The 144,179-nt window shown below is 32.6% G+C and overlaps 1 protein-coding gene across 3 annotated transcripts; it reads right to left on the reverse strand.

Moving 5' to 3' along the window:
• Positions 1 to 36,067: 36,067 nt before the first annotated feature.
• Positions 36,068 to 108,646, reverse strand: LOC114326559 (uncharacterized). Of its 3 annotated transcripts, none has more exons than XM_028274952.2 (8): positions 108,488 to 108,646; positions 71,642 to 71,907; positions 68,112 to 68,249; positions 63,155 to 63,259; positions 59,871 to 60,604; positions 55,934 to 56,284; positions 50,404 to 50,644; positions 36,068 to 36,610 (listed from the first exon to the last, which is right to left on the reverse strand). In XM_028274952.2, exons 2-8 carry the CDS (start codon positions 71,901 to 71,903, stop codon positions 36,279 to 36,281), a joined length of 2,163 nt encoding a protein of 720 aa, XP_028130753.1. In that variant the 5' UTR covers positions 71,904 to 71,907; positions 108,488 to 108,646; the 3' UTR covers positions 36,068 to 36,278. The 3 variants fall into 3 exon arrangements, with proteins under 3 accessions (XP_028130753.1, XP_050513182.1, XP_050513183.1); XM_050657225.1 differs by lacking the exon at positions 108,488 to 108,646 and adding an exon at positions 108,444 to 108,463; XM_050657226.1 differs by lacking the exon at positions 108,488 to 108,646 and adding an exon at positions 72,896 to 72,959.
• Positions 108,647 to 144,179: the final 35,533 nt, after the last annotated feature.

Raw genomic sequence — 144,179 nt, forward strand, 5'->3', positions numbered from 1 at the left:
ACCACATGGACTATTCATCTCTTTCCGCTAGCCTTTATATGTCTGACGAAGTTTTTAGTACCATACAAAGTCACCAATTCAGCATTCAAGCGCCTTTCATTTTATCTCTTTGAGGGCCAAATATCATTCTGAAGACCTTCATTTCAGATACCAGCAGCTTATTTATTTCCCCTTAATGTAGAGTCCATGTTTCACTTCCATATGTAACAACTAGACGAATTTCCAAGGTATAAAAACAAAATAAAAGAAACTTTGCGAATAATTGTACAGTATTCATTTAGTTTTTTTAGCAGCTTAGATCTTAATAATTATGATAGTGAGTATAATGCTTTATAACCCGCAGCTATTCCTGCTGAGGCCCCTTTTTCTATGTGGTTGTCATCTGTGGTTACCGTCCCCAGATATTTGAACTCTTTTACTACTTCGAAGTTGTGGTCGTTAATAGTTATGTTCTGTCTAACTTTTGATCTTGGATTTTTGATTTCTAGCATGTATTTCGTCTTCTCTTTATTTATTTGAAGACTTATATTACCTGTTTCCTCCTCGATTTGTGAAAACCCCTCTCTCACGTATTTGTAGAATGAGCGACTGCATCTAGAACATCAGCAAAATTCAACAAAAGTTTTGATCCTCGATTCGTAAATACTCCTGTCAGCTCAGATGATATTTTATTTATTGCTTATTTTAAGGCCAAATTGAATAGCAACGGTGATAGAGGCCCTCCTTCTCCATGTCCTAATATTATATTAAATGGCATCGATACTGTGTTTCATGAGTGACATGCACATTTGAGTTACTTACTTACTTACTCCGTGGCGTTAGAACCCTTCGTGGGTTTTAGCCGACTCGACAACATGCCTCCACTGTTTTCTGTCTTGAGCAACTTTCATCCACTTCTCTACGCCCATTGTGCCTAGGTCTCCTGCTATATTATCTTGCCACCGGAGTCGAGGGCGTCCGCGTGGTCTCCTTCCAGTTGGGACTTCCTCCCACACCATTCTTACTGTTCTTTGGTCAGAATGTCTTCTGAGGTTTCCTGCCCATTGGAGTCTTCTGGACTTTATTTCTTTTATGATTTTGGCGTCTGGGTAAAGTTCTGTGAGTGCTTTGTTAGTTCTTATCCTATATTTTCCTGGTGCTTTATCCAGCACAGGACAAAGATCTTCCTTAGGATTTTTCTTTTCCAAACACATAGTCTCTCTTCGTTTGCCTTTGTTATCGTCCACGTTTCGCTTCCATACATCACAACGGGTCGTATGATTGTTTTTTAGACCTGTATCTTCGTACGTCTTGTTAGTTGTTTCGATTTTTTATAAGGATTTGGAGGGCATAAAGACATCTGTTGCCGGCCTGAATCCTGTTGTTTATTTCTTGTGATCCGTTATTGTCTTCAGTTATTGTTGTTCCAAGATGCTTGAATTCTCTAACGCGCTCAAAATTAAAGTCATCGATGGTGATATTCTGACCCATTCTGTCTCTGCTTTGGTTATTGCGGCTCATATACATATATTTCGTCTTATTTTCGTTGATTTGGAGCTCCATCTTCTCTGCTTCCTTCTCGAACCTCACTAAAGTTTACTTCATCCTTAATCGTGTGTTTCCTATTAGATCGATATCGTCTGCAAATGCCAGTAGTAAGTTTGATCCTTCTCCATGAAATACTGTATTCGGTTTTTCGATTCTTGCACTTCTGATTATGTGCTCCAGAGCTAAGTTGAAGAGTTGTAGTGAAAGTGCATCTCCCTGTTTTAGTCCATTGTTTATTTCAAATGTCTCCAAGTATTGTTGTCCAACTCTCACCTTACATCGTAACCGTTCCATACACATCCGTATCAACCTGACTAGTTTTTTTGGAAAGCCAAGTTCCTGCATCGCTGTCCACAGTCTAGCCCTGCATACTCTATCAAATGCTTGTTTAAAATCTATGAACATCTGATAAAGCTCACGATCAAACTCCCAGCATTTTTCCATTATATGTTTTATTGTGAATATCTGGTCAATCTCCAACGATTTCTTCTGTGTATGTTTTGGTTTTTTCTAGCAGGATGTTTGTAAGGATTTTGTAGGTGGTGTTTAGGAGTGTTATTCCCCGGTAGTTAATACATTGCTTTTTGAGACATTTGAGTTAGCTCCACTAATTTTCTTGGTAGGTAGGCATATCAATTTCTACCATTGCTAGCCATAGTCTGCTTCTTTTTATTGAATCATATTTTATGCTTGCTGAAAATCTACGAAAATTTGGTGTACATCTAGGTTGAATTCCCAGTTTTTTCTAATATTGTTCGGATTGTGAAAATTTGATATATTGTTGACCTTATAGCAAGAAAGCCGCATTAATAGTGTCCTAAAATATCTTCCGAATAAGAAATGATCCTCTTTATCCAGATAATTTATAGATCTATATATAATATGCTATATATTATATATCATCATCATCATCAGCCCATAGTTATCCTGCTGAACATAGGCCTCGTCGAAAAACTTCAAATTAGATCTATCTTGCGCTGCTGCAATCCAGTTAATACAAATCCTTTTTATGTCGTCGTCAGTCCAACTTGTTGGTGGTCTTCCCGCGTTTCCTCTATCCGCTCTCGGTCTCCAGTCCAAGATTTTTTTGGTCCACCTATCATATTTCATTCCAGCGACGTGTCCTGCCCACTGCCATTTAATTTGGGTTATGTGTTTTATAATGTCTTCCACACCACTTCTACGAATTTCCTCGTTTATTTCCCTATCTCTTAAAGTTATGCCCAACAACGATCTATCCATTCTACGTTGCGTCACTTGTAGTTTTCGTGCAGATGTCCTTGTTAGAGTAAGTGTCTCTGCGTTATATGTAAGAACATACTATATATGCTGTGTTAATAAGCGATATGCCTCTATAGTTTCGAAATTTATCTTCATCTCCTTTCTTATATATAGGTTTCCCAATCTCAACTTTCCAAATTTGTAAGTACAGTTTTACTGTAATTTCCACAGAAAACATCTACCTAATTAGTATTTAACATTATTGTAAATTTTTATATCGAAATCTGTTTGACGTTAAACAAAAACATTTAATTACCATCGACCTGTGTGTCCCGTCGGCTGTTTTCCCAGCCGGGGACAGGTCCGTACTTAGAAATGTTTAAAAATCGATCAAGATGGCACAAAGCGATGAAATAAATTTACCAGGTAATTCTCGAATGGATAATTCTACACCAAGAAGTTACTTTACCGCACTTATTCAACAAAAACATCCCTCAAAACGCCAGGCAATTACTCTTAATTCCATTGAAGATGCGAAAATACAAGATTACCTCCTCCCGCTGGGAAAAATCATCCATCCAAAATATATACTATTCTGCTCTAGATTATCAAGCAATAGAATATGTTTGTATTTATCATCTAAAAATATCGTAGGAAAATGCATGAATGAAAATAACGGCAACAGTGAAGTTAGTAATCAGATTATATAAGCTCTACGGTATATAACTCTTTCCGAAAGAAACACCTCATTTTGAAGAAATACCTCAAATATCACAAATACATCATTTTGACTGATTCACTAAGCTCACTACAATCCATAGGAAAAATATACCCAGAGAATTACATTCTGGGAAAAATAAAACAAAATCTGATCGAGATACAAAATCGTAATAAGGAGGTAATCTTCATCTGGATCCCGTCACATATTGGTATTAGAGGTAATGAAAAAGCAGATAAGTGTGCGCGTGAATCCGTCAACTTAGCTAACTCCACTATCGTGCAATATGTGACAACTAGTGATGCTTTAAGTGTTATCAAATCGCGTATCCTAAGTGATTGGCAAAACCAGTGGCAATTTTCTGTGTCCAATCTTTGGAACATTAAACCGAACATTAAACCATGGACATGTTTCCCCACCAAAAGAAGGGATCAAGTGACAATAACCCGCCTTAGGTTAGGTCATACCAGTGCCAAACACACAAGTTCTTAATAGCAAAAGAACCCGAACCGAAATGTGATCTGTGTAACGTTAAACTCTCGGTGAAACATATAATCGTAGACTGTCCAGTTTTCTCCACAGCAAGAAGAATTTACGGTATTCCAGCAAACTTAAAGAAAGCACTTGGTGCAAATTGATCGTTCACAGATATGTTAAACTATTTAAAAGCTATTAATTTTGTAAATATATAATTCGCATCAACCTTAGGTTGATGCGAATTTCTCAATAAAAAATTTATACATATTAAATTTATATTAAAAATACCCTTTCAGGCTACAACAGAATGTTTTAGGTATGATAATTCTGTTGACTAATTCCGTATCAACTAGTTACTATTTAGAGTCCAAATAGTGAGGTTTATTATCAGGGCCAGTAATCCGTTTGGTTAAGAATTCTACATTTCCGTCATATAAAGTCAATGAAACATTACATAATATTAAATGAAATAAAAACATATAAAAAAAAATTTAAGAAACGCTTTTCTTTAGTTACGAGTAACTAAAATTAAAAATATTATAAAAAAATCAACTAAAAAGCAAAAAATAAAAAAAAAATTGAAAAAATCTAACACATTCGTCAAAGAAAAGCGTGGCGCGTCTTCATCGAATAAACGGTTTTTGCCCCACGCTTTTCTTTAACGAATGTGTTGGATTTTTTCAATTTTTTTTTTATTTTTGCTTTTTAGTTGATTTTTTTTATAAAATTTTTAATTTTAGTCACTCGTAACTAAAGAAAAGCTTTTCTTAAAAATTTTTATTTCATATTTTTTATTTTTTACTTTTTAGTCTACACTTTTCAAACCTTAAAATATATCGTCATGTTTCTTAAAATATGTATAAAACATATGATTAGCCCAATAAATGACCGTTTTGGAGTGTAATTTCCAGGGGCAACTCCGAATTGCATGAAAATTTGGATTTAGGTTCTACTTACCCTCCAATTCAAAGTTGAATTTGTGCCGTTGGTTGCTTTTACTTGGGGGGTGACATTTACCCCTTCTCGGGGGGTGAAAAACGCGTGTTTAAAATAAAGCTAGAAATGGATAAATCGACTTATTTTAAGCACCATTTGTACTATAAAGTTTTTTACGTAAGTCAATACTTTTCGAGTTATTCGCGATTTAAAATGTTGATTTTTTGACAAAAAAACTACGTTTTCAGATCGTTTTTCCCAAATACCTCAAAAAGTAAATATTTTATCAAAAAAAATATTTTTAGCAAAAGTGTAGCCTATAAAAAAAACGAAAAAAATGGTGTACCAGTAAAGTCTCCAAATTGAGCAGAAGCAAAGTTGTAGCTCAAAATTACGTTCTTATTCGTCTAATTAAAAATCGAATAATTCAACGCGAAATCACTGAAGAAAAAAGCGTTTTTCGGGAAAACCTTATTAACATTTTTAAAGTATCGAAAAAAAGCTTATTATTTGTTTTTTACAAAAGTTTACAGCATCAAAAATAAACGAGTTACACTGAAAAAAAAGTTAGCCCTTTTTTTTGGTAAAAAAATCGTGAAAACCTCCCTCTATTTATCACCCTAAATGAAATTAATCGTTTGGCTTTACCATCTATTTTAACTGTATATGTATAGTTTATATGATCTGTGAGTTTGATTGGTTTGAAGTGCTTATTTTTACAAACAATTGGTTTTATAGTAAAAAAAAATTAAAAATTTTTGAAAAATTTCATTTTTTGAAAATAACTTAAAAAGTATTAGCGATAAGAAAAATCTTAAAGAATAAAAAAATGTAGGATTTGCTATTATAAATATGCCAGTTTCATTTTGTTTCTCCATAAGACAAAAATTGGTTAAGATGTGGCTGTTCAAAATTTGCATACACTCGTGATTAGTGGCCCATTCAAGTTTTCTCAATTATAACCCTTTTAAAAATAAACACTTTAAACCAGTAAGACTGACAGATTATATAAAAAATAGATAGGTCAGTAAATTTTTTGTAAAGCGGTAGCGATTAATTTCATTTGGGGAGCTAAACACGGCGAGATTTTCATGATTTTTTACAAAAAAAAAGAAGGCCAACTTTATTTTAAGCGCAACTCGCTTATTTTTAATGCTAAAACTTTTGTTAACAATTAAAACAAAGCTTTTTATAAACACTTTAAAAAAGTGTAAATGGGTTTTTCCCGAAAAGTGCTTAATTTTTCGGTGATTTCACCTTGAAATATTCGATTTGGAATTAGACGAATAAGAACGTATTTTTCATGAGCTACAACTTTGTTTTTATTTGATTGATAGACTTTACTGATACACCATTTCTTTGGGTTTCTTATAAGCTACTCTTTTGTTAAGGATATTTTTTCGATAAAATATTTACTTTTTGAGTTATTTGCGAAAAACCGTCTGAAAACGTAGTTTTTTTGTCGAAAAATCAATATTTTCAATGGCAAATAACTCGAAAAGTATTGACTTACGTAAAAAACTCTATAGAACAAAAGTTGCTTAAAACTAGTCAGTTTATCCATTTCCGGTCTTTTCTTGAACGTATATTTTTTCACCCCCGAGAAGGGGTGACTGTCACCCTCCAAGTAAAAGCAACCAACGGCACAATTTCAACTTTGAAGTGGAGGGTAAGTAGAACCTAAATCCAAATTTTCATGCAATTGGGAGTTGCCCCTGAAAATTACACGGTATCGCCGAATTTCCCGTTCATTTACTGGGCTAGATGTGCTAACATGAAAAGTAGTCGGAATCGGCAAAAAATTTGAAACTTTATTGTTTATTTATGAAGCATAACGTAAACAATTAATGTAAAATGTGAAATTATGTATAGTTCATATCATTAGCTACAATCCGTAAAAGTTTCAAGTTTTTACATTGTAAAAAACAAGAGAATTTAAGCATGTTCCTTTAAAATCGTTTTTTTTTTTTATTTAAACAATTAATAAACATAAAAAATTTATTTTTATTAATTATTCGTGTATTGTTCCCGCGAATGCATATGTCTGCAAATTTCCATGCATTTACATTGGAGAAAAGGCACTCAAATTAACGTGTAAAGATTTGACGCAAACTATTGAACTAAATAAAAGCGTTTAAAAAAATACACCTCTATAATAACTTTATACCATTTAAATAGCCCGATCAAAGAACAAAAAAAATAAAGGAAGGATGAAAATTTGGGAATAGGTAGTTGAAATTGTGTATTATTATATAAGAAAAAGTTTACAATTCTACATCCCCTCCATTTTACAAAAATGGAGGGAATACCCCCCTCTCGAAGATGAGAAAAATACATTCAAAATAAGACCGAAATTGGATAAAATGACTAATTTCTAAACAACTTTTCTTCTATAGAGTTTTTTCACTAAGTCAATACTTTTCGAGTTATTTGCGAATAAATATGTTCTTGTTTAACAAAATGAAACATATTTTTGTACGGTTTTTCGGAGATAACTCAAAAAAAGTATTTTAGCGAAAAAAATATTCTTGGCAAAAATATAGCCCATCAAAAATTGAAAAAAACTGTGTATACATGAGGTCTCTAGACCCAGCAGAATCAGAGTTGCAGCTAATGAAAAGTAGGTTCTTCTTCGTCAAATTCCAAATCGAATATTTTAATGTGAAATAACCCAAAAACGAAGCACTTTTAGGGGAAAATTCATTTAAACTTTTTTAAAGTGTTTAAAAAAAAGGTTTATTTTTGTTTTTAAAAAAAACTTGTAATATTAAAAGTAAGTGAATTACGCTCCAAATATTGTTAGTTCCTTTTATTTTTTCTTAAAAAAATCGCGAAAATCACCCCCTAATTAGCAGCACATATACGTTTTAATATTACCACTTCACAAGTTATTTTGTCTGTGTATTATTTATATGATCTGTAAGTTTCATCGGTTCAAAGTGCTTCGTTTTAAAAAATCTGTAGTTAAAATGGCTTGAACGAGTAACTAATCACAAGTTTAGGTAAATTTTGAACAGCCATAGCATAACCAAATTTTGTCTAACAAGAAAACAAAAAATCAAAAATATTCAGAAAAGCAAAACGTACATTGTATTACTCTTTGAGATTTTTAGTATTCCTAATTGTTTTTAAGTTAATTCCATAAAAAATTACGATTTTTTTCATAAAAAAAAATGTTTTATTTTAAACCCAATTTTTTTCAAAACTGAGCACTTTGAACCAATAAAACTTATAGATAATATAAACAATACATAAGAAAAGTAACTTGTAAAGCGGTAACGATTAATTTTATTGGAGAAGCTAATCAAGGGGTGATTTTCGCCATTTTTTTACCAAAAAATAAAAGGGACCAACAATATTTTGAGCGTAACTCACTTACTTTTAATGTTGGAAGTTTTTTAAAAAAACAAAATTAAATCTTTTTTAAACGCTTTAAAAATTAATATGAATTTTCCCCGAAAAGAGCTCCATTTTTTGGTTATTTTACATTGAAATATTTGATTTGGAATTTGACGAAGAAGAACCTATATTTCATTAGCTGCAACTCTGCTTCTACTGGGTCTGCAGACCTCACGCATACACCTTTTTTTTATTTTTACGCTATATTTTTACTAAGAATATTTTTTTCGCTAAAATATTTACTTGTTGAGTTATCTCCGAAAAACCGTCCAAAAACATTTTTTTTAGTAAATAACGCGAAATAACTTTTTAGCAAATAACTCGAAAAGTATTGACTTAGTAAAAAAACTCTATAGGACAAAACTTACTTAGAAATAGTCATTTTATTTAATTCCGGACTTATTTTAAACGTATATTTTTTCACCCCCGAGAAAAAAATTTTCACCCCGTATTTTTCAATTTTTGTAAAATGGAGGGAATGTAGAATTGTAAACTTTTTCTTATATAATAATAGACAATTTTAACTACCTATTCCCAAATTTTCATCCTTTCTTTATTTTTTTTTGAGGTTTTCGTAAAATTTTGCGTTCCCTGATCGGGCTAAAAAGGATTTCCTCCCGATCATTTTAGGGGCTCAAGCATGTATACCTCGTAAGCAGCACTGATGGTGGAATTGTCATTCCGAAAATGTTCTGTGATGTAGCCCGTTTTTTTATTATAAATATACCTTTTATAAACGATTTTTGTGATTTATGGTATACAGCCGAGTACATGAAACTCTTTTCCTTGTTCCTTTTTGTATTATATTATATTTATGTATAGTAATTCGCGTAAAAGAATATTATTTTAATTAAAATTGTAATTTATTCGCATCAAATACAGCTGTTAATTAATTTTAATGCTATAATATGCTAATAAAAATTGTATTTATAAACTAAACGTTATCTGTATATCAATTATTGTATAGGACAAATTAATGTACTCATTAAAAAGTCTATTAAAAAATTATTATTAATTTTTGATTTTTCTCAACACTTATAATTGAAGAAACTAAAACATCGCAAAAATATGCAATTTCAAAACACATGCAGGAAAATCAAAAATAACGATGTGACGTCTCATTTGTATGACGTAAAGTATTTATTAAAAATCAAGTCTCGCATCACTGTCAAATTGACAGTTCTTTATAGTAAACGTCGCGTCATTTCTATTAGTATTAGAGCGTGTTCTGTTGGTTCTGTTAGTGTGTTAATATTGTTAAATATTGTTAATTTAAATATTTAAATTATAATTATGGAGTCGGACGAGGATTGTGTAAAGAGAGAAATATTGTTGGAGAAAGCAAGACGCCGGCAACAATTACGGGAGCATTTTCTAAAAATGAAAACTAATCCCTTTAAACATTTGTTAGGTGAAGGAGGTACCGTGGTAAGTAATGCTTTCTGAGATTATATTATCGGATTATGTAATAAGTAATGTATAATATAATATACGGTTTTAAGAAATTTTTCTTTGAATGCTGTCCAACGAACTGTCAACACTGATGGAATCGTCATGAAGCCAACGAACTGTCAACACTGATGGAATGGCCCCGTCCCATTCAAACAGTGAAGCGAGATTGCCTGCAAGTGCAACATACAAGAGAGAGGTCCTAGAGAGACAGAGAATTTTTGAGGTATAATTTGCTACAACTACCACCAGAGTTGCCAGATGTGATTTTATAAATCCCCACCTAGAAATCACCCAAATTTAAATTTTTGCCTCATTTTAATAAATTAGTAGTCAAATGTAGAGAACAGTAAACAAAAATTATACTACTTATCAACAGAGGGCCCTGGAAATAATTCATAGGTACTATGTTCTTCGATTATATGAGATTATAATATACAGTTCTACGTGTATATTCGCAAATTTAATTTCCCATGACCCCTTAAAATCTTCCATAATTTTCACCCCAAATAATCTGCCAACCATTTCTGCTTAGAGAAGTTCCCCTATACGCTTTCAAATTACCCCAAAATTATGGGAAATTACCCCAATCTGGCAACCCTGACGTACCTGACTAGCACTATCAATTATTTGTTTGTTTACGAAAGATGGCGATTATCTTCACTCCTTCACCTGATTTATTCACACATTAAATTCGCTTTACGACGATTCCATTAGTGTTGACAGTTCGTTTCATGAAGCGAATTTAATGCCTTCAGGTTGAGATAGAAGATAATCAGGTAAAGGAGGGAAGATAATCGCCATCTTTCGTAAACAAACAAATAGTTGACAGTGCTAGTCAGGTAGGTCAGGGTTGCCAAATTGGGGTATTTTCCCCCAATTTTGGGGTAATTTGAAAGCGTATAGGTTAACTTCTCTAAGCAGAAATGGTTGGGAGATTTTTTAGGGTGAAAATTATGGAAGATTTTAAGGGGTCATGGGAAATTAAATTTGCGAATATACCTACACATAGAACTGTATATTATACTCTCATATAATCGAAGAACATAGGACCTATGAATTATTTCCAGGGCCCTCTGTTGATAAGTAGTATAATTTTTGTTTACGGTTCTCTACATTTGACTACTAATTTATTAAAATGCGGCAAAATTTAAATCTGGGTGATATGAGCTTCAATTTGAGGGAATTTGAGTTTCTAAGTGGGGGATTTATAAAATCACATCTGGCAACTCTGGTGGTAGTTGTAGCAAATTTTACCTGAAAAATTCTCTGTCTCTCTAGGACCTCTCTCTTGTATGTTGCAGGAAATCTCGCTTCACTGTTTGAATGAGACGGGGCCATTCCATCAGTGTTGACAGTTCGTTGGTGCTGTCTCTCAATCGGAGGTTAGATATCATCATCACTATCATTACTCTATTTATCGCTGTTTTAAAGAGTTCTATGGAACTTCAGTTAAACCAGTCCTTTACATTTTTCAACCATGACCTTCTTCCTGTACTCTTTCCTCCTCTTATCTTTCTCTATATTATTATCCTTTAATTTGGCTGTCCCTTCATTACGTGTCCCAGATATTGCAACCTTCTTACTTTTATTGTGTTTATTATTTCATTTTGTTTGCCCATTTCTTGCAATATTTCCGTTTTTGTTTTCTTCTGTGTCCATGCTATACTAAGCATAACACCACATTTTAAATAACAGTTCTAATCTTTACTGTAGATAATTGTTTTCATTTTTACGGACGCATTTTTATTGTTTGATCATTATTTTCTGAAATTATTCAGGTTCCCTGTCATTTGTTTTGTTAACCCTATCGGTACATTTCCCAACTATATGTTTGTTTGTATATTTGTATGTTTAAGAAACTAAACATTGATTTAGTTTCAAGACAAGTTTAGTTTGACAGACAGTTAAGTACTCTTCTTCTTGATGTGCCTATCCGTGACGAATGTTGGCGATCATCATGGCAATCTTCACCTTATCTGCAGCAACACGGAAAAGCTGCACAGATGTGTTGAACCAGCTTCTGAGGTTCTTTAACCAGGATGTTCTTTTTCTTCTTGGACCTCGTTTTCCAAATACTTTTCTTGCAGGATAGCTTGTAGGAGGGCATATCTGTATTCCAACTTTCGAGATTTGATGGTGGTCTGTACCTCTCGGTTCTTCCCCATTCCTCTAAGGACCTCCTCCTTTGTGACCCGATCAGTCCATGGGATTTTAAGAATTCTCCGATATAGCCACATCTCAAATGCTTCCAACTTTCGGCACATATCCTCGTTCAAGGTCCATGATTTAACACCATAAAAAAGGACAGAGAAGACGTAACATCTCAACATTCTTACTTTTATACCAAGAGAAAGGTTATGGCTCTTGAAAAACGCGCTCATACGGTTGAAGGTTGATCTAGCTTTTCCGATGCACGCTCTTATCTCTTGGTTGTTGGTCCGTTCTTTATACTCTATAAATAAACGTTATTTACCAGCAATTATATTGTTGGAATCGAATCTTATGATTGTGTATATTAATAATATAGGTATGCAAATTCCGCAGACAGTGTGCTACTTTTTTTATAAACAAAATGTTTTACACAAAAAGATTTTAACTTTACACCAAAAACACTCAAATAAAAATTCACCGTAATTAAATTCTGCATAGAGACGTGTTTTTCCCGATTTACTTCGACGAAAATTTTCCCCGGAAAATGCGGGTTTTTCCAACAAAATCTTTAATTTTCAACTAAAATTTTAGATAAGTAATTGTTTCTCAATAATTAAATAACCTGGTAGTGTAAAAGCTCTTTTTGTATAGATTAGAATTCCAGAAGGCTATAGAAATTGAATGAACAGTTTAGCAACAATTGAATTGTTAATTAAAAATTTACGGTGGCTATGATAACCACAATAATTATGATACATAAAAATAACTATGATTTTTGTAAAAAAATACACTGTATTTATCTAATGTACTTTACAGAATTGAAATTAGACTATTTGAGCGGCCTCAGGAATATTTTAAAATTTTAAACAATTTTTTAGCTTCTAAACAAATAAAATATCTCGGAAAATATTAAATTAGATTAAATCATGTAAACGGTACTGCAAAAAAAGAGGCACGACGCTTCTTTTAAAAGAAAAAACGTTTAATTGTGATGAGTGGTTCCTGAGATACAACTGGTTAAAGTTGACCGGTATTTACGGCAAAGATATAAACAATAGGATCATAATTTTCGAACATCACCTTTTTATTTTTATCCTCTTTCTTCACACCAATTTTTATATGTTTAAAATAATCATAACATATATTATTATAATAAAAACTATCGATATTACGAGTGAAAATTGCCAAAAATAGCAAAATTCCAATCAAAAATCAGGTTGGAGAAAATGTAATCTCAAAGTTCAAAATCGGTATAAGTTAAAAAAATGCATTTTCTCGGCTTCCCATGGAGCGATTTTCTTCATTCTTTCTTTGTTCCCAAGTAACTCGAGTAGAGCCATCTAACTAACGCATTATTAAACGTCAAACTTGCTTTTGTTTTGTTATAATAGATTAATTTATTTATAAGAAAAGAAAACTACATATTTTTTCCATTTGTAGACTTTTTTTAGATAAACTTACTACAAGTGTACCTTTTAACGTTAAAAACACAAATATTGTCATTTAAAAGCTGTATAATTATTTAAACAATATTTATTTAAAGACATTAAAAATTTTGTTATAATAAATTAATTAATTTATTATACCAAACAAAAGCAACTTTGACATTTAATAATGCGTTAGTTAGATGGCTCTACTCGAGTTACTTGGGAACAAAAACAGAATGAAAAAAATTGCTCCATGGCAGGCCGAGAAAATGCATTTTTTTAACGTATACCGATTTTGAACTTTAAGATTATATTTTCTCCAACCTAATTTTTGATTGGAATTTTGCTATTTTTGGCAATTTTCACTCGTAATATCGATAGTTTTTATTATAATATTATATGTTATGATTATTCTAAAGCTATGAAAATTGGTGTACAGAAAGAAGATAAAAATAAAAAGGTGATGGTTTGAAAATTATGATCTTATTGTTTATATATTTGCCGTAAATGCCAGTCAACTTTGACCGTGTATTTCAGGAACCACTCATCACAATTAAACGTTTTTTCTTTCAAAGGAAGCGTTCTGCCGCTTCTTTTCCAATACCGCTTTCATGATTTATTTAATTTAATATTTCCCGAGATATTCTATTTGATTTTAAGCTGAAAAATTGTTTATAATTTTAAAATATTCCTTAGGCCGCTTAAATAGTCCAATTTCAATTTTGTAAAATACATTAGATATAGTCAATTCTTTCACGGTTTTTGCTCTAAATTTTAAAGAACCGCTTGGATTGACATGAAATTTGGCATACTCATAGCTTACATGTCAAAGAAAAAAAGTGATATTGTGCCGACGTGTGCTTTTGCCCTGAGGGTGACTTTCCCCCCTCTTGGGGGTGAAAAAATATATGTCCAAAGCAACTCCGGAAATGGGTAAACTGACTAATTTTAAGTAACTTTTGTTCTATAGAGCTTTTTCGCCAAGTCAACACTTTTCGAGTTATTTGCGAGTGAATATGTTCATTTTTCAACAAAATAACCACATTTTTAGACGGTTTTTCGCAAATAACTCAAAAAGTAAGTATTTAGTCGAAAAAACCGTTCTTAGCCAAAATATAGCCTATAAAAAGTAAAAAATGGTGTACGCGTTAGGTCTCTGGATCTCGTAGAACCAGAGTTATAGCCAATGAAATATAGATTCATATTCACCAAATTTCAAATAGAATATTTCGACGTGAAATATCCAAAAAAATAAGCACTTTTTGGGGAAAACCCATTTTAACTTTTTTAAAGTGTTTAAAAAAAGCTTTATTTCTGTTTTTACGAAAAGTTTCTAGCATTAAATTTAAGCAAGTTACGCTCAAAATAAAGTTGGTCCCTTTTGTTTTTGCAAAAAAAAATCGGGAAGACCACCCCCTAATTAGCAACTTAAATGAAATTAATCATTGCCGCTCCATAAATTATTTTACTGATATTGTGTTTATATGATCTGTAAGTTTCATCGATTCAAAGTGTTTATTTTTGAAAAAATTTGGTTTCAAAGTAAAATTTTTAAAAATTTAAATTTTGAAAAATATGCTTTTTTCAAAATAACTTAAAAATTGTTAGAGATGCCAAAAGTCTCGAAATACAAAAAAAGGTCAGATTTGCTTTTCTGAATATCATGTATTTTTTGTTTTTCTGTTAGACAAAAATTGATCAAGATTTGGTGTTACTAAATTTGCATACATTCGTGATCAGTGACTCGTTCAACCCCTTTTAACTACAGCCGTTTCAATAATAAGGACTTTGAACCGATGAAACTTACAGATCATATAAACAATATATACACGAGTCAAGAAACTTGTGAATTCGTTACGATTAAATTCATTTAAGATACTAATTAGGGGGTGATTTTCTCGATTTTTTTACCAAAACCAAAAGGGACTAATTTTATTTCGAGCGTAACTTGTTTAATTTTGATGCTAGAAATTTTTTTATAAAACAAAAATGAAGCTTTTTTTAAACACTTTAAATAAGTTTAAATGAGTTTTCCCCGAAATGTGCTTCATTTTTGGTTATTTCACGTTAAAGTATTCCACTTGGAATTTGACGAATATGAACCTATATTTCATTAGCTATAACTCTGCTTCTACTAAATAAAAAAACGTGACATATTCACTATTTTTTTAAATTTTTTATAGGCTATATTTTTGCTAAGAATGCTTTTTCGACAAAATACTTACAATTTGAGTTATTTGCGAAAAACCGTCTAAAAGCGTGGTTATTTTGTTGAAAAAATGAACGTATTCACTGCCAAATAACTCGAAAAGTATTGACTTAGTGAAAAAACTCTATAGAACAAAAGTTACTTTAAATTAGCCAGTTTACCCATTTCCTGACTTTGTTTGGACGAATATTTTTTAACCCCCAAGAGGGGGTGAAAACCACCCCCAGGGCAAAAGCACATATCGGCACAATATCACTTTTTTTCTTTGACTTGTTAGCTGTGTGTATGCCAAATTTCATGTCAATCCAAGCGGTTCTTTAAAATTTAAAGGTTTTGCAATATTTTACCGTTAATGAATGGACTATTATTTTATACAAAAAATCATAGTTATTCTTATGTATCATAATTATTGTGGTTATTATAGCGACCGTAAGTTTTTAATTAACAATTCAATTGTTGCTAAACTGTTCATTCAATTTTCATCGGCTTCTGGAATTATAATCTATACGAAAAGATCTTTTATGCTACTACGTTATTTAATTATTGATAAACAATTACTTATCTAAAATTTTAGTTGAAAATTAAAGATTTTGTTGTAAAAAGCGGCATTTTCCGGGAAAAATTTTCGTCGAAGTAAATCGGGAAAAACATCGGGTCTCACACTATCTGTGGACTTTGCATACCTATATTAGTAATATATACAATCATAAGATTCGATTCCAGTAATAAAATTGCTGGTAAATAACTTTTTTTAAAAATGGCCTGTTCTCCGATAATCTGCCCAGACTATTATTAAATAAATGGTGCCGAGGTAGTTGTACTGCCTCACTCTTTCTACAGGGCTTTGGTTGATATAGAGTTGACCTTCTGTTATCTTTTTCTTGCTGACGATCATAATCTGACGAAGTTAAGTATACAAACATAAAATCAGACTAAAGTCGAATCAAGCTCTCATTTCATATGCATCAGTCCTTCCAGTCTGAGATGAGGAATCTACGGAGTTGTGTCTGATGCGTCGAAGGCTTACTTGTTATTACAAACTACTCCAGATATTTAAGTTCTGGTAAGATGGACTTGATTTGGATAGTATTTATATCTTAAGATCGCAGAAGGAGGAAAGAGGCCTTCTCCTCCTCAGCCCGTTATCCTATGCAAGGATTTGGTGACTTTATGATGTTTAGTTGACTGTGATTAACCATTCAATCATTCAACTCTATTTTGAGCGTTGTGAGATGATTTTCCGGAAGGGAGAGTCTGGGGAATTTTTTTAATTTAATCAGACCACCGTGAAGGAGATTTACTTCTTGATCTTCTGCTTTCGACGATGAGTTGTTCCATCTCTCTTTCCATCTAGTGATATGACCAAGGTACTTCAGAACATTAATATTTAGTTCTTGAAGCATATACTTATTTCTACGATGCGCTATCCATGGAATTCGTAATATCCTCCTGTATATGGTAGGAGAGCCCAAGCGGGGATTTTTGCAGTTACTCGAGAGCGTCAGATTATCACATGGGGAGAAACCTTGTACCCTGAAAATGTACCTCTACCATATAGTGGCTCTTAATGCAGAAGAGGTCGTTAAGGGGCGGTGAAAAAAAATATATCCTTAGAAAAACTCTAAATCGTCAGATTAAGATAAGGTAAGTTAAGTACATGTAAAAAGTGTATATTTCAAAAATCTGACGATTTGAGCGGGGCGTAATGAAATGAATTCGCGAAATGAATTACAGATCGAAAAACTAAAAAATATGTACTCAATATTTTTCAAAAATCTATCGAATGATACCCAACACCACGGAGAGGAGTGGGGGGTAAATTTAATATTTTAAATACGAATCCCGCAATATTTCGTGAAATCAACATTAGATCGAAAAACTAAAAATACACTTATTCAATTATTTTTTAAAAATCTATCGAATGCTACCAAACACGACCCCCTACGGAGATGAGGTGGGGGTTACTTTAAAATGGTTAAATGGTTAGTACTTTAAAATCTTAAATGGGAGCCCCTATTTTTTATTGCAGATTTGGATTTCTTACGTAAAAATGAGTAACTTTTATTCGAGACATTTTTTGAATTATGGATAGATGGCGCTATAATCCTAAAAAACCATTGTTGGAAATGGAAAATTAAATGAAAGTTTTGCGGTTTATTTATATCACTGTCTTTCCACTTTTCCGTCAGTTTTGCTATTGATGTCCCTGCCATTATTAATTATCGTCTTATTTATTTTTCAAATCCACAATTATTTCTTAGTATCGATCCTGGGTAGTTGATTATTCCCACTACTTAGTATCCCGCTGTTCTTGTAGCTTCTGCTTGGTTATTTCTAGCTAGAACAATTTAAAGATTTTGTTGTGTGTTGTGTGTGTAGTGATTGTTAGTCCGTATTATTAACTTCGCTGATGAGGTTTTGCATTATTTGTTTATAAAGAGACCTATCTGCCATAATAATATAGCATTACATTACTATTATACTGTAATATAATTTATATGTAGCAGACTATATTTTAAAGATCATTATAAGGTAATCTGTTTTGTACTTATATTTTAATATGTAAAATCTTAAAGAAAAATACCCCAAATCTGGTTAAAGTCGACCTTCGTAACTTTACCCAAAAAAGTAAATGCCAAAACATGAGAAGACTACAGAACAATTATCCTAATGAGCCACTTACTCAAAACGTTTTTGAAAGTGATACACGGCAGAATATATAAAAAATGCGAAGAACAGGTATCATGGACGCAGTTTGGATTCCGCGATGCCTTGGGCACCCGAGAGGCTCTATTCGCTGTCCAAGTGCTTATACAAAGATTCAGGGATGTTGACTGTGGCGTGTATATTTGTTTTTGACTACAAAAAGGCGTTTGATAGAGTAAAACATGATAAACTCATAAACATCTTGAAAGAAGCGGGAGTAGATGATAGAGATTTTAGAATCAAATATAATTTGTATTACAACCAAACTGGCAAGTGGATAACCAATTGACAGAGGCAGTCCCCATAGATAGAGGAGTGAGGCAAGGATGCATCCTGTCCCCGGTGCTGTTTAATATATACTCTGAATGTATCTCCGATCAAGCGCTGGGTGAACTGCAGGAAGGCGTATTAGTCAATGGAGTGCGTCTGAACAACATTAGATATGCCGACGACGCTGTAGTTTTTGCAGACAGACTAAACGGTTTTCAAAGAATAATGTCGCGCATATCAGATATAAGTAGAGAATTCGGACTTATCTCAAAACGAAAAAAACCAAGTACATGGTAGTCAGTAAGCGCGAAATATTAAATACACAGCTTTTGGTTAACCAACAACTAATTGACAGGGTCGACAGCTACACATACCTTGGTGCCAACATAAACAGCCGGTGGGACCACTAAAGTGAAATAAAACAACGCATAGGAAAAGCGATATCAGCGTTCATAATGATGAAGTCTTTTTTCAGAAGCCACGATTTACCTCTTGCTACCAAAATCTCTATCATCAGATGCTATGTATTGTCTACGTTATTATACGGAGTAGAGGCCTGGACACTTTCCAAGGCTTCTTTGAGAAAACTCGAGGCATTCGAGATGTCGTGCTACAGGCGCATTTTGAGAATTTCGTGGGTGGATCTTGTGACTAATGTTAAGGTTCTACGTAGAATAGGCAAGGAATGCGAGATTATTAACACAATAAAAGAGCGCAAACTAGAATATATTGGTCATGTTATGAGGAATGAACAGAGATATTGCTTGTTGCAACTCATTCTTCAAGGCAAGGTATTTGGAAAGAGCGGACCAGGGAGAAGAAGAATATCTTGGCTTCAAAACCTGTGAAAGTGGTTTAATACATCGACAACCGGACTATTCAGAATAGCAGCAAGCAAAGTTAGGATAGCCATGCTGATCGCCAACATCCGGAACGGATATGCACCTTAAGAAGAAGAAGATGTAAAATCTTCCTACAATTTCATTCCAACTATTTAACTTGGAGCCATTAAACGTTTGAGGTCTTGTAAATTATTTATTATTGTTCATTGTCATTATAAATTATTTTGTCTACATGCAGCCATTGTTAAAAGTATACAAAATTTTGTTTGATAAATGATATTCAAATTAAATTGAAGATTTACTATTGAATGGGTTAATATGTTACTTATAGTTTGGGTTGATAAACGGATACCACAACAAATTTATGTTTTTCCACACTCTTTGTGACGAATGGATTAGTTGGTGATTATTTTTAATATTCTATTGAACTACTATATAAATAATTAGTAAGATAGGCCAGTTTGATCGTAATCATAAGGTTAAAGTACAAACTTGTACAGATAGGTTTAGATATGAATCGTAAGCAATCTAGAAATTTGTTATGCAAGGTTAATATTAAAATGTTGAAAACGAACGAGAAAAAAACTGAATTACTTAGAACTAAGACAGATTTTCATGATAACTAGTAAATTGAGAAGCACCAAGAGTTATTTACAATATACTTCACAGGGAAATCGTACTGATGTCATATCATGACAACAAAATAGGAATTAAGCAAAGACAGTAATGATCCCAATACTAACAGAACTAACCATCGCAGGACCAACCTTTTAGTAGAAACAGCGAGGACCAAGAAGGGCTAATAAATGTCCACAAATAAATTAATCAAAAACGTGCTTCTTTATTTAAACTAATTAGTCGAGGAAATGAAGCAGAAAAAATGGCAAAACCTCGCAATTTTTTCGTCCAGCATCGATTTGTACAAAAATTTGGGATTAGGCTCACTTCACCCTCTAGTTCATTTTCTATACTGAGCCGTTGTACGCTTCTGGTTTTTTAAGGGTGAAAACTACCCCTAATTGTAAAAAATTATAAAATAACATTTTAAACTTTAATATTGTCACCATTGGCTTTTAATTAGTTACATTATGATTGTTTTATACTTTAAGATATACTATCATAATATTTCAATCCTTTAAACCACCCTTGTTGTAGCTATATATAAAAAATTTACTTATCCATAAAAGAATAATTTCGGCTTGTATCGATTTACATAGAAATTTGGGATTAGGATCATCTCACCCTTTACTTCATATTCTATATTTTATATCATGCTCAAGGGCGTCGATTATTTTTAGGGGTGTAAACTACCCCTTATTTTCAAAAGTTATATAAAAACGTTGTAAACTTTAATATGGGTAAAATTTGGTTTTGATTGGCTAAAAATAATGATTGTTTTATGCTTTAGGATATAATATATTATTTCAACCCTTAAAACCATCCTTAAGAACATTACAATTTTTATAAGTAGATAATTTAATGGATCTATACAGAAAAAAAGTAGGATTAAATGATTATAAAAACATTTATTTACACAAAAATACGAAACTACAAATATGTAGAAGTACAAATACAAATAGTTTTTAAGTCATCTTTCACTATACGAGCCAGTTCTGTGTTATTACACATACATTGAGAATGTTCCATAAGCAGACTATTCGAATATTTCGAAAAAAAATTCGTTTTATAAACATAGCTCCTTCATTTTTGGCGATAAAAAAGCTTTTTCGAATATGATTTTGTAGGATTTTTGAAGAACTATAAGGTTTTGTAAATTAAATTCCGTTAGATTTCTTACTTTTTAATTGGGGTGGGTTTAAAGGGATCGAATAAGGGGGTGTTTGCTCTTAAATAGAGGTTTTAAACAGCTATATCTCGCTAACTATTCCCTATAATGAAAATCTATGTACAATATAATTTTAGTTATTAAAAACTATACAATTTAGTAATTCATCATTTTTTTCGTATCTCCAGTATTTTCGGAGATATTTTGAAGTAAAAGGTGAAAAATACGAAATTGCAAACAATCAATTTTTCTTTAAACACCAATTTTTCTAAAATTAGGCCTTTTAGATAGGTCAAACTTCTTGGGTGTATTGACAATAGAAATATACAAGCAATTACAGAAAGGTGAAGACCTGTTTTTAGTTTGGAGGGTAGTTAGGGAGTTATTTTCACTGATTTTTTCGTAGAGAAAAGCAGGTACCGACTTTTTTTGATCATAAGTCGCTGTATTTTTATGTTAGAAATATTTTATTGTTATTTTTGAAAGATATTTGTATACTTGAAAAAAGATAATTTAACCTTTAACATGCCGTACCTCGGTTTGTGTTGGTCATAAAGATATTATAGAAAAAGAATTTAGTTTGTGTTACTAAAAGATACGGTTGTGTTATCTGCAGTTTTTTTTTTATTAAATTCATATTTTTCGAGGTATTTTTAAAAAACCCTCTAAAGAAGTCGATTTTTTCGATGAAAAACTGTTACTTTCAAGCACGAATAACTCGAAAAATTTTAGTTTTACGAAGAAAATATAAAAAACATTTTATTCTTAGAATTAGTTTTTACATCGATTTACATGGTTAAAATGTAATAAAAAATTCCCACCCCGAGATGGGGTGGCAACCACCCCAAGGTTTTAGCGTACAGCGGCATGATATAGAAAATTATTCTTGGGCTATTCCGTACCTTCTGTGAAAATTTCAAGTAAATCCATGTTGGACGAAAAAATTGCGAGCCAAAATGCTTCATTTCCTCGACTAAATTTAAAAATAACACTTTTATATTATTCCTTGGCGTTAATGGAATAGTTAAAAGATACGAATTTATAATTTACCCGGAGTCTTTTGCTTCAGTGGAATTGGCATCATCGTAGGATACAGAAACATTTTTGACTTCTTGCTGTGCTTACTGCATATTACTTATATTACTGCTTACTGCATATTACTGCTGTGCTTACTGCATATATATACTTGCATTTTGAACAAACTATGGTTGTATTTGCCCACTTATTGGCAGCTTTTCTTTTAGATTTTGCTAATTTGACACATGAATGATATCGTCCCTTTCCATTTTAGGATGGTGTTGAAGGTAGTAAAAGTATGAGGAAATGAATTAAATTATAGGAATGCTAATTATGCCATCTAATAGGGCAGTAGTACGCCGACAACTACTAATTGTTTGAGATTTTTAGGAACAAAGGTACAGTGGAACCTCGATAAGTCAAAATAATCGATCCGGGTTATGAAAATCCGGATTAGCCGGAGAATATGACAAAAATTAATAAAACACATATAAATAATAAACAAATACACATTATTGAAAAACACGAAATACATATTATGCACGATACATCTAAATTACGTACAGTTGTATACAGTATCGTATATTTCTTATTAAAAAACTCATTCAAAGTGAAAAAATGTTTGTTTTGTCTGATGAAAATCGGTCCAGGTTAGCCGGACTTCCGGGTTATCGGAGGCCGACTTATCGGGGTTCCACTGTATTTAGAAAATTGGATATAATGCAATGTTGTGGATACTTTTTAACTCTCCTTGGTACTTCTAGGGTTAATAGATAATAGTAGCAAAATCCCTAGAGACTGGAACGAGAGTCTAGTAATACTCCTACACAAAAAAAAAGCGGAAAAAGGTGGACCATAAAACAAGCTATTAATAATTTAGTCCGTTCTTTAACGGTAAAATATTGCAAAACCTCTAAATTTTAAGGAACCGCTTGGATTGACATGAAATTTGGCATACACATAGCTAACAAGAAAAAGAAAAAAAGTGATATTGTGCCGATATGTGATTTTGCCCTAGGGTTGGTTTTCTCCCCCTCTTGTGGGTGAAAAAATATTCGTCCAAAGAAAGTCAGGAAATGGATGAACTGGTTAATTTTAAGTAACTTTTGTTCTATAGAGTTTTTCCACTAAGTCAATGTTCATTTTTTCAACAAAATAACCACGCTCTTAGACGGTTTTTCGCAAATAAATCAAATAGTAAGTATTTTGTCGAAAAAACATTCATAGCAAAATATGGTCAGTAAAAAATTTAAAAAAAAAAATGGTGTATACATCACGTCTTTACACCTAGTAGAAGCAGAGTTTTAGCTAATGAAAAATAAGTTCATATTCGTCAAATTCCAAATGGAATACTTTAACGTGAAATAACCAAAAATGAAGCACATTTCGGGGAAAACTCATTTAAACTTATTTAAAGTGTTTAAAAAAAGCTTCATTTTTGTTTTATAAAAAAATTTTCTAGCATCAAAATTAAACAAGTTACGCTCAAAATAAAGTTAGTCCCTTTTGGTTTTGGTAAAAAAATCGAGAAAATCTCCCCCTAATTAGTATCTTAAATGAACTTAATCGTTACGACTTCACAAGTTTCTTAACTCGTGTATACATTGTTTATATGATATGTAAGTTTCATCGGTTCAAAGTCCTTACTATTGAAAGGGCTGTAGTTAAAAGGGGTTGAACGAGTCACTGATCACGAATGTATGCAAATTTAGAAACACCCAATCTTAATCAATTTTTGTCTAACAGAAAAACAAAAAAATACATGATATTTAGAAGACTTTTTTTGTTTTTCGAAATTTTTGATATCTCTAACAATTTTTAAGTTATTTTGAAATAAAACATATTTTTCAAAATTTAAATTTTTAAAAATTTTACTTTGAAACCAAATTTTTTCAAAAATAAGCACTTTGAATCGATGAAACTTACAGATCATATAAACACAACATAAGTAAAATAATTTGTGGAGCGGTAACGATTAATTTCATTTAAGTTGCTAATTAGGGGTTGGTCTTCCCGATTTTTTTTTTGCAAAAACAAAAGGGACCAACTTTATTTTGAGCGTAACTTGCTTAATTTTAATGCTAGAAACTTTTTGTAAAAACAGAAATTAAGCTTTTTTTTAAGCACTTTAAAAAAGTTATAATGGATTTTCCCCAAAAAGTGCTTAATTTTTTCGATATTTCACGTCGAAATATTCTACTTGAAATTTGGTGAATATGAATCTATTTCCATTGGCTATAACTCTAGTTCTACGAGATCCAGAGACCTACCGCGTACACCATTTTTTTTTACTTTTTTATAGGCTATATTTTTGCTAAGAACGTTTTTTCGACAAAATACTTACTTTTTGAGTTATTTGCGAAAAACCGTCTAAAAATATGGTTATTTTGTTGAAAAATGAACATATTCACTCGCAAATAACTCGAAAAGTGTTGACTTGGCGAAAAAGCTCTATAGAACAAAAGTTACTTAAAATTAGTTAGTTTACCCATTTCCGGACTTATTTTGGACATATATTTTTTCACCCCCAAGAGGGGGTGAAAGTCACCCCCAGGGCAAAAGCACACATCGGCACAATATCACTTTTTTTCTTTGACAGGTAAGCTATACGCATGCCAAATTTCATGTCAATCCAAGCGGTTCTTTAAAATTTAGAGCAAAAACTGTGAAAGAATGGACTAATTGTAAAATATATTTGAGATATAGGCAAACATGTAAAACATAATATACTGGGTTGGGATAAAGTATGGAATCAAGCAAATATCTTTGAAACGAAAACAACAATATTTGTGAAACTTTGCATGCAAGTACAGTGACGCAAAAGGCATCTGTTGCCATATTTTTTGTTACTATTCCACTTCCGGTTTCACCGGAAATACCCCTAACTTATTTAATTTAAATGGGACACCCTATATATTTTTGCGGATTTTAAAAGAACTTGTTATTTTTAATTCATACATACCAAATTTGGTAAAGAAAATTTGTTAAAAAGTGTCTGTAGATAATTTTTGTATTAATACAACGTAATAGGAAATAAACGAGTACCATCTATACTGTAGACTAAAATTGTTGTTTATGGGCCATTCCACGAACATACGCCTGTTATGGATTACTTCGACAACGAATATTTTACTGTGCAACATAAGAAGTGCGAAAGTAAATGTCGCTAATAATTATTCCAATAAACAACAATGTAATTTGCAATTTACTTTCGTTCTTCTTATTTTGCACAGTAAAATATTCATTGTCGAAGTAATCCAAAACAGGCGTATGTTCGTGGAATAGGGTATACATGCACTGCATGACTTATTTGAATTTAGTATAGTAGGTAAAACTGTTACTGAACTAATTGACAGAAATAAGTTGTATTAAAAATCGTTCATTTAAGCGGAAAAGATCGTATTGAAATATTAATGATAATAGGTTATGGTGAATTTTCATTTTTTGGAAGTGAATTTTCCAAATCCATGGATTGGACGTAGAGGATTCATAGAGTGCCCACTCGTTCTCCGGACCTCAACCCGTTAGATTTTTTTCTTTGGGTTATCTAAAATTACGTGTTTACGTTAGGCGACCAACATGCTTGCAGGATTTCAGACAAAGAATAATAATTGATGAATGTGAACTAATACGTGGAGAAATCTTGCAAAAAGTGACTCACGAATTTATTTATAGGCTTGCACGTTGTCAGGAGGTGAACAGCAAATATTTCAACATTTGAAATTATTTTTTTTTATTTTTATTATCATTGGTCTTAGTCTAGGCGCCAAATAGAGGTCACCGTGTCTTTTTCAATTCTGATGGACAAACTCAACGGTTTCTTATGGATTTTGGGCTGCTGATTACGAATTTCGAGGGGAGATTTCGATCCGAGTGGTCAAAAAATTTTTATAAACAATTTAATTGTTTATAAGGCTCTGGCTCATAAACTAAAAGAGATAAAAAAAAATGTTTTAAATAAAATTTATTCCCTAATAAAAAAGGAGAAAAAAACCGTTCACTAAACTTAAATCCGACAATTAGAACTCAAGCTATTGTAAAATTAGTGCACAATGCAAATTGCAAATTGCAAAATAAGTATTTTTCGAAGCTTTACCGATCGTAACTCGGCTTCTACGCATGAAAATGAGCCTTGTAAGGTGTCCTTTTAAAGCTTAATTAAGAGGCTTCCAAACAAAGTTTGTTAAATTATTTGATCTTCATTTGTTTTAAAGTTATACCCGTTTGAAGTTATAATTTCCAAAAAAAAATTGTACATTCATTTGTTTATAAAGTTTTCAAGCAAACTTGAGCTATAAACATTTATACTTTAATTAACAATAATGATAAAACAACTCAAAAGGAACAATTTGAGCTTAAGAAAATGTTCGTAAGTTTATTTTTGGCTAAGATGTCGATATTTTAATGGCGCGCTATGAGGCGCAAGATTGGCTCATAGTCAAGTAATAGGTCTGGATCCCGCGTATGAAAAAAAAAGTTGATTAATAGCAAGCTGAAAATTTGTTAATAGCTTAAGGGTGTTTAGTCGGATAAACTTTGATATATGGGAACAATGGAACAGGGGCAGTTTTAATTGTGGATCAGGTTAAAAATTTGGAACGGTCAGACCACGAAAACGGCTCATTTATTTTGTCCGACAGAATAGACTTAAACTCTCCGAACAGAGATTAAACTCTCATGCAAAAATCAGACTGCTATTTATCACCTGTCATAATTCCTGTCATTTGACATATTCTACATGTTCCACTCATTAAAACGCCCATTTGGTGATAAATAGCAGTCTGATTTTTGCATGAGAGTTTAATCTCTGTTCGGAGAGTTTAAGTCTGTTCTGTCGGACAAAATACATGTGCCGTTTTCGTGGTCTGACCGTTCCAAATTTTTAACCTGTTCCACAATTAAAACTTCCCCTGTTCCAGTGTTCCCATATATCAAAGTTTGTCCGACTAGACACCCTTAAGCTATTAACAAATTTTCAGCTTGCTATTAATCAACTTTTTTTTCATACGCGGGATCCAGACCTATAAGTATGTATTCTTCGACACTTTATCGATCGTAACTCGGCTTCTACGCATGAAAATGAGCCAATATGTGATATCCATATAAAAATGGATCGAGTTCTTTTGCAGCATCATCATTGCATATAAAACGAGCATTTATGATGTGGCGGCATACACACAATTGACGAAACTTGATGATGCTGCAAAAGAACTAGATCCACTTTATATGGATATCATATAGATAATTAGACTCTGAAGCCTCAAGAAGTTTTAGTTTTACTGCCTACAAGAACAGACTTGTACCACCATGTAACTGTTAAAATTTCGCTAAGAACTTATGCAGATGTAAAAAAGCTGATATTCCCTGTATATCTGTAGGCAGATTTGCAGATGCATGAAAAAAATATTTGTAAAAATAGTATTAATAAATAATATCAACTTACTTTGTAGTTATACTTCTGAAATATTAGTTTTTAATGTTTTTTTCTCATTTAGTGCAAAAAATAGAAGACAATGTAAATAGAATGAAAGGTGATACGAGGTACAGTATGATGATTTAATTATAAGAATTATGTGATAAAATTTTATTAGGATCTTCAAAAATGAAAAATGAAGATAACGTATGTACAGGGTGATCAACTTCTGTGACAAAGTCCAATATATCTGTTATTATAAAATATATGAAAAAAAGTTGTGAATAAAAGTTATAGATACCTTTAATGTACACATTTTAAAATTAGTGAGAAATATACAGGGTCCTCCATAACACGGCGCCAAACTAAAGTTTTGTTTTTTTAAATAGAACACCCTGTATTTTATTCAAAATCTGGTTTCTCTACATTTTTCTGATTAAAAAGATATAACACTTGTCTAGGGTTATACTGAGTGTTTCAAAGTTATGAGCACTTTTATCAAAAAATCATACTGATTTGATCGCCCTGTATGACTCTAACAGTATAATATAAACTTATTTTTTTACTGCTGTTGACTGTCAATATTAAAGTAGTTTTGCAACAACGTGCAATTTTTTTATCACTACACAAATTGTATACAGGGTAAGTCAAAATGCAAATAAAAGATTTTCTTCATATTTTTAAATGGAACACCCTGTATTTTATATTACCATCGAAAAGTTCTTTCATTATACTTGCATATCTTTTAAATATTCCCTATACCTAAAGTTATTAGTTTTCGAGATATTTTAGTTTTATTGTCGATAACTCATAGATACGTTTATTACAGTAAATTAATTACCCATAATATGAGAAACCTCCAATGAGTTTGTTAATGATAATTAAAAGTAGACTGCATTTCATTTTTTCTCCAATTTTATGGTAAATTATATACAATAACGACAATTTTATATTTACTAACAAAATGATATTAATTTTCCGCGAAGAAATGGAAACTATAAATTGCTGCAAGTTTTTGTTTAAGGTGGGTTTGAAATAATTGACACAAGAACTGTCAGATGTAAGATTTTAAATATCTGTACGTTTTTACTTTTGTTATTGATTATAATTGTTTGCCATATTGTTATAATTGTTACCCAACAATGAATTTTAGTCGTGAAGAAATGACAGACATGATATCGTTTTTAGGAGAGTGTTTCAAAAACTCATTAGTTGCCACAAGAATTTATAAGGAATGGTGTCCATAGCGTCAGCAACCAAATAAGATAACATTTGACAACTTATTTGACAGGTTTAATCGTACTGGCTCTGTTTATGAAGCAAAGGAGAAAACAAAATTCATTATTACGAATGAAAATTAATTAAATGTTTTACTGCCTGTTACAGAAAATCCTCATACAAGTATTCAAAATATTACAAGAGAGCAAGATATAAGTTATGGATCTATCCAGAAGATAGTCAAGAAAAACAACATGCACCCATATCATATACAAAAGAGTACAATTTTGTCAATGGTCACAAAAACAAATAGTTATACTGAGAGATTTTTTTGAGTTTGTCCTTTTTTTTTGGAGACGAGGCAACATTCCACAAAAATGGTAGTGTAAACAGACACAATTTTCATTATTATTCCACAACCAATCCGTACTGTGCTCAGACACATAGTCAAACAAGATGGTCCTTAAATGTTTGGGGTGGAATCAGAGGCAATTACGTTATAGGTCCTTCTCTCTATGAGTAATCGGTAAATGGTGAGGTTTATTTAAATTTTCTAGTGAATCATTTACCTATTCTACTTGAAAATGTACCATTAAACATCCGCCAACATATGAGCCCCTGCTCACCACAACGCACTTCTCAACGATGAACTATTTCCTGAAAGATGGATAGGAAGAGATGGGCCAGTTCACTGGCCACCCAGATCACCAGAATTAAACGAAGGTGACTTCTTTTTTTGGGGTTATATTAAAGACGTAGTCTATAGGGCACCTCCAACAATAGTTGATGATATGAGAGTAAGGTTTCAAAACGTCTTTCAAAGTGTCACACAACAAATGTTTACAAACATCTGTAGGTCTTTTTAAACTCATCTCCAGGCTTGTGTAGACGTTATGGGAGGTCATTTTGAACACCTTTTATAACATAAGAGGTACGATGAACATTTTTTTTATTTAATTTAGTTTTTTTAATAAATTTTGATAAATTAAAGTATTGTTATTAATAACTAAGTAATACATGTTGCTATCAACAATAAAACTAAAATATCTCAAAAACTAATAACTTTAGGTATAGGGAATATTTAAGAGATATGTAAGTATAGTGATAGAACTTTTCGATAATAATATAAAATACAGGGTGTTCCATTTAAAATTATGAAGAAAATCTTGTATTTAAATTTTGACTTACCCTGTATACAATTTGTGTAGTTATAAAAAAATTGTACATTGTTGCAAAACTACTTTAATATTGACAGTCAAAAGCATCAAAAAAATAAGTTTATATTACACCGTTAGAAACATACAGGGCGATCAAATCAGTATGCTTTTTTAATAAAAGTGCTCGTAACTTTGAAACACTCAGTATAATCCTAGACAAGTGTTATATTTCTAGAATCAGAAAAATGTAGAGAAACCAGATTTTGAATAAAATACAGGGTGTTTCATTTAAAAAAACATAACTTTGGTTTGGCACCGTGTTATGGAGGACCCTGTATATTTCTCACTAATTTTAAAATGTGTACATTAAAGGTGTCTATAACTTTTATTAACAACATTTTTTCATATATTGTATAATAACAGATATATTGGACTTTGTCACAGAAGTTGATCACCCTGTATACATAGAAATTATAATTTGCATCGAGAAGTTAGCTCGTGAACCTTTACGCGGTGAGCCGATCTTGCGCCTCATAGCGCGCGCCATTAAGATATCGACATCTTGGCCAAAAATAAACTTATGAACATTTTCATAACCTCAAATTGTTCCTTTTGAGTTTTTCTACCATTATTGTTCATTAAAGTATACATGTTTATAGCTCAAATTTGCTTGAAACCCTTATAAACAAATGAATGTATAATATTTTTAAGAAAATTGTAACTTCAAACGGGTATAACTTTAAAACAAATGAAGATCAAGTAATTTAATAAAATTTATTTGGAAGCCTGTTAATTAAGCTTTAAAACGACACCTTCTAAGACTTATTTGCATATGCGTAGAAGTCGAGTTACGATCGATAAAGCTTCGAAAAATACTTATTTTGCAATTTGCAATTTGCATTGTGCACTAATTTTACAATATCTTGAGTTATAATTATTAGATATAAGTTTAGTAAAAGGTTTTTTCTTCGTTTTTTATTAAGGAACAAATTTTATTTAAAACATTTTTTTTATCTCTTTTAGTTTATGAGCCAGAGCCTTATAAACAATTAATAAACAATTAAATTGTTTATAACAATTTTTTGACCACTCGGATCGAAATGCCCCCTCGAAATTCGTAATCAGCAGCCAAAAATCCATAAGAAACCGTTGAGTTTGTCCATCAGAATTGAATATGACACGGTGACCCCTCTGGCGCCTAGACTATCTAACGTAAATATATTAACCTATTTTTTAACTGTAAAGAGATTTATTTCTTGTTTTAATAGTTTTTTCTTCCAAACTTGGTATGTATGAATTAAAAATAACAAGTTCTTTTAAAATCTGCAAAAATATACAGGATGTCCCATTTAAAGTAAATAAGTTTAGGGTATTTCCGGTGAAACCGAAAGTGGAGTAGTAACAAAAAATATGGCATCAGATGCCTTTTGCGTCACTGTACTTGCTTGTAAAGTTTCATAAATATTGTTCTTTTCGTTTCAAAGATATTTGCTTGGTTCCATAATTTATCCCAACTCTGTATATGAAATAGGGACTATAATAGTACAACTAGATCAAAATACAATCCCCATCAAGAAAGGATTTCATTTCAGATTTGCTGACGACATCGTAATTATAGCGAGCACATTCGAGGAACTACAAACTATGCTAGAGGAACTCGCAGACAGCTCCCCATACGTTGACATAAAAATGAATACGACACAAACAAAGACAGACACAGACAACCCTTTACGTATAAATATAACTCACAATAAGATATTACGAATCCAAGCCATCTATCTAAGCCAAATTCCAAAATTTCACAAAAAATAACCAGAGTGCGGAAATCATTAGAAGAGCAAGACTAACATGGAAGGATTTGGAAAACTTAACTGGATTCTAAAGAATTGCAATATACCTCAATACTTGAAAAGCTAAGTGTTAAATCAGTGCATCGTTCCTATCATAACCAAGTCAAATATGAACAAACTTGGCACGATCCTCATATGGAGCTTCGGAATCTAGACTATTTGACAAAAAGATTAACAAAATCAATGGGAAAGTCCCCGTAGCTGGCTGTATACCATAGTTAAAAAACCATACAGAAGTAAAAACTTCTTTTGTATATTGGTATAAAAAGTTTTATTAAAAAACATAAAAGTCCTCCAAAAGGATTTGCAAAACGTTTGCAATCTGAATCAGATCATCCTCAGTGCGTTCTGCTTCGTAAAAGAAACTAGCGGAATGGGACGTTTCATCGCCGCCGGTTCATCGCCGCCGTTTCGATGCCGCCGGTTCATCGCCAGTCCATTTCATCGCCGGCCGTTTCATCGCCGGCCGTTTCATCGCCAGTTAGTCAGTTGATCTTGTATTATGGGAGATGACACACACGACGTTAAATTCAGTTCAAAACTTATGACAAATAAATAGATAAAGAATATTATTATATTAATTTACTGTTCTCTTTCTACTTCCCCTAAATTTGATACTAAACAATATTAAATTTGTAGTGTAAAATTATATTTTATATTATAAAAGTTGAAAAGTCTATTAAAAGATTAAGTATGACAATGGTGATATCTCGCATTTCCTAGAATTCCTAATTAATACGAAAAATAAATAATAAATGTAACTGTAGAAAATTGGTCGAAAATTCGGAAATATATCAGTTAGCGATTAACTGACTGGCGATGAACCGGCGGCATCGAAACGGCCGGCGATGAATCGGCCGGCGATGAACTGGCGGCATCGAAACGGCGGCAATGAACTAGCGGCGATGAAACGTCCTAGACCCGAAACTAGCAACTTTTTTAAAAAGGTTACATCGATATAAATGGTTTACATAATAATTAAGTGATATTTGTAGCGACTCCAAGTCGATGTTACAAGATGAAATGTGCTAGGAGTTCCTAGCACAAAAAAGATTAACGTTTTATTTTTTATTTAGCGTATGGCTTAAGTACATCACAGAATATATTTAGATTTATGCATTATACAATGCATCACAAACAGATGTCCAGTTATTTTATATATTCGATTGACCCTTCGGTTGCCATTACAAAGTCTATAGGGTCGCCTGTGTATGCTCTGCGTGGCCAGTCCTGAACAATGTGACTGATCGTCTGTCTTGCAGCGCCGCAGTCACAAAAAGGCGAGGAAAGTTTACCCCATCTGTAGAGGGAGTCGGCGCATCTTCCACAGTTTGTTCGAATTCGATTAAGGGCTGCCCAAATCTTACGGGACGTTCATATTCGCTAGGTTTTCCTATGATGTCCGGTAGACTATGGTAATATGGATCTGCCTTACTTTCCCAATCTTCTCTCCATCGGGTATTTAACTCAAAGTTGGATTGCTGCAGCGCTTGAGCAGATTGTAGAGGGGGTAACCTGGATCGGAGACGGTTTCCAAGAATATCAGGGATGTCGTTGTGGACTAGAAGCTGGCGACTGGCCATTATTTTGTTATATTCTATAACCAATGCATGTTCGCGGCGTAGGTTGAGTGGTGCTATATTACTAAGGGTAGGTAGCCACATTGTAGGGATAAACTTAATTGTGCCTGTTATCATACGTATAGCACGGTTTAGTTGGGTGTCGACCAGGTGGGTGTGCCTGCTATTTAGCCACACTGGTGCACAGTATTCTGCCACCGGATATATCAGGCCAAGAGCAGAGGATCTTATAGTTGATGCTGTGGACCCCCATGTAGTGCCGCAGAGTTTCTGTATTATATTGTTGCGTGTTTTCAATTTTGCTGCTGTTTTCGTCAGGTGTTCTCTGAATGTGAGCGTTCTGTCTAGAGTAACCCCAAGGTATTTCGGGTATTTATTGTGTTTCAACAGCTTGTTATTAAAATACACTCGCAATTCTCTGTTTGCCAGCTTGTTGTTGAGATGAAAAGCTGATACTTCAGTTTTTGTAGTACTTGGTTGTAGTCTCCATTTCTTAAGGTATACGCTGAGGATGAATAAGTCATTCGTGAGAGTGATTTCTGTAATTTCTAAAGATTGGTGACTTGTTGCAAGGGTCCAGTCGTCAGCATATCCAAACTTTCGAGATTCGGTTTCAGGCATGTCAGCAATATAGAGGCTGAAAAGTTAAGGGGCAAGGACAGAGGCAAAACAGGGGCAAGATTAACGTTAAAGTACCACAACACAATATTGGAGACCTACAAAGGTAGATAACTACGAAGAAGACCATAGGTGAGATGGGTAAACGACATCAGAAAATAGCCAGAATAAATTGGAGATATCTTACTCAGGATAAATATCGATGGAAGGAGTTAAGAGAGGCGTGTGTCCAAAAATGGACCACATTAGGCTAGATAGATAGATTTAATGAGGTGGATTTTGGGCTATTACACTCTGACCTTTTCAGCTCTATTGTGGTCCTCTATCCCTAGATTATATTCTCTAGCCTGATCCTTTTTAAAAAATCTAATAAATTCGAAAGTGAACCTTATGCTGTAAATGCTACACACTGACATAAAATATGTTCTGTTGTTTCTTTCGTCTAGATGACAGAATCTGCAAAGGTCATCTTCTGCCAATTTTATCAGCTTCAACTGCCTATTCAGCTTATACAATGTTCTGTTAGTAGACCTATAATGGCTTTGACGATGTTCCTGTCTTTGCTTGTTACGTCTGCCTTACATTTTGGCGAATGTTCTGTAAGGAACTGTTTTCTCTGTTTTTATCCTGATCAATTCCCCCACCATTCAAGAGGTTGTGAGCTACCCATATTCTTGTAGCGGTTCTTGTAGCGGTTCTTGTTACTGCCTTTGCAACACCGCAGAAAAGTTCCAATTCAACTAATGGCATTGATGAGCCCTTTTTGGCCATTTCATCTGCTTTTTCATTGCCCTTATGACCCTCGTGCCCCGATACACAGGCTACCGTAACCTTGCTACGGTCTACTTAGCTACGTAGCTACGAGTTTTTTTAGGGCACACACACTATCCCATACTATAGAAGAATTGACCTCTGCAGAAAAGTGCCATAAGGCTACCTAGCTGTGAAGATGGCAATTTAATGGTACGTTATTTTCTGCCTTTGTATATTTTCCACGCAGTGATGCATTGCCATTATTTCCGCCTAGAATATTGTCATATCCTTAGATAAACTACATATAGATATACAGGCGTTTACACCCTTCGATGTTTTTGAGCCATCAGTATACCAGGTAGGTTACGCTTGCATGGGTACACCTTCCTTCCAGTCTTCCCTGCCTGATAAAGAAACTGATAAAATGAAAATAAAAGCCAGATCCGAACTCATTAAACATAAAATATTAAACCTAAACCCATTAATTATTAAATATAAATGTAATATAAATCTAAACAATACTTTAACACCGTAGAAAACAGAGAGTATTAATTATGGTAGGGGAGCAAAGTATGCTAAAAGTGCAGTCACTCGAGGGTTATGGCGACCTATTGGGTTGTGAATAGTAGGTCCTAAAACCAAAAATAGTTAAGTAAAGTATTCCATTTTAGTTAGGACTTTCCATTTTTAATTTAGTTTTCCATTTCCAACAATCGTTTTTTTAGATTATAGCGCCATCTATCCATAATTCGAAAAAATATCTCGAATAAGAACTACTTATTTTTACGTAAGGAATCCAGATCTGGAATAAAAAATGGGAGCTCCCATTTAAGATTTTAAAGTAACCCCCACCTCACCTCCGTAGGGGATCGTGTTTGATGCCATTCGATAGATTTTTTAAAAATATTGAATAAATGTATTTTTTTGTTTTTCGATCTGATGTTTATTTCGCGAAATATCGCGGGATTCGTATTAAAATATTAAATTTACCCCCCACCCCTCTCAGTGGGAAGTCGTGTTTGGTATCTTTCGATAGGTTTTTGAAAAATATTGAGCACGTATTTTTTAGTTTTTCGATCTGTCATTCATTTCGCGAAATATTGGCTTTTTTCTTGTGAAACTTTGGTACTCACCCATTTGCTTACGCCTCGTTTAAATGGTCAGATTTTTGAAATAATATACACTGTTCTGCATGTACTTAACTTAGAGGTAGAGGTACATTTTCAGTGTACAAGGTTTCTCCCCATGTAAACTGCAAATATCCCCGCTTGGGCTCCCCTACCATTACTCTTTTCAATGATCTTTAATAACACAAGGGTAAAACGAATAAAACAAAAATAAAAAGTTAGGCTTTTTTATTAAAATTCATTTCTACTTTCATTTCAGTCTGTATGCTTGACATTTTTAAGTTCTTATAATTCAAACTCTGTTTTTCTTCTAATATTGTATACAATACGGTAGGTACTCGGTACAAACTTCAAAGATATAAATATAAGTAATATGTACAAAACTCTTAATTATTGTTTTTTAAGTTATTTATTCTAAAATACTTTACACTAGCGGATAACTAGCTTGAATGGCAATACCACATTGGTTATTATTTTCCTTGGCCATCTTTACATATCCTCCTATACCCCAGTTGGGACCGTATGAATTTTTCACCAACCAGTATTTTCTACCATCAGCTTCTTGTCCATATCCAACTATTAGAACTGCGTGGTTCATTTGTTCAGGGGTATTTCCGCAAGCTGGATCATCGTATATTCCCTCTGAGTAAAACTGGAAAGTCTCCTTACCGGCATCGATTGCTGCTGTCACTGGACCTAAAGTTGCTAGAGCTATCTCTAAACCTTTTTCGTCGTTCTCTCCTATATCCACAAAACCTACAAAGAACATACACGAGTGAGTAAAAATATAATAACTATATCAATAAATATAAGACCAATACCCGACATACGAAAGAGTAGCCCAGGCAATTAAAAAACTTAAAAATAATAACGCACCAGGCAGCGATGGTATACCCGCAAAGTGCTTAAAATACGGAGAAGAAGCGATATACAGATCTATAATATATGTAGATGTATAATGTAGATGTATACAGCGTGTCTTCTTAAGTTGGAAACATATGGGAAACTTTTTTATTATTAATTTTACGAAAAAAAGTTATTCTTTATAAAAAGTTCTGCATGCTCCAAAACCTAAGATTCAATCATCAGATATCAAATTGTCTCAATATTATATGAGATATGTCAAAAAATATGAATTTCGGTCAATGGTAAAGTACTTTTATTTCTCTCAATATCGAAAATTCTTATGATAAAAAGTTGTTTGGAATTAAAAACTAAGATCAAATATGCAATTACATGCTTCTAATTGAAAAAAAGAATTTTCTCAAATTTATGGATACCCAACATCGTTTTTAATTATTGCAAATATGATAACTCGTTTATTATTCATTTTACGAAAAAAAGTTATTCTTCATAAACAGCTTTGCATGGTCTAAAATGTAAGACACAATCGTGATATATCAACTTTTATTAATTTTATACGAGGTGTGTCAAAAAATATGAAATTCGCTCAAGATTATAGTACCTTTATATTTCACAATATTTAAATTAGAAGGATGTAATTGCATATTGAAACATAGTTTTTAATTCTAAACAACTTTTTTAATAACCGTTTTCAATATTGTGAAAAATAAAGGTACTTTACTCTTGAGTGAAATTCATATTTTTTGACATAACTCTTATAAAATTAATAAAATGTGGTACCTGATGGTTGCATCTTCGGTCTTAGGACATACAGAACTTTTTATAGAGGATACCTTTTTTTCGTAAAAGTAATAATAAAAGAGTTATCGTATGTGTAATAAATAAAAACGGAGTTAGTATCAATAAATTTGAGAAAAATTTGGAAAATATTTTTTTCCAATTAGAAGCATGTAATTGCATATTTGATCTTGAGTTAAAAATAAAGAGGAACAACGAGTGCATGTGATGGAAAGGAGAATGCTTATATGGATGAGTGGAGTGACAAAATGGATAAAATTAAGAATGAGTATATTAAGGGAAATCTAGGGGTGGCAACAATTGATGCCAAAATGAGGAAGCAGAGGTTAAGATGGTTTGGTCATCTCAACGTCGAAATGTTCGTCACCTATTATGATGAATTGCTGATCTGCGGGTCCTTTGAAGGAATAGAAGGAAAAGACCAAAGAAGACCTTAGGAGAGACGCTTAAGTAGGATATGTCAGCAAAGGGGATATGATTCAAGATAAAAACTAATTGAGGAATGTACTTAAAGAAGCCGACCCGGATAGGAATAAAGGCAAACAGAATTTGATTTGATTGATAAATTTTTGTTTTCGAGATCATATATTTTGCTTTTCTTGCTTTTTCTGTTTTTGTTTCATTGTGATCTATTTTTGGTATTCTTAATCAGATCTCTCTTGGATTAGTTTAGTTTTAAAAACGAGGTATTTCACATTGTTTATCTTTACATCTATTTTAATATGTATTTTTATTCAAATTTTTGATAAAATGTAGACATCTTTAAATCCACTTCAAATTAAATTTTTATATAAAGGTGTATTTTGTTCAAGATCTAGATAAATATAGATATATCATTTGACAGTCATCAATCACGCCATGAAAACTATTACTTTTAAAAATTATAGATAACAAAATAATTTGTTTTTTACAGAAAATTATTGTTGCGTTATTGTTTTTAAAATAATAATTTAATAATAATAATAAGATAATAAGATACACGTTATGTAATATCCGTCATTCGGCGAAACCAAGGATTATGGCATAAACACTGAGCTTAACGAAGATTATAATATGTACAATAACGAATTAACCCATTAATAATGTTCGAGTCAAAAAGGAGCTTAGCCCGTAGTGTTAGTCAAAAGATATTATAAATACACAACTCGGTTTTTAACCACAACGACCAACACAAATGTAAATTCAATAACCCTCGTGGAAAAAGATATATGATGGATTATGTTGTAACCAACAGAGATACATAATATTATATCCATCACAAATAATCGACGTAAGATGCCTTAACTCAGCAGATGTAGATAGCAACCATAGCTTAGTGTTATGTAAAATAAGAATCATCGTGAAATGCTTCACAAGAGAGCCGCACTAACGAAAGAAAAATCACAGTCGAAAGAATAAAAAAAGGAATGCACGGAATATTCACACAGAAAAAGAAAATCAGAGGTTTCTGAGAATGAAATATTAGAAAACGATAGTATATAGGAAAGAGGGGAAAAACTCAAAAATATCATCATTAACGCAGTAGCAAAATCACTTGGAGAGATGAAAGTAACTCACATTAACATATCAAAAAATAAAACACACTAATTTAGAGAGGAACTGAAGATATAATATGAAGAAAAGAAAAAAGGTTTTTTAATATACAGAACACAACAAGCACAATAGCGGAATGGAACGTTTCATCGCCGCCGGTTCATCGCCGCCGTTTCGATGCCGCCGGTTCATCGCCAGTCCATTTCATCGCCGTCCGTTTCATCGCCGGCCGTTTCATCGCCAGTTAGTCAGTTGATTTTGTATTATGGGAGATGACACGACACGACGTTAAATTCAGTTCAAAACTTATGACAAATAAAAAGATAAAAAATATTACTATATTAATTTACTGTTCTATTTCTACTTCCTCTAAATTTGATACTTAATAGTATTTAATTTGTAGTGTTAAATTATATTTTATATTATAAAAGTTTAAAGTCTGTTAAAAGATTAAGTATGGTAACGGGAATGGTCATATCGAGCATTTCCTAGAATTCCTAATTAATACTAAAAATAAATAATAAATGTAACTGTCGAAAATTCGGAAATATCAGTCAGCGATTAACTAACTGGCGGCGATGAAACGTCCTAGACCCCACAATAGGCATACAACCACAATAAACGAATCAGAAAAAAAAAGAATATTTTCGTCTGATAAATAAAAAGGGACCACTGGCAGAGAGGAGAAAAAAACAGAAGAATCACGATACATCTTCGAAACACAAAAAATATGGAGAATGATCAGAGGACAATTAAATAAGGGGAAGGAACTAACAAAAATAAAACAAATTCAGAAGAAAACATAACGAGATAGACAGAGCAGACCTTACGACAAAAGAAGAAATACATATTGAGAAGGGAGAAGTAAAAATGTATTAAGGAAATTAAAAAATAAAAATTCACCAGTGGAGAACAGAATACCGAATGAACTTCTTAAGTATGGAGGACCAGTTTCGACCAAACTACTGTTGAAACTAATCCAAACAATAATGGAACAAAACAGATAATTACAAGAATGTCCGCCTCTTCTTATGTCTAAAAAGTTGATGTTAATCTAAAAATAACTAGAGAATTGAAAACCTCAACTTTTTGACATAACGAGAAGCGGAAGTTAGAATCTGTATTAATTGAATGTAAAACAATAATTTTATTATTTATTTAATTTTTTCATCAAAATCAACTTATAGTACGTTCTTTAAAGGTAAAATATTGTAAAACCTCTAAATTTTAAAAAACCGCTTGGATTGACATGAAGTTTGGCATACACAGAGCTAACAAGTCGAAGAAAAAAGTGATATTGTGCCGATGTGTGCTTTTGCCATAGGGGTGAGTTTCACCCTCTTTTGGGGGTGAAAAATATATGTTCGAAATAAGTCCGGAAATGGATAAAACGACTAATTCTAAGCAACTTTTGTTATATAAAGTTTTTTCACCAAGTTAATACTTTTCGAGTTATTTGCGAGTTAATATGTTAATTTTTCTACAAAATAACCACGTTTTCTGACGGTTTTTCGCACATAAGTCAAAAAGTATTTGGTCGAAAAAAATTCTTATCAAGAATATAGCACGTAAAAAGGTGAAAAACATGGTGTATATACAGTGGAACTTGCTTATAGCGTCATTGAAGGGTCCAGTAAAAAAATGACGCTATATCAGAGTGACGCTATACAAGAGGTAGAAAAAAATGAGATTTTAACGAGGCAAAATTTTATTACAGCATTATTGCTGCATTTAGGATAAAAAAAAAATAAGAAATAAAACCTATTATGTACCTATATAAAACTTACATTTTATGAAAAAGTTCTCTAATGCTGAAAAAAGTCAATTATTTTCTTCTGCACAACCCTTTCCGAAAAATAAAGTGTGCAAACCGGAAACCCATTGCACTTTATCCTTCATAAAATAAAAAAAATGACAACCGTCTTTAAAATTTTATGACGCTATAGACGAGGGTTACCTTATTTTAAGCCGATAAAACCGGGTTTTTAATAATGTTATTGAATAGGTTTTGGCCGGACCTATTAAAAATTAACGTTACAACCGAGATGACGTAACTACCGAGGCCGTAATATCCAAGTTCCACTGTATTAGGTCACTATACGTAGTAGAAGCAGAGTTATAGCTAATGAAAAATAGGTTCATATTCGTCAAGTTCCAAATCGAATATTTTAACGTGACATAACCAAAAAACGAAGCACTTTTTTGGGGAAAAATCAATTTAACTTTTTTAAAGTATTTAAAAAATCCTTATTTTTGTTTTTTAAAACAATTTTTTAGCATCAAAAGTAAACAAGTTACGCTCAAAATAAAGTTGGTCCTTTTTTGGTAAGAAATCGGGAAAATTACCCCCTAATTAGCATTTCAAATGAACTTAATTGTTACCACTTCACAAGTTTTTTACTCGCGTATGTATTGATCATATGATCCGTAAGTTTCATCGGTTCAAAGTCCTTATTTTTGAAAAAGCTGCAGTTAAAAGGGCTTGAACGAGTCACTTATCACGAGTGTATGCAAATTTAGAAACACCAAATCTTAACCAATTTTTGTCTTACAGAAAAACAAAAAAATACAAAATATTCAGAAAAGTAAAGCTGACTTTTTTATTGTTTAAGATTTTTGATATCTCTAACAATTTTTAAGTTATTTTGAAAAAAAGCATTTTTAAAAAAGTTTAAAAAAAACACTTTAAAAAAGTGGTAATGTGTTTTCCTCAAGAATGCTTCATTATTTGGATATTTCACATTGAATTATTCTATTTGAAATTTTTCGAATATGAACCTATTTTTCATTAGCTGTAATTCTGCTTTTGCTAGGTATAGAGACCTAATATATACACCGTTTTTTTTACTTTTTTATAGGCTATAGTTTTGCTAGGAATATTTTTTTGACAAAATGCTTACGTTTTGAGTTATTTGCGAAAAACCATCTAAAAACGTGGTTATTTTGTTGAAAAAGGAACATATTTACTTGCAAATAACTCGAAAAATATTGATTTGGTGAAAAAACTCTATGAAACAAAAGTTGCTTAAAATTAGTCACTTTATCCATTTCGAGACTTATCTTGGACATATATTTTTTCACCCCCCGAGATGGGGTGAAACTCACCCCCAGGGCAAAAGCACACATCAGCACCATATCACTTTTTTTCTTTGACATGTTAGCTATGCGTATGCCAAATATCATGCCAATCCAAGCGGTTCTTTAAGGCTATGGGTACGTAATTCGCAAATATTTTACGTGTATCCCTACTTTTTCTGTCTTTACACGGCAAATTACGTGTAGTAAAATTCACACTGGTGTGGATATGTAAACATTACTAGAATGTCATTCTACTTGAAAATGTCATAATTAATTTAAAGAGATGGCTTTTGAATGTTCTTGGATAACTGTTATTTTTATAATTGCAAATTATTAATTCAGTTAATAAATGTGATAATTTTTTCACTAACTATGTTTTCAGTGATTGTAATAATTTATTTGTACAACAAAAACTAATAATCAATCGAGAAAAGAGGAAAAGTGTTAAAGTGATTTTTTAATAATATGTTGTTATTTTGGAAGCTTACAATTTTGAACATCTCTAACAACAAAATACTTGGATCACAGGATATATCTGATGTATTCTCTGCTTGGATCTTCCATAAATAATACACAATAAATAACTTTTTAGTAAGTTCACGTCTTAAATCAATTATTTATCAAATACACTATATATCAATAATATTTAATCAATTTCTCAAAATATTCCCGATGCAATGTCAAATATTTAAAATTGTCACTGATTGTCAGTGTCTGACTGACAATATATGCTGACAATCTTATATTCGGTTGAGTGCGTTGTAAGACAAAGACAGATTTGGAAAATATTACCACGGCATTGTGTTCATTTTTTTCAAATCCTGAAAAAACCAATAAATATTTTTGAAAAATTTAAACGCAGAATGAAAGACTAAATTATTACCGAGGGTCGAAAGTCCCTTAGAATAAATAAAAAGTTTATTTTGAATGAGATATTTGAAATTAAAAATCACACTAAATTTTCTCTTAGTTTTTTCACCCCTGTAACTTATTAAAATAAACATTATAGAAGTTCTCAGGGACTTTCGGCCCTCGCTAATAACGTAATCTTTCATTCTGCGTTTAAATTTTTCAAAAATACTTATTAGTTTTCTCAGGATTCGAAAAACATGAATCCCCATTTGAATAGCATTGCAGCCGAAAATACGTACCGATCCTCTTAAAATTTATAGCAAAAAATCGTGAAAGAATGTACTATTAAACTCAAACAAAATTACTATGATTAAATAGGTATTTTCAATATTTGTCAAACGAGATATCACTTGCCATAAAGTTCCGTTTGAAATTATCGGTCACAGTGGATCTATAATAGTCCTTGGGCCCACACATAAAATTATTAATTATGACCACACCGTCGAAACTTTTTGTACTTGTTATTTGGGTGGAGTCGGACAAATTTGGAGCTTGGCGCATTATGGTAGTGGGGCGGTTGTCTCTCAAGCTGTCACGAAGTTGTCAATTTTAGCCAAGAAAAAAATTTATAGGCACATTGGCCATTTTATTTTAATTAATGTTTTATCATATAAACAGCGAGAACAATTTTGTCGGACAAAAATATTGGGCCATATAAAATAATAAATTTATTACCTACCACATGGCTAATTTGAACAGAATCTACCATAAAACATTTTTACAATAATACGGTAACCCTGTCGGACAATCTTCACGGGGCATATGCGCAGTCGGATGCGCCGAAGATGTCAATTTCCTGGATTTTTTTTATTTACAACCATTTTTCCGACAAAAATAGGAGGTTATAAGTAATTACATATATTCTAAATCAAAAACTCTAAGTGTCCGACAAAAATATTGGGAAAAATCACAGTCGGACAAAAAACTTAATTTTTATTAGTAAACTACACTTTTAAACTATGCTGGGTTCGTGCATCCTTTATATTCACAACCATTTTTCCGACAAAAGTAGTAGGTTACAAGTAATTATATTATTAAACAAAAAATGTAATTGTCTGACAAAAATGTTGGGGCAAACGAACAGAAAACTTAATTATTTTAGGTTATCGACGCCCTTAAGAGGAGGCATTGTCAAAAAAAAATTTAAAACAGTTTTTCTCGGTTACTTTTGAATCGATTTAGCTGAAAATTGGTATACACACTAAGTACAACATTTAAAAGGGCGTAACGTAGAGTTATACCCAAAATTTTTCAAAAAATTTTCAAGGGAAAATTTTGAAAAAATTTTGATCTGAAAATTTGTGTACACACTCCTTGAACAATGACAAACCTCGTTCTGTAGTTTCTTTTCTCGAATTTTCAAAAGAAAAATACCGACAAGAGGGAAAATTGCGGAAAATTTTGGACCCATTATTTGTGTCCGACAAGTGATCCAATATGCATTACACATGTAAAAAAACAGTACAAAATAAAAATGACATCTGTGGTACTGAATAAAACAAATTCCAGGAAATTGACATCTTCGGCGCATCCGACAGCGTATATGCCCCGTGAAAATTGTCCGACAAGGTTACCACATGATTGTATATTCTGTATATTCTGTTAAAATTGGCCATGTGGTAATAAATTTATTATTTTTAATAAATTTGACATACATGTTTAGCGTGTCGGACGCGTCATAAGGCCCAATATTTTTGTCCGACAAAATTGTACTCGCTGTTTATATGATAAAAACCATTGATTAAAATAAAATGACCAATGTGGTTATAAATTTTTTTCTTGCATAAAATTGACAACTTCGTGACAGCTTGACAGACGAACGCCCCACTACCATAATGCGCTAAGCTCCAAATTTGTCCGACTCCACCCAAATAACAAGTACCAAAAGTTTCGACGGTGTGGTCTAGTGTTGCCCAAAATCGGTCTTGGTCTTGCAGTCTTGGTCTTGTTCTTGCGTTTTCGCAAGACCAAGACCAAGATCAAGACCGTCTAATTTTAGCAAGACCAAGAGAGAGACTTACCGTGCAAGACTTGAGCAAGAACAAGACTAAGCCTGCGAGACTCTTGCGTCTTGCAGTTAGAACTGAGGGTCGTTTTAGGGAGTATATTAGTTCGACTATATTCTTAGATATTCTATGAGAAAAAAAAATTGTAACAAAAATTTTGAAAATTGGACTTATGCGCATTACGAACAATATCATAACCATACATAGCGAATCAAAATATCTATTTAAAAAACACTTCACACATTATTTGACACGTAATCAGAGGTCATTATTACAATGTAAAAATAAAATATTTTGTACATTCCTTCCCAGCAGACGACTTCTCTGAAATTAATCATCCGGGTTATGAGAATAGTCGCCTTCTAATCATAACATAACATTCTTGCTTTGCGACGCCGATAGTAATATCGAATATTGTATCCAAACTTTTTAAAATTAGGTGATAAAAAATATACCTGCGTAATTAAATTTTTTTCATTATTAGTTTTATAGGAATTTAAACAAAAATCTTATCAGTATATAGAATAGTAAGACTATTATGTACTGTTTTTGCTGAATGTGCTATGAGGTCACTCGGTTAAACAAAATTTGCCTAAACAGCGCGTATAATATTTAAAAGTATGAAAAAAAGAACATTAATAATGCCGGATACTCTAACAAAATACTGAAATATTATTTAATAACGATATAGTACACTTCTCCAAAAAATTTACGCACCACCTTATAAACGGGTCTTTGTTAATGTTTCAAATTTCCTAAACCTGTTGTCCGATTTAAGTGATTTTTTTAATAATATGTTGTCTTATTTTTATAAATACCGCTGTAATAATATTGTTGCTAGACAAATCAATTATTGTTATTGTACACTGGGTGTAGGTACCAATCAAACTGTGTTTTTTTCTCAGAGGAATACTCTAAACAACATGATCACTCTGTGGAAAAATCTAGCATTTATAAAATACTGAAATTAAAACGATAGCCTCATATTTATTTTCTTAACATTATGTTTTTTATTCATTCGCTTATATTGGATAATAATATACATAAGTTTCTAATAAACTTTAGTTAGTTAGAACATAGCCACGGATCACTTAGATCGTGGGTTCAAACCCCACGTGGTGTCAATTGTCTAGATCAATAATTCTCAATCTTTTTGAGTGATGTCATGTACCACAAAGAACTTTTTATTATTTTTGTTACCACCTAACTGAAATAGCTAGGTAATCTAATTAACTATAATAATTGAGGCTGATTTTGGCTGTTTTTGCGTTTTGTGTACCACCGCAAATAATGATATGTACCACCAGTGGTACATGCACCACATTAAGAACCGCTGGTGTAGATATTTATTAATTTGGCTGGTCTTTACTATGGCTATGATATTCCAGCTTAAAATGTACCTCTGTGTTACGTTGTTCAAAGATATGCAATAGGCTAATAGGCAACTGCGAGACTTGCAAGACTCTTGCTGCAAGACCAAGACCAAGACCGGGAGCGCAATACCAAGACCAAGACTAAGTGTACTGGCGCAAGACCAAGACCAAGACTGTCTAAGTCTCGTCTTGGTCTTGCATTTGGGCAACACTAGTGTGGTCATAAATAATAATTTTATATGTGGGCCCTAGGACTATAGCGTCTATGTGTCTATGCGTCTAATGTGACTATTACTTAATCATCTGTTATTACTTAAATAAGAATCCTACGTCCGTTTATTTCCTCCCTCCGAATTTCGCTATTATAAGAATTTATATTTGACTAGCACTGTTTATACGTGTGTTTTTTAATTTATGATACGTATATATAGATACAATGTTTCGGAAAAAATCAAACAAGGTTATATTTTTCTAAAACTTTTTTTGTTAGTTTATAAATATGTTAATGTAAAAAGTTCTACTCACAAATTTCGCCGCTAATTGTTTATTAATTGTTTAAACAATAACAATTGTTTTGTATAAATAATGTTAAGAATATGGGTGAATTCAACATTTTATTTTGATAAAAAATATTTTTATTTTAGTTCTGATTATGCTGAATCCGAATCTGACATTACAATTTGCAAATTCAAAATGGCGGATTCAAAATGGCGGATTTTTTCCTAAAAATCCTTAAAAAGGTGTTGTAAAATCCGAATTTTTTTTATAAAACGTGTTTGTTTACATACAGCGTGTCTACTTAAGTTGGAAACATATGGGAAACTTTTTTATTATTAATTTTACGAAAAAAAGTTATACTTTGTAAAAAGTTCTGCATGCCCCAAAACCTAAGATTCAATCATCAGATATAAAATTTTCTCAATATTATACGAGGTATGTCAAAAAATATGAATTTCGGTCAAAGATAAAGTACCTTTATTTCTCTCAATATCGAAAATTCTTATGATAAACAGTTGTTTGTAATTAAAAACTAAGATCAAATATGCAATTACATGCTTCTAATTGCAAAAAAAAAATTTCTCAAATTTATTAAATTAAAAACATCGTTTAAAATATGATAACTCGTTTATTATTCATTTTATGAAAAAAAGTTATCCTTTATAAAAAGCTTTGCATGGTCTAAAATCTAAGACACAGCCATGATATATTAACTTTTATTAATTTTATACGATGTGTGTCAAAAAATATGAAATTCGCTCAAGATTATAGCACCTTTATATTTCACAATATTTCAATTAGAAGGGTGTTATTGCATATTGAAACATAGTTTTTAATTCTAAACAACTTTTTTAATAACCGTTTTCAATATTGTGAAAAATAAAGGTACTTTACCCTTGAGTGAGATTCATACTTTTGACATACCTCGTATAAAATTAATAAAATGTGATATCTGATGGTTGCATCTGCGGCCTTAGGACATACAGAGCTTTTTATAAAGAATACCTTTTTTTCGTAAAAGTAATAATAAAACAGTTATCGTATGTGTAATAAATAAAAACGAAGTATCAATAAATTTGATAAAAAATTTGGAAAATATTTTTTTCCAATTAGAAGCATGTGATTGCATATTTGATTTTAGTTTATATTTTCAAACAACTTTTCATAAAAAGAATTTTCGATATTGAGAGAAGTAAAGGTACTTTACTTTTGAACAAAGTTCATATTTTTTGACATACCTCGTATAATATTGACACAATTTGATATCTGCTGATTGATTCTTAGGTTTTAGAGCATGCAGAACTTTTTATAAAGAATAACTTTTTTCGTAAAATGCATAACAAAAAAGATTCCCATATGTTTCCAACTTAAGTAGACACGCTGTATATGTGGATATTTTTGAGAGGTTGCTGAACCTGAATCAAATTTTGATAATTTAAATTATAAAATGGCAGATCCAAAATGGCGGATAACTTAAAAAATAGTTGTAAAATCAGAATTTCTTTACAAAATATATTTATTTCTACATATATTTATTTTTGAGAGCTTTGATAAACCTAAATGTTAACATTATAAACTATAAAATGGCGGATCCAAAATGCGGATCTTCTAAAAAGAACATAAAAAAGAACATTTTTCTAAAACATTTATTGTCTTTATTTTTAACAGGTTATTGAATCTGAATTAAAGATTAAAAATTTAAATTTCAAAATGGCGGATCCAAAATGGCGGATATTTAAATGAAAAACAAGTAGAATCCAATCAAATAAATATGGAATTTCATTCTTAAAAAAAAGATAAACAAATAATTTTCACAATAATATTAAAAATTAAAATGTATCAGAAAGAAAGAACAAATTATTCAAAATCTATCTCTTCAATATCACCTCCAACTACACTGACATCTTCGCTTTCTTCAATTTCTTGTTCATTAAAAATGGGACAATTCAAACATCTTGTCCAAAACAATGAGAATAATATTGATAAAATATAATATTTTATATTTGCATATTAAGTGTTAGACCATGCACAGCTATTTATGACGAATAACTGTCTTCATAAAATTAATAATAAAACAGTTATCATAAATATTAAGTGAAAGTTTAATGATGTTGAGTATATTAATTTGAAACAATATTTAAAAAAAAACAAATTTTCGATTAGAAGGATATAATTACATATTGTAACATAGGTTTTAATTCCAAACAACTTTTCTTTATAAAAATTTTCGATATTGTGAAATATAAAGGTACTTTACGCTTGAGTGAAATTCATATTTTTTGACATACCTCGTACGAAATTAACAAAATTTGATATTTGATGGCTGTTTCTTATGTTATATACGATGAAGGGTATTTTAGAAAGAATAACTTTTTTCGTAAAACTGGTATTAAAAAAGTTATCAATAGGTTCCATGTTACGCCGACATACTGTATAAGAACTAAAGAAAAAATTTTTTGTTGAACATTTATTATTGTTGAAGCTTATTATTAAATGTATTTTAGGTAAGTTTTACAAAAAAAAGGTTTTGATCACTTTGTATATACATTTTTTCAGCTGGTAATTTTCGGTTTTTGTATTACATTTTTGTTATCTTTCTTAGTTTTCTCAAAAATAAATTGTTTATTTCATTTTTAAACTAAAATAATTCAGAGTTTTTTAAAGATTACATCCTAAACTTTAAAAAAATATCAAAAAAAAATGTATTAGATTTATTCAAACTTGAGTAATACCGTCTTAAAGTGGTGGGAATTCTGTAAAACTACGAAGTTTTCAAAAATTACATTTTTTGAGACATCACATTATTTGAATTAAATTTTTGAGATTTTTTTTTGAATGAAACATCGTTTAGTAAGGTGATTGAGAGGTAAGTTGTGCAAATTTGAGAGTTTTATAAGTAAAATTGTATTAGTTACACATTTTTAAATCATTTTTAAACAAAATTCATGTAAGGCTCATTTTCCGTCCACACCGTACTTATGTCCATACATTTTATTTCTTTTTATTACAACCATAAGATAGCTTATTTTATCTTATTTCATGTCCACTTTGTAAAATTTCTTTTGATCCATTAGTTAAAGAATTGAATTAAAAAAACTCAACCGTGCACTTCTTCCAACGCTAGTTTACAGTGCGCCAATGTGTGTGAGAAGGGTGACTTTAGCGTTATAAATAAAAAATTACAGAAGCTAGAGATTTAATCTTAGAAAAATCTTTATATAAGGTTTTTTTGTAAAATTTTCTGAATTTTTCAATGGTCAAGTCAGTTTTTTTCTAAAAATTATATTTTCGGAGTTATTTTAAAAAACATCTAACTTCGCTGTTCATTTGTTTAATAAAAAATGAAGCAGCCACTTCTCGAGTAGAACTTTTTGATATGTTGTTTATTAAACATTTCTTAATGAAATTACAAAAAGTTTTATCTTGTTTGATTTTTTCCGAAGTGAAAATCTAAATGCACTCCCCTAATACTTATTACTACACTTACCAGTACATGTGGCAACAACATCCTCTCTCCTAAATCTGCACTGTCCGTTCACTCCTTCATAAGGATACGATTGATCCGAGTCGACACCGTTGTTATCTCTTACATATTCGAATGCAGGATCCATTAGTCCACCCGCACATCCATTATTTCCATACGGTTGTGTGCAATCGATCAAATTTTGGGCGCTGACTTCGACTAACTTTCCAGTTTTCCTAAAGGTGTGACCCTCTAATGCTCCGGCCTAAAGTATATTAAGAAAAAGTTGCTACATTATGAAAAATTTGATGGCGATGAAGTGGTAGAGGATCTGATGTAAGAACGACCGTCACTGATCTATTTAATGGATAAAACTTATTTGATATGTAATTTAGTATGTTAAAAATGATAAAGAACAAAGAGTGCCCGATATAGTTTTGTCCTGACTATAATTAATTAATAATTAAGAAATTACTTTTTTTATAGATAAAAATATTCGGTCCGGGCAGATATTATTTTGGAGTTTTTGGATCTTTCCAAACAAAAAGGGTCTTTTGCAATTTTTCTCTTAAGTTGATCGTTATTGAGTTATAAACAAATTAAAACTTAAAACAGAACGAAAAATGACGATTTTCAAGGTTCAAAAATACAAGTAAAAATATTGGTTTGTAAATTACGTTAGTTAAGTACTTAAATTAAAGTTCAGAAACAAGGTAAGAACTAATGCAAGGAAATGTCATGAACCCAACCGCCTTTAATATTTTTATGGATAAAATCATGAAAGAATTTACACCGTAACTGAAGAAAGTGCATATGGGGTACAGGAATCTCCAAAGTATAAGCATTTCTTAATGTGCATTTGCAGACGATGTAGTTGTTGTCAGAAAAAAAAGATTTACAAAAAAAACCAAAGAAATAAAACAAGTGAACCATTTGCAATACTTAGTGTTACAATTAAACGAAATAATGGACGGCAGGGCAAAGATATTTAAGAGAGAATTAGTAAAACATCGAAACTATTTGAGCCATTTGATAAAGTCCTACATGGGAAAATAATCGATATCCTAAAAACATAGGAACTTGATGGGAAGGATGTAAGATTGGTCTCAAAACTTATATCCCTAACAACAAGCAACATTTCGGTTCGAAAATGAACTGTCTGAAATGTTCACAGTCGGAAAAGGAGTTAGATAGTCATAGGCATATTGTCACCAGTATTATTTAACATATACTCTGAAAACATCTTTAGAGAGGCCTTGGACGAATCAGAAAATGGTATTGCAGTAAATAGACAACTTATAAACAATATTTATGAGATATGCAGACTATACAGTATTGCTGACAGATAGTGCGCAGGGGCTCCAAAGGATGATGCATAATGTTATAAAAGCATGTAACAAATACGGCCTAAAATTTAATTGTAAGAAGACAAAAATAATGGTCGTTAGTAAGAACACCAACATACACGCCCAAATTACAGTAAACAATACACCCCTAAAAAGAGTACAGAAAATATGCTATCTGGGCTGCAATATTAAAGATACTTGGGATCATAACTACGCGAATAATGGCAGGAAACAGATCTTTCTTTGCAATGAAACATCTAATGAAGTCAAAACTTCTTTCACGAGGTGCAAAAATCCAGATATATAAGACCATAATACGAGCAGCAGTCGCGTATGGAAGCGAAACATGGACGCTCATAAAAAGAGAAATAAATAAATTGCTGGTGTGGGAACGTAAAATCCTTCGAATGATATATGGCCCTTGCAGAGACAGCGTGACAAACGGATGGAGGCGCAGATACAATAACGAGCTAGAGTCTCTATTCGGAAAAGAAAATCTAGTCAGATATATAAAGGTTAATAGACTCAGATGGGCAGGGCACGTGATAAGCAGTAACGAAAATCGCCTTATAAATAATGTGTTCTGGGAAAGGCCAGATGGAAGAAGGTCTGTAGGGCGGCCTAGCAAAAGGTGGAAAGATGCAGTCAAAGAAAATCTAGAGAAAATGGGAGTGCAACAATGGGAATTAGTGGCACAGGACCGACAAACATGGAAGGCAATAGTAAACGCGGCAAAGACTCACGAAGAGTTGTAGCGCCATTGATGATGATGATGAGGATCATAGCTACGAAATAAAAACTCGTATTGAAAAAGCCAGAAGCTCTTTAGACAGTTTTAGGAAGATTCGCTGCAACTTATCTTTAAGTATCAATATACACATAAGAATTCTTAGATGATATGTCTTTAGTGTCCTCCTCTATGGAGTAGAAAGCTGACAGAAAACGCCTTAAAACGATTAGAGGCGTTTGAAATGTGATAAAACCGACGTATATTGAGGGTCTTATATATACACCACATAACTAACATTACTATTCTCCAAAGGCTAAGAATAGACAAAGAAATAATTAACACCGTACAGAACAGCAAAATGGCTTAATTTGGCCACAATATGCGTAATCATAAATATCAACTATGGAAAGTGATTTAGATCATATATTTTTTGGTTGTTCTAAAAATACAATTTACTCATCTAAATTAATAAATGATTTATTAAAATGTAAAGTAGCAACTCCTTGGAATATACTATATTTATTATCACTTGGTTCTGTAGATGTATACAACTCTTTAATTAACTTTTTAAAGGACAGCAAATTATCATTATAATTCCCTTAAACATTTTTAATTAGTACCTTTGGTAGCTAGTTGTTTTAGCTGTTAAGCTTAGTGTTACTTAATATCTTTTAGTTGTTATCTTTGTTTTAAACCTGTTTTGTATAACTTGATAACTTGTATTCCTTATGTGTCTGGCAGTATGACGGTAAGTCTAAGCCAAAAAAAAAAACTTCTATAGTTGATTCTACAAGGCAAGATTGAGAGCAATCAGAACAACTGATGTATTTCGACCTGCTGTGAATAGAATAAGATGGGTCAATGTGGTCACCAACATCTCTAGAAGATAGGCACTTTTAGAAGAAGACCAACATTATATATATACACCGTTCTTAGGCGTCAACGCCCTTCGGTAGGGATCTATAGAGGAGTATCACCAAGCCGCAAGCCCTTATCTCTTGCCGTACCGCTCCTCCATAGGCCGATCCGACGCTAGTTTATCCAGACCAAGCCGTAGACTCTATTGAGTTTTATACTACGGTGTTGGCCTTTTATAAATTTCATGACCTAGCTGAGGCTCGAACCAGTGACCGCAAATCGCAAATCCACTAAACTTGTCGATCGACTGCGCCCCAGCTAACTGGACCGTCAAGACCAACATTATTCCATGCAATAAAAAATATCTTCTTAAACAAAAAATAAATAACAAGGAAAACCTGAAATACAGTTGAGTCCGCGAGTCTTTACCCGTGCGTCATTAATACCTGGCGAGATAAAACACATACTTTTTATCTAGCATCATTCTCTTCCACGCATGAAACTCATGACAAACCAGCTGCCGTTTGTTATTAAGTAACAACACATGTTATTTTTATGAACCATCTAGACTCAGTGCATTGAAAAGAGATAGGTACAAAAAAAGACGATTCGGTATGTTTTCATATTTTAAGCACAATTTGTTTGACGTTTCTGCTTTGTTTAATTTTGTGGCTGTCAGTCAGTTGAACTTTTTGCGGTTTTTGTCGAATTTTTGCGTTTTGAAGTTTCCTTAAATTACACAAACAGTTGTTTTCACGACTAATTTTATATTGGGCTTTGAAATTTTAAGGTAAATAATTCTATTTTGGCAATTAATATTTAAAACATACAAAGCTAACGTCATTCACACAGTAAAGAAATGACTGCGTTTAGATTTCCGTCAAAGTGAATAAAATAACAAAAATTAAATATGTTGTTGGATTTTTTTATAAATTGTTTATTTATTTATTAATCAATAATAATAAAATAATTTATTAAGCTACTTCAAATGTAGCTGTAATTCTGCACAAAAATTTTGAAGCAAAACTTACATTTGACATTCTATATATTTGATAACGTCAAATTTTATAATGAAACCCGTAATCGGAACAGTAGCCACTTTCTGTCAGTTGTTGTTGCGTGAAATAGATTTCCGACTTATTTCGTATGCTTTAGATGATGACACACGGGTAAAGACTCGCGGACTCAACTGTAACTGTATTTAAAACCAGACATACAGTTGAGTTTACAGTTCTTTACCCGTGCGTCATTAATACCTGGCGAGATAAAACACACACTTTTTATCTAGCATCATTCTCTTCCATGCATGAAACTAAATACAAACCAGCTACCGCCTGTTATTAAGCAAAAACACATGTTATTTTTATGAACGCTCTAAACTCAGTACATCGAAAAGAGATAAGTACAAAAAAATACCAGTGTGGATGTTCTCAGGATTTTTAGTCCAGTTTGTGACGTTTCTGGTTTGTTTACTTTTGTGGCTGTCAGCCAATTTTTGCATTTTGAAGTTTTTTATATTACACAAACAGTTGTTTTCACAACTAATTTTATATTGGTGTTTAAAATCTTATGGTAAGTTTGCCATTCATTTTTACAACACACAAAGCTAACCTCATTCACATAGTTAAGGAATGGTTGTTTAAGTTTCCGCCAAAGTGAATAAAATGACAAGAAAATTGTTTTATTATATTTTCTACTTTCCAGAGCTACTTCAAATGTAGCTGTAATTCTGCACCAAAATTTTAGAGGACAAGTTACATTTGACATTATATTTATTTGATAACGTCAAATTTTATTCTATAACCCGTGATCGGAACAGTGACCATTTTCTGTCACTTGCTGTTGCGTGGAGTAAATTTCCACCTTATGCCGTATGCTTTAAATGATGGCGCACGGGTAAAGAACCCTGGACTCAAGTGTAGACTAGTACTTACATACGGCTGCGAATCATGGATATTAACAAGATAATTAACGAGTAAGATACAAGCCTTAGAGATGAAATATTTATGAAGAGTTAGAGGAGTGACGATGAGAGGCATAATAAGAAACACAGATGTACGGACAGACCTTAAGACGAAATTAATACTTGAATATATTAAAGAAAAACAACTAAGTTTGGTGCAAACAACTAAGCCAGGATACAAAAGGAAAGAACTAGAGGGAGAACTGGAGAAGATTGGGATACAGCAGTCGCGAAAGAAAAGCATTCAAGGAAGGGGAAAACAATAGTAGAACGAAACATATTAGCATATAACAAAAAACAATGGTTAACATTTGTACACACATAAAGATACGAGTCAGTCCCAACACTGAAAAGTAAAAGGGACTAAAAGACTAATTGTGTGACACTAAAAATGATTGGGTAAGTAATAAAATTCTTTTCAAAACTATAGAAGACATCTGACTCCTACGAAAACTTTGTAGACGATTTTAATCTCTAGTGCAGAGTTAAAGCTGGATAAAATATTTTTTTGGAAATTCTCGATATAAAAATCAACCGGTTTTTGAATTTTTGTTAACAAATTTATTTTTAGAGTTTTAGGGAGGTAGAAATTTGAGTTGGGACATCATGTATTATAATACAATACTACTCAAATATTGCTGTCAAAGATAAACTTACCGCGGCAAAAGCCCAACAACCTGCGCACTTTCCTTGACTCTTAACAGGGCTGACAGCTCCTACCATCCTCCAGTCGACACTGTCCGGGAAAACAACATTCGCACTCGGGACGAATGTTGAAGCTGGTTTCAAAGGTACATCAGGTTCCCTTCTACTTCTATTGAACCCGTTAAAGTTGTTATTGAATTCGTGAAGCAACATATCGGCAAACTCGTTAATTTTGAAGACAAAGTTTCTTCTTCCTTCGGCGTAATCCATATTGAACCGCATAATTTTTGCTCTGTTTTCGATAAAAACTTCTCGCCTAAATCTTGCTTCATCTTGGCTGGCATACACTTTATTAAATCTCGTCTTAAAAAATAAAAATAAATAATTAAAGAATATACTTATAAACAATATTTATAATTATAATTTTATTTTACGTTAACTATGTAAAGATGGATAACAAAATTTGTAAATGAACAGTGCAAGGAGATAGAAACACTCAAAAGAAAACACGAAAACACGAAAAAATACACAAAACACCTGCAAAACATACAGACAAAAACAACAGATTTATAATAGATAAGTAGGAAGAAACAGAAGTATGAAAAACCTACATATCCGAATGTTTTGATGATCACCCAGACAATAACTTCAATCTACATTATTTGTCACACTACCTAGAAAATCCAACTCAAGAAGATGTAACAAGTATCGTTTGATAAGTCTTAGCCCAGCCGCACACCAAAGAAACATGAAACGCAAATTACGTTTCATGGAAATAAACCACTGCTAAACAAATATATATCCGGCCATTTATGAGACTCTCCGAAAATAAAAATGTGTCATGAGCATGAATCACACTCGTTTCATTGATAGGCGGACTTTGAGATTTATTTAGCAGTGTTTTCTTTTCATGAAACATGTTTTTCGTTTCATGATTCATGTTTTTCGTTTCATGTTTCTTTGGTGTGCGGCTTGGCTTACGGTCATTCGTTAAAAATATTTTTACGAAGCCTACACTCTAGGCTATGAAAGATAGATAAAACCAGAAGTGTAAGCTAATTCGGTTTCAAAAATGGTATGGGCCCAAAGATTGTTTATTCGCAGTGGAAATATTGTTCCAAAAAAAATCTCGATCAGCAGAGAAATACAGCACAAAAAATGTATAAATCTGCTCAAACAAATTGGGTGAGATGGTAAAGATATAAGGAAAAGCAAGAAGTTGTATTGGAACCAGTCAGTTCACATAAAAGTCGGAAATATACCAACATCGGATAATCAAATTTTGAAAGAAGCCAGACAGGGATGTATACTGTCGTCAGTCCTGTTCAATTTATATTCTCAATCCATTCGGTGAATGGAAAACCTGTAAATAACATCCGATATGCTAATGACACGGTCCTCCTTGCTAATGATGAGAAAAAGTTACAGTTCCTAATAAATAAAGCTAATAACATGAGTCTTAAAATGAATATAAAGAAAACAATTTCCATGGTCATCAGTAAAGGTGATATAGACAATATCAGGGTACCTGTAATAAATAGTAAAGTAATAAATAGTAATAATAGTAAATCAGGACATAGAAAAAGTAAAGAGAATTGAGTAATTGGGTTTCTGACTAAACGATAAATGGGATCCTGATGATGGAGTCAAAATAAAATCGAAATAGACAGGAGGACGTTCTTCAAAATAAGATTACTATTCTGCAACAGAGAGCTGAGTGTGACTACTTAATGGGGTGCTATTAAATGCTACCTACTGTATACACTGTTATGCCGAGTTGAGGGCTGGACATTAAAGGCAAGAACCATGTCATCTCTGGATTCTTTTGAGATGTGGTTGTACCGGCGGTTATTAAAAATACCATGGATCTAAACCATTGTGTGTTGGAAATTCTAAAGAGAGGGAACTATTGACAACAATTAAGCGAATAAAAGTAGCTTATTTTGGTCATATATTTAGAAACAATAAGTATGGTTTTCTGCAGTTGATCTTTGAAGGAAATTTGGAAGTAAAACAGGGGATCGAACCAAAGAAACTCTCATGACTGCGAGACTTAACACTACCTCGACATTGGGTACAATACTCGAAGGCTTGACATAAATTTAAAAGTATATTTACCTATACCATACATATCCGAAATACATTAATTTATGCCTGGTTGCACCAACAAATCTTAGACTCCAGCTCAGCTTATAGATAGGGCCGCTTTAAGTCTCATTTACGTTGCACCATAATTTTCGATTCTTATCTAAGCACGTCTTAACTGCAATGCTTTTTAAATGCATTCATTTTTTTCGAATCCTAAAAAAACTAATAAACATTTTTGAAAAATTTAAACGCAGAATGAAAAACTACTTGATTACTGAGGGCAGAAAGACCCTTAAAATAAAAAAAAGTTTCTTTTGAATGAGATATTTGAAATTCAAATCATACTCGCTTTTCTCGGTTTTTACTCCTGTAATTTATTAAAATAAACATAGAGGTTTACAGGGACTTTCGACCCTCGGTAACAATGTAATCTTCCATTCTGCGTTTAAATTTTTCAAAAATAGTTTTAGTTTTCTTAGGATTAGAAAAAAATATATGTATTTAAAAAGCATTGGCTTGAAATTTTGCGCCTGTGCTCTTAAGGCACGTCTTAAGCTTAAGATCTGTTGGTGCAACCAGGCATTAGAGACTTGTATACTAAAACACACTCAAAGCACATTCAAAATAGTGTACCTAGATATATCTAACAATTTTTATAAGTTTGCATTAAATGCTATATGGCAAAATTTTAGCTCCCTATATGGCCCCAGGTGTCCCCTATCGCAAAAAATGTATTTTTCCGCAAATCGCCAGGAAATTTTGACATTCCTGTCAAAATTCCTTGAAGAAAAAGTCAGGACTTCCTTACTGTAAGGAAATGATATTTCCGTACAGTTGTTAGTGTTCTACATAAATGATAGAAAATTATTAATAATCCATAAAACGTCTGTATGCATTTTCGTACTTTTCTCTTGATTTCTTTGGCAATAATTCTAATGAAGCAGTATTCACTGCCTCAACCAGCTCTGGAGGAGTCCCAGGAATGGAAATTTCATCATCACTTATCATTTTACTTTCGAGAACACCAGCAATTAAATTTATAAGCGTCAAGTTTGACAATTCAACCTCAATACGTTTCCATAGTAACCCAAGTAATTTTATTAGGAATTTCAAAGCACCATTTATTTGGGAATAAAATTATCGCGTTTTTTTTAAATCAATCAATATCTGTCGAATTTTAAACGATTTGCGGAAAAATAGTATGTTTACCTCGTAGGAAAAGCCACATTCCTGGACTCTGTGTTGCTAAGTCTCGGCTTGCGCCTCGACTTAGCAATCTTCACAGTCGTCCAGGAATGTTAAGCTTTTCCTACCCGGTAAACAATGTACTATTTTCTGAATCATCAAATAATCTTATTTCATCTGGTTTCGGATTAAAATATTAAAATATGAAATAAAAGATTCAGATTTTTGTGAATCGGTGATTAACTCATTTGAAAACGATGTGTTACCAAAATATTTTGGAGTAAAATGATTATAAGTAAAAATAATTATTTCGTAGCTTGCCAAAAATTATCTACATAACCCATAAAAAAATGAAAAAATTTTTCTGAGCTTAATTTTGATCCAAAACATCTGAGAAAAATCAGTATGTATTTGAGCACAACAATGTACATTCAAGAAATTTGTTAGTTTTCACAGCAAAGGATCGCTCAAAAAAAATAATTTTGAAAAAACACATTTTTTGGGATATGGAACACGTGGGGCCACATAGGAAACTAAAAATTTGGTTAGGGGCTTTTTAAATATGCACTTTTGATTACCCTATCCCAAGTAAGAATCCAGCCGAGTGCATATTTTACCATCTTATCCCGCTATAGCCTTTCGTGACCCTTACATAATATTTAAGATAAGTACTCACTGTAAAAGAACTCCATTCCTGTTCTATAACCTCTTCGAAACTTTGTCCAGACAGAGCTGGTACCTGAGGGAAATCCGCAGATAGTTGATTAACGTTTTGTGTATGTTGAGGAGGATTGTTTCCAAAATCTTGCACAGGTGGCGGAATATTGTTTCTAAAATCTTGTACAGGTGGGTGAGGATTATTTCTAAAATCTTGGACAGGTTGTGGAAGATTGTTTTCAAAATCTTGGACAGGTCGAGGAGCACTAGCAGTAAAATCGTGCACTGGTAAGGTTGGGATATGACCAGAAAATTCGAATGGACGTGGCGTAGTTGTAGTCGTTGTTGTCGTGGGTTTTGTTGTTGTTTTTGTAGGTGGACGTGTACCAGGGAAGTCATTAAAAGCTCCCTGATTATGATTAAATGGTTGAGGAATTGATGTTCCAGGTAGTTTTGTGAAACCGCCAGAGAACCCACTTTGATGTTGGGATCCTCTATCTTCATGAGAAATATTTGATGGAATAATTGGAAAAGGTGATAAGTGTGGACCGGCTTCATGTAAATGTTTGTCAAAGAATTCGAAGGAGTCAAGAGTAACGCCGGTATCAAGATTTCCATTACTTGTTGTGCCAGTGTTACCTTCGTTGGAAGTAAAACCGAATCCAGTATTTCCAGATAAGCTGCCTTGTGATGAGAAACCAAAACCTCCTCTAATTTCATTATTAATTTTTCCGGTATTTTGATGGAAGTTAGCTAAAAATTTATTAATTTAGTAATTTATTAGTACCTACTCCCATTTTATTTTAAGATTGTACATTATAGCTGTTGTAGAATACCATATATTTTTTTTATTATCTTTTTTTTTCATAGTGGAGATTAAGAGTTTCAGTAAATATCACAGAATTGTGTTGAAGTTTTACAATTATAAACTAAAGTTTTAAATCGAAATTATCTTTATGTCGCAATTGCAACCCTATCTAAATGCAGAGGTACGAATCAACACTCCACTTTAAAAACAATTCACCACTTATATTGCCAAATATTAGACTCTTTGAATTATCAACCATGGAACCATTAAGAAATGTAACCAATGTACATATTTGGGGGTAAAACTGACAAAGACAGTAAGAAGTGATGAAGCCATAAAAGACAGAATAACCAACGGAAAACAAGTTATAGGTGCGTTGAATTTAGTACTATGGCAAAAAAATATAAGACCGGAAACGAAAAAAAGAATAATATAGTACAATATCAAAACCAGTAATCGTCTATGGATCTGAAGTGTGGCAGTTATCACAAAAACTTAAATGTAACCTATTGGCAGTTGAAATGGATTTTTGGATGAGAGCAGCGGGAAATTCTAGATCAGAACATGTGAGAAATGAGGACATAAGGAGACAAATGAAAGTACAAAGATCAATTATAGAACACATCGAAAAACAACAACTAATACATATAGTACGGACATGTTAGACGTATGGTGGAAAAAAGACTACCCAAAAAAATATTAGAATGGGTACTACCAGAGAAAAGAAAACGAGGACGACAACCAACAACATGGATCCAAGGAATCTCAAAAGCAATGTCAGCAAGAAATATATCTGAAGAAGACTGGCAGAATAGACAGGCTTGGCGAACGGGAACCCAAAGCGTATTACGCTGTGAACGGGATATATACAGGGTGTCCAGAAATTCTACCGACAAACGAAGACAGGAGATTCCTCAGATAATTTGAAGACAATTTAACTAAATTCACCTAGTCCGAAAATAAATCGATTCCATCCATTGTGAATTTCTAGTACCAATCATAGGCGTCCATTTTGGGTGGGGCAACGGTTATTTTATCGCATAACTTTTTTATCTTTAACGTTTAAGCATTTTTGATACTGGATTAATAAATTGTAGGGTATTCTAGTACTAGAAGGTGCTTCTGCTTTAAGTCGGTAGGACACACCGTTTTCTAGAAAAATCGATTTAAAATTTTTTCCTTTCCTGAATTTGAAAAAAGAATGTGTGTGTACTTAGTACGCACGTAAGAAGTTATACTTCTATTATATGATTTCTTAAAAATAAATATGCTTTAAACAGTTTGTTTTAATTTTTTTTTAAACACCAAACTAATTTTGTGCTTACCGCTTTCAAAAAAAATAAAAAAAAGTATAGGATTGCACTGGATTCGAACTCAGGACCTCTCGATCTCTGGCCGAGTGCTATGCCAAATGCACTACGACGACTGTGTCTGTATCGGTTCGGACGTATCTAATGACAATTCACGGTAACAAAAGGACAAGGTGAAAGTATAATAAATATACAATAAAATGTTTTAATAATACTTATCTTACTCCTGAGGAAGACACATCCAAGACACAAAAATTATAATAAATATATTTACTAAAAACACTAATATATTATTTTCACACCTTTTCTTGCACTTATATATTTATACATAACTAGAAAGATTTAGCAACTAAACGCCATACTGTCTGTGTGCGCATGCGCGCAGTATTATGAAATTGTACTCTCAATCGCGCCTAAAGAAGTATAACTACAAAGTATAACTACCTATAGTATAACTAGAAGTATAACTTCAAAAAAAAATTGAAAAAATATTTCAAGAAAAACGGTGTATTTTACCAACTTAAAGCAAGAGTAAGTTTTAGTACTATAATACCTCATAATGTAATAATCTAGTGTCAAAAATTCTTAAAAATTAAAGACTACAAAGATATGCGATAAAATAACCGTTGACCTACCTAAAACGGACGCATATGACCGGTACTAGAAATTCGCAATTAATGAAATCGATTCATCTCTGGAATATAAATAAACGTAACAGTTTTCGTTTTTCTAAATATTTTTTTTTATTTTTTTTATATTCAAAAAACGAAAAATTTTCAAATCGATTTTTCTAAAAAACTGTATTTCCTATTGACTTAAATTTAGAGTAGCTTTTAGTACTATAATACCTTATATTTTAATAATCCAGACTCAAAAATGCTTTGCAGTGAATGTAATCGATTTATCTCTGGAAGATAAATATGTGTACTAATTTTCGTTTTTCTAAATAGAAATATTCTGGAGATATTTAAGAAAAACTAATTACCAGGCGCCATCTTCAAATAGCTCTAGCTCCTTTAGGAAGCATTTTCGGACTAGATGAATTTGGTTAAATTGTCTTAAAGTTATCTGAATGATCTCCTGTCTTCGTTTGTCGGTAGAGTTTCTGGACACCCTGTATACGAATTATCAACACTGTTAATATAGTTTTTTTTTAATTTATGACGACAATATAAATAGTTTTACCTGAATCCTTTGCGGAGTTGTCCAGTCCTGTTGCTCCAAATGCTGTATTTCCTGCATTTACGGCATTACCTCTATTGGAGGAAAAATCAAATCCTCCTCTAACACCTTAAAAGAAACGTTTAATAACATTTTATAACAATATTATGGATATTTTATGAAAATTCATGTATACCTAATCAACAGTACTTTTACATAGTCTTGATTCACCACAAATAACTTTAATTCGTCGTAAGACTGGTATTGAGAAGCTGACCAATTTAATCTTCTTCTTACGGTGCCTTAGCCTAAAGGAAGTTGGCTATTACATTTGCTCATTTAATCTTATTTGCAGCCGCCCTGAATAGTGCTACGTAGGTCATATTCGTCCATTGTCGTAGGTTTTTAAGCTAAGAGTTGCGTCTTCTTTCTGGTCCGCTTTTGCTATTGATTTTGCTTTCGATTTTACGTTGGAGCAGTTCATACTTTTGATTTCTTACGGTGTGAACAAAATATTGTGTTTTCCGTTCTTTTATTATAAGCATAAGTTCTCTTAGTGCGGCAGATTCGTGTAAATATTATAAGAATTGTGCATTTAATGATAGAAGCATATAATTTGGACCACATATACTACACATATAAAGGTTCAAAATTAGATATGAGGCCATCTCAGATTTTACCTTTTATAACAATGGCCGTCATTCAAAATGGCGACTATACATATTATGTGACTTATAGCACGATAACTTTTGAACAAGACTTCAGATTTCAACCAAATTTGGTGTATGGGTTTTTTTTATGTACAAGATCAAGGTCTTGAATCGGAAGAATAGGTTTACCAGAATTTGTGTTTTTCCTGGTTTTTATGTAAAAATATGTTGTTTTTTTTTTCAATTCTTTCACCCTGTATGTATTAATTTTTAAAAAAGTTAATACGGCAATTAAAATGGGCGTAAAAATATTTTTTTATAAAATATCTTGAACTTTTTAGTTATGTTAATTACTATTTAATAATTGCAAAACGTATCTTCACATGTACCTATATGCGGCAGATTCGTGCTACTATTATAAGAATTATTGTGCGTTTAATGGTAGAAGCATATAATTTGGACCACATATACTACACATATAGAGGTTCAAACTTAGATACGAGGCCATCTCAGTTTTTCTTTCTTTTACAAAAATGGCGGGCATTCAAAATGGCGACTATACATATGTGACTAATAGCACGATAACTTTTAAACGAGATAACAGATTGCAACCAAATTTGGAATATAGGTTCTTTTTTTGATGAATAATATCGAGGTGTTGAACTGGAAAAATCGGTATACCAGAATTTGTGTTTTTACTGTTTTTTTTTTATGTAAAAATATGTTGTTTCTCTTTCAATTCTTTCACCCTGGCTATGCTAATTTTTCAAAAAGGTAATCCGGCGTTGAAAAGAGCGTAAAAATATTTTTTATGAAATATTTTAAACTCTTTAGTTATATTAATTACCATTTACTAAATACATGACGTATCTTCACATGTAGGTACCTATGTGCGGCAGATTCGTGCAAATAATAATATAAGAATTATTGTGCATTTAATGGAAGAAGCATATAATTTGGACCACACATACTGCACATACAAAGATTCAAATTTAGATATGAGGCCATCTCAGATTTAGTCTTTTACAAAAATGGCGGGCATTCAAAATGAATCTGCCGCCCATGGGTACATGTGAACATACGTTATGCATTTATTAAATGGTAATTAAAACAACGGAAAAGTTAAAACTATTTCCTAAAAAATATATTTACACTCTTTTTAATGGCGGTATTACCTTTTTGAAAAATTTATATATACAGGGTGAAAGAATTAAAAAAAAACAATATATTTTTACATAAAAAAAAAACAGTAAAAACACAAATTATTTTAAACCGATTCTTCCGGTTCAAGACGTCGATATTATTCATCAAAAAACAACCTATATACCAAATTTGGTTCAAATCTGACGTCTCGTTCAAAAGTTATCGTGCTATTAGTCACATTATGTATAGTCGCCATTTTGACTATACGCCATTTTTGTAAAAGGCAAAATCTGAGATAGCCTCCCATCTAAATTTGAACCTTTATATGTGTAATATATGAGGTCCAAATTATATGCTTCTACCATTAAATGCACAATAATTCTTATAATATTTGCACGAATCTGCCGCATATAGGTACATGTGAAGATACGTTTTGCATTTATTAAATGGTAATTAACATAACTAAAAAGTTCAAAATATATCCTAAAAAATATTTTTACCCTTTTTTCAATGGCGGTATTAACTTTTTGAAAAATTAATACATACAGGGTGAAAGAATTGAAAAAAAACAGCATATTTTTACATAAAAACTAGGAAAAACATAACCTCTGGTAAACCGATTCTTCTGGTTCCAGACCTCGATCTTATATATGAAAAAAAGGACCTACATACCAAATTTGGTTGAAATCTTAAGTCTCGTTCAAAAGTTATCGTGCTATTAGTCACATATGTATAGTCGCCATTTTGAATCCCCGCCATTTTTGTAAAAGGCAAAGTCTGAGATGGCCTCCCATCTAAATTTGAACCTTTATATGTTTAGTATATGTGGTGCAAATTATATACTTCTATCATTAAGTGCACAATTGTTTCACATATCGGCTGCACTTCTCTTTCCTTGTTCAACCTATGTAAGACTTCACATTTGTCGTATGGCTCATGTAGGATATTCTGAGCATTTTACGGTAGCACCAGAGTTCGAATGCTTGGATTCTTTTTTGTGTTGCTTTTATCATTGTCCAGGTTTCAACACCCTAGAGCAAGGTGGGTAAAATATATCACTTAAGTATTCTAGTTCTCAATGAGATATCGAGCTGGCGGTTACATATACCTAACTTTTTGCATTTTGTAAAACACTGTACGTGCCTTTTCCAGACGTGTTCTGATCTCTAGTGAATGGTCACAAGTTTCGTCAAGGTTACTTCCGAGGTACGTTATTCCTGTTACTCTTTCCAGATCTGTTCCGTCGACATTGACCTTTACCTTGTTTTGGTGATGATGGCCATCGTTTCTTCGTCTTCTTTGTATTCAATTTCATTCAAAATTCCCTACAGGCTGTTGTTGCTCGGTCCACTAGGCGTTGCAGTACTCCAGCATTATCTGCCAGAATGACCGTATCATCAGCTTATCGCAGGTTATTTATACATTGCCCGTTTATAATTATACCATCCAAGGTGCCTTCCAAGGCTTTTTTAAATATCTTCTCAGAGTAAACGTTGAACAGCAAAGTTGACAGGACGCATCCCTGTCCTACACCCTTCTCGATATTGATTTTTTCATACGTTTAGCCTTTTATTCTGATTTTAGCCTTTTCTTCTTGGTAGAGGTTTAAAATTATCCTTAAGCCTTTATCATCGATATTACATGACCTTAAAATATCTATTAGTTCATCATGTTTCACCAGGTGAAAAGCTTTCTGAAAGTATATAAAACACAAGTAAACATCAGAATCGACATCTCTACATCTCTCAACCAGTACATGTTTTGAAAAAAGTGATTCTCTTATTCTGAGGCTATTCTTAAAACCAAGTTGAGTTTCACCAGTGTGTTCGTCTAGTTTATTGTATACTCTAATGTGTATTATTCGTACGAAAAGCTTCAGCATATGATTCATCAGGCTAATAATCCTATGGTCTTCACATTGCTTGGAGTTTCTCTTCTTTGGTAGTGGTATAAACACCGATGACACCCAATCATTTGTGGTAGGGGAGCCCAAGCGGGGATTTTTTCAGTTACTGCATTGCGTCAGATTATCATATGGGAGATACCTGTTACCCTGAAGATGTACTTTTACCATATATTGGCTCTTAACACAGGGAGGTTCGTTAAGGGGGCCCGAAAAAAAATATCTATGGTTAAAAATACTCGAAATTGTCAGGTTAAGATAAGGTAAGTTAAGTACGTGCAAGAGAGTGTATATTTCAAAAATCTGACGATTTGAGCGGGGCGTAAGGAAATGGGTGAGTCAAAAAGTTTCACAAAAGAAGAGCGAATATTTTGAGAAATTAACGTCAGATCGAAAAACTAAAAAATACGTCTTCAATATTTTTCAAAAATCTATCGAATGGTACTAAACATGACCCCCACGGAGAGGGGTGGGGGGTAAATTTAAAATTTTAAATACAAACCCCGCGATATCTCGCAAAATGAGCATCAGATCGAAAAACTGCAAAATACACTTTCAAAATGTTTTTGAAAAATCTATCCAATGGTTTCAAACACGACCTTCCACGGGGGCGGGGTGGGGAGTTACTTTAAAATCTTAAATGGGACCCCTAAATTTTTATTGCAGATTTTGATTCTTTACGTAAAAATAAGCAACTTTTATTCGAGACATTTTTTCGAATTATGGATAGATGGCGTTATAATCAGAAAAAACGATTATTGGAAATGGAAAATTAAATTAAAAAATGACAAGCGCCCGCTAAAATGGAAAATTTTACTTAAGTTTTTTTGATTTTAGGACCTAATAATCACAACCCAATTGGTCCCCATAACGCTCGAGTGACTGCAAATTTAGCATACTTTGCTCCCCTACCAATGGTATTATGCCTGTTACCAATTTAATAAATACGTTTAAATAAAATAAAATTATCGGTTTATCTCGGTAATAATTCTTTTTTTTCGTATGTATTGAGTAAATATCTTGATAGTATGTAAAGTCTTTATCCCACATTATTAGGCAGATATCTGCATCCCATAGTATTAGGCAAGTACTTGTAGAGGATTATCGCTGTAGAACAGTCAAGAAGAATTTATTAATTTATGATAATTCACAGAATGACAAACTCGCTTGCAATATACACCCATACTAATTCTAATGTTTGAAATGGAGTGTAGGTATTCATCATTTTCATTTTCATTGAATTTGAAGAGTTATTTTAAATCTATCATAATATACAAAGTTTTACCTGCATTGTTAGCGGATAACTGTGCTTTGACTCCAAATCCTGTATTGCCTGCACTTGCTGTACTACCTCCATTAGAGGAAAAACCAAACCCTCCTCTAATTCCATTAATATTGGCACCAGAATTATCGGAGAATGCACCTTAAAAGTAACATAAGATAATTATTTTGATTGGAACAGAACAGCTAAGAACAAAATCCTACAATATTTATAAGATATGATACGATAAAAGTAACAATACCATATAGAAAAGGATTATCAGTAGTAGTTGCACAAGAGCTCTAAAGTTATTGAATTTTTCTCGAGTGACACTTTGACAGTTTTAATTTCACGAGCCGAAGGCGAGTGAAATTATGTCAAAGTGTCACGAGGGCAAAAACTCTATATTAATTTTAGAGGTCGAGTGCACTTTGTTGAGATTATTTCATGAATAAAACTGTTCAAAACCAAAATTTTATTGTAATTTATTTATGTAAGTACAAATTAGTAAAATTAAACAAACAGTTATAAATATTAATTTGACGGTTGAAAGTCATCACTTTTATAATTTTTAAAACATTAATTGTCATTAATGTCACTGAATGTATTTTTTTGTAGCAACGAAGGGCATCTGACGTAATATACTTGACGACGGGAAATTATCAAAAATTATCGATTTAATTTAGATTTCTGTAGCTTTCTATTGGTCAGAATCTCCTATGAATGAAATAATCATAAAAACTTAAAAGTCCCAATCCCAAACCGCCCTCTACAACAAAAATCAGGAGTGGCTGATACAGTAGAGAGAATAACAACACTGAAATGGAACTGAGCAGGTTACGTGGCTCAAATGACAGATAACAGATTGAAAAATCGGATACTAGAATCGAGATGAAGAGATGATACCTACGGAAGCAGAGGTCGCCCACCGACACGTTGAACTGATAATCTAAGACGTTGTCATAGGAATTGCATGCAAGAGGCACAAGATCTAAATATATGGAAAACTATGAGGAAGATCTATGTCCAACACTGGACAAACAAAGATTTAATGATGATGAATCTTATATCAAAAAAGAGAATTTTACAGATCTCAGACATGTGACTGTCCATGCGAGAATGAACATAAAATTCAGTGGAACGGTTCAGATATGTTCCTAAAAGAAACAGACGGTAAAAAGTGCAAAATCAAAAAAACTTCTCTTTTTATGTTAAGTGAAACAAACTGCGTCGCACATCCCTCTGCGGGATGTAAAATGCAGTTAATGATATTAAAAAAGAAATTTATAGAAGGGAAAAACCAATGAAAAATCAATAAGATTTCGAGAATACATCATTTACGTTTGAAAGTCACGTACATAATATAAGATTTGAGTTTGATGATGTAAAGTTTGAATGATGTCGGGATAGTATCATAAGTTTGTTTTTTGGTTTTCCTTCATGAATTACTAACGAGAGAATTCTACTGTTTTTAAACAGTGCATAAGATTATAGTGCAGTCATTGAAGCCTTTTAGCTCAGAAATTTTTTACTATGAACCGATTTACATGAAATTTTGGAATTAGGCTTATCCTACCCTTAACTTCAAAAGTGATATTGACCCGAACTCCGTTTTCATCCTGGGGGTGGTTGCCACCCCTTTTCGGTGGTGGAAAATTGTTGTTTCAAAATAACCTCAGATGTTGATAGAAGACCTAATTTTAAACAAAAAATGTTGTATAGAGTTTTTTCAAAAAAAACTTTTCAAGTTATTGGCAATTGAAAATTCGGAATTTTCTCATGATTTTTAACAGTTTTGTGCAAATATCTCCAAAAATATGCATTTTAACGATAATATTATACTGAAAAAAATTATAGCAGGTAAAAAAGTGAACAAATTGATTTTTTAAATAGTGTTCCAAGTGCAATACTAAGCGAGATATTGAAGATCAAACAGTTTTTTATTTTGTGTGAAATTTAATCGATGTATTCAATACCATCTAGCGGAGAGCGAATAAATCTTATGCATGCTAATGAGAAAGAATTTTATAGTGCTTAAAATAAGCTTTAAAATGAGCACTATTAAAAGTCTTTTGTACATAAAATGTGTGCGCTGTAATGAAGAAAAGAGGAACATCTAATGTTTTTTTTTTGTTAAATCAATGGATTTCATAAGTGCCATTTCCACCAAAATTAAAATTAATCGTATTCCGTCTAGAATCAACTTTATTATAAAGAGTTTGATGGATTCTAGCAGTTTCGCTGCTTTGAAACACATATTTTTTTGAAAAAATCACGATTTTAAGAGAAAAAAAATTTCGCATTTTTAAAAAACCACCTTCTTTTCATAATATCTCAAAAACAATGAAAGATATGTAAAAAAGTGTAATAATAAAAAAAAATTGGATTTTTTGACAAAAATTTTAGTTTGTTGGTTTTTCCTATCACACAAAAATTGACTAAGATATTATGATTGATTAAAGAGCACGCGGTAGCGCAACCACAGCCTGTCTCAAGCCCTTTGACCCTTCACCGTTTCAAAATAAAAGGTTTTTCACTACATATTATAATGAAAAAAGTTGTAGCTCTTTTAATTACCTTCAAAATGGATTTTATAAGTTGTGATAGCTTCAAAATTGAAGTAGGTAGTTATGGCCCAAAAACTAATCGTATTTTTTCTACTTAGTAAACTAAACATTTTTAAATGTATAATCATACATATTCAAAGTTTTAATTTAGGGGTAGTTTTAAGGGTTAAAGACCTTGAGCATATGATTTTCCAGCATAGCTTTTTCGAGAACGTGGAACGATATTTAAATCCTTTTTAGTTTATCAAAAGAAATTTTTTATACAACTTTTAATCGAGGGGTTGATTTTAAGGGTTGAAAGGGGTTAAAAATTAAATAATTAAGATAGAGAACGTATAATATCATTTACTCTATATTTAAATCTTTTTGTCATACTAAATTAATTTTTTGGAAATTTTTTCGATTTAGGGGTTGTTTGCAAGGGTTGTACGGTTTTCAAGGGGATGAAAATGAGTTTAGCATGAGGTTGTTGTGTTAGAAGACACTTCACAATGTCACTCTTTATTATTAAACAGGTTTTCTGACGATAAAATAGCTCAATGTCAATTTTTCCATTAAGGGGCTGTTTTCACCCCTTAAAAATAAAAAGCGGAGTTCGGATCAATATTACTTTTGAAGTTAAGGGTATGATAAGCCCAATTCCAAAATCTCATGTAAATCGGTTCATAGTAAAAAAATTCGGAGGTAAAAACCTATTTTACGCTTCAATGGCTGCATTATTAGCACCATAGCATAACACATGCTATGGTTTTTCTGAAAAGTATTCTCAAGTTAAAGTTAATCTCATGTAATCGAATGAACTATCCTCCAATAAGAATATCCAACGAATGCACCTCACACATTATAACAATTTAGAAAAAGGCAATGTTAATAAAGAAGTGATTACAAATTTTTGAACAAAAAAGACTGTATTTATAAAAAAATAGGTGATTCTTTGAATCACCTATATAACTTTGATTCACCATAACTTTGAATCTAATGTCTTACCTCTTGCAGTAAATCCAATATTTTCTCCATGTTCAGCGTTTCCACTACCTGCGCCAAATCCTGAAGATTTTGCTTTACTTATTTTAATATTCACATGTTTAGCATTTGCCAAAGATGAGGGTAAAAAACCTTGTGCGAAGCCTAAGTCTGGTAAATCTATGGTTTGAGGTGCTCCCAGATTACCTAACTTAGCTCTAACTATTCGATGTTGGGCAATAGTTGATGATATTAACAGGACCAAGAAAAGCAGTGTGCCCTTCATTGTCCTTGAACATAAAATAAAGTATAAATTTAAAAATATTATTCTAAACTTAATGTACAAGAAATTTATTTAATTTTATTTTAGTCTAGTCGCAATTAGGTCGCCGCGATTTGATGGTGGTATTATAGGTTTTTTGGGTCGCTGAGTCCAATGGAAGTGGTCTGGAAGCCCAAATGTGGTGCGTTTAATTGTTATTAACAAATTATGGTTAAAACAGGTGTTTTTCAGGAATTATTAGAAGCACTGTAAATAAATTGATAGTGTTAAGGTCCTCTCTGGTGTATTTTTGGTCGCTTAATTTTTGTTGAAAAATGAACATATTCACTCACAAATACCTCGAAAAGTATTGACTTAGTGAAAAAACTGTATAGAACAAAAGTTGCTTAGAATTAATCAGTTTATCCACATCCGGATTTATTTTAAAGGTTTCTTTTTTCACCCCCTAAAAGCGGTGAAACTCACCCCCAGGTTAAAAACACACATCGGCACAATATCACTTGTTTTGTTTGATATGTTAGCTACGTGTATGCCAAATTTCATGTTAATACAAGTGGTTTTTTTAAATTTAGAGCAAAAACCGTTAGGGAACGTACTATAAACCGTTATTTTTGCAGTAATTCATTAATAACAAAGTCGGAACGTGGTTTAAGCTATCACGACTAGCGCCAATCGATTTAGCGTATAAAAATACTATGAAAAAGACTACAAACTTGCTGTAGATAGCGCATTTCGAGCTTTTCGGCGAATAAACTATTATTTTGTTATTAACAAAATAAGAACATATTTTGAGTAATCGTTACCAGTCGCATTCGATTCAGCGACCAAAAATACACCAGAGAAGACCTTAACACTATCAATTTATTTACAGGGCTTCTAATAATTCCTGAAAAACACCTAATTCTACCATAATTTGTTAATAACAATTAAACGCATCACATTTGGGCCTCCAGACCACTTCCATTAGATTCAGCGACCCAAAAAACCTATAATACCACTATCAAATCGCGGCGAACTAAAAGTGTCCACGGGACCCCCTATGTTGCGACTAAACTAAGGTATGTGCAGGTAATAACGCCAGCTTGGTAATATCGCCAACACGTGATTTCTCAGAAAGTACGTTTGCTAAATAATAAATGGCAATATGGATATGTTCCTCATAGTATTCTAAATCACGTGATCATGTTTGCGATGACCTTAGATTCGCCAGCGGTGTTTATGACAGTTGAGTATCAGTGTTCGGTGTAGAAGGAGTACCGTTTATAATTTTACATCTTTTGTGTTTATTAGATTGGAGCGGCGTTATTGATGAGTAATATTATTTGATTTCAGTGATTTGTACTTTGTTTCCTAAGGAATAAAAAGAAGCATTCAGAATTTTTGAATAGTTTTGCTTATCTTCGCAAACCAAATTACAAATAATTTATGTGCATGTCGGTAATATCGCCAAGTCCAATAGATGGTAATAACGCCTTGGCGTTACCAACCATTCTTGGAGTTTTGGTTGCCTTGGCAACTTTCTCCAGATACGTCGAAGGTTGGAAAAATTAAAAAGCGCTCTGCCGTAGAGTCATCGACAAGCAACAGTGATTCTGATGATATAGAGTTAAGTGAGATGGAACCATCAGATGAAGAAAAACATGACACTTCATTTTCAGATATGCTAACCACTCCAGATTATGGTACAAAAATATTATTGTTCCTAAATACTTACTTATTGTTATTTTTCAGCAAATATATCATTTTGAAGTATATTGTTCAATTGTTAGACCGTATTACATTCGAAATAATAGGTTGGCGATATTGCCAACAAGGGTTGGAAAGATCGCCAAAGATGACTTTTTTTTTAAATTGTCCAGAGAATGTGTAAAAATACCCAAATTATTTTTTTAGTGGATTCTACGTAATTTCAAGTAGTTCATTGAACAGCTCAAGTTGTGACATCGTTTTTAATATGACCCACTATCCAACAAAAAAAATTCTAAACCTTAGCTTGGCGATATTACCTTCAGATACCTTATTTGGCGTAATCAAAGAATAAACAAAACTAGGAAATATTATATAAAGAATTCGTCTTCTCCGCTTCAAAGATTGGCAATCATAAAACGATTTTTCCTTTTGAGATGGCGGCCCTAAATAATTCGTTATTATTACATCCTCACCATTCCCTCAGGTTATTCAGCAATGAATTAAGTCTCCTTCCTATGGATCTTTTTCGCTAGATTTTGCCTTGCATCATGACCTGAAGTATTAGATATTTATCTACTCTCGTCACACATCCTATATATCTCAGTTTTCTTTTCTTAAGGTAGACTTCCGCACCATGCGACCGAGACAGGAGACCGCGACAGGCGACAGATAGGTCGCGATTAGACGATAGTTGGTCGCTGGTCTCGGTCGCGGGCTGCAGAACTACCCTGATATAATTGCATTGAGAGCAGTCGTGGGGAGACCTCGCCTATCTGTCGCCTGTCGCGGTCTCCTGTCTCGGTCGCTTGGTGCGGAAGTCTACCTTTAGTTGTTTGACGTACTTGTCTTTTCTTGCGCATAGGTCTCATAAGTACTATAAAGGATAGTTCGTTAAGGTATCTTTCTACCTGTCATCACGTCGACGTATTTATTTATTAAAGAAGGTATATTTTTATTTCTAGTTTGACATGACCATGACAGATATTAAATTTTAAATAATGTTTTCTGCAGAAGTCACGAAAACTAGACTTCCTGTACGATTTATTAAATCGAAAGTTATATTTTACACAACCGAAAGCAAAAAATTTTGAGTATCTATTAGTTGTGTATTAGTTGAGTACATGACTTTCCCCAACGGCCGGAAACCAGAGTGGGGGACAAGGGTAGTTATAAGGGGTCAAAATCGCGGTTTTTATTATTTTTTTTGTGCAGCTCATGATCAAGATAGTGCACCAAAATTTGGGAATAAGTAGGTCATGACGTAACTAAGTAAAATCTCTAGGGCGGAACGCTGCGTGGCCGACAAAGGGGTGGGGGTAGGGGTGAATATAAAAAATATAAAGGGTTTTTTGCGGCGTTCGTGATTGAGATAGTGCACCAAAATTTGGGAATAAGTAGACTATGACATAACTAAGTAAAATCCCCAGAGCCGGAAACCAGAGTGGGAGACGAGGGTAGTTATAAGGGGTCAAAGTCGCGGTTTTATTATTAATTTTGTGACGCTCATGATCGAGATAGTGCACCAAAATTTGAGACTGAGTAGGTCATGACGTAACTAAGTGAAATCTCCAGGGGTAGAACGCTGCGTGGCCGACAAAGGGGTGGGGGTAGGGGTAAATATAAAAAATATAAGGGGTTTTTTGCGACGTTCGTGATTGAGATAGTACACCAAAATTTGGGAGTAAGTAGATCATGACTTATCTATGCAAAATCTCCAGGGACGGAAACCAGAGTTGCGGATGAGGGTAGTTTTAAGGGGTCAAAGTCGCAGTTTGTATTATTTTTTTTTGTGACGCAGCACAACATTTGTCCCCCACGCAGCGTTCCGCCCCTGAAGATTTTACTTAGTAAAATTAAATTTTTATGTCATGATCTACTTATTCCCATATTTGGTGCACTATTTCGATCACGAACGGCAAAAACCCCTTATATTTTTATACTCACACCTGCCTGCCACTCCTTTGTACCCCAAACAGCTTTCCGTCCCTATAGATTTTACTTAGTTACGTCATGACCTACTTACTCCAAAATGTTGGTGCACTATCTCCATTATGAGCGTGAAAAAAAATAATAAAAACCGCGACTTTTACCCCTTATAACTACCATCGTCCCCCACTCTGTTTTCCGCCTCCGGGGATTTTACTTAGTTATGTCATGGTCTACTTATTCCCAAATTTTGGTTTAATATCTCAATCACGAACGTCGCAAAAATCCCCTTACATTTTTTGTATTCACCCCTGCCCCACCCCTTTGTCACCCACGCAGCGTCCCACCCCTGGAGATTTTACTTAGTTATGTCATGACCTACTTATTCCCAAATTTTGGTGCACTATCTCGATCATGACCGTTACAAAAAAAATAATAAAAACCGCGACTTTGACCCCTTATAACTACCCTCGTCCCCGACTGTGGTTTCCGCCTCTGGGGATTTTACTTAGTTATGTCATGGTTTACTTATTCCCAAATTCTGGTGCACTACCTCAATCAAGAACGTCGCAAAAAACCCTTTATATTTTTTATATTCACCCCTACCCCCACCCCTTTGTCTGCCATGCAGCGTTCCGCCCCTAGAGATTTTACTTAATTACGTCATGACCTACTTATTTCCAAATTTTCGTGCACTATCTCGATCATGAGCGTCACAAAAAAAATAATAAAAACCGGAAATTTGACCCCTTATAACTACCCTCGTCCGCCACTCTGGTTTCCAGCCGTTGGGGAAAGTCATGTACACAACTAATTCAACATATCCCCGTATAGTTTTTCCATATTAAATTGAAGAGTCTCAGATGCAGAATCCACCAATTTAATAAAAACTAAAATGGTACATAGTAATTTAAACCTGAGACTTTTCGCGTTGAAAGTTCTTACTGGTACATCCTTAATCTGCGACTTTTTCAATTAATAAGACAGCAGACGACGAATATAGAAAACGAAAGGGAAACGATCACATTCCGCCTTCATCCGTCTAGGAAAAGGACAGCAGAGGAACTTTCAGTACTCAAACCGAGTAAAGGAAATAAAATAATAAATGATAGTTTTGCTTGTTTTCGATTCAGACGGTTGCACACCAGCTAGACAGGCTGTTTCTACCATTCCAGGCGTCTTCAGTAGCTTTTATTAGCGTGAACACCTCTGAATCGAAAAATAGCTCCACTATCATTTTAAAGGGAATCTGAAAAATAATTCAAACTTCCCATTAGACGCGATACAGCGACATCTCATAACAAATTGAAGAGTCTCAGATGCAGAATCCAAAAATTTAATAAAAATTAAATGGTACATAGTAATTTAAACCTGAGACTTTTCGCGTTGAAAGTTCTTACTGGTACATCCTTAATCTGCGACTTTTTCAATTAATAAGACAGCAGACGACGAATATAGAAAACGAAAGGGAAACGATCACATTCCGCCTTCATCAGTCTAGGAAAAGGATGAAGGCGGAATGTGATCGTTTCCCTTTCGTTTTCTATATTCGTCGTCTGCTGTCTTATTAATTGAAAAAGTCGCAGATGTACCAGTAAGAACTTTCAACGCGAAAAGTCTCAGGTTTAAATTACTATGTACCATTTTAGTTTTTATTAAATTGGTGGATTCTGCATCTGAGACTCTTCAATTTGTTATGAGATGTCGCTGTATCGCGTCTAATGGGAAGTTTGAATTATTTTTCAGATTCCCTTTAAAATGATAGTGGAGCTATTTTTCGATTCAGAGGTGTGCACGCTAATAAAAGCTACTGAAGAAGCCTGAAATGGTAGAAACAGCCTGTCTAGCTGGTGTGCAACCCTCTGAATCGAAAACAAGCAAAACTATCATTTATTTTTTTTTTTTTCATATTACTTATCACGCACAAAATCCGCTCCCAGCTCTTAGACTAATATTTCATTTGCATTATTTTGATTTTATCGACGACATTATTTAAGTTAAAACCGGGGTTTTATTTTAAAAGCCTTAAAATATTTTGTAAACTAGTTGTTTACCAGTTGACACGAACTCAAGAAAGATAAATAAAAACACGCAATAGATAAAAATATACGTAATGAAAAAAATATCTAATATTTACAGATGGCAATCAATATTGTAAATCCCCATACAAGTAGATCTATTTAACAAAAACACTTAATGTGAAGTAGGTATATTTTGTTAAAATATTATCTAAAAAAATTAACAAGTGCCTAGGATTTTTTCCGTACTAATAAACTTTAAAAACAAACATGGATAAAAAACGATAAATTTGACGGAATGTATTGCGATGAAATATCTTATTACCTAATTAGCCCAGTAAATGAACGGGAAATACGGCGATAGCGTGTAATTTTCATTAGCAACGCCGAATTACATGAACATTTGGATTTAGGTTCTACTTACCCTCCACTTCAAAGATGAATTTGTGCCGTTGGTTGCTTTTACTTGGGGGTGGCAGTCACCCCTTATCGGGGGGTGAAAAGACAACGTTCAAGATAAGCCCGGAAATATATAAATTGACTGATTACAAGCATCTTTCGTTCTACAGGGTGATTGATTAGTAGGGTAAAGCTCAATAGCTCCGCTACAGTAATAGATAGCAATAAAAGTTAATAACAAAAATTTTAGCCACCTTTGTGCTTCACATTACAAAATTAGTTAGAATGTTACAGGGTGTTCGATAAAATAGTGGCAGACCAAACTTATGTTTTTTTTTAAATGGAACACTCTATATTTTATTTTAAATTCAAAATCCTGTTAACTTCTCCATCACAAAAATATAAAGGTTTGTTATGTTATACAGGGTATTTACAAAGTTATAACCAATTTTATATGAAAATCGTAACAAGTTCAACTCCCTGTATAAATAAAAATAAGCAAGACAACAATGGTTTATTAATGCCATATTTTTTAATGTATTGTCAAAATTTTCAAGAATAGTCGATATTGCTAATTTTCTTTATATCAAATACAGGGTGAGTCAAAACGCAAGTACATTATTTTCTCAGTAATTTTAAATGGAACACACTGTATTTTATATCACTATTGAAAAGTATCATTACCGTACTTTAATTTTTAGATAACATTCCCTATGTCTAAATTTATTACTTTTCGAGACATTTTCATTTTTCAATGGACCGCGTGGCCACCCAAATCACCAGAATTTAATAAACTGGACTAATGTTTTTGGGGTTACTTTAATAATGAAGTTTATAAAATACCTCCAACAACAAGGGATGAGATGAAAAATAGAATACAAAGTGTATTTCGATGTGTTAATTTACAAATGCTCCGTAGAGTAAGTAGCTCATTCAATGATCGTTTTTGGGCGTACATAAATGTGTTAGGAGATAATTTTGAACACCTTATGTAATTAAATATTAAAAATATTTTATTAAATTAGCTTCTAATTTTTTCAACATGTTTTTTTGCAAAATGTATTGCTGATAAATTATGTTTTGTTCTTTATTTGTTACATTGTTACATTTACATAAAAAGGAGTATTTAATTGTCTTCACAAAATATTGTATTTTGTGCTTGTGTGTTTTTTTGGAAAATTTATTACTAATTTTCTTTGTTTATTTGTTGCATTTACATAAAAAGATAGTTTTTAATTGTTTCAAAAATATTGCATGTAGTGGTTGTGTTTTTGTTTGTAAAATGTATTACTAATAAATTATTTTTATTTCTTTATTTGCTACAGTGTTACATTGACTACCGGATTGATAAATCTTCAATTGTCAATGCAGTCATGGCTTACTTAACATTTTGATAAATTTTAACACCTAAAATAATTTGCTCTGAAAAATGAAAATATCTCGAAAACTATTAAATTTGGGCATAGGGAATGTTATATAAAAATTAAAGTACGTTAATGTTACTTTTCAATAATGATATAAAATACAGGGTGTTCCATTTAACATTACTGAGAAAAAAATGTACTTGCGTTTTGACTCACCTTGTATTTGATATAAAGAAAATAAGCAATATCAATAATTCTTAAAAATTTTGACAATAAATTTAAAATATGGCATTAATAAACCATTGCTGTTGTACTTATTTTTATTTATACAGGGAGTTGAACTTGTTACGATTTTCATACAATATTGGTTATAACTTTGTAAATACCCTGTATAACATTACAAACCTTTATATTTTTGTGATGGAGAAGTTAACAGGATTTCGAATATAAAATAAAATATAGCTATCTTATATATATAAAATAAAAACTTTTATTGCTATTTATTACTATAGCGGAGCTATTGAGCTTTACCCTACTAATCAATTACCCTGTATATTTTTTACGTAAGTCAATTCTTTTTGGTTTTCAGACGGTTTATCGCAAATAACTCAAAAAGTAAATAATTTATCGAAAAAAATATTTTTAGTAAAAATGTAGTTTAGAAAAAAAAAAGAGTTGTGTATTCGTGAAGTCTATAGATCTAGCAAAAGCAAATTTGTAGCTCATGGAAAATACGTTTTTATTCGTCCAATTTCAAATCGAACATTTCATCGTGAAGTAACCAAAAATTGAAGCACTTTTCGGGAATAACTCATTTAAACTTTTTTTAAAGTGTTTAAAAAAGATTTATTCTAATTGTTTATAAAAGTATCTAGCATTAAAAATAAGCGAGTTATGCTCAAAATAAAGTTGGGCCCTTTTTTTGGTAAAAAAAAATCATGAAAATCTCCCCGTGTATAGCATCCCAAATGCAATTAATCGTTATCGCTTTGCAAACAATTTACTCTACTTATCTATTTTTTATATGATCTGTCAGTTTCACCGGTTTAAAGTGCTACTTTTTGAAAAGGTTATAGTTGAAAGGGCTTGAACAAGTCACAAAGCACGAGTGTATGGAAACTTTTAACAGCCATATCTTAACCAATTTTTGACTTACAGAAAAACAAAATAAAACTAGCCTATTTATAACAGCAAAACCTACATTTTTTTACTCTTTGAGATTTTTACTCTTTTTTTTTCACTAATACTTTTTAAGTTATTATGAAAAATTCAGAAAAGTTTTTTTACTATAAAACCACATTATTTTAAAAATAAGAATTTTACCGGTAAAACTTACAGATCGTATAAATACCGGGTATCCACTTATATTTTCCCCCATTTTAACTATCTATAACTTCTAAACGGCTCAAGATAGAAATATGCGGTTTTCGCTGAAATACATTATTTTAGTAAAAGTTTTGTCCGAATGGATTGAATTTTTTATATCGCTTTCAAGTACGAAAACAAAAATGGCGGATTTTTGAAAAAAAAACGTTGTTGACTTTTTTTTGAATGGAACACCCAGTATTTTTTTTGGAAATTGAAAAAAAGATCATTTACCTATCCAGCGATATAAAGTTTTTTAAAATCGGTTGTCAAATCACTGAGTAATTAATTTTTAAAATGAAAGGTGCAACATGGATATCACATACCTAAATAACACAAATAAGCAAATTGATATTATGTTATGTGATTTCCACATTGCATCTCTCATTTTAAAAATTAATTGCTCAGTCATTTGACAACCGATTTTAAATTTTTTTGTATCGCTGGATAGGTAAATGACAGTTTTTTCAAGTATTTAGGTAAATGACCATTTTTTATACCGCTTTTAAATAAAAAATGGCGGATTTTTGAAAAAAAAACGTTGTTGACTTTTTTATTAAAACACCCAGTATATTTTTTGTAACTTGAAAAAATGGTCATTTGCCTATCCAGAGATATAAAATTTTTTAAAATCGGTTGTCAAATGAGTGAGCAATTAATTTTTAAAATGAGAGATGCAATGTGGAAATCACATAACATAATATCAATTTGCTTATTTATGTTATTTAGGTATGTGATATCCACGTTGCACCTCTCATTTTAAAAATTAATTACTCAGTGATTTGACAACCGACATTGAAAAACTTTACATCGATGGATAGATGAATGACCTTTCTTTCAATTTACAAAAAAATATACTGGGTTTTCCGTTTAAAAAAAAAGTCAACAACGTTTTTTTCCAAAAATCCGCCATTTTGTTTTCGTATTTGAAAGCGATATGAAAAATTCAATCCATTCAGACAAAACTTTTACTAAAATAAAACATTTCAGCGAAAACCGCATATTTCTATCTTGAGCCGTTTAGAAGTTATAGGCAGTTAAAATGGGGAAAAATATAAGTGGACACCCGGTAATACACATACATTTAAAGTAAATGGTAAGGCGGTAACGATTAATTTTATTTAGGGTGCTAAATAGAGGGAGATTTTCACGATTGTTTCTACCAAGAAAAGGGTCAACTTTTTTTCAGCGTTACTCGTTGATTTTTGATGCTAAAAACTTTTGTAAAAAAATAAAAATAAAGCTTTTTTAAGCACTTTAAAAAATGTTAAAAAGTTTTTCCCGAAAATTGCTTAATTTTTCGGTGATTTCACATTGAAATATTCGATTTGGAGTTCGACGAATAAGAACGTATTTTTCATGAGCTACATCTTTGCTTTTACTAAGTTAATAGACTTTACTGATACACCACTTTTTTCGTTTTTTTTTATAAGCTACACTTTTGCTAAGAATATTTTTTGCGATAAAATATTTACTTTTCGAGTTATTTGCGATAAACTATCTGAAAACGTAGTTTTTTTGTCTAAAAATAAACATTTTCAATCGCAAATAACTCGAAAATATCGACTTACGTAAAAAACTCTATACAACGAAAGTAGCTTATAATCAGTCAATTTATCCACTTCCGGGCTTATCTTGAACGTATATTTTCCACCCCCCAAAAAGGGGTGACTGTCACCCCCCAAGTAAAAGCAACCAACGGCACAAATTCAACTTTGAAGTGAAGGGTAAGTAGAACCTAAATCCAAATGTTCCTGGAATTCGGAGTTGCCCCTGAAAATTAGAGTCTAAAACGATCATTTACTGGGCTAAATTGGCTTTTCAGAGTTTTTCACTATTTAATTAACAGAGCAGACCGTTTTTAAAATCATCTCTGTGTCTATGTCTATAACAGGCTTCTATTCTAAGCCATAAAACTCAAAAGAAAAGTTCTATGAGATTAAAAATAGGTATAAATTAAAAGACAAAGATGTTACAGGTAACTTCCAATATACAGGACATAGGGTCCATCTACCGCTAATCTGAAGAACTCTATAGAACTGCATTTAAACCAGTCTCTTAAATTTTTCAACCACCCTCTTTATTCCTATACGTACTCCTTGCTCCTCTTATTTTTATTGTATTTATTATTTCGTATTATTTGCCCATTTTTCGCAATACTTCCGTGTTCGTATTTGTCTGTGTCTATGCTATTCTAAGCATTCTTCTTGATTTTATTACTAGTCTAATGCATTTTTGATGGATGTAATACCCGCTTTACACCAACAATAAATTGAACAAGAAATTGACCAATTCATTCAAGGCCAAATTTGACGTGTTCAAAAAACAACAATTTTGTTCGTTATTAACTTCACGTCAATAAATTCGTGAATTTCTTGGAAGTCAAAGTTTCTTTGACTTCAATAAATTGAAGGAACTTTGAATAAATGTTGTAAACGTGTCAATATTTTCAGTAGTACCAATACAATGACACAGCATAATAAATCTAGTTAAATCTAATTAGAATTATTATGCTGTCACAGTGTTCTATTTCGTCAATTTCTTCACGTGAAGTTGATAACGAACAAACTTAGATGTCAAAGTGTGCTTTAACAAGTCAAATTTGGCCTTGAATAAATTGGTCAATTTCTTGTTCAATTTATTGTTAGTGTAAAGCAGATATTAAAGCTATGCATTATTTGATATAACTTGTGTCTATGAATTGAGCGTAGGCCTGTTTGAAATTTATGAATATGTTGTGGACGTCAATATCGTATTCCCACGATTTGATTAGAATTTGTTTCATTCATATTATAATCCCAATTTTCCAGTCGCTAGGATCTTTTCATTCTAAATGTTGTTTCTGAATCATCGTCGGTATTTCTATATTTTCATAGTCTCATTCAATTTACTGCAGGTCTGTAATATACCTACTCTTCATTTTCTTGCGTCCCTAAAAGAGTTGGAAAATAGATTTTAGAGACTGATTTTCTTTCTTTAGCATCGCTGGTTATCTGCCATTCTTGATTTCTGTATAGATTAAATTAGAACATAAATATAGGATGTGTGCGCTGTCTCAACAGTTTATGATAATGTGATATATTCGAAGCATTTTTTTTTAATCATTAGGATGAGACAGTTTTTTTAATAAAATTTCTCAGCGACTCTAAATACGCTGGTTTGTCAAATTGTTTATTAATACATTGCACTTGCATTACTTTGATTTTATGGCTTTTAACTTAAAAACATTTAAAATATTTATTATAGTCCACTTATCTGCCTACCCGTTTGTGCTAACTCATGAAACATGAGAAAAAACTTAATGAAAAAATAATTATCTGATATTTACAGATAGTAATCAACATTGTGAATCCCCATACAAAAAAGTCTATTTAACAATACAACTGAAGTACCTAACAATAACACTTAATGTCAATTGTATTTACCTTGTTTAAATATTATCTAAACAAATTAACAGGTGTGTAGGATTATTTTTTTAACAGTTTAATAGTATCTCTGGTATGTATTGACAATAAATGGAGATGGCTCAATTAAATATACTTAAAATAAAGAAATAGAACATTTTATAAACATGTGAACATATTGCAAAATGCAAAGATTCTAACCAAAAGTTACTTGGCAATTGAAAACTGAAAATGACAAGTACATTCTTCTTATTCTTATGCATAGAACGTTACATTAATATCCTACAAGCTCCAGTGGCGTAGCGTAGTGGGGCCGGTAGGGGCGGCCCGCCCCGAGCGGCACTTTTTAGGGGGCGGCTAAATTTAACAATAAATAATAAAAATATTTTGTAAACATTTGAAACATTTTATATTTTTATCGCAACTACAAATTCGGACCGATTGAAGGGAGCACGGAATTTTTCATTACTTTTATAATTTGTAATTTGAATGATATTTTGTAGCGACTGGCAACAACGTCTATATACTGCCTTGTGGGAAACGTCTATACGATCCTGTACTTCGTGAACATCTTGTAAGGTCTAAAATATGTGGCAAAATTTCAATCACTTACATGTCACCACAAATACAAAACGAATTTATTGCCATTTTGGGAAAAAATGTTCGCCAACATATCATCGGACAAATAAAAAAGGCTAAGTATTATTCAATTATATTCGACAGCACTCCAGATCTTTCTCATAAAGATCAAACAAGTCAATTATTAAGATACGTAGTAACTGAAAATCAGGAAGTAAAAGTAATGGAATCTTCTATAGATTTCATTGAAACTAAAGACACAACTGCTGAAGGAATTTCAAAGATGATTTTGAACAAGATTCAAGCTGATGGTCTAGATAAAAGCAACTGTAGAGAGCAAGCATATTATGATAATACTACTGTTATGGCTAACTTAACACGACTACCACTGAACTGTTCCGCGCTGCGGTAAACAAAGTCAAGATAGCCATGATGATCGCCAACATCCGGAACGGATAGGCACTTTAAGAAGAAGATGGCTGGAAAGGATTCAGGAGTTCAGCAAAGAATTCAACAAATAAATCCTAAAGCAGAATTCGTACCTTGCTCAAATCAATCGTTAAACCAAGTTTGTTTACACACTGCCTCAGTTGAGGTGGATTCAGTAACTTTTTTCGGCACTTTAAAACGTTGCTATTCTTTTTTTTCCTCATCGATACATCGTTGGGAAGTTCTGATAGCAGCTAGAGGCAAAAGCAAAAAGGGTTTAAGACACGCGGTGGAGTGCAAGAAGCGATGCCGTAAATGTGACATGGCATCATTACAAAGACATTGTCGTCACTTTGGAAAAACTGAGGTGAAAGCAGGTGAAAAACTGAGGCAGGTAAAAGCGTAAATATTAGGACATATACAGGTGCTTTACTAGTTTCGATGCAGTCATTTTCCTTTCTTTGTTTTTTGGGCCTGTACCAACCGGTGCTACATGAAGTGAATGATGCACAAAATATTTACAAACAAGAGGACTTGACATAAGATTGTGCGCTCAGAAAGTAAATGCTGCGCAGATGATATTGACAAAGAAAAGAAAGGAATGGGCAAATGGCGCCGTAGGTTATGCAAAAAATATGTGTGAAGAACTTGGAATTTCCATAAAACCTCGGAGGCGCATAACAAGAAAGCATATTTTTAATGACGGAACTAGACATGCTAACATGTCTTGTGAAAATGAGTTGAGACGAAAACTATTTTCTTCCTTAGATAGAGTTATTGTAGAAATTCGTGAGTGTGTTCAACAGCTACAGAAGTTAACGGATAAGTTTGTTTATCTAAATTGACGAGCATGATTTCAAGCTGGAAAGACTTTGACTGCGGACTTTCGTTGCTGTTATACTATATTGATTAACGCAGACTCAATTAAATTATTTAAATTTATTGTTAAATCCAAGCTGGAAGATACTCTGCCCAATATTTTAATAATGTTCCGAATATTTTTCACAGTTGCTTTAAGCAATGCCAGCTGTGAGAGAAGTGTTTGAAAATTGAAATTGATTAAAAATTATTTAAGATCGACAATGAGTACTCTAAGACTAACTAATTTGGCTATTTTGTCTATTGAGCAAGAGGTTTGTGATGCGATAGACATTGACGGTGCAATAAAATACTTTGCTCTTAAAAAAGTAGAAGTATAAATTTTTAATTGAAGACGGAAGTTTTGTTCTTAATTCTAACAAATAGTCATATTACTTTGCAATAAAAATAAAAATATAACATTAAAGTATCGTTCTAGTTCTAATTAAAAATTGATTTTATTTAATCTTGTCGATCGTCAAGGTGTACCTACCTAATCTTAAGTGATACCTACCTAAATAATATCAATGTATCTAATTGGTTAAAGTAAAATAATTTTGTATTAATAAACGTGATTGTAAAACTTAGATCCACTTTTTTATGTAAAATCTAACCTGTATGATGCAAAATAATGATAACTGTTGTTACGGTTTTTAATGCAACCTTCACAATTCATTTAAATACGTCATCTAGATATTGGAAGACGTATTGGAAATACGTAAAAAAATTGGAAATTAAATGTATTTAAATGTATTGTGAAGGTTACATTAAAATCCGTAACATGTTTTTGCTGAAAAGTTCTCTATAATTAATGTATGTACTGTATAGTATACATTAAATTAAAATACCTAAACAAGAGGGCGGAAAAATTGTCTTCCGCCCCGGGCAGCTGACACTCATGCTACGCCACTGACAAGCTCTAATAAATAAACGTGGCCAAAAAGCGATTCATTTGACAGAATTTGTTGTGCTGAAATTATTTATTAATTTATTGGTTTTGACATCCTTTCACGACTTAATGAGGACATAGCAGGTCCTTTTTAAAATCCTTTTGTTGTCTATATGTCCGACTCACTGCCATAACTCTGGAAAAAATAGTTTTAAGGACTATGGAAAATAAAAATAAGTCAAAGGAGACCAAACTTAAAAAATAATTTCAAGTACATTGGACACGGACATGTTAGAAATATTTTACCATTATGCCCTAGGTAACATCTGAGCTGTAGTGTGACTTCCACCATGTAATCAAGTCACACTACAGCTCAGATGTTACCTAGGGCATAATGGTAAAATACTTCTAACATCCATGTTTTAATTGGCATCTTTAACCTATGTTTCCTTAACGGACCACGTATATAGGGCTTTGATCCACATATTTTTGTAAAATTAAATCTTGGTGGTTAGCATGTAAACTTCACGTAAGCACTGATGATTGCTGGTAAACCAGTAGAAAACTAGTTCTGTGATTGTGATGTTGGGATTGTTTTGATGTGTTGTTTTGTTGTTGTTGTTTTGTTGTTGATGTTGATTGTTGTTTTGTTGTGATGTTTTTAGGGATTTTAAATATACCTTTTAGAAAGGGTTTACTGTTTTTTGTATTACATGGTATACAGCCAACTACAGGAAACCTTTTTCCTTGTGGATTTTTTATTAATTATCGGTGCTACGTGCAGGACAGCGGATAGTTTGTCCTGATTGGGCATGCAATGACCTTTGATAATGATTGATACATTTTAATTTTTATTACATTTCGATATAAATAAATAAATTTGTTTATCGCAAAATAAAAATACATACTCTATCTTTTGAAATAACCCTTTTTTAGCAAAAACTTTCTTTGTTCATATATTTTAACTTAAAGAATAAAAGTTTATTATTTTTAAACATAGGCAATTGTTTAAATAATGTTTTACAAATATGAGCCAGAGCCTTATAAACAATTTATAAACAATTAAATTGTTTATAACAATTTTTTGACCACTCGGATCGAAATCCACCCTCGAAATTCGCAATCAGCAGCCAAAAATCCATAAGAAACCGTTGAGTTTGTCCATCAGAATTGAAAAGGACACGGTGACCCCTCTGGCGTATAGAATATGTTCTGCGCGTAGCACCAACAATTAATGTTTATTTAAACAATTTCCTGACGCCGTGGTAATTAATCGATTTTAATTTTGCAAATTGCAAATGAAAGGTACAGTACACTTCTATAAGCAAACAAAAATCAACTTGCTATCTACTTTATTTTCAGTCCTGCAACATTTAAAAAAAATGAATTTTTTTTGCGAAAGCTGGATTGCAAAATTTATTTTGCAAAATCTATTAAACCGATCTTAATAAAATTTACAATGTTGTTTTACTGTATCATAAAGTTTTTTTGAGTAAAATATGAAGGTCCTAAGTGTAGCATAAATGGTTGAAAAACGTAAAATGCGAATACTTGTTTTTGTATGGTTTTTTCGCAATTATTGCTATTTTGCAACAAGTGTGACTATTTTTAAAATTCTTAACCAATTCTGTATTATAGAAAATTTAATTACGCAACTTTTATATTAGTACAACTTTTCTCAGAAATGAATACTTTTAAAGTTATAATCAGAAAACCAATAAAAAAATCGAATTTTTCCTTCATATTTTGACATTTTGATTATTTAAACAATGTTCCGGACCATTTTGAGTGGGAGGATAACTCAAATATTATTATTTGATTCATTTTCAAGCAATTTCTGCAAAAAAAATTGAGTCACCTCTCAACGTCCATCTCAAAACAGATGCGCCCTGGACTATGTAGAAAACAGAAAGGCTCATAACTTACTGTAAGTAAATAATATGGAAAAAGCACCTCATATTATTAGGATTATATCAAAACTCATTAAATCGTACACCTACATAAATAGAACTCGGGGCAATGAAACAACTTCTAAACCTTGACTTGTTTATATCATAATAATTATAATAAAATTATCATATGTCACACAAACATTTTAAATTTTTATGTAACCTGACCAAAAATAATCGAATGATGACCAAAAACATCGCCGATTAATTAAAACACATTAAACGGGTTTTGCGTACATCAATATACCATCTTATTATATCAATTTTAAACTTGTGTCCAGTCACGGAGATATTTATTCTTGAACCCAAAAACTTTCATTTTTATTATCCACCACTAATTGAAGAGTAGATTTTGTCAAATCGGGTCACATTTTACTCTCATTGGAATTTCATTTTTTCATTTTTGTCCATGTGAACGTACTGCGATTAAGTTTACTTTTACCTTCGTAACAGACCAGTGAATCCTACTTTGATGATTTATAATCTTATGTTGTAATGATGGGATAATTTGATGGGATAATTGGAAAATAAATATGGGGGCATCGAGTATGTCATATCTATACAATAGGGGAAAAGTTATTCAAATTGGAACTATGTATATAAAAATATTACTAAAATTTAATTATTTCCTTTTTATATGTCTGAGGTAAATTGAACAAGGAAGAGAGAAGCGGATTTACAAAAAGTCTCCAAATTTGGAGAGTGTCTGCAAAAACGCCCTTGTATTTTGTCCTCCAAGCGTGTTAATAACATTTTAAAACTTTGTATGAAATATTTCTGAAAAAATTTAGACTGCTATTATTAATGAATTAATTAATACTCGGGAAAATAAAACTATTACGTGTGTCCGACCAGTTTATTTCCCCAACATTTTTGTTCGCCAACATTTTCATCGTGTTTTTTCGTGACCAGACATCTTGTAACGCGACAATTCGTAACCGACAGTTCGGAAATATACAAATTCGTAACGGACAATTCGTAACGTCAAAATTGAATTATTCTGTTTATTTTTGTTAACATGAAAACTTCTTCTTCGTCTAGCCATTCACGTCCACATCTGAACATAAGCCTCTTCAAGTCTTCCTTTCCATTGTTTTTTGTTGTACGCTACTTGTAGCCAATTTTTCCCGGCAGTTCGTTTCAGATCATCTGTCCATCTCATAGGAGGTCTGCCTCTGGGTCTTTTGTGTTCGTATGATCTCCAGGTTAGAATTGTTCTGTACCATTTGTTAAGATCGCTCCTAGCTACATGTCCAGCGTATTCCCATTTCAATTTTAGTGATTTTTGTACCAAATCGGTGACTTTGGTTTTCTGTCTTATCCATGTGTTTGTTTTTCTGTCCTTAAGTGATATGCCAAGCATTGCTCTTTCCATCGCGTGTTGAGTGACTCTGAGTATGTTCATATTCTTTTTTGTGATTGTCCATGTTTGTGCCCCATATGTTAATATCGGAATAATGCATGCATCAAAGACTTTAGATCTAAGATGTAGTTGAATTTGCTGATTTCTGAGTATATAGTTCAGTTTGCCAAATGCTGCCCATGCTAACTTTCTTCTTCTTTTTATTTCTTCCGTTTGAATTTCCCTATTTATTATTATTTTTTGTCCTAAGTAATATGACATACTTCACCTTGTCATGCAAGGTAAAATAATGGGAAAAAGAAGTGTGGGCCGCCGTACAACTTCTTGGCTTAAAAACCTACGCCAATGGTTTGGGAAAACTAGCACTGAACTATTTCGTGCGGCTGTAAATAAGACAATGATTGTTAATATGCTGCACAACATGAGAGCCAACGATCGACAAGCGGTCTCGGCACCTTAAGAAGAAGTCCTAAGTATATATATTCTTCAACTTTTTCTATAACTTTGTTGTTTATTATTGTCATCGTTTCTTTGGAGTGCATGACTTTTGTTTTGTTTAAATTCATTTTCAGTCCTATTTTAGAAGATTCTGTGTGTAGTTCTGAAAGCATGGTTTGCAGTTCTTGTAGGTCAGTAGCTATCAGGATTATGTCGTCCGCAAATCGTAGATTACTGAGATAGCGGCCATTGATGTTTATTCCCTTATATTTCCAATTTAGATTTTTAAAAACGTCCTCCAAAACTAAGGTGAACAGTTTGGGTGATAGTTTGGGTGTTAGCTACTTAACTGTTATTACAGTTATAATTGAAATTATGTTTATCAATTTAACGAATCAGTACCAGGATAAACATGTTTAACACATTTTATATTTCGTGCTTCAAAATATTTTTAAAGTCTTTAAACACAAAGAAATATTTAAATACAAACAAACTTTTAAACAATATTTTTAAAAGTTTATTCCTCTTATTGTTCCTTAAATTTTCATATGCCTATACAATGGAATAATGAAATAATTCGTGAAATCTTTAAGCCGACAACCGTCTTTAGACATTTCCAACTTTCTAAGTAAACATTTTTTTGTAAAGTAAAGATTATAATTACCTTATTAATGCCTGGTTGCACCAACAGATCTTAGGCTTAAGCCGAGAATATCATAAAAATTAATGTAATATAATTACAATAAAATATAATAGGAATATCATAATATAATAATAGATATACTTGATAACAAGGTAAGAATCCAAAACTATGGTGCAACGTAAGTGATACTTCCGGTGGTCCTATCTAGAAGCAGAGCTTAACTAAGCTGGAGCTTAAGATCTGTTGGTGCAACCAGGCATTAATGCCTTAAAAATATGAAATGCCTTAAAAATGTTTATCCTAATACTGATTCGTTAAATTAATAAACATAATTTCATTTATAACTGTAAGAACAGTTAGTTTCAACGTTAACAAAAATAAACAGAATAATTCAATTTTGAGGTTACGAATTGTCCGTTACAAATGTGTATAGTTACGAACTGTCGCTGTTACGAAGTGTCGCCGTTACGAACTGTCGCTGTTACGAATTGTTCGTTACTATTTGTCCGGTTACGAACTGTCGCGTTAGGAGATATCAAGGAAACTGTTTTTCACTAAAAAAATGTAGAGTAAGGAATACTTAAATTAGAGAGAGTATACACATAGAAGACGTCGTACTAGAAAATATATTTGAAATGCAAAAACCTAAAATGGTATGGTCATGTCGAAAGTATGAACGATCAACGATGGTTAATGCTAATGTTTCAGTGAATCCCCATCAAACACAGAACAAGGGAATGGCCAAGAAGATCGTGCAGACAAGATAAAGATCTACACGCAGATGTGACTGGAAATATTGCAAGCGTTGGAAGCTAAAATTCGAGAAATGGCGATAGCTGTAATACATTCGTTGTTATATCTTTTAATTAGAAATAAAATACAGTGATAATTGTGCTAATAACCGGCAAAATAACGTCAAAAATGGAAATCATATTAAGTTGTGATATGAAACGAGATGAAACTAGTAGAGGTTGGAAATTTATCGATAGAAACCTATAAATTTAAATTATATTGATTGTTTCCCACCTTTAGACATAGGTATCGGACGAGTATGGCAACTACCACTGTGATAGTGACAGTTTTAGTTGGCATACTCCTCTGATCAGTAGATATTGCTGGATTACAGGAAGTCAGATGGGGAGGACAAGGCAAAATAGAAAAAAGTGATTATACAATATGGTATGCAGGAAACGATAAACAAGGGCAAGGAGGGACAGCATTTTACATCAGGGGAAAATTAAGAAAGGAAGTCTTAGAATTTAAACCAGTCGATGACAGAATATCATATATAAGAATAGATTATAAGCCGCAAAAACTATCTATAATTAACGTTTATGCACCTACCGAAAATAGTAATGAAATAACCAAACAAGACTTTTACGAGAAATTGGAAGAGACAGGTGATCAAGTTCCAAAACAGGATATACTAATTATTCTAGGGGATTTTAATGCACAGGTTGGAAGAGAAAGTTATAACCAAGAAGTGGTAGGCACACATACATTACATGACAAAACCAATGACAACGTGGATAGATTATGTGGCATTCAGCAGCACTAGAAATGGAAATAAGTAGCACCAAATATCAGCATAAAGATGTACACAAAATAACATGGTTAAGACCTGGAACTAATACCGGAAACCAAATCGATCACATTCTGATCAAGAAAAAACAAGCGAAGTCAATAAATGATGTACGATCATATAGAGGAGCGAACATAGACTCCGACCACTTTTTGGTGATTGCAAAATGCCAAATTAAGGCAAAACCAAAAGGAACAAGAGTAGCAAAAAAGAAATGGAGTATACAAAAACTGGAGGAGGATGAAATAAAAGGTAGATACAAAGAAGAACTTAAAAGAGGAATACAACACGAAGAACAAGAAATAGAAGGACAATGGAAACGAATTAAACAAGCCATAGAAAAGGCAGCGGATACAGAAATTGGCACAATAAGAAACATCAGAAGAAATGAATGGTTTGACCAGGAATGTAGAGAACAAATAGAAAGAAAGAATAAAGCCAGATTGAAATGGATAAACTCAGGAACAGCAGAAGATATGGAAACATATAGGAGAGCAAGGACAATAGCAAAGCAAACATGTAAAATGAAAAAGAAAAGAAAATTAGAAGAAATAATGATGGACATCGAAAGAGAAAACATGAGAAATAATACTAAACCACTATATAATTACTTAAAATTAGGAAAAAAATCAAAACCGATGGTAGCCATAGAAGAAGACATTGTGAGATGACACAAGAAGGGGACATAATAAGGATAAGACAGGACGCGGAGGAATACAAGGAACCTACATACGAAGAAGTAGCAGAAAGTATCAAGAAGATCAAGAACAGAAAAGCAGCGGGTTATGACAACATAAACGGAGAACTCATCAAATATGGTGGAGAAGCTCTAACTAGAAAAATACATGAATTAATTGTAACGATTTGGAAAGAGGAAAGAATGCCAGAAGACTAGAAAACTGGAATAATTATAACGATACCCAAAAATAGAGACCAAAAAATATGCAAAAACTATAGAGGAATCACTTTGCTAAATGTGACATATAAGGTCATGACGGGAATAATAAAGAACAGACTAGCAGAGCATACCGAAAAAATCATAGGAAATTACCAATATGGATTCAGAAAAGAAAAATCGACGATAGACGCTATTCACATAATAAGACAAATCATGGAAAAAGCATATGAACACAACATGGAACTGCATATGCTTTTTGTGGATTTTAAATAGGCCTTCGATAAACTAAAAAGAGGAGAACTAATAGAAGATCTAACACGCATAAAAATACCAGGCAAATTAATACAGTTAATAAAAATGACAATGAAAGAGGCACAAGCAGTAATAGATTTAGGTCAAAAGACAACAGAGAAGATTAGGGTCCAAAACGGAGTCAGACAAGGGGATGCCCTGTCAACTGAGTTATTCATTACAGCTCTAGTTTGTGCAATAAAAGAAGCAACAAATAATGGAATAATTAATAAAAATGCAGTACAAATAGTAGGTTATGCCGATGATATCGTTATAATAGCCCGGGACAAAAGATCATTAATTAAGGCATTCTCTGAAATAGAAAAAGGGGCAAAAAGAAGAGGACTAGATATAAATATGGAAAAAACAAAGTACATGAACGCAAGCAGATTCAAGAAAACAAGACTAACACAAATGATAATAGATAATTACAGATTTGAGGAAGTAGATACATTCAAATACTTGGGAACGATGATTAGTAGAGATAATGAAAGATATGTTGTTCTGAAGCTATTTCCTTGTGGCATTTTTATGATTAATTATTTGTATGGGAAATAAGTCACAATTAAAATGAAAAAAATCATTTTATTAACGTATCGACGCCCAAATCCGGTTGACAACGGCACCCGATTTTGGCGTCGAAACGTTAATAAAATTATTTTTTTCATTTTAATTGTGACTTATTTCCCATATAAATAATTAATCGATGAAAGAATAGACCTGAAACAGAAACTACAAGCAGGAAATAAAGCTTACCACAAAAATGAAAAAATAATAAAAGATAAAAAATTAAGCAGAAATACAAAGATGCAAATATATAAGACTACCATAAGGCCAGTGGTAATGTATGCCATAGAAACCAACACCCTAACGTTAAAAGAAGAAGAACAGCTGAAAGTATTTGAAAGAAAAATAATGCGCAACATTCTGGGACCAAAAGTAATAAATGAAAACGAAAGAAGACCCTGGATGAACCACGAAATAGAACAATGGATGGAAGGAGAAAACATAGTGAAAGAAGCAAAAGCACGAAGAATAAGATGGTATGGTCATATAAGTAGAAAAAGTGAAGATGATCCCATTAAAGTTATTACCAACTGGATACCCCCTGAGACAAGAGCACGAGGCAGACCAAAAGCAAGATGGAAACAGCAAGTCGAAAACGACTTAAGAGTTATGGGAATTCGAAACTGGAAAAAAAAGTCTGAGAACCGAAATGAGTGGAGAAAAGTAGTGACGGAAACAAAGACACACCAGAAGCTTTGAGGAGACAGATTAGAATAGAAGAAAAATGGACTGATCCCCATGTCTTAACGGATCATTAAAGTAAAAAACAGCTATAACTTCCACGGGAGTGTACAGCTTATATACATATATATACATACTCCTCTGATCGTCTTAAGGTGGGAAATAAGCAATATAATTTATAAGTTTATATTGCTAAATTTTTCTTATGGTTTCATCTCTTTTTATCTCACAACTTAATATGTTTTCCATCTTTGGCGTTATTTTCCCGGTTTTTAGCGCGCTCATCTCTGATATAGGAAAGAAAGAAACAGAGTAGTTTTCGTCCCAAGCCCTCATGTACTGATTATATTTTCTATAAAACAGTTAAAAAAAACAATGGCATACATCGCTGAATTGCACATTGATATGCTGAAAGGCCTATGATGGTGTCCCAGTCAACAACCTGTGACCATCAAGAGCCGTTTAAAGTCGATACACGACTTCGGCAAGGATGCTGCCTATCACCAATCTTATTTATATCGATCTAACACTAGAAAACTGGAACCAGAAACGTGGACACATGAGAGTAAAAATAGACCACCAGAAGTTCTACGTTGAATAGCAGAGAGGGTAAGTTTATCCAAATCATAACAAAGTAGAGAAGTATAGATCTAGATAATATCTTCTTCTTCTTAAGGTGCCGTGCATTTCTACGTAGGCGTCCACCGTATATTGTCTTGTCAGAGGAGATGTTCGATACTCACGATTAAATTAGTCTATTTTTAACATCATTGCGAAATATTTCAAAACAGTGGATTCCTGTCAATTGGCGAATATTACGCGGCCAAGATATCTTTTTACGACCTAGACCTCTCTTACCTCCTATCTTTCCTTCGAGGACTTACTAGTTGCTGAAAAGTGTATCGTTGGGTTATATAATTAGACCAGGGCGCGTCTGGAAAAATATTAGTAGGTACATATGGATGTTAAGAAGTGACTCATATTTTTTTGCAGAAATTGCTTGAAAATAACTCATTTAATAATATTTGAGTTATCCTCCCACTTAAAAAGGTCCGGAACATTGTTTAAATAATCCAAATGTCAAAAAATGAAGGAAAAATTCGTTTTTTTTTTCTTCGTTTTTTGATTATAACTTTAAAAGTATTTATTTCCGAGAAAAGTTGTAACGATATAAAAGTTGCGTAATTAAATTTTCTACAATATAGGACTAGCTAAAAATTTTAAAAATTGTCACCCTTGTTGCAAAATTGCAATAATTACGAAAAAAACATAATAAAACAAGTATTCGCATTTTATATTTTTCAACCATTTATGCTAAATTTTAAAACTTCATATTTCATCCAGAAAAACTTTATGATATAATAAAACAATACTGTAAGTTTCATTAAGATCGATTTAATAAATTTTGCAAAATAAAAAATTTTGCAATCCATAATCGTAAAAATAATTCATTTTTTCAAAATATTGCAGGACTGAAAATAAAGCAGATAGCAAGTTGAATTTTTTTTACATATAGAAAAATACTGTACCTTTCATTTTCAATTTGCAAAATTTAAATCGGTTAACTACCACGGCGCGTCAGGAATTTTTCTAAATAAACATTAATTTTTGGTGCTACGCGCAGAACAGCGGATACGTTTGCTTTGATTGGGCATTCCAATGACCTTTGATAATGATTGATAAATTTTAATTTTTAGTACATTTCCATATAAATAAATAAATTTTTTTATTGCAAAATAAAAACACATACTCCGTCCTTTGAAATAACACTTTTTTAACAAAAACTTTCTTTGTTCATAAAAACAATAGTCAAATTAGTTTGATTTTTGTGGAATTAAAATATTAAAATACAACAAAATATAGATAGTGCAATCACTGAAGGTTTTCACCTCCGATATAGTTGAACCTCCATCGATTTTTAAAAAAATTGGTGAGTAGTTAGAGGATACTTTAAGGAACAAAGGTGACATGATGCTAACTTGCGCTTTTACCCTGGGGGTGGATGCCACCCCTTCTCATGGGTGAAAATTATTTTATTAAAAATAATACCATAAATCAATAGAGGGATAAATTCTAAATCAAATTTTTGGTATAAAATTATTAATATAAATTAATACTTTTTGAGTTATTAGATTAAAGATTTTATTTTTTCGTAAAAACATACATGTTTTAAAGCTGTTTTTCACGTATAACTCATAAATTATAAGCTTTTACAAAAACGTTATTATTGCCAAAATTGAAGATAATACAAAATTGAATACAATTATTACTTAAAGAACAAAATTAATGTTAATTCGAAGTGAGTTAGGGGTAATTGAATGTATATTTTTTTCGACGAGTACTCAAATCTAAGTATTCAAGCTTAAATAACGGGACAACGATGCAGTTTATAAAATATAGCGAAACATTTGTAAAATAACTTGGGAATACCTGTCAAATGAGCTCCAAAAGAAGTTCATAGCGTCAAAATTAGGTAAGTTATGATGAAAATCAGTGAACCCTTTCAATCTTTTTAGGAAAAAGTGAAAAACAAAACATACGCCATTAAAATAAAAATTAAAATTTATAGTAATCCTTACAACAATTTCTTTATATTAGCATAAATAATGATTTCAACAATTTTGACCGATTTAGAATGCATATTTTTCAAAAAAAATATATATAATTTAAAAAATAAGAATTTTTAAAATTATCGTAATTTTTATTTTCTTTTAAGAATAACTCCAAAAATACTCAATATACGTAAAAAATGATACACAACCAAATTTTAGTTTTTTCTGTATTAAAATTTTTACCTTATTTACTATTTCTTTAAAAGCTTAAATTTTGTTGCGAGAACCATGTAACCTAGGCCATTTAACCTTTTATTTTTAAAAAAGTGAGTGACTTAAAAGATTATATTCAACGTGGTTTAATAGTAGCCCTTGAAATTATCTTTCAAATGGTTTTTAAGTGAACCTTATATTTTAAAAATTAACGGAGGTGTTAAAAGAAAACAGTAACATTTTCTGGAAAAATTTTTAAAAGATAAATTTGGAAAATTTTTGTATGATAAATTTTAATGCTATCAACTTATTCGGGCTCGTTTGATAGATATTTCTAAGTACTTTGAAAATATTTAATAAGTTTATGTTATAAAATGCATCATTATCCCGTTATTTAAGCTTGAATACTTATATTTGGGTACCCGTTCAAAAAAATATACATTCAATTACCTACAACTCACTTATATTAGTTAACATTAAAAGGTTTTTCCAGTAAGAAGTTTATTTCATTTTTTATTAGCTTCAATTTTGGTAATAATAACTTTTGTGTAAGAACTTTAGTTTTTGAGTTATTTATGAAAAATCTGTTAAAAACATTCATTTTTCTCACGAAAATTTAAAATTTTTAATCTTGAATAACTCAAAAAGTTTTGATTTATTTTAATAACTTTATATAACAAATTTTGCTTAGAATTTGTCCCTCTATCGAATTATGGGGTAATTAAAAAAAATAATTTTCGATCCCGAGAAGGTGTGGCATCTTCCCTCAGGGTAACAGCGCAAAAGTTAGCACCATGTCACCTTTGTTCCTTGAGATATCCTCTAACCACTTACCAATTTTCATGCAAATCGATGGAGGTTCAACGAAATCGGAGGTAATAGCCCATATCCACCTTCAGTGACTGCACTAAGAGTAAGAAAATAATATATTAAATAAAGATTGGAAGAAATTTTGGTGGAAATCAACTTGTGTGAATCGAACACCGCTGTCCTGCGCGTAGCACCAAAAATTAATGTTTATTTTAAAAAATTCCTGACGCCGTGTTAAGTAATCAATTTTAATTTTACAAATTGCAAATGAAAGGTACAGTATTCTTCTATATGTAAAAAAAATTCAACTTGCTATCTACTTTATTTTCAGTCCTGCAACATTTTGGAAAAATGTTTTTTTTTGCTAAAGCTGGATTGCAAAATTTATTTTGCAAAATCTATTGAACCGATCTTGATGAAATTAACTGTATTTTTTTATTATATTATATAGTTTTTCTGAGTAAAACATGAAGGTCGTGCAGAAATGGTTCAAAAACGTAAAATACAGTGGAACCCCGATAAGTCGGCCCCCGATAACCCGGAAGTCCGGCTAACCCGGACCGATTTTTATCAGACAAACATTACAACAATAAAAATGTATGTCCTTTATGCTGGATTTTCCAATTTATTTTCAACATCTTAAAATATTTTCTTTTATCTTTCCTTATAAACATATTGTTCGAATACTATAATATCTTATATTTTTCAGGCTAATTTTATTTATCATAATAAACTTTCTTCGTAAAAATTTGTCGCTTTAGCGAATTCCTATGTAGTTCATTCGTTTCAATTTTCAATGTCAAACACATTATACAATGAGAGATAATGCGTATTTGTGTAATTTGATACATAATATACCTTAGTAAAAATGACTGGCATGGCAGACAACGCTCATTCTCGTGTTATCGAAACCAACAGGCATCTGTAGTATCCTTTATTTACTTGAAACTGTCTAGCATTGTTTAGAAAAGACTATTAAAAAATTATTTTTCAAACAATGGTCTTAGTCTTCACTCTTATTAAATAACATAAGTTCGTTCTCGTTGCGAGACGGTATTGTGTGTGTGTAGTAAAGTCGCATTGTTCGTTCCGCGTAAATATATTCAGATTTTGTGTTTGCGTGATTTTTTGTCTACGTAATGGCAATAAAACTTAAAATGTTGTTTTTGTTTCAAAATGATAACAAAAGACAGTTTGGACAATCGGTGCAAAGCTAAGAAAGCTAAAAATGAGACTTTCGACGACGCTTTGTATGTGTGGAACGCGAACGTGGTTTACAAGTGTCTGTGTGCCAATTATAACGGAGTTTATCTGTAAGCATACCATATTTTAATAATTTTTACCATTTTCTCCGGCTAACCCGAATTTTCGATAACCCGGATCGGCCGCGGTCCCGATTAATCCAAGTTAACGGGGTTCCACTGTACTTGTTTTTTTTATGGTTTCTTCGCAATTATTGCTATTTTGCAACAAGGGTGACAATTTTTAAAATTGTTAACCATTCTTATATTGTAGAAAATTTAATTGCGCAACTTTAATGTTAGTGCATCTTTTCTCGCAAGTGAATACTTTTAAAGTTATAGTAGAACCCCGCAAATCCGAACCCCGCAAATCCGAACTTTCGGCAAATCCGAACCAACGGAAAGTGAAAAAAATTTTAAAAATTCAAAATAAAAATTTAAAAACATGTTTATTATGTGAGAAAATAATTACGTAAGATGCTAGCTACAGTATTAAACACTGGAGCACTAATGGGTGAATAAAAGCGTCAAGTTAGACTAAACACAATCAATACAGGAATGTGCATAATACACATTTTCCATGGTATACTATGAACGAAAACATTGAAAAAGATAAGAAACATGAGAAACATAGTGTAATCAATATCCAGATTACAAATTAAATGAATCATTTACATGGCCGAATTCCCATGTCCCGTGACGAAACAAAACTACTGGCGTTAGCGATTTAATATTTCAGTGATCTAAATATTTTTCAGCTTTAGAATATTGGAGGCATAAACGTGCGGATAGAGTTTCATAAAGGGATCGGTGGCAGTCCAAATCTTTTAAAAATCATCTTCGTTAGCTTCTTAGGCTAACTTTCGGATAATCCGAACTTTTCGGAATCCGAACAGGCTGTCCCCCCAATTAGTTCGGATTTGCGGGGTTCTACTGTATAATCAAAAAACGAAGAAAATAATTGAATTTTTCCTTAATTTTTTGACATTTTGATTATTTAAACAATGTTCCGGACCTTTTTGAGTGGGAGGATAACTTAATTACTATTATATGTTAATTTCAAGCAATATCTGCTCCAAAATATGAGTCACCTCTCAACGTCCATCTCAAAACAGATGCGCCCTGGACTAAATGAGATACAATAGATATGACTGTTTTCAGCTCCTAACAGATGATAAGATCGAAAGTAGATGCAGACAGAATGCCAAGAGTGTTCCTGGCTTAAGTACCTACGAGATTATGCAGGCAATATATCTGACGATATGCTGAGAAAGATCCACAACAGAGAATAATTTGCCAAAATGGTTGCTCTTTTTGAATAAGAAAAGCCAGTCGAAGAAAAAAATGATATTCTTTTCGTCCCGCTACTTAACAATCACTTTATATTCCAAAAACTGCGTGCTGGTTATTCAGATGACATAATTTGGTCGATGGTGATATTTTAGAGTGCTAATCCACAGACCAAAGGCTCTTTATGTTTATTTATGCTTTTTAATTTGTTCGCGTGTTTTTTAAATACGCGAAAAACTATGTAATGCTTTTTGAACTAATATATTCTGTGTAAGTTATCCTCTAAGCCTTCTGTATCCATGGATCAAAAGCTTTCCCCATCTAATAAAATCAAATATGCATTTAAATCTGCAAATTTTCAAGTTAATCCACACATTTTATTGGATATAATAATAATTTATGGGATTCCTTAATTATTGTTGTATCTACCTTGACCAGAAATTTAGTAAAAGTTTTAAAACTCAAACAATTTATCAATCTCACAAAATAGCGATAAGTGAATCCTTCTTGGATGGAATTCCAATGTCAAACAAGTTCTACCAGAATTTTTTAATAATCAAAACAGGATTGTGTAACTATTAGACAACTAATGCTTCTATTGGGCTGTTAATTATTGACAGCATCTTATTAAAATTATTAGTTATCCTTTGTGAAAATAATCATAAGTTGTTAACAAGTTTTTTTTATATGTTCGTAGCGTCAGTGGAATTTACATCTTTCATGTAGGTAAATAGATTTGAAGCGAAATGAGATTTGCAGTATACAGGGTCTCACAAAAGCATTGCTCATAAATGACAATACAACAAAAGAAAAAAATGGTTCGACGAAGAATGCGAAAAAGCTTTAAAAGAAAAAAACAACAAGATAAGACAAAAAAGAGCTAACATCTACAACAATAAATTGAAAAGGTAGAAAGAGAACGTAGACACAATAAAAGTAAAACCAACATTATATGAGTACAGAGAGATAAGGCAACAAGAGAGCCACTTTTATAAGGACACCCAATTTTGTGAAAGATATGAAATCATCACCGCCGAAAATAAAATAATAAAAATATAGGCTGAATATTTTTTAAGGATTCCTGAATGTCCAGAACGTTACTAAATGAAAAAAATTAAAACCATAACGGAAAAATAGAATATCAAACGGTCGAAATAGACATACTTCCACCAAGCCTAGAAGAAATTAGAAATGCCTGAAAATACTAAAAAACAATAAATCCTGTAGCCTGGACAATATTACTACTACTGCTCCGTGGCGTAACAACCCTTCGTAGATTTTAGCCGACTCGACAATATGCCTCCACTCTTCTCCGTCTTTAGCCAGTGAATCTTCATCCAGTTCTCCATTCTCATAGCTTTTAGGTCTCTTGCTATATTATCTCACCACCGGAGTCGAGGGCGTCCACGTGGTCTTCCAGTTGGGACTTTTTCTCATGCCAGGCTTACTGTTCTTTCGTCAAAATTATTTCTGAGGTGTCTTGCCCATTGGAGCCTTCTGGACTTTCTGGACATCCTTAATCTGGTGTTTACTATTAGATCGATATCGTCTGAAAATGCCAACAGTAAGTTTGGTCCTTCTCTATGAAATACTGTAATCGGTTTTTCGATTCGGACACTTCTGCTAATGGTAAGTTGAAGAGTTGTGGTGAAAGTGCATCTCTCTGTTTTAGTCCATTGTTTATTTCAAATATCTCTAAGTATTATTGTCCAACTCTCACCTGACATCGTATCTGTTCCACACAGTAACCCGTATGATATTGACTAGTTATTTTGGAAAGCCAAGTTCCTGCATTGCTGTCCACAGTCTAATCCTACATACTCCCAACATTTTTTCATTATCTGTTTTATAGGGGTTATCAACGCTTCTCGTTTGTATCGAGTTGTGTCATATGTCATATAATCCTTGTATAATACGATACGACATATGACAGAACCTCAAAACAATTGAGAAGCGTTGAAAAGTCCTATTGTGAATATCTGGTCAATAGTAGGGCGGCCCGGTCTAAATCCGCATTTGTTTCGGATTTGTTGTAAAAGAACAGATGGGAGAAGATATGTAGGCACAAGGTGGAAGGATGCTGTTAGAGCGGGTCTAAAGACAATGGGATTGAGATAATGAGAAATAATGGCATAGGACCGGCAAAGAGTCACGAAAAGTTGTAACGAAATTGCTGATGATACATGACAATAGGTGACTAAGAATAAAAAATTTTTTCGGTGGGGTTTAAATGAGTTATGTTCAAAACATGCAATAGTTTGCAGAATTCTTGTTGGAAGCCACTTGAAAAAGTAAAATAACAATAATGTGACGTAATTATAAGATTCACTTGGTATAGTGCAAGATTAGTAGAAAAACGCCAGAATTTAGACCACCTCGGTATTATAAATAAAGGAAAAACTAACCAATAACTAGTTTAATATGATGTATACAGGGTGTTTCATTAACAATTGTCCATATCGTAACTGGAGGAACTTTAGCACAAAATACGAAGATTTAACCCAAAACACTTAAATCAAATATTCTTCCTTACCGAGATACAGAGTGTTTTATTACAAATATTCTAAAATGATTTTTGCCAATTGTTCAAGCACATTTTAATATTTTTTGTTCAAACTTGACACACAGTTTACACATGTTACAATGCATGTTAAAGTCTTTAAATAGTCTTAAAAGATAGTTTTCCGCTGTTACCAGAGGCGTGCTGTAGGAATATATACTTCATTTTCGTCCCTTTTTCCCCCTCACAATCTACGCCACTGTCGTAATAATCATTTCGGCATATTTTTTGATTCCTTGTTACTTTCTACATAAATATCATCCTTTTGTCTCATTGCGATAAAGTAAGTAGTTTTCAGGTTATTTGCGTTTAAAGATAATGGATTCCATAAGACTACATACAGTGCCCGCAAAAAAATCTGTACATTGCCAAATAAATTATCAAATTTAAAGACAATTTGCATGCGTTCTGTCTGCGCTTGGAGGGGAGGGTAGGGGAGGGGGGATAGTGTACTTGCGACGGCAATTATCTGTAGTTTACGGACCTCTTGGCTTATTTAGGGTATTCTGCGCGTTTGCACTGTAAATAGTTGGCTTTGTGCGGGTGGTCAGTGTTAAACTTCTTCTCATTTACCGCGTAAAGTTTGATATCGTCAAATTCTAAATTGCACTGACAAATATGGGTCGAAAGAATCTCACAAAAGAGGAGAAGGTTCGTGCTTTAACATTACTAGCGAAAGGAGATTCTGTAATTACCGTAGCACGTGATATTGGTGCTTCAAGAGGGGCTATTTATCAACTGAAACGTTCTGCTGCAACGTTTCAGCAGACAAATAGCCTCTTTTGAAGCACCAATATCACGTGCTACGGTAACTACAGAGTCTCCTTTCGCTAGTAATGTTAAAGCACGAACCTTCTCCTCTTTTGTGAGATTCTTTCGACCCATATTTGCCAGTGCAATTTAGAATTTGACGATCTCAAACTTTACGCGGTAAATGAGAAGAAGTTTAACACTGACCACCCGCACAAAGCCAACTGTTTACAGTGCAAACGCGCAGAATACCCTAAATAAGCCAAGAGGTCCGTAAACTACAGATAATTGCCGTCGCAAGTACGCTATCTCCCCTCCCCTACCCTTCCCTACAAGCGCAGACAGAACTCATGCAAATTGTCTTCAAATTTGGTGATTTATTGGCAATGTAAAGATTTTTTGCCGGCACTGTATGTACTTTAAACTACATTCAATAAGATTATGTGTTTAAAATACATAATCTTATTGAATCCATTTAGTCGAGGAAATGAAGCATTTTGGCTCGCAATTTTTTCGTCCAGCATGGATTTACTTGAAATTTTCACAGAAGGTAGGGAATAGTCCAAGGATCATTTTCTATATCATGCCGCTGTACGCTAAAACCTTGGGGGTGGTTGCCACCCCATCTCGGGGGCGGGAATTTTTTTATTACATTTTAACCATGTAAATCGATGTAAAAAGTGATTTTAAGAAAGAAATGTTTTTTACATTTTCTTCGTAAAACTAATATTTTTCGAGTTATTCGCGCTTGAAAGTAACAGTTTTTCGATGAAAAAATCGACTTCTTTAGAGGGTTTTTTGAGAATACCTCGAAAAATATGCATTTAATCAAAAAAACTGTGGATATCAAAATTGTATCTTTTAGTAGCACAAATGAAATTCTTTTTCTGTAATATATTTAAGACCAATACAAACCGAGATACGGCATGTTAAAGGTTAGCTTTTTTCGTCAAATGCATAATTTGAAATATTCAAAGTAAAATAACGGAAAAACTTTGCATTTTTAGAAGAAAACTTAACTAATCTTTTTTCAATTATACGGTTAACTCTTTCAAAAAATAATAATAAAAAGTTTCTAGCCTGAAAATTAAGCGACTTATGATCAAAAAAAGTCGGTACCTGCTTTTATCTATGAAAAAATCAGTGAAAATAACCCCCTAACTACCCTCTCAATTAAAAATTGGCCTTCACCTTTCTGCAATTCCTTTTATATTTGTATTATCAATACACCCAAGAAGTTTTACCGATAATTTTAGAAAAATTGGAGTTTAAAGAAAATTAATTTTTTTGGAATTTCCCATTGTTCACTTTTTACTTTAAAATATCTCCGAAAATACTGGAGATACGAAAAAAATGATGGACTACTAAATTGTAGATTTTTTAATAACTAAAATTCCCTTTTGCATAAATTTTCATTACAGTGAACAGTTAGCGAGATATAGCTGTTTAAATCTTCTTTTTACGAGCAAACACCCCTTTATTCGAACCCTTTAAACCCACTCTAATTAAAAACTAAGGGATTTTACGGAATTTAGTTTACACAGTCTTATACCTCTTCAAAAATTCTACAAAGTCATTTTTGAAAAAACTTTTTATCGCCAAAAATAAAGGAGCTATGTTTATAAAACGAATTTTTTTTCGAAAAATTCGGATAGTCCGCTTATGGATAATTTTCAATGTATGTATAATACCACAGAACCGGTTCGTATACTGGAAGATGACTAAAAAACTATTTGTCTTTGTATTTGTACATATTTGTAAATTCGTATTTTTGTGTAAATAAATGTTTTTGTAATTCTTTAATTCTACTTTTTTTTCTGTATAGATCTATTAAAATATCTAGTTATAAAAACTGTAATGTTATTAAGGGTGGTTTTTAAGGGTTGAAATATTATCATATTATATCCTAAAGTATAAAACAATCGTTATTTAACCAATCAAAACCAAATTTTACCCATATTAAAGTTTAAAATGTTTTTATATAATTTTTGACAATAAGGGGTAGTTTACACCCCTAAAAATGATCAACGTCCTTAAGCATGATATAGAATATGAAGTACAGGGTGATATGATGCTAATCCCAAATTTTTATGTAAATCGATGCAAGCCGAAATTATTCTTTTAGGATAAGTAAAATTTTTATATAGCTCCAACAAGGGTGGTTTTAAGGGTTGAAATATTATGATAGTATGTATATAAAGCATAAAACAATCATTATGTACCTAATAAGAACCAAATGTTGACAACATGAAAGTTTAAAATGTTATTTTATAATTTTTTACAATTAGGGGTAGTTTTCACTCTTAAAAAACCAAAAGCGTACAACGGCTCAATATAGAAAATGAACTAGAGGGTGTAATGAGCCTAAACCCAAATTTTTGTACAAATCGATGCTGGACGAAAAAATTGTGAGGTTTTGCCATTTTTTCAGCTTCATTTCCTCGACTAATTACATTAAAACGCAAATAACTTGAAAACTACTTACTCTATCGCATTGAGACAACAGATGATATTGACGTAAAAAGTAACGAATAATCAAAAAAACATGCTGAAATGATTATTACGACAGTGGCGTAGATTGTAAGGGGGAAAGGGGGCGAAAGAGAAGTACATATCCCTACAGCACGCCTCTGGTAACAGCGGAAAACTATCTTTTAAGACTAGTTAAAGTACCCTAGCATGTGTAAACTGTGTGTCAAGTTTGAACAAAAAATATTAAAAAGTGGTTTAACCATGGGCTAAAATCCTTCTAGAACATTTGTAATAAAACAATATGTATCTCGGTAAGGAAGAATATTTTATTTAAGTGTTTTGGGTTAAATCTTCGTATTTTGTGCTAAAGTTTCTCCAATTACGATATGGACAATTGGTAATGAAACACCCTGTATATTAAACCGTGCCCACTAAGGAAGTGGATTGGTAGGGGGCACAATAGGCAGTAGATGCGAAATCATATATGGAGGAGGTGTATATTTAACAGTAAATAGATAAAGAAGTCGCAGAAGAAGAAACTATCTCTATCTTCGGTCCTTCTTCTGACATAGGCTTCCCCAATCCTTTTCCATTCTTCTGTCTGTCGCTACAGTCATCCACCTAGAGCACACGTGCGTCTTGATTTCATCTGCCCATCTCATTTGGGGACTTTCTCTGTCTCGTCTTTATTCCAACGGTCTACAATTTATAAGAATTTTGTTCCATCGGTCTTCTTTTTGTCTTATATTGTGTCCGGCAAATCTCCATTTTAATTTTCCAACTTCTTGTCTAACATCCCTCACTTTTGTTTTCTCTGTTATCCAGTTGTTATCCAGTAGGTATAGGAGAAAAAAAGTTCAATTGAAACTTATAAAAAATCAAAACTGTTTTCAATCTAGCAGTAATAGAAACACTTATTGAGATTTACTGACTAATAGGCATGAATAAGAAAATAAATATTAAGAAAAGAAAAACCATGACTTCATTTTGTTGGAAGACCAGGTATGAAAATTTTAAAATAGAATAACGCTAAAAAAGAAACAACAACAAATATTTAAATCGAAGAGAACGAAATTAAAATTAGTAGTGAAAACATACAATGATGTAATCATACAACATACATCAATGTAATGGAACATTTAAAACTTTTGTTGAAATGTTTTACATACATTTCAACAATAAACTATTGTTGAATAAATGTTATAAATATTAAATATTAGCTAGTACGACCGGTACCGCTGCACTACGGTGCAATAACTAGATTGTTGTTGATAATTATTTGTAAAAGTATATTATTTAAATTCACTAAATTTTAAAACATACCAAAAATGTTCACATAAACACACACACAAAATTAAGATCCTTACCGAATTTTTGCGAGTGGAAATGTATATTTTTCGAGAGACAGAACGACACTGGTCCACTGGTGAACTGTGACCACCACTACATAATTTGTTACTTCTTAATGATGCTTAAAGCTCGAGGCGGTATGAAGATTTCAATGGCACAAGAGAAGGAGGAATGGGTACCGAACCTATACATGCTTTCTTGATGGTTTTAATTAATTTTATTCGATTAGATTGTGTTTTGGCATTTATGGTCTTCTTGGAAAAGCCTATTATAATATCTTTGGAATGTAATTTGATAGTGCTGATGAATTAATTCTACGAATTTTAAGCAGATGTCCGGGTAGGACTTTTGGTTTTCTTTAAGTTCACTAAGACATTTTTTACTTTCAAGGTATACAACATTTTCAATGTACTTATTCATTAAATAAAGTACCATTTTAATTTTTTTTAATATAGTGTTCTTCCAAATTTAGTATTTTTCAACAATTAACCAAATTACACTCTGGTAAGAAATATGCCAATATTTCACAATGAACTTACTTTAATATTGTCACAGTTTTATTAAATTATCAAGCTTAAATTTTGGAGGGAAATAATTACTACCTTCCTATTTGCTGAAATACTGCCGGTCTCGCTCTAAATATAGTATCTTTCTTACACAGAAACTCTCTTGAAAAAGAAAATCTATATACAGTTGAGTCCACGATTCTTTACCCGTGCGTCATTAATACCTGGCGAGATAAAACACATACTTTTTATCTAGCATCATTCTCTTCCACGCATGAAACTAATGACAAACCAGCTACCGCCTGTTATTAAGTAAAAAAGCACGTGTTATTTTTATGGACGCTCTAGACTCAGTACATTGAAAAGAGGTAGGCACAAAAAAAGACGTTTGGGGATGTTTTCAGATTTTATGTACAATTTGTGACGTGTCTGTTTGTTTACTTTTGTAGCTGTCAGTCTGTTGAATGTTTTGCTGTTTTTTGCATTTTAAAGTTTTTTATATTACATAAACAGTTGTGTTCACAACTAATTTTATATTGGAGTTTGAAATTTTATGGTAAGTATATTTTATTAGTTTGCCATTAGTTTTTACAACATACAAAGCTAACCTCATTCACACAGTTAAGGAATGGTTGTGTTTAAGTTTCCTCCGCCAAAGTGAATGAAATGACAAAAAGAAAATTTATATTATTGAATTTTTTTATAAATTATTTATTTATTAATCACTAATGATATTAAATGAATTATTAAGCTACTTCAAATGTAGCTGTAATTCTGCACCAAAATTTTAAAGCAAAACTTACATTTGACATTCTATTTATTTGATAACGGCAAATTTTATAATACAACCCGTGATTGGAGCAGTAGAGTTACTTACTGTCACTTGCTGTTGCGTTCAGTAAATTTCCGACATATTTCATATGCTTTAAATGATGACGCACGGGTAAAGAACAAAGAACCCTGGACTCAACTGTATAATTGATTCTTTTGATTCGCTTTATCAAAAAAAAGGATTTGTTTTCATAATTCCGCCTTTCCCTTTCTTACCCATAATATGTATATTTAATAACAGAAATGTATTACCACAGTCAGACGATTAGCTGACTACTAAAATTTATTTTCAAAAAGAAAAAGGGACAATTTTCCATTTTGTAGGGAAAAGTAAAATTTGAATTATGTTTGTTCCCTTTTGCTGTCCCTTTCTTGATATCTGCCAAAAATTTTGTCGCCTCTGCTGTCACTTTCCTAAACAAAATTTAAAACATTATACTTTGTTTATCTCTTACTTATTCAATTATTATTGTTTTGACGTTTTTGTCACTATTTAAATTTGTGATATACGTATTTGGACGTAGAAAAAAAAATGTTTCGTATTTTTTTTTTGGAATTCTCATATATTTTTGGATGCAGCAAACATGTTTGTAGGTTTAAATTCGCTATCACGGAGTTTGCGGCTGAAGTCTTCATGAAACAGCCCCACTGTAAGCAGATATGACTGGCGCAGTAAGAAGCGTCTTATGACTGAAAAGATTCTTGTTTGTTTTTCGCAGTACTTGAGCCCTATTAAGGCCCATTTATACATATCAGGGCCGTGTCCGTTCCGTGTTAAGACAGGGCCCGGTCCAAAAAAAAACAATATGTACTCTTATGAGGATATTTATACATTGGCGTTTCCCGGACGGGGCCCGTCCGGGCCCGGTCTGAAATTAATCCCAGCCGATATTTTTGCTGTCGGCACTGGCGATGCACGAAAATGACACGGATCGCAGGGACTTGTATAAACACGATTTTATTGTTTTGTGAACGCGACTGCTGGAAAACAGACAAGCAATAGATATTGTGAGGTGAGATCTTCTATCCAAGCCGAAATATTTTCAACTATCTTTTACACAGAGATATGTAATAACATTTTCCTCTCTTATTCGGCCCGGTACGCACACTGCCACAACCCGGTTGTATGTGAATATCGCAATAAAAATACCCGGACTCGGCACTGACCCGGAACAGACACGGCCCGGGTATGTATAAATGGGCCTTTATCCGGTGCCTGTCGAATATATATTTTGCAATATGCCTTATTGGGTATACATACCCGGTGTGAATAGTAGTAGGGGAGGCAAGTATGCTGAATTTGCAGTTACTCGAGCGTTATGGGGACCTATTGGATTGTGTAAGAGTAGGTCCTAAAACCAAAAAAATTAAGTTTTCCATTTTAGTGGGGACTTTCCTTTTTTATTTTAATTTTCCATTTCCAAAAATCGTTTTTTCCGATTATAGCGCCATCTATCCATAATTCGAAAACTGTCTCGAATAAAAGTTACTTATTTTTACGTAAGGAATACAAATCTGGAATAAAAAATGAGAACTCCTATTTAAGATTTTAAAGTATCCCCCACATCTCTCTGTGGGGGTCGTGTTTGGTATCATTCGATAGATTTTTGAAAAATATTGAACACGTGTTTTTTAGTTTTTCGTTCTCACGTTCATTTCGAGAAAGATTCGCTTTTTTGTGAAATTTTGTGACTCGCCCATTTCCTTACGCCCCACTCAAATCGTCAGATTTTTAAAATATACACTGTTCTGCATGTAGTTGAACATAGGCCTCCCCTAATTTCTTCCAGTTTTGTCGATCTTGGGCTTTCTGCAACCAATTCCCAGCAATCCTTTTGTCGTCATCTGTCCATCGTATAGGTGGTCTACCTCTACTTCTTCTGTCTTCTCTTGATCTCCGCACTGTAATTTTTTGGGTGCACCTCCCGTCCTTCATTCTGGCTACATGGCCCGCTCAATTCCACTTCAGACATGCCACTCGCTCTATGATATCTATGACGCCTGTTCTTCTTCTGATTTCTTCGTCAGACAGGGTCAGAAACGAAGAAATCAGTACTTAATTTACCTTATCTTAATGTGACGATTTCGAGTTTTTCTAATCATAGATTTTTTCGGACCTCCCCTTAACGAACTCCCTGTATTAAGAGCCAATATATGGTAGATGTACATTTACAGGGTACAAGATTTCTCCCCATGTGATTTTCTGACGAGCTCGAGTAACTGCAAAAATCTCCGCTTGGGCTCCTCTACCATAATATTTTGTTTAGATCTCGTTTTTTGGCTCTATTTTGTCTAGTTTTTTGCTTAAAACAGTATATCTAGTCGCTTCTAATGCCGAAGTATTTTTTGACCACTTTGTGTAGATGTCCACCTGGAAAGATACTTTCTCTATCTTACCTGACATGAGTTCACAGGTCTCCTAACGACTAATCCAGGTGAATTAAAAGATCATAAGTCGCAGAGTCTTAGATAATTAAATGGGATAACCCTACATATGGTCCATATAAAAAAATTAAAAATGATGCATCTTGATGATACCAATGTCAGTTCCAACAAAACCTAGACAAAAAATCTTTTTGGCAGAGCTAACTACAACGGAAGATCAAAAGTTACACCATTAACTTGCAATATACATACATACATAACATGGAAATGAGGAATCTTGAAAAAGTTCTATAAAAAGATAAACTCGATCTCCTTTGCAGAAAGACTACAGTTGAGTCCACGAGTCTTTACTCGTGCGTCATCATTTAAAGAATACGAAATAAGCCGGAAATTTACTAAACGCAACCGCAAGTAACAGAAAGTGGGTATTATTCCGATCACGGGTTATAGTATAAAATTTGACGTTATCAAATAAATAGAATGTCAAATTTAAGTTTTGCTTTAAAATTTGGTGCATAATTACAGCTAAATTTGAAGTAGCTTAATAAATTATTATTTTATGATTAACTATTATGATTGATTAATAAATAAATAAACACTTTATTAAAAAATTCAATAACATATTTTCTTTGTGTTATTTTATTCACTTTGGCGGAACATTAAACACAAGCACTCCTTAACTGTGTCAATGAGGTTAGCTTTGTACGTTGTCAAAATTAATCGTAAAATAACATCTTACCATGAAATTTCAAACTCCAATATGGAATTAGTTGTGAAAACAACTATTTGCATACTATAAAAAGAATGTGTGTGTACTTTGTACGCACGTAAGAAGATATTCTTCTATTATATAATAGGTAATTTAAACGAAGTAAATATACTTAAAAGGTTATTTGTACTTATTTTATTTAAAAATCAAACTAACTTTCTTATCTACCACTTTCAAAAAAGAAGAATATCTTCAAAAATTATATAATAATATACTTACAATCATAAAATTTATAAAAAAAAATAAAAAAATAAAAACTTGCTTGGGGCTTGAACCCACTTCACGTCTACCGCGCCGTACGAAAGTTGACGCCATTTCAAACTCTCGTATACGTCATGTGGGAATATACACAAACTAAACGTTTACACCATAAATTTATATGAATTTAATTAATTGTATTAGTTTGATTTTTGTCGAAATAAAATACAACGTAAGAAAACGATATATGAGATGAAGATTTGTAGAAAGTCTGTTCCTAATCAGATTATGTAAATTAAAGCATTGCCTACTAATAGGTAACTACATTATTTTGTTTACATTTTCCAAATAGATAGGTATTGAAACTATTAGGTATTTCCAACTGAAACATTTAGAATTACGTACCTGCGGCTTTTCAAAACTATTTAAAAACTCACTATAATTATAAATTTGATTTTATTTCTGTCCACACATCAATAAAAACTAATATTATACAATATTTTTGTTTACCGATAACCTCCATATTGAACAATTATTGACACATCACTTCAAAATTTCAACACCCAATCAGAGCCCGTATAACAACTAATACCATACTGTCGGTGTGCGCATGCGCGCGGATCTATCAAATTTTACCCTCAATCGATTCGCCGCTAAAGAAGAACATCTTCAAAAAACTTCAAAATGCAAAAATTCGACAAAATAACGGCAAAAAATTCAACAAACTGACAGCCACAAAAGTAAATAAACCAAAACGTCAGAAATTGTACTTAAAATATGTGAAAACATCCCCAATCGTCTTTTTTGTACCTATCTCTTTCAATGTACTGAGTCTAGATCGATCATAAAAATAAAATGTGTTTTTACTTAGTAACAGGAGGCAGCTGTTTTGTCATTAGTTTCATGCGTAGAAGAGAACTATGCTAGATAAAAAGTATGTTTTATCAAGAGACATGTAAAAGGATAGACTTGGCTAGGGATATGCGACTCAATGCATCGAGGTGTAACGTCGACATAGGATTGAGTGGTCTAGCCATCTTTCTCAGTCACATGCGCGGGATCGCTTGGTTAAAAGAGATATATAGACCACCGATCGACTGTTTGCATGCTGTTTCCGCGTTACGCTTTTTTGGTGAGTCTGCCGAGTCTAGGCTTAATATGTAAATGGCTTTATCTCGCCAGGTATCAATGACGCACGGGTAAAGACAACAATTAGACGATCATCGAAATGAAAACTGGGACAACTATATCCAGCAACTAAACCCAAATAAATCCGCGTTCTGGAAGCTATCTAAAATACTAAGAAAAGATAAAAAACCAATCCCTCCTTTACACGGTGAAAATGGAATTGTGTACACAGAAGAAGACAAAGCGGAAGTAATGAAAAACACGCTAGAAAGAGAATGTAGGGAAAACTATCATCCCGATGAAGATCTAGACTTCACAGAAGAAGTCGAACGAAGATGTAGAATTCTAAAAAGAAGAAAGGGCATTATAGGTATTACACACACCTCCCCTGAAGAGGTCAGACAGCTGATCAAGCGTACTAATGCTAAAAAAGCTCCAGGACCGGACAAGATTACAAACAGAGCTCTGAAAAATCTGCCAGGAAAAGCAATAGTGTACATAACAAATTTAATAAACAACATCTTAAGACTAAGACATTTTCCTGACAGATGGAAAGAGGCTCACGTAATCATGATTGAAAAACCAGGAAAAAATGGTACATTTCCACAGAATTATCGACCGATAAGCTTATTATCAGCATTAAGCAAAATCGCAGAGCGGGTCATATTAGTTAGGCTAAAAGAAGAATCTGAAGCAATCGGAACAATACCTGAAGCACAGTTCGGATTCAGATCCGAGCACTCGTGTGAACTTCAAGTGCTGAGGTTAACAGAATATATCACGAAAGGGTTCAACGAAAAGAAATATACAGCGGCCGCCTTTCTAGACGTCAGTAAAGCATTTGACAGGGTATGGCACGACGGCCTGCTGTATAAAATGAACCAATATGGTTATAGTGAGGCGATGACGTGTCTTCTCTCGTCATACCTAGCCAACAGGAGGTTCAGAGTTCGGATAGGGCCAACCCTGTCCGAAGTTGGGACCATGGAGGCTGGTGTGCCACAGGGGGCAGTGTTGTCGCCATATCTATATACCATATATACGGCAGACACCCCAACTGAACCCAGATCGTTGCTAAGTCTATACGCAGATGATACAGCGATAGCTTTTAGCAGTACCCACCCAGATTTTGCAACAAGACATCTACAAAGAGCTCTTGACGAACTACAAGAATGGTGTGTGCAGTGGAAAATAGCTGTCAATCCTGACAAAACACAGGCCGTTATGTACCAAAAAAGAAGAGGCAGACCAAATGAGGTACTATCCCTATTTGATACCCAAATTGAATGGTCAAATCAAGCCAAATACCTAGGCGTAATGTTGGACAAAAGGCTGACCTTTACAGAACACGTAAAACAAACGGTCAACAAAGCTAAAGCCCTTAGGAGTCAACTGTCATCGCTAATATGTCGAAAGAGTAAACTGAGATTTAAGACAAAGATTAGGATGGCAAATTGTATAATTTTGCCAACTCTAACATACGCCTCAGCCGCATGGGGGCACACGTGTAAAACCAATAAGAAAAAAATACAAACCATCCAAAACCACATGATCAGGGAAGCTCTGAATATACCTACATATGTCCCATTAAGATATGTATTTGGACATACGCAACAAAAGAAAGTCCTGAGAATGATAGACGAAAGAGCACATGAAATATTTAACAATATCAGACACCATCCTAGCAGATTATTAAGAGAATTGACTAACTACGACGAAAACCAAAGAACGGTACATAGACGGCCTAGACAGCAGTTAGCTGGATATAGAGGAAACCCTTAATGAAAAATTGAGATAACCACAGAATATCGAAACACAAATGTCGCCCTTCAGGCACTAAGTACCCTTCAGGTAGGTCAAATGGACCATAGCCGCGGAATGTGAGCATCAAGGTCACGTACCGACAGACGTGGGCTTGATGGCCACACCTTTCGGGCGCTCAGCCGTCGAGGAGAACAAAATTTATTTTGCCAATTCGCCGGCTGAGTGACCGAGCACACACGGTCTGGACAGCAAGACACCGATTTAGATTGGTGCCTTGATGTCCGGAACACATTTTTTTAGGACTCAAGTCCAAAGTAAAGTAAAAAATTAACTTAGTCATTAATAGGGAGAAAAGCTCTTCTAGCTACCCCTAAAACCAGGTGGCTTAACCACATGAAGTAATACAAAGGGTGTCCCATTACCCAGGGCATCCAAAGTAACATTAAGATCAACGCCTCCCCATTCGGTATGTCCTTCGATGGGGAGGGGTGGAGGTATAGCTTGGGGGTCAGATAGGTACCACTCCATTACGGGGTGTGACCGGTTTGATCTTCGGACATGTGGGTTCCACTTTTCCATTGGAACACACATGTTCCCCGGGGCTGGGGTTGATACGAGCATGTGTGTGTGTGTGGGTAAAGACTCATGGACTTAAGTGTATACAAGGTCGATTAGAAAGTCTAGTTTTGTTATTCTTTGTACTTTGTCAAATTCAGATGGCAGTTTTACCGAAAATTAAGTAAAAAAAGCTTATCTCTCTCTGGCTCTTTGGGACTAACTATTTTCCAAGTTAAAAATATATACATTGCCAACAGCTCCAGTTTACTTCACATTTTTGCCCAATATCTTCGTCCACTACCTTTCTATCCGCTTCCTCCAGGCTATGACAAGGATTCATATATCGGAAGTATACCGTTACTTCCTGTCGATTTATTTTTTAGGTACATATTTTATTGCATTGCGTACTTCTTGATTTGAAGAAGGTTGTAAGGGTGTATTGTTTCTTGCTCCTGGTAGTAGTGGCTTTTGATCTATTACTTCGCCGGAAAGTAATTCTTTATAGTGTTCCATCCATCTATCAAATACATCCTCTTTTGTATCGGCTCTATGCCCTGTTTAACCTTATATTCTCAGCCATAGTTTGGTAAACATATCTGGTTTTATTTTACTTTTTTAACGTCTTCCGTTCTTCCAATACTTCCTTTTCAAAATATCGCTATTTTTTTATATGAGGGGTGTAAAATCAAAGGCGGCAATCTCCACTTTTTCTTGTTTTGAGTTAGAGACCTCATCTGCTGCGTTTTTTTATTATCTGTTAGATAAAACTATTTGTAAGAACCAAAAGCGGTCTTAATACAGTGAACAATTCATATTGGGATCAAAAGCGGCCATCTCCATCGCTGAGTGTATACCAAACACGGAAATCTCTGCTGCGGCCAATAAGAGCCACGTAGCGCTCGCATGTGATCAACTGTGAATGTCGTGAACTCTGCCGAAACCTGTGAATATATACCTTCTTCTTCTTCTTCAGGTGCCATCTCCGCTAGGAGGTTGGCAATCATCATAGCTATTTTAATTTTTGAGGCAGTAGCTCTAAATAGTTGTTTTGAGCTGCATCCAAACCATTCTCTGAGGTTCTTCAGCCATTAAATTCGTCTTCTGCCGATGCTTCTTCTTCCATCTATCTTTCCCTGCATTATGAGTCGCAGGATGCCATACTTCTCGCCACGCATCACATGTCCGAGATACTGTAGTTTTCTTTCTTTAATTGTAAGTTCAACTTCTTCAATATATACCTGACCTTCCGGATATTTTAGTTTAAGTGATATGCATATAAACTGCTATTATTATATATTGCTATACTGCAAATATTATATTATTTTCTTCTTCTTGCAGTAGCGTCTCCTATCGGAGGTTGGCTACCATCACAGCAATTTTAACTTTGTTGGCTGCAGCTCTGAACAATTGTATTGAACTGCATCCGTACCACTCCCTTAAATTTCGCAACCAGGAAATCCTCCTACGTCCCACATTTCTCTTTCCCGAGATTTTTCCTTGGATTATGGGCCTTAGCAGGGAGTACTTTTCCCCTCTCATTATGTGGCCTAGATATTCCAGTTTTCTCGGTTGTATTGTTTTTATAACTTCGCATTCCTTCCCCATATTCAGCAAAACATCTTGATTGGTTACTATATCTGTCCATGGTATTTTCCACATTCTCCTGTAGCACCACATCTCGAATGCCTCAATGTTTTTGACGTTTATCTTTTTCAGTGTCCAATCTTCCATGTCGTACAATAGTACGGAGAAAACATAGCACCTTAACATTCTCGTTCTTAATTTCAAATTTATGTTCCGGTAGCATAGGAACTTTTTCACCCCTGAATTCTATTATTGTTCAATATCAAAATATATGTTTCTTCACTAAGTAGCCGGCACAATGATGTTTTATTAGTTTCAAAACTGACAATATCCTTATAAATCATTTTCATATCCGTCAATCTAAAATCATTATAAACAAAAACGGCAATCTCCAAACTAAAATATTAAACAAAAAGGAAAAGAAATAATTTCTGGAGCCCCTCTTTCTAGACATCCGATCACAAATCAAATTTTATATGATTATTTATCAGTTTTTTTGTTTTAATTTCATTTTGTTAGTTTCTACAGTTACTCTACGGCTAAGGGCCGGCGTAGCCCAGTGGTAGTGTGCTAGGCTAGCGTACCGGTGGTCCGGAGTTCAAATCCTACCGCCGGCAAGAACAACTAGATATTTTTAAATGTTTATAGGCCCCAGGTCGACTCAGCCTGAATAAAATGAGTACCTTGGGTAAAACCAGGGGTAATAATATGCGGTTGAAGCGTAGCACTGGCCCTGTTACATTCCTTGTATACCGTAGGCCCTAGATATAGCAGACTACCCTGCTGTACTCCCAAAGCCACGTGAGCGGTATAAAACGGGATACTATTATTATATTATTATTGGTTTCTACAGTTTTTCGCGGTTTCTCAAAATTATGGAAATGGGAGATTGCCGACTTTGATTTTACACCCTCATATGCAAGTATTTCTCTTCCCTGCTAAGATCTTTACAATTTTGTTGTTTTTCCCTGATTCTTCAAATGGCACATCTTTTGACAAAACAGGATTCGATAAAAACGCCTCTAAAGTCCCAGATCCGTTCTGTAGCATCACGACAGATGCTATAAGGAATAAGATTTAAAAGTAACTGAAAATGATTCTACAGCATAGTCAACTTATATACCGAATAAAACGTGGTGCAAATTATTAGAATCGAGGAAAAACTCTGACCCGTTGTCCTATGTGAGCGACGGAAAACGACGCGACGCGATGCGATGCGACCAGTAATTCACACGACGTGTGGCTTATGTAGCGTCGCTTTCCATCGCTCAATCTAGGACAAACGTGACGATGTCAATTCATTCCTATTCTTAAGTATGGGGAAGTATACGCCAGTGTTACTAGAAAATTCATATTAAATACTTAGTTTTAAAAAAATTCCATAAACGAAGAAGAAAGACAACAAATATCATATATTTAGAGCGAAATAAATTTGGAGAGTTTCATCATTTATATTCTAAATTAATAAATAATCCGCTTTGGTTTAAAATGTATTGAGGCTTATTACATACCATGCACTTTCGATTATATTATTGCAGCTAATAAACCCAGTATTCAACTGTCAATAAGTAATTTTCAAAGACCAATTTCTATTGAGGCGACGCTGTTACTGGCTTTAAGGTGTGTTAATGAAAAAACACTGGTACTATGTAGTTACTGATACTATATTAGCTTTTATTTATTTAATAAACTATTAAGTAACATAATTTGAATTGAAAAAGCAACTTGCACTTGACACTGCAAGCTTGACACTGCGTCGTGTCTCGTCGCGAACAAAACAAATTCGCACTTCGTCGCGTCTTAAGACTGAATTAACCCGAAAACGTAGGCCACACACAAAATACAACCATTACGTGATATTTTCGCGTCGCGACGCGTCGCGTCGTGTCGCGTTGTTGCGTTTGTCGTTCACCTAGGACAACGGGTAAGCCAAAATTAACAGCTCACCTTATGGTAGGGGAGCCCAAGTGGGGATTTCTGCAGTTACTCAAGCGCGTCAGATTATCACATGGGGAGAAACCTTGTAGCCTGTAAATGTACCTCTACCATATATTGGCTCTTAATACAGGGGAGTTCGTTAAGAGGGGTCCGAAAAAAATCTATCCTTAGAAAAACTCGAAATCGTCAGATTAAGATAAGGTAAGTTAAGTACATGTAAAACTATGTATATTTAAAAAATCTGACAATTTGAGCTGGACGTAAGGAAATGGATAAGTCTATCGAATGATAACAAACACGACCCCCCATGAAAAGGCATGGGGAGTAAATTTAAAATTTAAATAGGATCCCCGCAATATTTCGAGAAATGAACATCAGATCGAAAAACTGCAAAATATACGTATTCAATATTTTTGAAAAATCTATCGAATGACACCAAACACTACCCTCCCCCCCCCCCGGGAGATGGGGTGGAGGGTTACTTTAAAATCTTAAATAGGAGCCCCGAATTTTTAATAAAGATTTGGATTTTTTACGTAAAAATAAGCAGCTTTTATTCAAGACAGTTTTTCGAATTATGGATAGATGGAGCTGTAATCGGAAAAATCGATTGTTGGAAATAGAAAATTAAATTAAAAAATGGAAAGTCCCCCACTTTATGGAAAACTTAACTTAACTTTTTTTGGTTTTGGGACCTACTTTTCACAACCCAATAGGTCCCCATAACGCTCGAGTAACTGCAAATTTAGCATACTTTCCTCCCCTACTATAAAAAATGGGTCATTTTTAATGTCTCGTATTTCCGAAATCTGTTATCCGATTTAAGTAATTTTTTTAATATGTGATAGCCTTATTCTTTAACAATATGGCTGTAATAATATTGTTAATGAACAGATAAATTTTCATTATATACCGGGTGTACGAATCAAACTGTGTTATTTTCTCAAAGTTCGCATCATCCTGTGGAATATTCTAGCATTTATAAAATAGTGAAATTAAAAGCCAACTACTATAGCCTTATGTTTTCTCAACATTCTGTTTTTTGATTCAGTCGATTATGTTGCACCATAAAAAAGTTAGGTACTTTAACAACTGGCCTGGTTTTTCATCAATACAGGGTGTTTTTAAATAAGTATGGCAAACTTTAAGGGGTAATTCTGCATTAAAAAATAATGAAAGTTTGCTTTATAAACGTATGTTCGCAAATGCTTCATTTCCAAGATAGGGGGTGTTGAAAGTTTTCTGACAAACTGACGATTTATTTATTGCTTTAAAATCGGTTGAGATATGCAAATGAAATTTGGTTTTAAGACGTAGTTATTGCATATTTTTTGGCATATAATTAAGAATTTAATATCCAACAATGGCGCGCATACGGGTAATATGACAGCTCATGTTGACGGCGCAGAGTGTATGTATGTTCATTGAACCAGCAGAAGTATTAAATTCGTATAACCACGTATAACAAACCAACCAACGTTGTTTGGTAAAAAGAGTCAACGAATAGAATGCGAGGGGCAAGTTTTATTTTGTTTTTACTAGGAAGAAATAGTTATTTTCCTAACTAGTGCGGAAAGTTATACTTTCACGCACGAGACTGCCGTTGGCAGTCAAGCAGTCGAGTGCGGGGAAGACACTTTCCGCATGAGTTAGGAACAATATTTTTTGTAGGTCCATACGTTTGGAAAAAAAGCCACAAAAAATAGAGTTATATCAATTTTTATTTAGAAGTAAAAATACACAAATTAATTCTTTGACAAGGTTGTCAAAACCAAACTTTTAATATAATGGGTTACCACGACGACGATATTGGTTTCCATGACGACGATTGTAATTGACTATTGATCTGACTTTTAAATATTATGTCTAATAGTCCAGAAAGCCACTGCGCATCCACTAGGAAAAATATTCCGATTCGGATTTTTTGCACAATCTTACTCAAAAGGACCCCTTTTAACAAATTTGCATGTTGCCAGGACCAAAAGTGGGTCAAAAATTTTTTAAACTTTTTTTTTGTTTTTTCCTAAAATTATTTTTTTTGCATGGAACAAAGTTTTTTAGGTTCTTTGGATAAATCTAAACAGAAAAGGTCTTTAGTGACTTTTCTCTAAAGTTGATAGTTTTTGACATATTTAAGCGATTAAAAATTGAAAAATTGCGAAATCGGCCATTTTTAACACGCAAAAACTATGTGAAAAACTAAAAATTTGGATGTTGCCAAGGTAGATAGATATTATTTAAACATCGATTAATGAAATCCCAAAGAGTTTTTTGCAATACAATATTCAAAACTCCTTTGTTTTTTAATTACCAATCAAGCGTGCGCGACACTATTTTCCACCGTTGCATGTGTATACCGTATGGTGCAAATGGAATGAATAAATTCGTTATTTCGTAAACCGTCGACTTTAATGAAAAATCCCGAAAACAGGTCGATTTTTATTTTTAAGTTATGATATTGTGGCATATATGCTATACTAGTTAAGTTATCCATCTGGGCGTGATGACGTAATTGATGATTTTTTTTTAATGAGAATAGGGGTCGTGTGCTAGCTCATTTGAAAAATTCTTTAATTCTCTATTCAGTAATATTAACATTTACATTATTACTTATACAGGGTGTCCAAAAAAGTTTTTAATTAAATTAAAAAAAAGAAGAATGTATGTAATTTATTTGATTCAAAACACATTTTACTGTTACCCGAAAACTAAAAAATGTTTATTTCACAAATAAACATTGCTTTTCGATTAAATTCAATGTTCAAGCCAGCTCCCGCCAGCCACCTCTCTTTTGGAAATTTGAACATTTAATTTAAGCGAAAAGCAATGTTTATTTGTGAAATAAACTCTGTTTTCTGATTTGTGAAAGAAGTAAAATGTATTTTGAATTAAATAAATTACATACATTCTTCTTTTTTTGACAAATAATTTAATTTAATAAAAAATTTTTGGACACCCTGTATAAATAATTATGTAAATGTTTATATTACTGAATAAAGAATTGAAGAACCTTTCAAATGAGCTAGAACACGTAGTCCTGTCGCCAGGGGGGGGTACAACGGCCTCGTTAATTCAGATGGACTTACTCAAGTTTTTTTTATGTATTTTGACCCGTAGAACACGAATTTTTTGGGTAACAGTTGATCCGGATGTCGATAAGATTGTTATAGACCAAGAACTTGAGGAATCAAATAACAGCGATTTTTGGCAAAACAAAACAATATTTTGTATTTTTTGGGCCATTTTAAGTAAAAAATATTTCTACAAGTTTTTTCGTAGGATGCACAGTTTTCGAGATAAACGCGGTTGAACTTTAAAAAAATCGAAAAATTGCAATTTTTGAACCCGAATAACTTTTGATTAAAAAATAAAATAGCAAGTCTGCTTACCGCATTTGAAAGTTTAAGTCAAATTATATCGGTTTTGATTATTTGCATTGGTAAAAATTTATTTTTTTATTGTTTAACAAAGCTATAAACACGTAGGGTTTCCCGTGCTTTTACATGCGTTTTAACGCATGTAACGTAGAAATAGTCTTGATTGCACTAGTACCTATTCTACCTACTCGTTCGATTTTAAATGAGAAATCATAGAAACATCACTCACGCACTAGTTGTTTGTAGCTTTGTTTAGCAATAACACAATAAATTTTTAGCAATGCAAATAATCAAAACCGACATAATTTGACTTGAACTTTCAAAGGCGCTAAGCAGAATTGCTATTTTATTTTTTAATCAAAAGTTATTCGGGTTTAAAAATTGCAGTTTTTCGATTTTTTGAAAGTTCAACCGCGTTTATCTCGAAAACTGTGCATCCTACTAAAAAACTTGTAGAAATATTTTTTGCTTAAAATGACCCAAAAAATACAAAATATTGTTTTGTTTTGCCAAAAATCGCTGTTATTTGATTCCTCAAGTTCTTGGTCTATAACAATCTTATCGACATCCGGATCAACTGTTACCCAAAAAATTCGTGTTCTACGGGTCAAAATACATAAAAAAAATTTGGGTAAGTCCATCTGAATTAACGAGGCCGTTGTACCCCCCCTGGCGACAGGACTAACGACCCCTATTCTCATTTCAAAAAATCATCGATTACGCCATTACGCCCAGATGGTTGCCGTCACTAGTATACCATATATGCCGCAATATCATAACTTAAAAATAAAAATCGACATGTTTCGGGATTTCACCTTAAAGTCGCCGGTTTACGAAATAACGAATTTATTCCTTTCATTATTTGCACCATACTGTATACATATGCAACGGTGGAAAATAGTGTCGCGCACGCTTGATTAGCAATTAAAAAACAAAGGAGTTTTGAATATTGTATTGCAAAAAACTATTCGGAATTTCATCAATCGATGTTTAAAGAATATCTGCATACCTTGGCAACCTTCAAATTTTCAGTTTTTCACATAGTTTTTGAGGGTTAAAAATGGCCAATTTCGCAATTTTTCAATTTTTAATCGCTTATATGTCAAAAACTATCAACTTTGGAGAAAAGTCACTAAAGACCTTTTCTCTTTGGAATGATCCAAAAAACCTAAAAAAAACTTTGTTCCATGCAAAAAAAATAATTTTAGGAAAAAAACAAAAAAGAAACGTTTAAAAAATGTTTGACCCATTTTTGGTCTTGGCAACATGCATTAAAAGGGGTCCTTTTTGAGTAATCTTGCGCAAAAAATCCGAATCGGAATATTTTTCCTAGCGGATGCGCAGTGGCTTTCTGGACTATAAATAATTTTATTTCATCGAATAGTCAATAGTAATACCACTAGTGATTCAATTTTCGCGATAAGTCTGTTGATTTACTTCTAAACGAAACTGAGTTGCTTGAAAACACCACGAGTCCGTAGGACGAGTGGTGTTTTCTTTAAGCAACTCAGTTGAGTTTAGAAATAAAAGACAGACTTATAAGATAAATCAAATCTCGAGTGGTATTTTATTAGACTATTTCACGAACAAAGTGATAGGTCAAAAATTCAGTAGAATGAGAGGAAGGAATTTAATAATAATACATTTGATCTAGGTAACTCAAATCTACCCATTTTTTGAATAATTCACAATTAGTCATAATCATGAAATATTTATTACTACCATCAATTTTTCGCATGTTGATGGCCCAGTCTTTTAGAATGAATGCTAGTTTTTCGTTGTTATTTTCTGCATCTAATTTGTAGTTGCGATCCACACAGAACATTTTCTTCAATGTTTTGGTTTATAACTTCGTTTGACGTACCACCGAAACGACTCATTTTGACGTATACAGCTACAATAATTTTTTTGGCAAACGTCAAACTTTGCTTTGCGATCGGTATCCATGGTTACGTCGTTGAAAACACGAAGCTGATAGACCAATCAGAATTGAAAGACAGTTGGTGTTTTCGCGATAACACAAGCTGTCTTTGGTTTGTGATTGGTCAGATTATGTGAAAATTTTAAGATGAGTGAAATAGTCGCGCTAATTTCATTAAAACATGAACATAATAAGATAAATTTGAAATAAATTAGTAAATAGTATCTAAATATTAGTTTATTGCATGTATATAATATATTATAATGCCATATTACAAGGTATTTTACCTTCCCGTGCGCTGTGCGGGAAAATTTACTTTCACTCACGCCGTGAGTGTGCTTTAGCACGGGCGTAGAAAAAAGTTTTGTTATAATTTTTATTTAGATTTTAAGAGCAACAACGATTTAGTGTGATTATGGTCGTTCTAAATGTCAAACATTGTGTCAAAAGTATTTTGTTATCGTGACTTCCTGGTTTGACAATACTTACTTAAAATATTACAAAAAATACGGATATATTTATAATCCACATAAATTAAAGAAAATTAATTGCATTCCTAAGAAGATCCTTGATTTTTGTCTTTTTGCTTACGAAACTCACGACCTAGTCCTAAATGGGTCCATAAAAATCTACAAGTCATCGATATCAGATTTAAAGATTCAATATTGCCATTGTCTTCTTTTTAATAATCATAAATACTTTATGATGTTGTAACTACATATTAAAGGTTACCTGAATTGAACAAAAAAATAATATTGACTATGATGAGAATAGTATATACCTAATAGTAAATGCTTTAAAAAATGACAATACAAGAACTAAAGTTATTAATATTTCTTAATGTTTGTTTTAGTCCATTCTTTCACGGTTTTTGCTCTAAATTTTAAAGAACCACTTGGATTGACATGAAATTTGGCACACGCATAGCTTACATGTCAAAGAAAAAAAGTGACATTGTGCCGACGTGTGCTTTTGCCTCTTGGGGGTGAAAAAATATATGTCCAAAACAACTCCGGAAATGGGTAAACTGACTAATTTTAAGTAACTTTTGTTCTATAGAGCTTTTTCGCCAAGTCAACACTTTTCGAGTTATTTGCGAGTGAATATGTTCATTTTTCAACAAAATAACCACATTTTTAGACGGTTTTTCGCAAATAACTCAAAAAGTAAGTATTTTGTCGAAAAAACCGTTCTTAGCAAAAATATAGCCTATAAAAAAGCAAAAAAAAATGGTGTACGCGTTAGGTCCCTGGATCTCGTAGAACCAGAGTTATAGCCAATGAAATATAGATTCATATTCACCAAATTTCAAATAGAATATTTCGACGTGAAATATCCAAAAAATTAAGCACTTTTTGGGGAAAATCCATTTTAACTTTTTTAAAGTGTTTAAAAAAGCTTTATTTCTGTTTTTACGAAAAGTTTCTAGCATTACATTTAAGCAAGTTACGCTCAAAATAAAGTTGGTCCCTTTTGTTTTTGCAAAAAAAAATCGGGAAGACCACCCCCTAATTAGCAACTTAAATGAAATTAATCGTTGCCGCTCCATAAATTATTTTACTTTATTGTGTTTATATGATATGTAAGTTTCATCGATTCAAAGTGTTTATTTTTGAAAAAATTTGGTTTCAAAGTAAAATTTTTAAAAATTTAAATTTTGAAAAATATGCTTTTTTTCAAAATAACTTAAAAATTGTTAGAGATACCAAAAGTCTCGAAATACAAAAAAAGTCAGATTTGCTTTTCTGAATATCATGTATTTTTTTGTTTTTCTGTTAGAAAAAATTGATCAAGATTTGGTGTTTCTAAATTTGCATACATTCGTGATCAGTGACTCGTTCAACCCCTTTTAACTACAGCCGTTTCAATAATAAGGACTTTGAGCCGATGAAACTTACAGATCATATAAACAATATATACATGAGTCAAGAAACTTGTGAAGTCGTTACGATTAAGTTCATTTTAGATACTAATTAGGGGGTGATTTTCTCGATTTTTTTACCAAAACCAAAAGGGACTAACTTTATTTTGAGCGTAACTTGTTTAATTTTGATGCTAGAAATTTTTTTTATAAAACAAAAATGAAGCTTTTTTTAAACACTTTAAATAAGTGTAAATGAGTTTTCCCGGAAATGTGCTTCATTTTTTGTTATTTCACGTTAAAGTATTCCACTTGTAATTTGACGAATATGAACCTATATTTCATTAGCTATAACTCTGCTTCTACTAAATAAAAAAAACGTGATATATTCACTATTCTTTTAAATTTTTATAGGCTATATTTTTGCTAAGAATGCTTTTTCGACAAAATACTTACAATTTGAGTTATTTGCGAAAAACCGTCTAAAAGCGTGGTTATTTTGTTGAAAAAATGAACATATTCACTGCCAAATAACTCGAAAAGTATTGACTTAGTGAAAAAACTCTATAGAATAAAAGTTACTTTAAATTAGCCAGTTTACCCATTTCCTGACTTTGTTTGGACGAATATTTTTTAACCCCCAAGAGGGGGTGAAAACCACCCCCAGGGCAAAAGCACATATCGGCACAATATCACTTTTTTTCTTTGACTTGTTAGCTGTGTGTATGCCAAATTTCATGTCAATCCAAGCGGTTCTTTAAAATTTAAAGGTTTTGCAATATTTTACCGTTAATGAATAGACTATTGTTAAAAATTAAATGGAATCAGTTTAAGGAAAAATACGATGTGAAAATAGTACTAGTTAATGCTAATGTAAAAATAGGAAAAGAAGAAATAAACGTACTCACCATAGAAAATACAGTCTGCATGAAATAACAAACGAAAATGGTCACTTCCTAATAGATTTTGCAAAAGAAAGAAATATGTGATCTTTACGAGCACTTTTAACATAAAAGAATATACCAAGGAACATGGGGAAGATATGGGAAAACCGTATACCAAATCGATCTTGTCCTCGTCTAAAAGACATGGAAAAGTTGTAAAGCATATATTATAAAAACATACAAAGGACCAGATACAGGCTCAGATCACTTTATAGCCTGAATACAACTGAACTAGCTTTTACCAGTTCTTAGAAACCAACAGAAAATAAATTATAAAGGAACTAAGCCTGTTAGACTACTCTCAGGAGAAGAATAAAGTAAAATATGAAAGAATAGTTATCAGAGATGCAAATAAAATTATATATTGCCAAAGCAGCGCAAGACAGTAGCAGAAATATAAAAGCTGAATACAAAAATGGTTCGGTGAAGAATATACGATAGAACGGGTTGAACGAAATAAAACGAAAAAAGGAAATAGGCCAAAAAATGCATAGCATCAAAGAAAATAAAATACAAGAAGGATTGATTAATTCCATAGAAGGAAAATTTAAAAGCATAAAAACTAGAAAGTTATATCAAGGGCTGAAAATGATAAAACGGGTTTCCAAAGAATACCTGTAAACTACAAAAGGAAAACTGGAGAGAATTTAGTAACTTACGAGAAAATACTAAATAGATAGGTATAAAGAATAGTTCTTAGAAGTTTTAAATGAAATACCCACAACAGAATATGAAGAAGAAAAGGAACTGAAGAAAAATACCGATCAAGAAACAAACAGAAAAAAGAGCGCCTAATGAAAAATATTAAAAGAAATAATCGAAAAACTAAAAAAATACGACCCCGGGAAAGGATGAAGTAACAGCCGAAATATTCAAATATAGAGGACCAGTACGAAGTTTTAAAAAAAAATTGAAATTCCTTTATAAAAGGGATATTTATTTAAAAAAAAAACATCTGTCAAACTACATCACAGAACGTTTTCAGAGTGAAAATTCTGAAAATCTTCTGTACTGCTACAAGGTCTCCATGTTTAAAGTCAGTAAATAGTAGGGTGTATCCCAGCTCAAAACAAAACTAGGACAAAATAATCCCCGTACAAATAATCCCAGAGAAAATCTCCTCACAAATTATTCCTGAACAAAAATCACACAAATATTCCCCGCTATAATCCGCAGGCAAATAATTCCCGGACAAAAAAGCTCCACAAAAATTCCAGACAAATAATCCCTACAAATTTTTTTGGAAAGAATTTTTCCAAAAAAAAAATTTGGGACAAAAATTCCCATGAAATATTTGCTGCCGAGTAGTTCTCAAAAGTTTTCCTGTGAACCCAATCGACGCAAATGTTTTTCAGCCTCAGTGCATGAGAGTTATAGCAATCGTCATAAAAATTGCGGCACGAAAATAATGATTAGCAATTAAGATTAAGCATGAATTGTAATTTCGATTATCAAATTTCGAATTTTAATTCTAATTCCATGCCGATAACTTCAAATTTTACATAACAAAAGAGTGTGAAAGAATGTAACAAAACAATTAAAATTCTTTCCGACATTTCATTATAGGTACTAATTTTCCACTTCCATAGGTACTAATTCCAATGCCAAAACCACGCATTGCGGGGAAAGTTATACACAGTTTTTCGATTATTTTGACTTATTTGGTGCTTTTGGGAACAAATTTATTAGCAATACTATTCGATATTTGGTTTTTAAAAAACGTAGAAGATCTGCGTGTATCCATAAAACATTTTTGCGCTACTATTACGGATGTTTAGCTTTGTCATGAAGACGCAGACCACAGGTTTTTGACATATATTTTAAAAGCTTTTGAGGTTTTTGAAATGTTCCGAATTGAAACTGATGACTAAATATATTTGAAGTTAAATTTACAAAAAAGTACAGGTTTTTTGCATTTCAATCAAAATTATAGTTTTCAGGTCTAGCAGTTATCATCACGAATAGACAATGTTTTAACAGAGTTATTCAAAGCAGAGCGAGCAAAAAATTTAAACGAATATGTACATGATTTCCGCAGCATTAGCTCATTCCACATATTTTCCATGATCTTTGAAAAAACTCATACTATTTTGTAACGTAAAATTTTAAGTTTTCGGCATGGAATTGGAATTGGAATTGGAAATTTGGTAATCGAAATTACAATTCATGCTTAATCTTAACTGCTACTCATTATTTTCGTGCCGAAAAGCGGTTTCGTGACGATTACTCTTTATACTCTCATGCACTGAGGCTGAAAAATTTTTGCGTCGCTATGTTCACGGAAACTTGTCGGCAGCAAATATTTCTTGGGGATTTTTTGTCCAAAATTTTTTGTAGGGATTTTTGTAGAGATTGTTTTTGTGGATTTTTTGTGAGGATTTTTGGTCTGGGGATGTTTTGTCCAAAAACAGCTTGTGGGATTTTTTTTCCGGGATTATTTGTCCGGGTATTATTTGTCCGAACCCCGTTTACTCAGCAAATGATTACTTTTATAGTGCAGATCTATTTGGGAACAGTTTTTCAATCCTTAGCTCTCGAAAAATATGCATTTTTTTATTGACCGATGAATAAGTAGATACCATACTGCGCCTTTCTACGTGTAAATTAAAAAAAAAACTCCTAAAAAAGTACAACTTCAAAAGTCGCATTAGCTTTATAGGTCTTAGTTAAGTTTGTACTTATTACATCAAAAAAGTGTAATAATAAATATGATAAAAATGCAAAAATTAGTTGTCTTAGTGTAAAAAGTGTGTTTATTAGATGAAATAAATATGACCGACACCAATCCTCAAAACATTTTTGGATCTTCTTATAAAATAAACGGTTACCGACCCGTGTCATAGATCATTCGTAATGACATGTTATCCATACATGAGCAGAACTTGACTCAATTATCATCAGATTTAACTTTGTCGTTTTAATTTATAGATATGTTTAACTATTTTATAATTTATAGTTACTGGTAAAAAACATTAAATATACAAATATAAGATTATTAATGGCAGATATCTCCCTCCAATGGAGTCCCATTATTTAGCATTATTTATTGAAGTTTTATTGTTGGTAATAAAAGAAATTGTTAAAAATTTAATAATAGATTGTCCATTTTTTATATTAATGCTAATCCTTTTTTATGAATATTTAAAAATTAATTCAATTAATTATGTAATGCGGCCCACGAAAATTTTTTAAATATATTTTCGTGATTGTCTTTGTAATTAGATATTATTATAGGTAATATTATTTGTAATATATTTTTGTAATAGGTACAAATGGATGCAGTGCTATTGCAGAGGTTGCTGATTAATATTGCTGATTTATAAGTTGTGTTATAATATATTATGTCATTAATAATATTTGATAATAAGTTTTTATTCAATGTATTCAATTATTCAAATTTGAGTATTTTATAGAATCAAATTTTTAAAAGAAATTGGAGAGAAAATTAGACGAGATATTTCAAGGCTGCCAGACGTTTTTTATTTTCTCACAAATAAAATGTATACAGTGTGGCAATACCAAATGGAATAAATTCATTTTTTCATGTGAAATAAATCCCTAAACCGGTCAATTTTTATTTTTAAATTGTGATTTTTTGGCATACATGTCATAATAGTGACGTCATTCGTCTGGGCGTGATGATGTAATCGATAATTTTTTTTAAATAAGAAAAAGGTAGCCTATTTGAAAGGTAATTTAATTTTCTATTTAGTAGTCTAAACATTAAAATAAATATTTATACAGAGTGTCAAAAATTTTTTAAATTAAATTAATGGACACAAAAAGAAGAATGTGCGTAATTTATTTTATTCAAAATACATTTTACTGCTGTCAGAACACATCAATAACATATTTATTCGAGAAATAAATGTTGCTTTTTGCTTGGAGCAATAGATTATAGGCCTGGATCCCGCGTATGAAAAAAAAGTTGATTAATAGCAAGCTGAAAATTTGTTAATAGCTTAAGGGTGTCTAGTCAGATAAACTTTGATATATGGGAACACTGGAACAGTGGCAGTTTTAATTGTGGAACAGGTTAAAAATTTGGAACGGTCACACCACGAAAACGGCACATTTATTTTGTCCGACAGAACAGACTTAAACTCTCCGAACAGAGCTTAAACTCTCATGCAAAAATCAGACTGCTATTTATCACCTGTCATAATTCCTGTCATTTGACATATTCTATATGTTCCACTCATTAACACGCCCATTTGGTGATAAATAGCAGTCTGATTTTTCATGAGAGTTTGATCTCTGTTCGAAGAGTTTAAGTCTGTGCTGTCGGACAAAATACGTGCCGTTTTTGTGGTCTGACCGTTCCAAATTTTTAACCTGTTCCACAATTAAAACTTCCCCTGTTCCAGTGTTTCCATATATCAAAGTTTGTCCGACTAGACACCCTTAACCTATTAACAAATTTTCAGCTTGCTATTAATCAACTTTTTTTTCATACGCGGGATCCAGACCTATTAAATATTCAAACTGAATTCACTGTCAAACTAACGTCAGAACGTGTATGTATCGATCTGTAAATAGGTGCTGAAATTTGTAATTATTACTGTAAATACTAGTTATTAAAATTAGTTTTCGCTCAAATAGTGACTAATAACAACTGTGTTACGTGTTAATCATCAAGAACAAGCTGTAACTTCAGTCAGTAAGAGATGTTTTACTTAATAATCTTCCAATTTAAACCCATTCAGTGTCAAACTGTCAATAGTTTTTCACTGTTGCTATCCCGTCCCAACGGACGCCAACGGTTAGGCAACCAGTATTGCAGTGATGTATCCAAGGATATCACTTATTTCCAGACATCCAAAGCGTTAATATAAACAAATTCAAGTTACTTTTGACTACATGAGTAACAATTTAAATCTATGTTCCCCGACTGTTAGCAACGCCATGTCCGGACCCAATTCTTCCAGTAATCTTACTAGTTCATAATATGAATCCAGTTGCATATTATGCAACTGGTACTATGACTAAACAACGTCCGAAGTATCCCAAGAAGACCGAAGCAATTTTATAATTAGTTGTACGTCTCTATAGTATCCAATGATTGTATATCCAATTTTTTTTCTTCGTAATTTTTACCTGTTATTTAAGATTTAGAAATTAACTGTTATAATAATTAGTTTTAAGTCCTTATTGTAATTAATTATTGTATAACCAATATTGTTTGTGTCAATGGCCATTGCTGCCGAGACACATAAATTTAAATAAAAAAAAATATTCAAACTGCGAAGGGGCAGGTGGGTGGCAGCTGGAGTATTTATTTAAAGCGAAAAGCAATGTGTTTAATAAAGATTTTTTCTGTTTTCTGATAGCAGTAAAATGTATTTTGAATTAAATAAATTACACACATTCTTCTTTTTCTGTCATCATCATCATCATCATCATCATGGCATCTACACTTCTAGAAGAGTGATTGCCGCCCTCTTTGGGCTCTTCCGATTCATTTGTCGCGGTGAATCAATCCGCAATAACATTTTGGTTTTACAATTGATTGTGTGACTTGTCATCTTCTACAATTTTCCTCCATTCGTTCCTGTTTTTGCTTCTGGTTACCCATTCTCTGACTCCCATCTTCTTAAAGTCCTCTTCTATCTGGTTCTCCCATCTAGCCGTTGATAACGGCTTCTGGATTCCTCCTCCCATCCATCTGAATCTCTGTGTTTTGATAAATCTGACGATGTCTTCTCCTTTCAAAATTTTCTTACTTCGTGGTTCATGAGTTTTCTAAATTCATTATTACTTAAGTTTAGTGGTCCTGCTATTCTCCGAATTATTTTCCTTTTTAGGATCCTCAATCATTCTTCCCCTTGATGTGTCAGACACATTACTTCAGCACCATATGTGATTACTGGTCTAATTGCTGCTTTGTAAATTTTCAGTTTTGTATTCTGAGAAAGCTTCTTATCTTTGACGAAGTTACTGTATTTCCAGTAGGTTCTGTTTCCTGCCTGGATTCTTTCATTAATTTCGATAATTGTATCATTAGTTCCATTAACTGAGACTCCAAAATATTTAAAATGTTCTACCTTTTCAAATTCATATTCACCAATATTTAAGCTTATCACATTAACTGGGTTTTTTCTTGAGCATGTTAGGTATTTTGTTTTGTTCTGATTTATTTCTAAACCCCTTTTGGATGCTTCTCTGCATAACATTGTAAATTCTTCCTTTAAACTGTTTAGGTTTCTACTAATTAATGCTATGTCGTCAGCATACCCCACAAGTTGCGACGTCGATGTTAAACATCGACGTATATTTCTGTCAATTAATTTAGTTAAAAAAAATTGAACACTCTGTATAAATTATTATGCTAATATATAAATAAATCATTTCGTTGTAAAGCGAAACAAGAGCCGTCTTATATTTCAGTTTGTTCAGAGAGCATCAAAAGCACCCTAACCGGTTTCAAACCTTATTAGGTTATCATCAGAGAGTGCATATTTAATTATCTCTGAATACACTAAAATTTGAGCTGCCAGTATCGATTCGCATCGAAATAACATGATGGTGTAGATGCCGTGGCGGTATCTGCTAAAAACAAGCGAAAGTTTTGCTTTAATTAAATAATTATACAGGGTGTTTTATTAAGAATTGTCTATAACGTAACTGGGGAAACCTTAGCACAAAATACGAAAAAGTAACCCGAAACACTTAAATAAAATATTCTCCCTCACAGATATACAGATAGCCCGGGAGGTAATGTCACATTTGGCCGGAGCATTTTAGCATGGCTGTTTTCTTTTTATTTAGTTAGGTGTTCCAAAGCTTATTAACAAATGACGTGTCAGCTGGCCCAAAACCTGGGATTTTAGGCAAGATAAGGTAAAATATGAAACTTGATGGAAAAACGCTACAACTTATGTGTCAAATATTTAGCTCCGTGACTTACGTGGATAACTACCTAAAATACCTAGCTACCTAGTTTTTAAAATTGACATTTTGATTTGAAAAATAATTATTTTTATAATACCACGTTTTTATTATTTATACGACACAATATAAAAAGTTTGTATGTCTTTTATAGAATTGTAAACTATGCATTTGATCATATTATGATTGACCTTAATAAGCAAATTTGTTGTACATGAACCCCGAGGCTTCCTGAGTTTGTACGACCCCCCTTTTCACTTAGATTTGTAGTACTAACTCAGGAACCCTCAGGGGTTCATGTTCAACAAATTTTGGTTATTAAGGTCAATCATAATATGATCAAGTGCATAGTTTACGATTCTATAAAAGCCATACAGACTTTTTTATATTGTGTCGTATATAATAAAAATTTGGTATTATCAAAATAATTATATTTCAAATCAAAATGTCAATTTTAAAAACAAACAAAAATTCCAGGGTCAGGAATCGAACCCGAGTAGCCTGGGTGAAAGCCAGTAGCTACGTATTCTTGGCCATTATACACGTAAGTCACGGAAATAAATATTTGACATATAAGTTTTAGCGTTTTTCTATCGAGTTTCATATTTTACCTTTCCTTGCCTAAAATTCCCGGTTTTGGGCCAGCTGACACATCATTTGTTAATAAGCTTTGCAACACCTAACTAAGTAAAAAGAAAACAGCCATGCTAAAATGCTCCGGTCAAACTTGACACCACCTCCCGGGCTATGAGTCTTTGATTACAAATGTTCTAAAATGGTTTTAGCCCATTGTTAAAGCACCTTTTAATATTATTTGTTTAAACTTGACACACAGTTTACACATGTTAGGATACTTTAACTAGTGTTAAAAGATAGTTGTAGACAGATAGTGTAGGCAGAAGCACGCTGTTACCAGAGGCATGCTGTAGGGATATAAACTTTCTTTTCGCCCCTTTTCCCCCGTTACAATCTACGTCTAATCATTTCAGCATGTTTTTTATTCTTCGTTAGTTTTTACGTAAATATCATCCTCTTGTCTCAATGCGATAGAGTAGGTAGTTTTCAAGTTATTTGCGTTTAAATGTAATGAATTCAATAAGATGTATTTTAAACATATAATCTTATTTAATGTAGTTTAAAATACATAGTCTCATGGAATCCATTATCTTTAAACGCAAATAACTTGAAAAATACTTACTTTATCGCAGTGAGACAAAAGGATAATATTTATTTAAAAAGTAACAAGGAATCAAAAAAAAACATGCTGAAATTATTATTACGACGGTGGCGTAGATTGTGAGGGGGAAAAGGGACGAAAATTAAGTATATACCCCTACTGGTATACTACCCCTACGCCTCTGGTAATAGCGGAAAACTGTCTTTAAGACTAGTTAAAGTTTCTTAACATGTGTAAACTGTGTGTCAGGTTTGAAAAAAATATTAAAAGTTACTTTAACAATGGGTTAAAATCATTTTTATTTATATTTGTAATAAAACACTCTGTATCTCGGTAAGAAGGAATATTTTATTTTGTGTTATATGTAATATGAAGTGTTTTAGACGGTTTTAGGTTAAACCTTCGTTCTTTGTGCTAAGGTTTCTCCAGTTACTATATTGGCCATTATTAATGAAACACCCTGTATAATATTAAAAACAAAACTTTATTGGGATTAACTTTCTGGTAACACCTTCGTGGTTTCTAAAATTTGCAAACCAACGAATTACTTAAGCGAAGAAGACTGAAGGAGGTCTAATTTTATTTAATATTATTATATAAAATTATAACTTTTTGATTATTAATTACATTATTTCAGCCAAAGGTCAGCAAACGGTTCTCCAGCAAAGTCTACCTCCAACAATTGAAATATTTTTCACTTGTAATGAGAGAAGACACAGAAAATATGTAATTACTTATTATCCAAGGAAAGGTAGAAGGTCTAAGATAACGAGGAAGACTCCAACAAGGTGGTTCGACCAAATTACAGGAATATGCAAAATACGTATGAGTTAAAAGAATTGACCAGAGATGACGTCTTTGAAGACAATACAAGACATCACGAAGACCACTTCACTTCCTCCGGGGGTCAGAATTGAAGAGACAGGTGTTTCAATCCTCGTCACATGACCAAAGATCTTTCAACAATTCAAGTGGGAATTCTTACCGAAATTGGTAAAGAGAAATAATATAAGTAATAGATTCCCCCTACTTTCTCGGTGATGAAGATAAACTTCCACCAGAGGAAGTTGAAGTTATAATCGTCATCAGCTGAAGTATCAAAATGAACATAAAACTTATTAGATTTAGTACAAATTCTCACAATATTATGTTGGTTTGTTCAGACTATGGATTCTTTTTCTCATGATCATCTTTCAGTGCGTCACAGTTTTTCTGGCACGTCCGTGATTACAGACATTTACAACATTTATTCTAGTTATTCTAGTTGTCGATAGATGGTGCCATAATAAAAAAATAATTTTTTTTAATTAGATAATAATATTACAAATATAATCTGTATAATTTATAAGACTATACAAATCAAAGAAAATACCATTTTATAAATGCAAGAAACACATTTTTTATTTGTTTTTATTCCAAATTGAAAATAAACTGTGACAACTGTCAGATTTAACTAAAATGTCATGTTAGAATAAATGTCATAAATGTGTATTATCACGGACTTACCCTTTTTCCTATCATTTGTTACGCACTGAAAAATGCTCATGAAAAGGACAATATGTTTAAAGACTTTGTTTTTACTATTCCACGTATTAGTGTAATAGAAAATTTCTATCTTAACCAAAAAGACGCTGTCAAATGTTTAAATTCTAAATAATATTTTCAGATAAATAATATTAATATTATTATAGAAAGTAATATTATTATAGAAAATATTGGATAAACGAATACTACATATAATGCTACAATTTTTTGAAAACTTGTTGCCTGTATGGCTGTTGCCGAATGGAAACAAGTTTGAGAAACAAATTGGAGCAATATTTTATTATTTATATTCTTACTATTGTATGATATTCGTACGATCATTTTTTAATACTTACATACAAATTTCAAGTTTTTCTACATACCTAAATAAACATTCAGTGACATTTATCACATCTAATATTTTTCAACTTGTCACTTGTCAGAGTGAACAGCACAGATTAGCAAGTAGGTATTCAGTCGGATATATCAATACAATATTAGTTAAAATTATTTATAAATACAGTTTTATTCATGAAATAATCTTACTGAAGTACCTACACTAGAGCGCTTAAAATTACCGATTTGTATTATTCTCGTCACAATTTGACATTAGATGTGGAACTAAAAGTTTATTATGGTTCATTTTCTTAAATGTGACCAGTGTAGGTTTATCCACTGGGCGCTTTAGGCGGGCGCCCAGGGGCCCTGGGCCCGAAGGGGCCCGTTCCTTTTAATTATTAAAAATAAAGACGCTAAATAATCTACATATTCTCCGAAAAAAATCTCATACGCCAATACACTGCAAAAGTCTATGTTCTATTGTTACATCTCTTCACGCCTATACACAGTGGCGTAGCCTAGCCTTACAGGGGCCCCGTGTCAGTATTTGTGGCGGGGCCCTTTTCCAAAAACTATAGAAAGTTGTCAGATTTAGCCATGTCTCGAATTGTATCCAAAATAATCGCATAAACGGAGTTTTTTAGTTTCTAATAATTTCAATTTGAATTGTGAGGCTTAAATAATAATTTATCTCACTTTTCGGCTTTAAAATAAGTTCTTTTAAAATAGTTAAACGAAAGACAAAAATAGATATACATAAATCTAATTTATCTACTCTATCTCATATTATGCATACGTTTTTAGTTTGTGAAAACTGTCATTATAGGTAGCAGTGTGTGACGGATTTAAAGTGTGCGTGAAGTAACAATGTATTTTAAATGGGGTTTACTTTTTCGCACACTTTCATAACGAGCGATCCACAATTATTACTTACCTATAATAATAAAATTACTTATCTATGTCTTGTTTTAATCTAAATTTATATCATTGGTTTATCAATTAATTTTGATTAACATTATAAAACATAAAAATTCAGTCAAAACTTTTAACACAGAACTTTAATCAAAAATAAAAAGAATCAACAAAACAATAATAAATAAAATAAAACAATATGCTGTATATTTACATATGTCCACCACCAACATCTCTACATAACCTAACTTTTCTTGTTAAGTTGACGTACACTGAAAATGTGAGGTAAACTGGAAAGTATATCTGAATTAAGAATAGACATGCACTGTATAGCTATGTCTGTCGTTAGAATCAAATATACTTAACTCGCGTTGTCATGGTGATGACATTTGAGCAATAAATTACAACAAAAGTTTTGACAGTCTTGTGGTTTGAAAGAAGTTAGAATTTTTAAATGTCAAAGTTCTATAAATTGTAGAATAGAAATGAATTCCAGTGACGAAGAGTTACAGTTTTTTATTTGTTTATCGTAGATAAAATATTGTATAAAACTGTGCGTGAAGTACTTTTTGCGAACTTACGCGATGTATAGCACTCGCTTCGCTATCGCTCGTGCTCTAAATATCGCGTGCGTTCGCAAAAAGCATACTTCACGAACTGTTTCATAAATAACTATTATAGATAAAGAATAGTTTATTCTCGAAAATGCCAATACCCAAACAATAGGTACACACTGTTTCAAATATTTAAAAGTAAAGCGATTACAAAAATTGCAATTTGGCATTATACAGTGGCCTCTGCTAGCACTCCACTTGCGATTTATAGTCGCGGCGACAAAAAAATCGCTGTCACAAAAAATCTAGAGGCTAGAAAATTAGTCGCTGTTTTCAGAATCGCGAATTGAATGCTACAAGGATGTAACATCAGCTTTTAGATGTTTTTTACTCTAGATAAGGAAGAAGTCAAGACGTCAATTAATACTTTATGCGAGAAACATAAAAACGATCAGGGCCGGATTTAAGGGAGGGCAGGCTGGGCAGCTGCCCGGGGCCCCCACATTCTGGGGGCCCCCACAAAATCCCAAACATAAAAAAGTTAGCACATTATTCACATAAAATAATTTTTGTTTTATGCAAACATAATTATGTATATCAAAAATAATTTCTTATTTATAGTTATCTTCAGTTGGCACTACGCCACTGAGTACAATAACATTGATCAAAACATTGCTTACTCCACATTTACAAAGTTTGAACTTAAACTTGAGCCAAACTTGCCTCCTACTCCTACAATTTATTTGTCTTCTAAATCATATTCTACATCATGCATATTTTTTAAATACGCTTTTTGCATGGATTGCAAAATACTCAGAGCATAATCAAGTGGAATTCAGTCTTTTTTGTTGAATCATAATTTGGTTAAGAGTTGACCTTAAACATAGGCGCCCATACACACGGGCAGGGGGGGGCCGTGGCCCCCCCCTAGCTTTTCGCGAAAGAGCAAAAATTAAATTTATATTACATAAACGTATTTTTGTCAAAAAATTATTGGATAATTTTGAGAGATAAATTGGAAACAACATATTTATTAATAAAAAAAATTCACATATTGGGTAGTTATTAATAGTTTAACAGAAAATCTTTGTGTTTGCGACAGTGGTCTATATGAAATGTGCATAATACACATTTCCCACAATCACGGTATGCTATTATGATATTAACGAAAACATTGAAAGAGATTAGAGGCGTGGGAAACATATACACTGTAATCGACACCCAAAATTATCAATTAAATGAATCATTTATAATACTGCAAAAAAAAAACATATCAGCAAGAAATCCGATCTCTGACCGATAATCATTAATGAGCCTTTTGTCTTTGAGAACTGGTATAAAATAATTATATTTTATATTTTGAAATAAATTCATACTGAAAAATAATTTTTTAAATTTATTGAACATAGTCAAATTTTAGTTTGCAAAAGTATTTTTTTAGTAAGTAGATTATTTTTAAAGTGTGCATTATGATGAACAGAACAATTTTATTTAAATGAAAAACAGGTGATCTTTCATGATGAATGAGTGTTATATACAGGGTGTCCCAAAAGTAGCGGAAAGGTCGAATAATTCGCGAAATGAACATCGGATCGAAAAACTGAAAAATACGTGTTCAATAATTTTCAAAAATCTATGCGATGACACTAAACAAGTCCACCACTTCAACCCCTGGGTGTGGAGCGGGGGGTAACTTTAAAATCTTAAATGGAACCCCTAATTTTTGTTGCAGATTTGGATTTTCCTTGTAAAAATAAGCAAATTTTATTCGAGCCATTTTGCGAATTGTGGATACATAACGCTATAATCGGAAAAAACGGTATATCGTGATACCATAGCAAAATTATAGAAACGGTCTAATATCTCGAGAAATATACTTCCACATAAAAACTAAAAAACACTTTAATATTTTTCAAAAATCTATAGAATGACACCAAACAGGATTTTTCATTCCACACTCTGGAGGTGGGGTGAGAGTTAACTTTAAAATCTTAAATAGAAACCCCCGTTTTTTCTTGCAGATTGAGTTTCCTCCTCAAAAAATAAGTAACAATTATTCGAACTTTTTTAGAATTGTTGACGGATGGCGCTATATTCGGAAAATGCGATTTATTTGCGCCATCTATCAACGATTCTAAAAATGTTTGGAATATGTGTGCCTTATTTTTCATAAGGATTCTAAATCTGCAAAAATAAAGGGGGCTCCTTTTTAAGATTTTAAAGTAAAAACTTGGTTCGACACATACTCATGGTTAGTCTGCTCGCCAAAGTTGAAGGGAAGGTTTTGCAAGCATTGTATTCTTTTCAAACGGGTTTTAAAGAGAGGCGCAACTTTTGTGGTACCCATGACATTTCCATTTAAAAACTTGGTCTAGTGTTTAAATGTATGAATAATTTCTCACAACAGGGTTCAAACTAGGTTTTTTAGGTGGTTTAAACTACAGTAGACTCCTTCTATAACGAGAACTGAAATGGTGGATTAATTATCGCGTTATAAGCGGATCTCGTTATATCAAACAATAATAATATTGAAATGTTTTGATGCCTCTTACGTAGTTTATTAGGCATCGATGGTCAACCTGAACAGTGAACAATATGAGACTTCGCCGCCATAAATCGTAAATTTCCTATAGTATTCAATACCGGCCGATAAACAGACAGATATTTATTACAGCACTGGCCTCGATAATAAGACAGATGTTGGGCATTTCTATGTAGAGGTAGTTGGGGCATTTATTTATTTATGACCATTACAACGCTAAAAACATGTAAAGACAAGTATTCTTCGATTTAAATTTTCCTCGTTATAACCAAATATGCCTCGTTATAGTTCAATTGGAATTTCATGGGACACCTAATGTACCTCGTTATAAGCGAAACCTCGTTATATCCGTGTTCGTTATAGAGAGTGTCTACTGTATATATTGTCATCCGAAATATACAAAATGTAATGTGCAACATCTTTACGTTTGGCCCCCCCCTAAAAATTTTTATATGGGCGCCCTTGACCTTAAATTATTCCGTTGACAAAAATTGTGGCATAAGCAAATCTGAAAATCTGGCACTAAACCACTCATTTGTTTTGTGACTTCGTGCTACTTGCAGAAAGAATAATAATTGTCAGCTGTAATACTATTTACGATAATCTAGTAAAACAGCAATATTACTCACCACTCACCTGTTTGTATTATTTCGTACTGTTACCCATGTTGAAAAAGGTAAGTTTTTACTTTATTTTTTTGATAGCCTAGAAGTTTCCTATCTAGTATTTGGAGGGTTGGGGACTTTAAAAATATAAAAATTTAAGTAAAGTCATGCTACTCATACAAACATGGTCAGGCCAGGCCGGAAAATATTTAAGTTGTACATTGGATTGTTAACTGTTAAATAATTGGGATACAAGTTTAAATGCTAATTTCTAAAATCATTCAAAAGGTGCGTATTAAATAAAATTGTGCTGTGTGCTCTCATTGTTACTGGTACCTATAATAGTCCATTGGCTCACGGTTTTTTTCTGAAAATTTTAAAGAAGGGAATTTTGAATTGACATGAAATTTGGCATACACATAAATAATAACATGTCAAAGAAGAAAAGTGAATTTTGCCGATTTGTGCTTTTGCTCTGGAGGTAAGTTTCACCCCTCCTCGGGTGTGAAAAAATAAGTTCAAAATATGTCCGGAAATGTATAAACTGACGAATTGTAAGCAACTTTTTTTCTATAGCATTTTTTATGTTAACACTTATGTACTGTTATTATTTTAGTTATTCATCACCATCAGTAGCTCGACAATAATTTTCGGTCCTGGCTTGTTCTAGGATTTTCCGCCATTCTGTTTTGTTCCTTGCTTTGTTTTTTCAGTTGGTGATCTTAAGTGTTTTCAGATCTTCTTCCACTTGTTCCATGTATCTAAGTTTGGGTCTTCCCTTTGACCTTCTCCCTACTGGTGTCTGCCTCATTATATGTTTTGGTCTTTCAGTCTTCAACATCCGTTCAACATGGCCCATCCAGTGCAGACGTCTGGTCTTTGTGGATATTATGACGTCGGGTTCTTTGTATGCTGCGTAAGGGGGTTGTTTCTCTGGTATCCCTTTGATGCAGTATAATTCCATCATATAGTGGATCTCTGTTTTTTTTTTAACTTTTCTTTGAAGAAGTCTCTTATTATTTCAGTTATTTGCAGTAAATTTGCGAGTAAATGTGTTCATTTTTCAACAAAAAAAAACACGTTTTTAGACGGTTTTTTGCAAATGACTAAAAAAGTATGTATTTTATCGAAAAAACATTCTAATCAAAAATATAAGTATAGCTTATGAATAAGTGAAAAAAAATGGTGTATGTATGAATTCTAGAGAGCAAGTCCAGCCTTGCTTTCTCTAACTACAGTGGAAAGTGATCATTCTCAAAACTAAAGTTAATTAAAAATCGTCATCGGTCTATGATGGGCCAAGAGCGTTTCATCTCTCTATAATGAGCATTAAACACGATGTCTTGGAACTAAATAGATATGACAGACATAATTAAGAAATTTTCAATTCAAAAATCTAAATAA

This window comes from Diabrotica virgifera, chromosome 7 (genome assembly GCF_917563875.1).
Source record: "Diabrotica virgifera virgifera chromosome 7, PGI_DIABVI_V3a".
Taxonomy (NCBI): Eukaryota; Metazoa; Arthropoda; class Insecta; order Coleoptera; family Chrysomelidae; genus Diabrotica; species Diabrotica virgifera.

What these genes read in the sequence shown, in the direction of transcription:
- LOC114326559 (XM_028274952.2), bottom strand. Translation starts at nt 71,903, where the DNA reads ATGAAGGGCACACTGCTTTTCTTGGTCCTGTTAATATCATCAACTATT. An exon ending in TATTGGATTTACTGCAAGAG is followed by an intron (nt 68,250 to 71,641) that starts GTAAGACATTAG and finishes GTTACTTTTAAG; the next exon opens with GTGCATTCTCCGATAATTCT. An exon ending in TGTTGTTGCCACATGTACTG is followed by an intron (nt 36,611 to 50,403) that starts GTAAGTGTAGTA and finishes TGTTCTTTGTAG; the next exon opens with GTTTTGTGGATATAGGAGAG.